Genomic DNA, 112,745 nt, shown 5'->3' with positions numbered 1-112,745 from the left:
ATTTCTTTACACTCATCTGCTCAGTTCTGTGCTTGGATCGGATCCTATATCATGTAAGTCAGCTTGGATTAAAGCGTCAAACAAATTAATGAATTTAATATGTCAATATAAATACATGTATTTACAAGAATTTAGCAGTGTATTACAGGCAGACTACTAGCACTAGCAGTATTGTGTTTTAGCCAAGAAGAGATTAATTTTGGTTTAATTTTCATGATCTACATCAGAGGAGCCCAAGTCCAGTCCTAGGAAATTATACACACACACACACACACACATTTATATATATATATATATATATATCCATCCTTCTGTTATACGAACTTCTGAAAACTATGTTTTCTTGATTTTGTTCTTGTTTTCTTGTTTCTCTTTTGCACATATTTCAATCACGTCAAGTCGTAGCATTTACAATAAAAAGCGAGAAAATCACATTGAAATTTTCTACACAAATTCCACTGACCAACACCAACACGTTGTCAAAGAGCAACGACTATTTATTGACTCAATTTGCATGTAATACATGGAGTAAATTAAATTTTGGTCAAATGCAAGTTTTCTTCTTTGTTATATTTTTTTTAAATATTTTGTCCCAGCATTTTTAGAATTCTTTTCTGGCTTTTTTGTTGTCTGTACATTCTGGTATATTTGTTGTTGTATTTGGCTTTTCTTTTTAATCATTTTTTATTTCTTCCCATCGTGTTTTACTTTTGTTTTTGGTGATGTTTGTTCTCATTTTTGGATTTTTCCCCCATGTTTTTTTTTTTGGTGTATTTTCACATCATTTTTGGCAATTTCATAATATTAGGATTTTGTTATAATTTTTGACTGAATTTTTTTTTTTACCATTCTTCTGGAATATATTTAAATATCTACAGATCGCTGCTGATAAATTCTATAGGATAGGAAAAATCTGTCACATTTTTTAAATCCATCATGTATGTAATTTTTGGTGTAATTATTCCCCCTTCACACATCACCCATTTGTGTGAGTAAAAACATGATCATTATATTTATTTTTATTTATTATATTTAATTTAGCTAGATTTAATAATATAAAATAATAAATAAATTATAATAATAAATATGATCATATATTTAATAAAATTGTATTAACCATAGACGTGTGTGGAATAAAACGACGGTCTGATTAAAATCACAGACTACACAGTCTACATGACCACACAAATAACCGCTGAAACCTGAGAAAAATCTGATTATTAAGATACATGTAAGCAGACGCATTACACAACATACAACATTACTTTTCTTGAGTTTTTCTTTTGACTTTTACTTTCAACATTTCCAAAAAGAAATAAAAAAATTTCCACTCACTACAATTTCACACATCTCTAAATTTCAATCAGGCCACAGTTTGACTTTTTAATCATCAAACAGCTTTGATCTAAATTCCAGAATTCCTAACAAAGCTAAACCTTAAGCTAGCTATTAGCATTCATTCTTGGTTATTAGTATGTTAGCTAACATGAGAAATTAAGAATAAAAGTTGTTGTTTTCCTAAAAGTCATTGTGTGATATGAATTTGAGTCAAATTTGTTTGTAGGTTTTTCAATTAATTCTACAATTATGAATTATTCTTTTACTTTAAGGTTCACATACTTGTAGCACATGTAAGCGTTCATACTTTTTGTACTTTTACTTGAACAAAGATTTCCAGTACTTCTATCAAAAATCTGTACGAAACTATATATTATCCAGAACACTACACTACATACTTAAATAAGTTTTGCCTACATAAATCTCCTGTTTATTTCTCACTATCTTTAAGCTCTAAAATGAACTGCATACTGAAATTCTTTATTATTACTTGTACCTTGTTCTCTTATATTAAGTATTCAAGTCAGACCAGTTCACACACACATGAGTTATAGCATGTTGGAAAACATTTTATAATGCTAGTTGGATGCTGGTATTTATTTATTTTGTTGACAGTTTGGTTGAGCAATGTTATCAAAGGTTTCCAGTGGGGAAGATGTGCATGGAATTCCTCGCATGCCTCTCAGGTCCTCCCACAGACTAGTTCCTTGCTCACGTAGCAGCTTTGCAATCTTTGGGTGTTTCTTGAAAGTTGATCTTCAACTGGACTGGTTTAACATAGGTGTAGATAAATGATCATCTAACTGTAGGTTGGAAAAATGTTTTAATGATGGTTATTTTGTAAGAAGGTGTGGCCATGAATGAATGTCTTTGCGTTTTATGTGACGTTGTTGCCATTTTGATGAGTGGACAGACTGCATCAGTATTATTGTTTCTGTGAATCATTTTCATTTATGCTCATAATCGATTACACTCTTACTCATACATTTTCAAGACATGGCTTTAACGCTACCACGTAGCTGCCTACTGTACGTTAGCTAGCTTCATTAAGTGATAACTGAGTGACTATGTTTTGCGGGATGGGTTTTATATAGCTGCTCAACATAAATATAACTAGAGGTGAAACAGGGCTGGAAATAATTACTGTACTCTCTGTGTTAGCTAGCTATCTACTGTATGTTAGCTAGCTAGCTATATTATGGGACAAATGGTGAGATTATCTCAGCAGCAAGTATTGCTAACATGAGCAAAAGTTTGCTAGTTAGCTATCATTCATATAACGACAGATATTTCTCTACCCTGGGATTTCTACCAATTTCAGTGGCAACAGCAGTTTGGGGGAAAGTTCACAATCCAACTTTATCAGCTTTCTTGAAGTGCCATAGAAGTAAAGCAAGTTATCTTTCATCGCTAGTTACGTTCGGATTCTGTAACGAAGTTAGAAATTTGGTGTTAAATTTGCAGTAGAAAATCATCAAATGCTAGAAGGCCAAGAGACAAGATCTTTTGGGCAAGAGTTAATATACTGTATAAAGGCCATGAGTTAAGTTTCTCAATCTACAGTATATTTTTCAGGACGTACTTAACATGTGGTAACTAATGTATTGTAAAACAATATTCCCCATTGTGGCCACAGGAACTTAATCATGCAGGTGATTGTTAATATTCTACTTTATGTCAATCTTGGAATGGGGGTTATGTCAATCTTGGAATGGGGTTACGGTCAGCTCTATCGTGGAGATCCAAAATCATTTTCTCAGTCTCAGTTATACACATAACATATAGAGTTTTCAACACTTGCTAACCACACATGCTAACATTTCAAGGTGCTCTTTGTTTTTCTCCCAGCCTCCCTGTTGCTCCAGGATGATTTGGAGAACAGCCCTGCACTACGCTCTATTCTGGCTCATCCTGGCTTTAACGTCCGGGCAGCTCACTGATGAGCAGAAGGCCCAAATTGTGGATTTGCACAACCAGTACCGCTCCTCGGTCAGTCCCTCAGCTGGTAATATGCAGCGCATGGTGAGCACCGAGCATACCTGCACCAATATGTCTGCTGATGGAATGTTAGCAGTTTAGTTTGTGGTGGAATTTTGAGTAGAATGTTATTATCAAGAGTTAGTGTGTAACAATATATGAATTATTGCTTTCTGTTAAGTTCAATGTTTTGTAATAGATGATGACGTGCACCTCTGATGATGCTTCCTTGCAGAAAAAGACTTCGATGTAACAGATTTAGGTGTAGCATAGTTTGAATTAGCTATGTTAGTTATTATATCAATAATTATGTCAATTACATCAGAAGGCTAGTAAAACAAACATCTCTTTGTAGGTAGGTGTGTGTGTGTGTATGTGTGTGTGTGTGTGTGTGTGTGAACTCCATGTGGTCATCCTGCCTGGTTTGTTTTTTGGGGTGAGATTCAGTGCAGAAGCTTAGCGGAAAGATTCAGTTCTGCTTATTCAGCAATAGTTTGAGCAGAAACGTGCCAAGAGTCCGAGACGTGAAGGACGTGTGAATTCCATATTTTACAGCTCGAAACCTAACACATGCTTCTAGCGAAAAATTTTACTAGTATACACATACAGGTACATCTCGATAACAACCTAGTAATGTTTTTCAACTTTACTACAGTTGAGTTTTATTAAATAAATATTTTATTCCCTTTTTAGTTTGTCATTTTCTTAGCATCAAATAAATAAAAACAGACAAACAAACAAACAAAAAATACTCCAAATAAATAAAGACAGACAAATGAACAAAAACAAACAAATAAATAAAGACAGACAAATGAACAAACAACAAATAAAGACAAATGAACAATCAAAAATGTAGACAAATAAACAAACAAATAAATAAAGAGAGACAAATGAACAAATAAACAAACCAATAAGTAAAGACAGACAAATGAACAAAAAATAAATAAATAAAGACAGACAAACAAACAAAAAAGAAACAAAAAATAAAGACAGACAAATAAACAAATAAATAAATACTGTGTATATTTCCCCCCCACAAACAAAGCTAATGTGATTGTTATCTGTTTAAATGATAACATTCTTGCTCCAAACACTGAAATCAGAAAGGATTCAGTCTCCTTCACTTGTTCCTCATTTCCCCCCCAGTGCTTCAACTGCAAACACATTCACACAATTTCTTACAAATTTTTATATTTTCAATTTGAAAAAGTGTTAAGAATAATTGGGATTAGAACTAAACGCTTATGTTTGTAGAGTTTTAGGAGAGCTCAGACACCTCGCTGGCTTATTTAGCAGTTTTAATAAAGACACCTGCTTGAAGCTTGTGTTGTGTTTGTGTAGCTTTGGGATAAGGCGCTAAGTCAGGTGGCTGCGAATTACGCCGCTCATTGCAGATGGGACCACAACCCTAGAATCTTCGGCATACTCGGGGAAAACCTCTTCATGACGCTCGGACCCCTGATTATCAGCCAACCGTTGAATTTATGGTACGGATGAAGCTTTAATCATGACACGACACAGTCGAGCTAAAATAAAAACCAACGTTGCTCCAGTCCATGACTGTCTTTGTTCTCTGTCACCAGGTTTAATGAGAATAGAGATTACTACTTTAACAACAGAAGCTGTGCTCAAGGGAAAATGTGTGGACACTACACTCAGGTGAGAGAGAAAGAGAAAAGAAGGTAATACCATCATGACAGATTTACTTCCATCATGATCGTTTTTAACATGGTTCATTTGCTTTCACGTGTGATTCACGTCATCCCCCCCCCCCCCCCCACAAACAATTGATTTATTTTCACATATTAATGTCTCACATGCAGTGCATGTGTTTTTATTTTCACGTCACAGTTTAAAATTTGTTTAACAAACAAAATGACTGTAAATACACACTTCTGCTGTTCTTTGATGCGGAACTATCAGAAATGAAAGAAAAAGCTGTGTGTGGTTGTTTCAGATGGTGTGGGCGAACACCACCTTCGTCGGCTGTGCTGCACAGTTTTGCGCTGATGTTCCTAACTTTAATGTTCAAAATGCCACAATCCTGGTCTGCAACTATTACCCACCGTAAGTCTGGGCTTAATTCACTTGCATGAATCTTCCCAGTTGGATTGTCATAACTTATCGGATTATCAAATGAGCGACAAATGAAAGAAAAAAACCAACATAAAGTGAGTTAGTAAGGTGTTGAGCCACCATGAGCCTCCAGAACATCCTGGCAGCAATTCAACACGTCTCTGAAACTGCTCTGTGCGTGGGGGCGGAGTCATCCCTGAAGAGAGCACGCCCATCTTGATAGAAATGTTTCATCATAGGATAAGGGTGATCAGTCAGAAGAACTATACATTGATTTTCACTGATGCTTCTCTCAATAGAAGTTGAAGCAAAACGTTAGCAAAATAAATGCCCCCCTCATGCACAACAGCATAAATGAAATACCTTTCATTTTTTTACCATTCTGTATAAACATTAAGCATGCTATAGAAGAAGAATACTTTTATTCACTACAATATTATTTTGCAATGTATTAACACACTAAAGGTACTCATTTCCATTAAAAACAAAACCCCATGTACTTTGTCTGACAGAGGTAATATAATGGGACGGTCACCATATCAGCAAGGACCGGCATGCGCCGCATGTCCAATTGGGACAATAGGATGCCTGAACAATGCCTGTGGTAAGGTCACAATCTGTAAATCTTCTTTTACACCACATACACTGACGTTCTGTTCGTGACACTGATGTTGAAAACAACGTGCTCGTTCAAACCCAATTCCGTTTCTGTAGTAACAACACCATCCATCCAATGGATGGATAGTAACAACACGCACAGAGAGTTGTACGCTGGACACACAACATAAACGGATTTAAAAATATGGTGACATTTTCTGTAAGGAGATGTTTATTTATCGTTTATGGAATGAGTCTCCAGTGTCAGGATACTCCTGTCTAAGTTGTTACTATAGAAACGTTAACATATTTGAATGAGCTCATGATTGTTATATTAATGTAATACATAAACGTGGCTTGGTGCATGAATGCTTCCATGTTCTGCATAATTCTAGTAATGTTAACATTTTTGCTTTAATGTTCAGCGAAATCTTACAATCCGTTGTATATTTCCTACAGATCGAGGTACCGGTATAACCTCAGGACTTTCAACGACCCTTATAGCGACTTTAAGTAACACAGTAAATCCGGCTAGCGGCACGAGCACAGGAAGTTCAGCAGGATTTACAAAAGCCACTGCAGCTCCACTACTGCTTGCTGGTCTGACGGCCATTTATATTCGAATGACATAAACGTGATCTCAAATGCCAATGTCTGTCTCGTAGTAATAAGTCGAAGTCATGTCAAGGTTACTGATGGCTGTATGTTATGTATGAAATGCCAGAAATAGAATATATTGAGTCCCTGAACTGCTGTATGCCTTGATTTAGATCAGTACAAACTCTCATGACAAATGTTGAATGTAGACGCAATAATGTAAGAAATATGTTTACAAATACATTTATTTTAAATACTATAATCTCATACTGGTAACACTGGGTATTTCACTTAAAGCTCTTTACATTATTGTTCAAGATCTTGCACACATACAAGCACTATTATTATTTATTCTACGACTTCAAATTCTAATATATATATACATATACAACATATTTATTTTATACACATGATGTATTATATGTTAATTTAAATGAGGGGGAAATTAGTATTGTTTTACTTCTGAATTGAAAAATAAATAAAAAATGTAACTCTGACTGGAAATGTCAAGCTACAGCAAGTTAATTATGTTCATATGTTATTCTACTGCTTTGTAATTGATGATAGTATTTTTAGAATGATGTAAACTATTATCAATCCGCACTCACCTTCCTCCTCCCCCTTGTCATTTCGTCTTATTACATGAAATAAAGGCTTGATTTATTGGGATGTACTATTTATGTACTGCACTGTAATAAACATATAATTTTCACAGCGTGTTCACTGTGTGTTGTAAGGTGATTGAACTATTAGTAGACTGACAGGCACCCAAGTATATTTTGTCTTATTGGATATATTTCAAATATCCACACACCAGGACTGTGTAGATTTGTACCTAAATGCTGCATAATATACCTAATTACAAAATGTACCTAAATGCTGCATAATTATATCGTGCTTGCTTTTCTGGTTCTTGACTTGTTTACTTTGTTTGTTGACCTCGATTTTCTGCCTTGCCTAGTTTAGCCTGTTTGCCTGATCGTTTGACCCTTGCCTGCCTATGTACATTGATTTCTGCCTGATCCTTTGGACTTGTTATTTTATCAACCCACTTACGTGTCAACTCAGAGCTCAGAAAGTGCCACCTCTTGTGCTAGCATTTGGACATGTGACTTGAGGGTGTGGCTTTGGAGGGAACTTATATTTGTTCGGCATTTGGATTTTAAAACAGCTTCTTAAAACTTTTGCCAAAATCCTTGATTACACCTTTAACTGTACACACTATATTATATATATATAACTATATATAATTATATATAACTATATATATATATATACACACATACATACACATACATACACACACATTAATGCTTATAATAAAAAGTATTAAAATGCTTAGATCTCTTTGATTTACTGTGCTGAATAATAATAATAATAATAATAATAATAATAATAATAATAATAGTTCTGCTAAAAGAATGAGCCTCGGGCTGTTTCTCGTAGTGAGGAAATTACGAAAGTAACTCGGGTAGAGCAAACGCCTGAGGATAAACAAGAGTGGATTGGATCTGACGGTGTCCTTTGTTATCTGTTGCATTCCTTTTCTTATGAAATGGACAGACAGCAGGAAACAGGGCAAGGATGTTAGGACATACAATGCTAGCTAAAAAACTGACGTTTATGCTCCAGATGTAAGCTCGTGTTTGGTTTAATACATCCGATATGGAAGAAGCTTCATGGAGCAGATGTCAGTGACTAAACGCCTCTTACTGACAACAGCGAGGCAGCCAAGCGTACATGTGTGAGCTGGCTTGTGTATGTGCATGGAGAAAATATGTAATTTGACCTTGTGAGGGTTGAGCAAGTGTAACATGGGTGGGAGTTCCAGTCAAAGGCATCGAGAACTTTTTTAATCTCTCTCCCCTACCACACTCTTCTCACATCGGGAATGAAGTTGGAGGACTGAAGTACACTTGCACGGTGAGGATGATTTGGAAAACAGCTTTGCACTACGCCCGATTCTGGCTCGCTCTGGCTTTGGTGTCCGGCCAGCTCACCGTAGAAGAGAAGGAGCAGATCTTGGATTTGCATAACTGGTACCGCTCCATGGTCAGTCCCGAAGCTGCTGATATGCTACACATGGTGAGCACTGAGTGTACCTGATCCAACTTGTCCACTAATTTTACCTGCTTGGCGCATTATGGCTTTTATGTGCACTACAATATATGAAGTATAGCATCCTAGTGAAACGTTCAGCTTTAAACGCTTTAAAGGTGTCGTAAATCATTTTTTGTAATATTTGATGATGTTCCTCCTAACATGAATAAAATGGGGGAAGCTCTGTTTTGAATAAAACGGGGCTCTGAAAATAGGACACAAATACAAATGATGTGGACCACTGACATCCAACAAATCAGAAACATGTGAAAAATCTCTACTTCTCAATAATTTTGCTCAATTTCTGTTTTTCTGAAAAGCTCGGCCTATGAAATTCTAGCATTCTGGCATTCTAGCTTACGCAGCGTGTGTCCCTGTGTTTGGCTTTGAAGATTCAGTATAATCATGGATTATACCTTTAAAAGAATCCCAGTTGAATATTTGAGGTGTATAAAATGGTGTCACTTTTTACATTTGTAAGTCAAACTTCTAGCTACCCTTAAGGGTTCTTCGAATGTTCTTCTGGGAGAACTCTTAAAAGTTCTATGCGAAGGCCAACAATGGAGTCTGTGTAACTCTTAATTATACAACAAACCCTTAAAGAAGGTTCTTTTTTTTCTACGATTGTAGTTTGTTTGGTACTCTTCGTCACAAAAAAATAGGCAAGAACCACCAAACAGGAAGTGACTACTGACTGAACAGGAAATCGTAACCTTTTTCAATCCGGTGTCTATATCTCCGTCCATAAAGCTTCCACATTGTATGCAAACATGGAAGTAAGGGTAGCCAATTAGATTTTAGCCTTTACCGCTGTAATGATTTTGGTCAGGTTTTTAAAATATTTTTTAAAAAGAGGTTCTTGAAGGGTTCATTGGATAATCAAGGGGTCTTGGCTGAGAACCTTTGATTCATTGTGGCACAAAAAGCCGGCTCTTGGATGCAAAAATTAGGTTGGTCCATCACCTGAATTCTGCTGATCTGGAACCAAGAGCTGATGATTTTACGAGCTTGGCTGGGTGGGCTACATTTTTGTAACCATAACAACAACTATAAAACTCAAGTCATTTACATGCCCAGCATTAACAATGTTAAAAAGTTGTTTTATAAATGCAGCAGATAGTGTTGCTGTTTCCTTGATTCAATCCTGACCTTGGATTACTCTCTGTGGAGCTTCGCATGCATATGTAAGTTTCCTTTGGGTTCTCTGGTTTCCTCCAACCTTTCAAAACCATCCCAGTATGTGGACCGGCCACGCTAAATTGTCCCTTGGTGTGAATATGTGTGTGCATGTCTACGAGTGGTGTCCTAGGCTGGATTGGCATCCCATCCAGGTTGTATATTCCCACTTCGTGCCCAGTCCTCCCGGGATAGACCCCGGCTCCACCATAGAGCTGAGCAGTTGAGAATTAAGGCATGGTCCTGAGATTTGACCTCCAGAACTAGCACAGTCCAGACTTAGCAATGCTAATATCTTTATGATGTGTTAAAGTTGTATAGAACACCAACCAAATCTTGCAAAATCGGCACACACTGGTAAGTAACAGGCATTTTTGGGTTGTCTTACCATCCTTACCATCACTCTACATTTATGCACCGCTCTGTTGTAGGTGTTGAAATGTCATTTATGTTGAACCATCACCAGAGCCCCCTACATCTGGACACCCACATCTGGATTACATTAGCGACATTATTATTCCTTAGTGCCTAGTGCTTCGTGTAAGTCATCCGTGCATATGTGTATTTTATTTAAACAACGCTCCCAAATTCGACTTTATTCCACATGCCTGAGGTGTACAATTGAATCATTTCTCTATCCATCCTTTTTTTTTTTTACATGACTGCTTGATTGTTGAAACAAAGATTGGACATCTAGTTCGATTGGATGATGCCTCATGACTGTGTGAAATGACAGATTCAGCAGTTTTAATAATTAATCATGCTTCACATCTAGTTTCTCAAAAGGAAGTACAAACTATTCGAGGACACTGATAGCTTAGGACAGTCTGACGGATTGAGATAAGGTTGTAAAACAGGAGGTTTGTTCATGTGTTTGGGTTAAACAAGTCCTCTTGGATGGGTTTCAGCACATAATGTGTTGAAAGATGATATAAGATCATTTTGTTGTAGCTGTGCCAACATGTCTATGTTGATTCTGAGTAGATAAATGTGTGTGTATGCGTGTCTGTGTGTGTGTGTGTGTGTGTGTGTGTGTGTGTGTATGTGTGTACGCCATGATTCTGGGAACATTCCTGTGAAAAGCACACTGAGTAATGTGTTTTTTCTGTGTGTGTGTGTGTGTGTGTCTGTGTGTGTGTGTGTGTGTGTGTGTGTGTGTGTGTAAAAATCCCCTTGTGGTCACGCTGTATCCTTAGTACAAGTGAGATTCAGTGCATGACCTGTACTGTTTCAGGAGTAATGCTAGAGTAACATTATAGATAGATAGACAATGGACTAGTTTATCAGCAAGTTTGCCACATGGGGGACGAATTGTACGAACTGTCTTATTAATTGCATTAGTTAACATTATATCACAGCGCTCTGATTGGTCAGAAGGTGTTGATTCATTTAAAACAGTTTAAAGAACACATAGTTGTTGATATGATAAAGCTTACTGCCAGGAGACATTTACTTAACATTCATGGAAGGAGTTTCCAGTGTCAGCACTTTGTAGCAGTCACTAATATATAACTATATTTAACTATCGATGGATAAACAATTACGATGTGTCATTCTTTAATTAATATTGTACATAACATGGAGAGGTCTAGGACCTTCAGATCAAATGTGTATGATTTTGGATAGGAAGTACACTTCAACTACTTGAGAGCACAGTTGGACACGCCTGCTCTATACTAGCGTTCAAGACGTATAGAACTGAAATAGATACGACTTTAAATGCGCTATTAATAACGCTCGGTTTAATATTTCAAATGGATGGTGAAAGTTCCTCCACAGTATCAAAATACTCCTTGCTGTAAATTCCAGAGATGAAGACTTTCCTATGGAGGAAAACTTAAAAGTTACAGCTTTGCTTCTGACCGGTCCAAAGCACTGACACTGGAGACTCCTTCCATAAATGATAAATAAACGTCTAATCACAGATAACTTCACCATATCAATGATTTCAAGCCATTTAATGCGTGGAACATACAATATCACCCTTACAACATGATGTTATTGGAAAATAATCCATGCCCGGATGGTGTGATATGGCCCCACACGAAGCACCACCCCTAAATGGATTCTTTTCCAAAACCTGCACATCCTGAAGTGTTTTATTCCTCTTATACTGCAGTTTTTAATTTATTAATGAATATCACATTCATGACACGTTTCGTCTAAGATTTATAGATCTAAGATTGAAACATTTTGCCATTTAATGCCGTGGAACGTTCAAAAACAAGATTGAAAGCTTCTGACCAATCAGATTTTGAATTAAATAACAATTATAATAATGCTTCATGTTTGAATCCTGTTTGTTGCCATGTAGACATGGGATGATGGGCTAGGTTCGGTGGCTCAAAGTTATGCTGATAAGTGCATTTGGGAGCACAACGATGAAGTGAAATACAAGCTGGGAGAAAACCTCTTCCTCACCGAGGGTCCTCTAAGCATCAACAAATCCATGGCTGAATGGTAAGGAAGAAGCTGTGACTAACTTAATTATGAGATCTCTGGTGCTTCTTGGATGTGGATCAAATAATGTTGTTAATATAAGTGGTTCTCAAATGGTTGTCCTCCATTGGCAGGTTTCACGAACGCAAAAATTACGACTATGGTACGAACACATGCGTGTCAGGTATGTGTGGACATTACACACAGGTGAGTGGTAAAGTGAATTCTGAGTGCCTCCAAGTTTATACATTAAACATTAGAACTTAAATGCAAACTTAATGGGCCTCATTGGTCGAACTGGCTACGAACAAAATGATTCGGAAATCATTCACAGGAGCGTTTACAAAAGAAATTCATATTCTATTCGTACCGTACATTTGACTTCTGTAAATTTATGTATAATGAGACTCACTAATGTGAAACTCAAGCGACATGTCAATTTTTTTTCTACACAGTGTATGTTAAGTAGCCAATGAATGCAGAGTTACTTAATAAACGTGTAGCTCGGTGTACATGATTTAAATCAACTGCAGGTGTGTTGTACTTTGTGTGCTTTATGGCTGTTCCAGATAGTGTGGGCGAAGAGCAGCACCATCGGCTGCGCCTCACACTTCTGCGAGACGGTTCAGAACACAAACTTCGAGAGCGCCACAATTCTGGTCTGCAACTATTACCCACAGTACGTCAATGCTTAATTACGCTACTATAAATCAGAAGCAGTCGTCCCCATTTCAGGACAAAAGCACTGTACTCTTTAATTCTGTTGAAAAGCTAAGATTTAAAATAACATTTTTTTCTTCAAGAAAATGAAACCATGACTAAATAAAAATTATGAAACACCTTTGTTTTTTTTTGTTGTGTTTTTTTTTTTTTTTTTTACAAAATTCCCAATACTGTGCTCAAAATCTATGAAGAAATGTAATTTTCCTGAACAAATCAAAACCAAGTTAATTCAACAGAGCTTTTTTCCATTGCCCCAATAACTCCTCAATTCTATACTGGGATGAATATTAATATACGAGGGTGTGTGGTGTGCAGGTTTTTTTTACTTTTCATCTCAGCTACAAACTCAGTATCATGTTAAAGCTAAGTGTAATCTCTTGTCTGATTCTAGAGGGAACGTAGGGGTAGAACAACCATATGAAGTAGGAGAGCCATGCTCCAAATGTCCACTGGAGATGAATGAATGCGTAAAAAACACCTGCGGTAAGATCAAATCCTCCAAATACTTCTTTTACACTACATTAAGTTTATTACTTAGCATAATGTCCCGTTATCACTCCAGTCAGAAACACAATATGTTTATATTGAAATATTTGTGCTGTTTAGTGATTCTGATGCTAATCTTTTAGCTGTGGCTGTATTTTCATTATTTCTGTGAGAAGTTGTTGATGTTATAGAGGGATGTTCTTTTTGCTAGCGCACTTAGAATGGAGTTTAATAGGACAAACAAAAAAAAAAACCCACAATATTTTCCAGCGATGTTCAACGTCATATTTAGGAGAAATCCAACATAGAAGTTGTGAAGATCAAAGCCCCAGAAGTGCTCAGTTGTGGCAGAGACTCGGCTCGGCTAATTAGCGATCTGAAATGTGTGATGGCCTTAATGCTGGTATTAAGCATGAACTTTGAATTCTTGATAGCTGATGCCATCAGTGATGCTTGTTGGTAAATGAGACCTTTTAGTTGTGAATCGAAGAGGGCTTTGGCTGAATGCGTCTTGGCCCAAATCTGTGGAAAAACTGCGATAATTCTGACAAATTACAAGCTCCTCCGAATAGAGTTTGATTTTGTGTTAAATTCGGAGGTGAGAGAGCTGGACAGACTAAAGGACTAAAGCGCCGCAGAATCGCCCTCTTAACGTATTCAGGTTCTTGGTTTTTGTAGCTACATTAGATCCAGTCCAAACCCTAAGACACAATAACTAGACAACAATCATGTATTGGCTGATGAATTACTTTAAGGAGAAAAGAGGAATGTTGTGTTAAACATCAGATCCATCCAACTGAGTTGAAAAGTTTGTTTCTGCCAATATTCCCAACATGAAATTATTTTGGATGTATACAAGAAATTATTATAATATAATTAATATTATACATGAAAGTATATTTGAAGTGCTTGTAGTCTAAGACTACGTTTATACATGTAACTATATACAGCACCTCCTAACGCACTGGCATGGATGTGAAATCCTGATTTCATCCCTCATGCTCTACATTCCAATCCAATCATGTAGGAATTTTAACAACAACAAAAAAAAAACAAACTGATGTAAAAAAAAAAAAAAACATGCTAACATGAGAACTGCAATAGAGCTTTTGTGTAAGACACTTAATCTTGAACTGCTCAATTTTTCACTGTGAATTGAATAAACGTGGTGCTTAGTCATTATCACGTTAATGATGTTTGCCTTGTATACCAATATACTAAGGTTAGCTGTAAAGTCTGAATAGCATTCTTATCTTTCAGCTCAAATCGAAAGTACAACGGAGGAATCCAGTACGGACACGTGGTCGAGAGACACACCTCAGACGAAGCTTGAAGGTTCTTCAGGATTTACAAAATTCTCAGTGGATACACTACTGCTCGCTGGTCTGCTCGCTGGTCTGATGGTTTCTTTTATATTCTGATGATTGAACACTGATAATGCCACCAATCTTAACATGTACCCTAGGAAATCTCCATGAATCATGGTCGACGTTCCTCGGACGAGTACCTCCTGTTGCCTTGATTCGTTACCACTAGTCCTTCACAAGTGACAGCACATACATCAAATGTTAGCACCTGTTTTAGAGCTTCTTCAGATTAGATTTAGCACAGTTAGAGTTCGCCACATTCTTTTATATCTAGCTAGCTATAAACTTTAGCTCACCGCTGTCGGCCTCAGAGCCACGCAAAGTCCCGTAGAGAGCCTGTAATGTTTCCCTTACAAAAAATGTATCTGGTTAATATTAACCAACTAGCTTGCACTGCATGCACTGTCTTGTCTTCTGAGTTACACACCTGATGCAGTCTCATAGGCGGCATAGCAAGCTAGCCGGCTAACGCTAGCTCACTTTATCCAAAGCTCGTGCTAAAGGAAAGAAGTTTTGCACGTTCGCTTTGCTTATTTTGCACTCATTAAATGAGACAGTTGTGCACGATATTCTCATAATGTTTCCGTATGGTTTTACTCTCATAATATTTCTTTAATATTTACAGCAGCAGATATTTACTTTGTAAACAGATACTATCTTTGAATACTTTGACAGTGTCAGAAAGCCATACTATTAGTGTTGTCTTTACTATTTAGACATATTACTTGAATAAATAGCCAGTGGGTGTGTATTAATAGTCAACTCTCCCAATAGACAACTCTCAGTTGTCCAATCGAGTTACAAAATGGTTAATATCATGATTAGCTTTTTGCAATACCTTTTTTTCCTACCACAGAGGGCAACATTTTCAACTCCAGCTGCTCATATTGACTTTAATGCATTTCAAACATCATACTGGTCCTTCCTAACTGTGATATAGCATTCACATTAGTGTTTCATGCACATTTAAGTTTAAAAATTATGATGTTTAGAGAAGAAAAGCTTGTCTTTGTATAATTTACTATAAAAAGGTACTTGGCTCAAGTTGTAATGACTAAAGTTTAGATTATTATTTGTAGCCTAAGTGTATGGCAAAATGTTTGAGTGACACCATTGTATGACTCATCGAATTGAAAATGATAACGAATTTGTTTTTTATATATACAGTTTGCACTGTAAGTTCAAGTTCATCGATGTGATGAACGCGTTTTGTTTTACTGCAATGCACTGATCTGTGATGAAACCCAGGCTGGAAAATGAAATAAGGTCCTGTATTCTGGGACAATAAATCAAACTGGAAAAGAGTGAACTAACTGGACAGAAAGCCTTTTTTTTTCTTTAAAGAATCGACACTTAACTGTAGATGTATAATTCTGTTTGTGTTTGTTGTTTTATTTCATTTCATGCTATGACATTGTATCAAACTACTAAACATTTTAATTACTTCCCTGATAAACAGGTTTTTCTAACCCTAAGCCCTTCCCTCGACCCTTCATTTTATGCAGTCAGGCATTTTACTTAAAAATGAAGACATCTACAAGGATGTTCTGTTTGTGTTCTACACTGTAATAAATGCTCCAATAATAAACAATGCATGTTCTCTGCGTATTAATTAAATTCAATTGCTCAACTGAAGCGCTACATGTATTTAATATTGCACGTTGAAGTGCATCCAGTAGGGGGCGACAGAACCTTAATAATGGCTCACATAATGTAAATAACTTCAAGCTTCCTTCAAGTGAACCCTGGAGGCCGGATCGATGGTTTCTAATATGGTTCATCTGGGAAGACATCTGAAGACACCTCACTCTACTCCACACACACACACACACACACACACACACACCTATGAGCTTTGTCATCCATCTCAACACTAATTGTTTAATTGTCTATGCAGGACAATTAAACGAATGACTAATGTACAAGTAAGTGGGTGACGCATCTTTAAGTCACAGACAGCCTCATTTCCTCAGTTTTCCCTGAGAAGGCATTACAATCCGATCAAACAAAAGAACGGTGGACGAAGTTGTCCATAAATTGTCAGGAACATGAAGCTTCTTATTGTTTACTTTTCTTCACTATCAATTTAACCATAATCTTTGTTTATGCTTAGGAATCCATAATTTTTTTTGTGGTTCATATTGATAAATACAAAGTCAAAACTTACACATTATGTGTGTGAAACTGAAGTGGTTATATGCACTGGACGTATATTAAACAAGAAAAACTAAAGTGTACTTATTTCCCCTCATATACTTATTTCCCCTCACTCCTGCGTACGATGTGTTCACCTGACCTACACAGGTTTCTAAAACCATGTATAAAACCTGAAAATAAACTGGACGTATTTAAGACTTTCCATATCTGTTTATTAGCTGACTGACTGAGAACAGCAGTAACATCGTTAACTTAGCGCTGGAAGCTCTCAGTTCTAGCATAGCCTGAATGCCCATCGATCACAATACGGGTTTTCTTTTATTAATCAAATTGCCGTGATCATGCTTGCCTGTTTCCCCTTTCAGGGTCGCTTTAAAATGAGATTAGAGCGAAGTCTTTGTTAATTGCTGTTTGGTAGAATTGTACAGTCATTGGAGCAAAACAAACAACGCCTACAATGTCTGGAAAATGAGCAAATTGGGAAAACTGAAATGTTACTAATGGGGAAAAAAAGTCAAGCATCTTCCTTGAATTCACATATTCAGATGTATACTTTGAACATGGCTATGCTACATAGATAGGAATATTTAAGGGTTTTTTTTTGTTTTTTTTTTGGTCTAATATCTCACGAGGAAGTTGAACGAGGATAAAGTGGTAATTTGACGAACTGGGAGTTAAAGGTCAAACTAATTTAAAATAGCCCAGATTGCAACAAGCATCAAAACTGCAGAGGCGTCACGTCAAGTCAAATAATAATCCATCTTGCTGAAACCCTGATTAGTTTCTCAAATAACCGCATACACCCGGCACAAAAGAATGTTAGCTAACCTTTGTTTTCCATCCTGAAAGACATTTCAGTGAAATCAATATTACATATATATGATTTAGCATGCGGATCTCCACAGCTTAACATGAGAGCTTACATTCTGATCAGCATACTTAATGAAAAGGATTTTTTAAAAAAAAAAAATGCCCAAACACGGTCTTTTAGCTTATCTGATTAAAGTTGGCCCTTAAGCAAAAGCCAAATCACCAGCCATATTCAGACCAAATTACAGAAATAAAGAACCGCAAGCTGATAAACACTTGAGTCGAGAACTGAGAACCAGAGCGAGAGTGTGATGCCCCGTTGTCATATTATGGCAGTGTTAAGCAGGCCCTACAAGGCTAATTAACATTTAGCCTGACTACATGGCCGGTGGAAATGTCACCGTTTCCTGGATATTCTCTGGAGCCTGCATTTCAACCACACAAATGAGAAAATGAGCCACATCAGCTGGATTACTCACATCACTTGAACTTTAGACTTTGGGTTATTTGCAATGAGAAGACAACAATGACTATAGAGTAAAAGAAAGAAGAAAAAAAATCGAGAAAGGAACTAAAGCAAATACTTAAACCCAGCTGTCAGCTACTGATAAAGTTTCATAGCACCGTGGTCTCTGTGTCTCAATTCTGAAGGTCTCTAGTCTGTGTCACGATGCTTCTGTACCAGGTTAGATAGAATTGTGTTGTTTTGAGGATTCCGAATCACCCCGCCTTTCACCCTCACTCTCTCTCGGTTCTTCTTCTTCTTTGCCTCTAGTAGAATAGACGTCTTCAGTTCTTATATCACTCGAACCTACGCAATAGATGTTTTGATTTGAATTGTGACTTGCTCCAATTGACATTTTATCATTCCTTATCAATATTTCTTTGTGTGTATATGCTTTTTGTATCATTAAACTAAGACGCTTTCACCGAATGATGCTGTCGGTGTGAATTTCTTCCCGAGCTCGGACGAGAGGAATCAGCCATTGGAAGGTCCAAATTCTAGTTCTGTGACTGGTGTCGGACGAGAACTTAACAGGTACTGACAGGGTTCGAATAAAAATGCAGGGTTTTATTGAACGAAGCAGGAAAATCCAAAAGGGCAAACCAAAATCAAAGTCAGTAGATCCAGTGATTAGACAGAAGTCAATACCAGAACTAGGCAGAAATCAATACCAGAAAAGCGTGTACACAAACAAAAAGGTTCAGTAATGTCACTAATGGTAAACTAGGAGCAATACTTCGCAAGTCCAGGGAACTAAAATGATGATCATGTGATGGATTATGTACTCACAGGTGCAGTTGAATAAGATTCGACTGATTTTTGACTCACATTCCTGCCTATGTATACAAAGCTCCGCCTACGGTGGCTCGACTAGCGTTCTCGTGCGAACTAGAGTTAGCATTAGCAAGGACAGTCATGGCACCACTTTCGAGTGCACTTGGTGATTCAACTACTTGACAGCCAAGTCATAACATTATAAAGCCGCGAAATTCTCGGCATTTCAGTCGGAGATGTGGGTGGAGTGAAGGAGCACTGGGGAGTGTCTATAAAACCAGGCTTATGTAAACACAAACACATACTCTGGGCCAGAAGACGGTTTTCAAAACGGGTTTTCTCAGCCACATAATACACTTCTGCATTAACATGCTAAAAAGAATTCTTTTTTAGTATGTTAGACATATTTTTCTAGGTTATTTGTACCAGTAAGAAATCAAATAAATCATCTATTGCACCTTTAAAGTGAGCTGTAAGAACAGCAGATGAGCACTTGACCAGCTTTTTCCTTTAAACCATGTTTATTTTCCTCAGAAATTCAAATTAAGCACATGAGTAACCCATCTCTGAATAACTTAGAGCAGTCATATTTTGGGGGAAATGGTGTCGATTTCATTTCTTATTTATTTTTAGTCACACTACTCTTCCAAGTCCATTTTACTACCAATCTTTTGTGTGTTTGTACTGTAGTTGCTAGACGGGTTCTTAAGCTTCAGCGAGCTCTCCATCATAATTCGTCTTTGTTTGGTAAGCGCTGAGTGTTTCGACACCTCGGGCTTGTTGTGTTGCGGTGCGTGGGTGTGTTACTGTCTCAGGACTGATGTTCTGGCATTTTTAGAGAGCAGTGGCACAGAGTCGAGTCAATCTCACAGAGAGAGAACTCGCCTCGAGGAGAATCGTACATCAGGCCTCGTCCTGATGTACGAGGCTGCGGAAGTGACGTCGTCATGGACAGCGGTACTACGTGGTGTTAAAGACATTATAATGACAGCTCATCACATCGGTGTTGGAACAACCCTAATTCCCAACTGCTTGTAATTGCACACAGTTCCTATATACTGTTTCTGGTGCATGAAAGGACGTGAATTTGTGAAAAATCTTATTCTAACGATTTTCTAAACAACTAATTTAATTAACAAATGAAATAACAGATATAGTAAAGGAAGTTGGATTTGGTTGCATCAGGAGGTTTAAGTAAGGACTAAAACACTTTATTTTTATTTTCAGTTATTAGTTTATTAGGAAACACTAACGTCGGACCTTTTATCCATTTAGAGTTGCATTTAAGGTTAGTTAGTTCCTGGTCTCACTTATGTTATAGCAGCTATAAACATTGGTTGCTCACCAGCTTCTCTGTTTTTCTCACTCTCTCTCTCGAGGTTAATAAGAGGGAAAAACGCAACTTGTCATGCTACTGAAAAACTGAAAAGCGTAAACTCCTCCGTCGGTGGAAAAAAACATCTCTTTGCAGAACACTTTGCTAAACAAAAAACACGCATTCATTATAATCTGTTGTGAATAATGAATGCTCTTCATTCTGTGAACGAGCTGCTACTATAGAAAAGATCACGTATAAATATATAAACCTGTCAGAGCTGCTGTTATAGATAAACGGATTGACACCTTCTGACCAATCAGCACTGTGGGTGTAAATGTTAATCGCCAGTTCAGTCAATTTAATGTCCTACTGAGAGTAACATACAGCAGGATGATGCGCTAATGCAGCTGTCACAATAAACACTTGTTTTATAGCATGTAGTTACTGAAATAGAAACGTCTATTTCAGACGTCATTCCCCTACGTCCCTCACAGTGGATTCTGCCATGCCTTAGTTAACTCTCAGCTTCACTGTTATGCAGACATAATCTTTTCTTCTCTCTCTCTCTCTCTCTCTCTCTCTCTCTCTGATTCTCTATGTCTCTCACCCACACATTTAAACAGTTCAGATCCTTTTCTATGACTCTCAAACCTGAATTCACGTGCATCCTTCCAATGTTGAAAAAAAAAGTACAATTAAAATCAAAAGTTCACGCGAGGTAAATGCAGTTGTTGTCTATATTTAATATTTAATGTTTAAACCCCAACAGCTGATGATGCAGAAAAAAAGCCCAGAAAAACCACGAGGACAAAAGAACCATAGCAGAGAAACCTCAGATGTAATATGCTGACATTATTTCATGGATTTATACTAGACCTCCTATACAATTTCATAATGTTGACTAAAGAATAATGTAAAAAAATAACAGAATTAAACGATATAAGGTGTACACACATAATATTCACATAATATTCACCCAAATGAGATAACTCCCTGAAATATTGAAAAATATTTAGCTATGATAGTTATAAGTTTGTGTAAGAGGTTTATGAATGTACGTTTTATTTCAAATGTCTATTCTTTTGTTTCTATTGATGGTTTGTTTGGTTTTTTTCATTTGTAATGTCAACCTCAATAACAAAAACAAAGCCTGGCGATGCAAGAAGGTGGTAAAGCCTAACTGCATATAAAGTAGAAATATTTTCCCTCATTTTATTTATGAAATAAATCAATTCGCTCAACACAAAAGATTCTTCCAAGACGATGAATCGTCCTGCACTCAAGGCCAGAGGGAGAAAAAAAAATACAATAACCCCACAGTCAGGCAGCAGTTATACTCATGAGAAAAACAGCACCTCAGTGTAAACTCAGCACACAGAACGGATCAGACGGCGGTATGAACAGATAAAACATGTTTATTCAGTCATAAAGATGACTGCGGTGCATTTCCACATGGAGAAATGGGCTAATCCGACGTCGTAAACATGCCACAGACTTAATTCTGCTGCAGGGGGAAAGATATAGCTCCTGTTGGACAAAAGAAAGAAAGAAAGAAAAAACCCACAGGAGGTGTGGATGAAATGTTGCTGATGGTGTGGGATGGTAAGAAAACCTGAAAGAAGAGATAATTGCAAACAAAATGAACATCATTGCTTGGGATATGGTGTGAGCATTTGATTACAGGGAAGCTGACTTTATACAGAACCAAGCGCATGAGAGAAATCCTGTTTTAGGGTATATTTGGATGAGCTAAGAGCTGTATTTATTTTTGTTTAATTTCATTTTTCGTTTTAACCAAGATTCAGCAGACACTTTTGATCAAAAATGAGGCAAAATCCAATCCAAAGACTTAGGGCTTTTTTTGCTTAACAGTGAGATTTGAACCGACAACCTTCTGCTCACGATGAAGCGATTTTTACGCCAGTAAATTAAACATTTATTCATTTAAAACCTCAATGAAAGACCAGTAAGCCTTACCTCAGTCTCCAAAAGGTACTTTATCCCGGTCAGGGTCGAGGTGAATCCCGGGAACACTGGGCGTGAGGCAGGAATACATCCTGGATGAGATGCAGTTTCATCGCAGGACGTCATACACATTCACAGCTAAGCTAATAAAACTAGCGGCATGTTTTTTTGGGAGGTAGGAGGAAACCCGACAACCCAGAGGAAACCTACACGGACAAGTGGAGACACATGGTAACTCAGGCTGAGGATCGAACCTGGGGCAAAGAAACTTTGCGTTGTAAAGAACTGTGTGAAAAAACAAGCATCAACGTTCTTCTGTATTACGTGCAATATTTTCATTGTCTAAACACTATAATAGCTTCTGTTTTGAATTGAAATGCTCAGACAGTAGTGAGAAACCACGGAAGAGAAACGAGATGAGTAGATCGTTAAAAGAAAATAAGATAAAAACCAGTAAACATGATGTTTAACCTCTGCAGCAGCTCTTTACTATAAGTAAGTGCAAACTCATGGTCTCGATACGAGCCTGTGAGCCTCTAGGGGGCGCTCTTGCACTCGTCTTTCTTGCTTTCATGCACAGGTCCTCAAATGGTCATGTGAGTGAGTTCACCAGTCAAGACATCACGACTTTCTTTGCTTGGAGAGGGTTTTTTTTCTTTCTTTCTTTCTTTCTTTCTTTCTTTTCTTACAACATCAGCGTCACCTCGGAATCAGCATCTAATCCTCCTACGAGTTCTGGAGTTCATTAAAGCCAAGTCAGAGTCATGGCTCAGAGAGATGAAGAGATGCCCCAGGTCTGGAGAGGAGAGGAGAAAGGAGAGGAAAGGAGAGGTGGGTGGTAAAGGTGATAAAGATGGTAAAGATGGAGCCACGGGGCAGACGTGTAACTGCGGGACGGGGGCATAAAGCCTCCTACAAGTGTAAAAGTGCCCTCAGCCCCCTACATACTACATACAACATACAACCTCACTGTCAACACAAAAACACAGTATACTGTACTGCTACTATAAAAAACCTGAAACCGGAGTGTAAAATTATACAAGTAACAATAATAAGATTAAAAATATATATACATTAATACACAGTATGAGGAGGAACGTATGTTTCAGTAGGTACTGTAAATACATGTACGTAGATAATTGCATAACAATACCATAAATCTTACACATGAATGTATTTATTTAATATCTAATTACTTACAAGTGAGTTGTGTGTTCATTTTTGTTTTTCAATATTAAACTTTTAAACATAATAGTAAATAAATGTTTTTTGTAAAAAAAGCACATTTGAGTTTTTTTTATAAAGCTATAACATACAGAAATGTTTAATATAGTACATTTTTTTTTATAGAAATCTAAAAAACTAATTCATTTAGCTACTACTTTGCAAATCACATCAATTCATTTATTCATTATACCCTTCTTTCTTAATTTCTTTCTTAATATATCATTTCAAATAAACATATATCTATTATCTTGATCGATACGAATGGAGTAAAAAATAAACTGAAGCAGTAAGATAAATTTAGGATATGTTTATAAATTTGCAGTTTCTTCGTGCTAAAATTGCTTACTGCACCTTTAATATTGTTGATGGCTATTTTTGTCTCGGTAAAGTGTTTATTTTGGTGGCATAATTTGGTATTTTATTAGTCTGGATATCAGAATACTAAGAGGATATGATACAATCTCTTGCTCTTCGGGCTCTCACGGATGTTCTGGAAGTGTGTGTGTGTGTGTGTGTGTGTGTGTGTGTGTGTGAGCACCAGGACATGTGCTGCCATGTGCATCTCAGATCGAGTGCTTTAATATAAACAGCTGCGCTACTCTCAGAGCTGCTGTTATAGAAAACTAATCAACACCTTCTGACCAATCACGGTTGAGAATTCAACAGTGATATTCAATAACAATTACAGTTCCTAGGACTAATCCTGCTCTAGCTTGAGCCTCTCTTTTTAGCAAGTCGCATCCCATCATGCTGTCTTTTGACTATTTTCAAAATAGTCCCCCCCAAGTGTTTGAGTCCTTACATATAGACTTCGTAGAGGTTACCGTTAAAACATCGCTCATTATCTGCTTTCAGGTTCTGCCAGTATCCAAACAGAAAGTTATTCACATGGCTCTCTGACCTTTTTAAAAAAAAAACATCTCGGTGTGTTTCAGAAGGGGTCGTATTCTTTCCCCTCGTGCTACCGTGGCGTGTGATTGAGAACGTGGCGGCTCTGTATAATACACCTGTTCCATTAGGTTTGCGCCTTTTCAGATCATCTCTTTCAGAAAGCACCTCTTTTTCGTGATTCAGTCTGACTTTGATAAGATTCAAACTGATACACAGAGCGAGAGAGAGAGAGAGAGAGAGAGAGAGCAAATGAGCTACACCTTTCACACCTTTTCTTCTTTTCACGACTTGGGAGAGCTTTTTTGACTTGCCTTGAAAGAGATATCCATTAAGAACACAATGTCCTGAAGGACGTACGTAACTGGCCCTTATTTTCTCTTTTTTCTGAGGATGCAGATTGAAAAATATCTTTCTGTCCTGCACTAATTGATACTGTGATTAGATAAGATAATGCAGCCATAATAGGGACAGTGGCATCTAAACAAAGCAGAGGCAAAATGTGATCCGAATGCAGACTTGAAATAAGTTAAAGCTCTAGAAAGAATAAAGAGAGTCGCTCTTTGCTAAAGGTAAATGCTGGAGTGGGACTGACGGTAGAGCTGTAGGACTCAGAGTTCAGTCTTGAGACATTTTCTGTACTGATATGTCTCTGTCTCTGTACATTTGGTCTTTACAGTACCTGTGAGTTTATAACAGTAATGTTTGTGTTATCTTTTCTTTTTGCATGGACAAAGTTTGAAAACAGTCAAATCACTGGTGCAACGAACAAATAAAGGCACTCAGTTGAAGTTAACACTTTGCTGGTTTTTGGTCTCAGTCTCGACTCGATCTTGATTTGGCCTCAACCCCGTTAATGCTGCATTCAACTTAACTCAGAAGCAGGAAGTCAGAATTACATCGTTGTTGACCTCCGTGTGTTGGAGAAACAAAGGTGGAAACAAAGGCAACAAACACTCCTCTGTTAACTGTGATGAGTGCTGTATATTTACTTCCTCAAAACAATGGGTCAGTGTTCTAGAGTTAACAAGCAGATATTTCGACTTTTATGCTGTCGATATAAAGAACACACAGTGCAGCTCATTTAAAGGTAAGAAGTCCCACTGTGTTTACTGTTGATGCTGTGAGTGGCCATGTTGACTTGACGTCACTTGCTGAACTCGGGTTTGACGAGACCTTCCTGAGTTTATGAGGAGGAATTCAACATTTTGAAGTATTTTCTTGGATTTTTCCTAATCGGAGGTTGAAAGTTGGGGACACGGTGCTTTAGTGGTTAGCACATTTGCCTCGCACCTCCAGGGTTGGGGGTTCGACTCCCGCCTCTGCACTATGTACGGGGAGTTTGCATGTTCTCCCCGTGCTTTGGGGGTTTCTTCCAGGTACTCCGGTTTCCTCCCCCAGTCCAAAGACATGTGTTGTAGGCTGATTAGCATTTCCAAATTGTCTGTAGTGTGTGAATGTGTGTGTGATTGTGCCCTGCAATAGGTTGGCAACCCGTCCAGGGTGTCCCCTGCCTAGTGACCCGAGTTCCCTGGGATAGGCTCCAAGCTCCCCACGACCCTGTGTAGGATAAGTGGTACAGAAAACGGAGGAATGGACGTGTTAGTTGAACACGGCGTTGGACTCTTGAATCGATCTTGGCTAGTCCTGGTCTTGGATTTGACATTGGTGGTCTTGATTACAACCCCATGTGAGATTGAGAGAGAGAAAGGGAGAGAGAGAGAAAGGGAGAAAGGGAGAGAGAGAAAGGGAGGGAGAAAGGGAGAGAGAGAGAGAAAGGGAGGGAGAGAGAAAGTGTTTCAGCAGGAAACACAGTCTATAGGAGGGGCGGCACTGAGCGTCCCAGAGTACAGAGTGTTCTTTAGCATATAGACCAGCGGTGTACAGAACACACACACACACACACACACACACACACACACACTGTACTCCATGTCCCCCCACATTGTCTTTGTCATTCTATTATTATTATTATTATTATTATTATTATTATTATTTAGTTGCTTTGTCAGAATTCAAACGCTGCATTTTGCTGTCATCAGAGATGTCATACAGAAAATAAATAGATGTTTGTGTCTTGCCAGTGCGAATGCATCCCGAGTGGATGGATATCTCTTTCAAGTCAAGTAAAATAAATCAATCAATAAATAAAATTTAATTCTGTGTTACTTTGAGACATTTGAACTAAGATTGTGTTAATATTATACAAATCAGATATGATGCCATAAAGCAACTAATACAAACACTTTTGCAATTCATATGGTTCTCTGATATCTGATATTTTCTCTCTCTCTTGCTCTCTCTCTTTAACAGCGTCTGTTCCTGTATAATGTATAACTTATACAGTATTATATAGTACATGTTGGCTTCTTTTTTATTTGGAATATTAGGAAAGTTAGACAGGCCACACCCATAAGTAACCATCACATTCACTACATGCCAGGGCTGCACGATTATGGCCAAAATGATAAATCATGATTATTTTTGATCTATATTGAGATCATGATTATTTATCACGATTATTCATTGATTTTAGGGACAACATTTTTATTGCACTTTCATATTTAAATAAACAGACCACTGCTTTCACCTCCATGTTTTGCTACTTTCCTGATAATGTACAAATCTTTGCATCACATTAGACTGATCCTTAAAGTGAATCATCTCGTAGAAGCAAAATATAAATAAAATTGTACCCAAAATATAGGATGAGTAAAAATCAAAATACCATCAACCAAATGAAAATATGTATCAAATATAACATTATGCAACCAAATGAAAACGTTCAGGCGTATGCAGAAAAGGCAATAACAGTGTTGACAGGAGGAGAGACGCAGACAAATCACCCAATAGAGCGGTGATGCAGGGACGACGTCATTTTGTACCGGAACCTGGAAGTTAGCATCACACCGGTTCCCTTGACAAAAACCCAATAGTATTTTCCCATAGGCTTTTGTATTATCGCAAAAAAATAATCTCTGTGATCAACAGAAGTTTACAATACTAACACGTTTTGTCCATCAAGATAATTTTTCACAAATTAACATAACTTTTATGTCAATAAAAGCCTAAATACAATCACCAGAAATAAAAAGCTAACTACATGCTATAAACAAAATACACCACGGTCGCTCGACTTCAACGTCACCATCACCAAGCTTCCGACAAACTTTTCCAAACTTGATTTAAAAGCATTTTCCCTAATACAGGTTTACTCCGTGCATGAACGTGGTTTTTTTGGGAATTGTACACAGCATACCTGAATCAGTTTATCTGCAAAAATTTTTTCCTGTTCGGCATGATGATGTTCAATGTCCCCGACAACCTCTGTAGTCCCATTTAGCAGCATGTTAGTGTTTCCAGGGTTATTTAGTGACTTTCTACATGAGCATTTGTTATGATTTCTGTCCTGTCTCCGCCCCTGAATTGTCATTGGTTGTTCCCATATGTGTCATCATTAGTCTCAGCTGTTTTGTGTTCCCCCTTAATTATGTTTGTCATTTAAACCCCTCATGGCTCTCTGTTCGACGTGAAGTATTGTGTGAGTTTTCCCCGCGTACTAAGCGTTTGTTTATAGTGTTGAGCTGTTCTCGACCTCGTTGTTTGATTGTTCTTTTTGCCCGTTTGCTGGTCACCTGAACTTTTGCCTGTTTTCAACCACGCTATTTTCTCACGTTTTGGATTCCTCTCTTCCTCTCTTCAATAAACCTCTTATCTGCACTTGCATCCGTCCTAAACCCTCATTACGTGACAGTTAGCAACCGCATTTTTCAATACATGTAAAAGCTTCTTTAAAAAAATCATGAGTGGGGTTTTACTGGCATATTTTATGTCCTAGAATAAAACGTGAAAAATATTTTGAGCTTGTGTCCACCACAGACCTTATTTCAGGCTTTTAACCAAAATCCCATAAAAAATAAAAACCGATTGACTTCGGGACCATGGAACCGGAAAGGCTAAAATGCTAACTCTGTTTCCGGGTTTGGCGTTATAAAATGACGTCATCCCTGCGCCACTCTTTGGTGACTGGCTGTAAGTTTAGGAAGCGCTTGATTTGATCTGCAGCGGAGTTTTCTCTGAGCCGAGGACGAACTTTCAACGTCAATATCGCAGTCGATCATGTTCATGTAATCGTGGGCAGTCAAAATTGTAATCGAGATCAATATTCGATTAATTGTGCTACTGCCCGTTCACAAGAATGAAACGTGGTGAGACATGACTTGTTACCTGCTAGTGTAAACTCACAGATAGGGATCCAAGCACTGATCCTGAAATCCAGTTTTCCCTATAATTTAGAATAATAATGGTAGAAATGCTATAAAAATGATTGCCTTTTGAGCACTTTGACGATAGCTGCCCTTTTGCTTTACAGTTTCTGATTGCTATAGCGCTAATTATTTTTTATGTGTTTTACTCTGTTTTCCTTCACATAATCTTGTCTTTTTTTTAAGCCATTTCTTTCTTATTTTTAATATTATTTTTATTTATTTTTATTTATTTTATTTATTAAGGTATTTATGTTTTTTGCCATTTATAAATGTTTGTGTAACGTTAATAATCTTCCTGTTTAAAGCACTCTGTGCTCTATTTGAAATGCCTGGAACTATATAAATAACAGTTCTCATTATAATGAAGTTCAGTGCGTCTCTTTGCTCCAAGGACGGATAATCTCATTACGATCCTGATGCGTCGTGACCGCGTCAATTCTCTTCCCGCTGGTGTTTACGGGGTTGTCGACCTCCTGAACACGGTGACTGAACACGAAGGGCACGCCGATTTAGTGCCAAAACTGGCACAGCGTTTCGAGCACGAAACAGCAAACCTGTGCCTCAGAGAATAAAAAGGTGCGACTGTGGAGTGTTACCATGGCAACAGGGCACTGACAAATTAGCAAACAATAAATAAACAAATTAAAAAATAAATAACCAAGTACATAACTAATTTGGGCAAAGGCATGGGTGGATTTTTAGAGGCTTGTATAACAAATAAATCAATGGTTAATTAAAATCAGAACTTTTGTGTCATTTTAATTTGCTTTTGCTAGTTTGTTTTTCATTTTATGCAACAGCAATAATAATAATAAAATAATAATAATAATGTGATTGGCTATATCATCATGTTATATTATTAATATTGATATTAAAATGATTGTTTTTACTGTTGTATGCTTGTCGTCAATATTATTACTTCGATTTTTAAGCCTGCCATTAATTACATTAAAATCTTTTAACTTATAAACAAGTGCATGAACAGTCCAGGGCAAAAGTTTACACACCCATAGGAATATATATCATTTACACAAAGCTGTTTTGCATGTTAGGAAAGAAACAGCAGGGAAACCCATCACAAATAATAAAAATTATTTTTAAAAAGTGGTGTATATTATGACAAAAAAACAAAACAAAAAACTAAGCTCGAATAAATTAAATAATAAATAAATAAATATGTGGCAAAAGTTGACTAAAAGATATCAGTTCAAATTCTCAAGTGTCAACTTTCAGTATACGTAAATTATTAAATTAATTAAGAGAGAAATGGGGGGGGGGGGGGTATGAAGGTCCTGAGGTATGAATTTAAAGATTAAAGCAAGTACAAAACAGTTTTATTTAACTGTTCATTTATTTAGAAAAAAACAACAACTTTACATTAGAACAAATACTTCAGAAAAACCTTGAGTGTCTAATAGCATTTGCTACTAAATTAAAATTCTACTCACATGAAAATCGTGATAAAGTACATTAAGCCATGATTTTATGAACAGAAAAGAAATATCTGTAGGTGAAGTGCCAAGTTCTCTGTTCACAGCAGTTCATATGAAATGTCCGGAATTTTCCGCCTTTTCCTTTTAACCCACTGTGCTAGCTTGTTGTGTTTGACCTGCAAACGTTTCAGCAGAGGAGTTTTCTTCCTGGCATAAAGAAACGGCAGATTAGGACGCGAGGTGAAAAAATGTCAAACCATCAGCTTCTATTAAAGTAACACCAAAAAGGATACTTTCCAAAATGAAACTTTCCAGAACTATTGATCATCCAGGTCATGTGTAGTGCTATAATTATTTATCTGTAGCATAATATAGCTCAAATCTGCCATGCAGGTATAGAAAATGATCCCTGTTGTTGATTATTTTCCTATAACAGTATGTTTTAACCCTGAGTGCGTTGTTCCTTACGTATTCCACACAATCCACATCTTTGCCTGAAGAGGAAACCGCGTAGATGGGTTTTTGCACTGGCGTTAAGAAATGTTTGATCTTCTTCCGCATAATTCAGTTCGTCAGATGAGAGAGCAACGAATGTTAGCGTAACGCTAACTCGACACAAGCGGATAATCTAGAAAAATGGAGGAATCGTAGCACTGTAACCCTGGAAACTACGATGTCGTTCCTAAATCCGGCTTTAAAATGCGCCACCCCAATCCCGTTACATTTTTACGCCGAATACAATGAATGTGACGCACGTTTGCGTCAGAAATCCTTTAATAGCCTTTAAGAGACAAATGACACCGTGTCATGAAAACCAACCATCAGGAACATCATGGAAGAAGGAAGAAAAAAAATGAGGTAGAACCATCGAACAAGTAAACCAAGGAAAATAAACACACACCTTTGAGAAGATTGATGTGAAAGTGGACCGCTGAGGAAATGGATCATACTTTCTACACGGCCTCGGAAATGATCTAAAACGTGAGCAGATGTAAAACGGCGTCTGGAACGTTCCGGGCAGTAGCGTGTTCACGTAGTGCTTCGGTTATCCAATCGGGTTGTAAACTTCTCCTTCCATATGTACAATCTCTAGCAACTAAATTTCCCATGGGTCCTCAATGTTTAAAATTTGAGCAAAATTGCACAATTCCAGCTCACTGTTTACTTCAACAGCAGCATTTTTTGTGCGTGTTTGTACTCAAACCAAAGGTTAGATTGGTTTAAGTAACAATAAACCGAATCCCCAAAGTGCTCATTTTGTTCCCTTTTCACACTTTATACAACCGAAGAATCAAACGTAATAAAAGCCAATAAAAACGGATGTTTGTTTGAAATATACAGTTTTTGACAGTGCTATAAACAGTTTTTACAGACCGTTGTGGCCAGAAGTTTGTGCACACATGACCATCAGACCCGTATGTGCTTGTTCAACTTCCCGTTCCAGATTTGCAGTTATGATGTGCTCCACTCTTCTGGGAAGGATTTCCAATTAATTTTGGGGTGTGTCTGTGGGGATTTGTTTTCATTCAGTTCAGCTACAAGAGCGTTTGTGAGGTCTTGTATGCGTGTTTCAGATATCGTGATGAATTCTAAAATCATACATCCATTTAACGGAAACCTTTGCAACTCTAAATCGACTAACTCCGCTAACACGGAGCTGATTGGACGTTAAAATCCACGTGTAAACGGGTTTGAATACGCAGTTTATTTTTTTCACTCCTCATTTAAAAAAAAAAACATTCATGTCCACTTCAACACCTTCACGATAAACCGCAAAAACGTGAGCAGCAGGTGGCAATATATATGACGTAACGAATGCACATAAAAAAAAAATCCCACCTCTAGATTAACGTAAAGAGCTGCATAGAGAAGGTCGAAACACAGAAAAACAACATGGCCGCATCAGAACGAAGCCAGAAGTGCCCGTTTTCAAAAAGCCGTGCATTCGGTGACTTGAGGATTTCACGTGGACAGAAAACGTTTGAAGAAAAAATAAAAACATACATTTTCAAAAATTTCCTTACGCATGTGGACTGTTTGTTAATTTTTTTCACTGTTGCATAGAAATATACTTTATTTTTGAAGGTTTCAAAATGTTTTGATTGTGCTAATGTTTTGATTACACTTTTTTTTTTTAAGCACATTTAAATATCATGATATACGTCACGTTTTTGCCATGTAGTTCGCTCGTATATATGCAGGCATAACTGATGTCTGGGACAATCCTATGTTTTTTGACCAAAGAGATCTTGTGGACAATGAACATATAATTGATGCATGCATATTTTACGATATGCACATTTTCACAAATCCCTACACAAAAATAAAACGTCGTCAAATATAGAAACCTGGCTCTTTTTTTTTGCATGTGAGGAAACAAGATAAGTGAGGATTCAGTTCAAATTGTGTGAAATTGCCTAAAATTAAATAAGGCACAGGAGTGAACTCATGAACCAGGAGGCTGTTGCGCAGCCAAACACACACACACACACAAACACGCCAGATTACTTCGTTCACAGTGCATCTTTCAATGACCGCTGTTACATCCGTGCTGACTCCGGAACGTTCCTCAACATCCCAAAGAACATTCCAGTATCCGGAACGTCGTGTACGGGCGCTCTTTAAGGTTGTGAGAAGTGCAGAGGCGATGAGTACAAAGTGCAACATGTTGTCTTTTCTCCTGTTTTTGGTCCCGAACAACAGCACAATCGATACGACAGAGAAATGAAAAACAATGTAAAAAATAAACAAAAAAACAAACCCTATAAACAGTGCTGATATAACTTAAAAGAAGGGGGGAAAAAAACAACAACAACTGAAGACCAGACATGCAGAAATGTCAGGCACGATCGTTTATGGGATCTGTGTGACCGGGCTGATTTCCATCACATCCTGAAGACTTTAATTTCCTGTCCTTACGCCAACACGCACTTCGCAGTTATGAGACTCATAGTTCCCGTTCTCCGTCCTGCTGAGCGATCGGACGCTCGTGCTGCTCTCAAACCTGAGGAGGACACAAAAACGACAGAATGAAATGAATCTCCCAGTGGTTAAAGGCCTGAGACCAGGGCTGGGAAAGCATCACTATTACACAGATATCAAGATAAATTCAGTCATAAATAAGGGACACTTTGGAACTACCCGTGTGCATTAAACAGTTTGAACGCACATCTTCCAGCCAGTCAGAATCGAGCATTCAGACAGACCATGGTATAATACACTATAATAATCTAATAAAAAAGTCACAAATGATCCGAATCAGAGTTGGAATTAGAATCTGAATCATATTTTCCCAAATCGGAATCATATGGTCATAATCAGATTTGGAGTCACTATTGGAATCAGAACCATATATGGTCTGAATCCGAGTCGGAATCAGAATCATATGGTTCCAAACCAAAATAGGAATCAGTATCATTTATTAGTTGAATACAAGAGGAAGTATTTTAGATCTAATATATTCATTAACAATATTATTATGATGAATAATAATAATAATAATCATCTGACACAAAATATAATGGGATTAAAATATTACTTCATTTTATGTAATACATGCCCAAAATAAAGTCCAGAACTCGGGCGTGTGGCGTGGCCTGTACGTAAAATACACGGTTGTGTGAGGACAGAATGTTCCAAGCGTGGTCAGGTACTCGGTGTTTCTGTGGTTTCTCGCGGTGCTGGACGAGCAGCAGCGGCGTTGCGTTAAGGGGGCGGGGCTTTGTATAGGCTACAGCAATTATCTCCCTTTCACTCACAATCCTATCCTATTATCTCAGGCCTGGGAGAAATAACACAAAAATCTCCTGTCTCGGGACTCCTCTATGTGTACTGCACACATGCACACACGCGCATACACACACAGGCCAGCTTGTCCTGGCTGATGACTGATTCCATGTTTGTACAGAGAAGCATGAAGGCGAGGTAGTATTGGGGCAGTCTTGTTGTATAACTGTCCTATATACCAGAGTGTGAGTGAAAGAACTCGGCCGTGTAAACACACTGTCGATCCACCAATGGGAGGATGGGAAACTCACGTACAGCTACAAACAGTAGTAGCAATGGCAAAACTGAACTGAATCATGCTAACGGGCAGAATAATATCCTTACTACCACAATCTGTTTGCACATTTTCTTTAATCGCAGTTCTATCGTAATAGCATCTTCATCAAGTTGCACGTTATCATAAAGTGTCACTGGGATCTTAAGAGAACGTTGCAATCGCGTGGTCTAAAACGAGCATGGTCTCAACCCCAAACCGCACTGTTTAAAGCGAGAATAAGCAAAATCGGAGCTTGTTTGCTGAAAAACTGAAGGGTGTATACTCACTGACCACCATGTACCATCCATGCCCGTGTAAGTAAAGCCGAATCCATGACGGTGGCACATTCAAAAGTAATGCTTTTTGGTGTTTGCTAGCATTCAAAGAGCCAGCCAGTCAAACAAAAACAAATTTATCCCATCACACACACTAATTTCAGTATCAGCTAGCTTGTTGAATCCACCATGTTTGAGGATCAAGGAGTATGTCCGGGACCTCATCTTTTCCCGAAGGTTATCTGTAACACTCAAAATGTCATGAATACTTCCTCTTGTAACACATGCCAACACTTACTCTAAGGAGGGTGAAAGCCGGTCTGCAGCATACTTGAGCAATGAACTCACTGAATGATTTCACTCTGTAAACCGTGTTCTTCCGTAAAATAAAAACATTTTCCTGTGTCACGTGTACAGGTGCAATCAAAAAGATTCAATCCACACTGCAAATCAGGTTTATTCTCAACATGTACAGAGTTTCAGTGATTTGCATTGAACAAATGCGATTGAAATAGTTAGACACAACGAATGTTTCAAGTGGTTTCCCCAAATTCAACTGAAAATGAAAGTTATGACTTCTCCAGTCTCAAAATTATTCAAACCCTTCATAGCGATCATCATCTTTAGTACTTAATAGAGCACCCTTTTGCTGTTATGACCTGCTGCAAACGAGATGCAGAGCTTCTGGCAGCGTTCCTGAGGAATCTTAGCCCATTCAGTTCAGTAATATTCTTGGGTTTGCGTGCTGCAACCACCTTCTTCAAATCCCACCAGAGATTTTCTATGGGGTTCAAGTCAGGTGACTGTGATGGCCCTTTAGAATCTTCCAGGACTTCTTCTGCAACCAAGCCTTGATGGAATTTGAGGTATGCATGGGGTCATTGTCCTGTTGGAAGGTCCGATGATGTCCAAGCTTCAGGTTCCTCACAGATGCATGACATTTTCTCCCAGCATTTCCCGATACTTCAATGAATCCATCTTGCCTTCCACACGCTGCAGGTTTCCAGTGCCAGAAGATGCAACGCAGCCCCAGAGCATCACTGAGCCACCACCATGCTTGACTGTGGACAGTGTGTTCTTTCTTCATTCCTCTTCTTCCAGACATACCACTGATCCCTCATGCCGAAAAGTTCTTCTGTTTCAACGCTCCACAGAACAGAAACCCAAATCTTCTGTGGCTTATTTATATGATTTTGAACCAACTTTTCTTCTGCTTTTGGGTCAGTAGTGGTGTACGTCTTGGAGTTCTGGCATGGAAACCTTCTTTGTTTAGTACGTGTCTTACTGTGCTCACTGAAACCTCAGTGCCTGTTGCATCAAGTCTTGCTGCAGGTCTTTATTTCATACATTTTCTACCCCTAGCCAGTTCAGGTATTTCATGTGTTCCAGCTCAAGCACACCTGTTGCAACTAATGAAGCGCTTGATTAGTTGCGGATCAGGTGTGCTTGAGACAATACCTGTTTTGCATATTTGTGCTGTTGTGAGGAATTCTATTCAGGGGGTTGAATAATTTTGAGACTGGAGAAATAATTATAAGTTGCATTTTCAGTTGAATTTGGGAAAACCATTTGAAGCATTTGTTGTGTTGAACTATTTTAATCGCTTTTGTTTGATTTCTTTGACAATAAACCTGACTCGCAGTGGGATTGAATCATTTTGATTGCGACTGCAGGCTAGTAATGCTAATTTAGCTCTCACGTATGTATCTTCGTGATAAGTTATCTCGAGAGTCTGTTCTTCTGTACAAGAAGGTGTCCGATCCTGTTTATCTAATTACGTGTGAAATGTCTTCAGGATCAAACATAAAAAGGGAGCTGGGCAAAGGCTGTCAAACACACTCTGCCCTGCAGCCATAAGCTGGATTTAATTAAGGCCATGCATAACAGAGGGCGGCACCAGAAATTCCTGAATAGGCAAAAAATAAAAGATGTAGGATGCACATGTCAAGATGAAGTCAGGCAGTAATTCTCGAGCAGACATGTGCAGCCTGGCGCAGATTAAAGTTAGTCCGCTGCTGTAGAAATGTGACTCATCAAGTCCCCGCCATGCCCTCGGCCTACGCAGGATGGCTAACCTTACAGGAACTGTACGGATAGTGACGTGGTGTAGCACAACTTACTCTGAAACTGGTCTGACCTTTTATAAGACTTTTAACAGGGTTGCAAGGGTCAGTAAAGTGTTTAGAAGGCTAAAACGTATGGTAGTACAAGCAATCACAGGGGTCCAAGCACTGCACAGTCTACGATAACCGACAGCACTGTTCTGTTTATACCTCGCTGAGGTGTGTCATTACATATCTATCAGGGTTCCAAGGTAAAATCTTGGTCATGCTGGGAGTGCAGAGTACATAACTGGCCCTGATCTTTGGGTGCAAAGGGTAGCATAGAGCAGAAATCTCAAATATCCTGAAATATTTAACAAGGTATGTAAGGAGTTTCCAGTAAACTCTGTCGTACTTTGTCTCAAATTTGACCAACCTTGCTTGAATAGAACTTTTGGAAACTAATTTAAAGACTGTGTCCCACCCACCAACAATCTAAAATGAGCAAACTTCTGGAAGTCTATACAGTACCTGATAATGACATGCCAGAGTCTCAGAAAACCCACCTGAAATTTAGCTTGAAGTTCATCTGGTCTGGTTCAAGTGGCACACGTGACTTGGTCCATCCTGTGCTCCAGCTGGAAGGCGTCCGGTCGGTCCTCCGGATTAACGGCCAACATGTCGTGCAGAAGCGTCCGGATGGCGTTGGACATTGAGCTGCGTGGCTTCTGTGGGATGTGTAAGACCATCCTGGGGTTCTCAAGCAGCGCCTCGCCCACCGGCACAATCTCGCTGCCTTGACGGACGTACGTGCCCAAGAGCTCGCGCCTCGACTCGCCATCGATAAATGTGATCCGCTCGAGCATAGCCCAAATGATGATGCCGAGCGCAAAGATGTCCGCCTTGGCCGTGTAGTGGCCCTCCCATACTTCGGGCGCCATGTAGAAGTCTGAACCACATGCTGACGACAACCAGAACTTGTTGACATTGACATTCTTTTCGACGTGTCCTTCAGACCCACGTTCTATGCACCCAAGACCGGCACACACCTTGCTCAGACCGAAGTCGGCCACCTTGATGACGGGAGCGCCGAACTTCTGCGAGATCAGGATGTTGTCGGGTTTGAGGTCGCGGTGGACGATGTTGTTCTTGTGCAGGAAGGCCACGGCGCTGGTCAGCTGCTTCATGAAGCTCCTGTTGGTTTTTGGGTCGGGCTGTCGTGACAGGATGTACTGGTTCAGGTCACCACCTTCGCAGAACTCCATTATGAACCAGAGGTAGCATGGTTCCTCTGGATAACCGGGAATACGTTCACCTGTAAATGTAAAAAAAAAATAAAATAAATAATGGCACCTTTTAGACAGCAATCGAAAATGAGACGCTCTCTATGGTACAGAATACACTCTTGCTTCTTGATACTGTTGGCTTGGAGGTGTGTATCTAAATTCCTTCCAAATTAGCTGGCTTGCTAAGTTAATTACCTAACTTAGAAAATGACTACAACTGTAATGCTAGCTGCAAACAGTTGGAACCTTGGAATCAAAACCAGTCGTCCATCTTGACATTTAAAGTTCTGTTGTTTTGAAAAGGAAATTGCATCTGATCTGGCTTCTGATGGCTAGCCTGTCCCTCGGGCCTCCAAGGGGGCGTGCAATAAAATTTCATTTCAACAAATAAAGGTACTGGAACGAGTCCAACAAGGCGATGTTGGGATTCACCCTCGGGCAAGTGGCAAGGGAACGTTGCGAAGGAACAATTTGGACTGAACTAACAAGTTTGGTAAACAACCCAACTGTATCTACTCGGCCTTACCGTGCGTTCTGAGAAGCTGAGTTTTGCTCGAGAAAGCCTTGAGCGTTCTTCTGAGGAATTCAGATCTGGTGTCAAACCGATAAGCCAGTATTTTAGGAAGTCTTGTTTTGAATGAACCTGAAGAACACTCTGAAGAGCTGCTGCTATGCATATTTTAAACATTATCACACATTAACGGTCATTTTTTAAAAACTGAACTTCCATCTTTAATGAAAGTTTTAGTAATGAAATGATATACAAGAGTGGTTTGGGATGCTTTTATGGTTCTTGAACTAGAAAGATGGTCCAGTTTGACAGCTCTGGAGTGACTGTAGTCTTTCTTTAGTGTGTAAGGTACGTGTTTGTTCACATCCCTGTCGCTGAACTACGTCAGTACAACACTGCCAATGTGACAAAACACTACCAAGGCCTCGTAATAGCTTACGAAGCTTCGCTGACGGATTTTAAAGTGAAACTGTTTGGAAAAGGAAACTTTTTAATCCAAAGTCATGAAGTAATGGGGGGGGGGGGGGGGGGTTGAAATGGGACCAACGCAAACAAAGGTTCTGAAACAATTTGATGAAGATGATCTGAAGATGAAGATCTAAAACCCAATGAAATGAATCCAAAAATAAACATATTATTATTAAAATTATTATGATCATGTAATCTCAGGACGGAGAGGGGACTGAACGGGGAGCAAAATAACCTCAATTAGAAGAGAAGGGGGCAGGGGATGGGAGGGTTAATGGGAGGGAGCTGGGAAGCAAAGGGTTAATGTGAGAAAGCTGGAACACTATGTTCCCTTACAGGCTGCAAGCTCAGTTTAGGAAGCTTACACAACATTACATAACACAAAACACCACAACACCTCAAGTGTTCATGAATAACAATATGCACAATAATATTGAACACTTTAACACTACATGCATGAGGCTTACAGGAGAGAAACATCATGCAGGTTATTTGGATTGATTATCACACTTCACCACATACAGGAAGTGCAGAAACAGGAAGATCTCTCTATCACTGTTTATACACGTTAAGCTTATAATAATTAATAAGATATACATGCATGCTCTAATGTAGATGATGTATTATGGCTAGTTATTACAGAGCCCGTGTTTCTGAGTGTTTTGAGTGTTTATGAGCAGGGTTGCTGCTTCCAGCTGGTTGCATACATGAGCGCACCTTTTAATGAAGTTTCCACTAATCTTAAATATTGTTTGGATCTTTTGTTGCCGTGGCTCATTTTCTGCGCCATGCCATTCCTCTCCAGCACACACTCCTCCAACTGGACGATGTTTTCGTGTTTCTTGTCCAAGCTGGCCAAGGCCCAGAACTCAGCCAGGGCCAGCTCGACCTTCTCTGGCGCGTCGCAGCGGAGCTTCTTGACCGCCACGCGGGCGCCGGATTTTCGGGCCATGGCCTCGTAGACGACCCCGTAGCTTCCCCGACCCACCTCCCGGAGCAGGCTGTACCGCGGTGCCATGACTACGCTGGCGTTCTCGAGGCCGGCCTGCTTGGACAAGCTCAAGGTAAAACAGGCCTCTTCGATGGTCGCGTCGCCGGGCTCGTTGACGTGCAGCGGTAGCGACCTCAAAACTTTCCCCGCGTCCCGCTTCATGCTGGCGGATCTTTTACAGCCTCGCCTCCCGCTCCTCAACACTAACTGCCTCCGTGTAGCGTTGCGTAACTCCATGAGTTTCCGAACATATACGTTTAAGTACCAGTTTTCATCACTCTCCTGACTTGGAGCTACTTGTTGTCATTTCATTATTTTCTTTACTTTCTCTTTAACTCGTCATTACATCGTTCAAATCTCACAGACGCAAACAATAATAGAACCATTCTCAACTATAGCATCGGCAACCAAAAGTGGGCGTGACTTACACCGGGACGTACCATTTCACCACAAAACGAGGGGACAAACGAAAACGATTTCAAACTTCCACACGTGTTATACAAAGAATTACAGGTTAATTTGATTAAACAGTCGTGTTATGAATAAAAATAGCTAATCGTTGCGAACTAGCTTAACACGTCAAAACATTTAGCGTTGTATATATAAACCATATCTATCTAAAAAAAATGCACGAAGTTGTCCATTCGCACTTAGGAAGGGTAAATCTATTTTCTTAGAAGGTGTGGGGGGGGGGGGTGTACAGTATTTAAAACTTATTCCAGTGCAAATTATAAACAAGACCCGCGAAAATGTAGCGTAGTTACGTTTTTATAAACAATCTAACGACATTATAACGTCGAGTTTTCGTTTACATGTGATATATAACATGTTTAATCGAGGCTTGAGACCACCGTGAAACAAAAAATGGTCCGTCTTTTCAGCAACATGGAAGTTCACGTGAGGGATGGGCACGTGCGGTACAGCACGAAACCCTTAACAGCGTGTGTATAAACAGTACAAAGAAGTGAAAATGGTTATGGTGTAAAAAAAATAAAATAAAATAAAAAAATCACAAAATAGTGATTTTTGACAGGAAAACGGATGCCATAGCAAAATTATTCACTTCTATATTTTGTATATTTTCTATAAAACAGGTTGTTAGATCTGTATTTTAGAAATTATTGTTTTTTTATTTTTATTTTTTTTGCTGCTTTATTCATTAAAAGGCCATGGTATAAAATACACCAATTATGACAATGCTGTAAATTCTGGTTGTAATAAAACCTATAATTTAAGAAAAGCTTTCCGTTTTACTTCATCCTGTTTCAAAAGGTGGAAAGGATCGAAAGTTTAGACACGCATCCTTTATTTTAATTTTTTTCTCCACATTTTAGAATAATAATAATAAAATCATCAAAACTCTGGAGTAACACAAATGGAATCATGGGAATTATGTTGTGTTAAAAAAAATCCGAAATAAATCAAAATAATTTAGTATTTTAGCATCTTTATAGTAGACACCCTATTTTGCCTATTTTGTCCAGAAATGTATTGTTGGCATTTTCTCACCCGATTTCTTGAGGAATTCCACTGAGATGCTTTTTAATCAGTATTAAAGGAGTTTCCACCTACGCCACTTATCGGCTGCTTTCCGGAATATTTTGCTCCGAGTCGTCCATTTAAAAAAAATCTTTTGTAAATAAAATCATATTTTTGTCTACGACACCGATTTCAAACATTTAATCATACACCTTCAGATCAGAAGGTTTTTAAGATCATGAGAAACGTTTCAGTCAAGTGTCCACAAACTATTGACCGGTAGTGTATATAACGCTATAACATTTACAACAATCAGAGGTAAAGCTGTAATGTTTGCACATTTTCTGTCACATAAAGTCTTCAGAGCAGAGCAGTGTACAGTATAGTGCTGTAAGCAATTAGAGAAACTAACTTGATTCGTCAACATTGCAGAAGATTAAAGTGCACCTATTATGGTTTTTCAAATTTTGCCTTTCATGTAGTGTGTTATAGAGCTGTTTGTGAATGTAAAAACATCTGCAAAGTTTCAAAGCACACGACAAACAGAGTCCCAAAAGAAGGAACCGATTCTGAACAACTGAAATGAGTCGTTAGTAATTCCAGACTTTACTTCCTGTACAAACCTACGTAGGTTTATAACAAAAAGCCCCGCCTCTGGTCTTCATCGGCTGCTCGCGAACAGACGGAAATTAAACTCTTTATGGTAGTGGGCGTTTCCTTTCTGACACGCACTGTAAGCGGTAGACCAATCACAAAGGACTGGGACATCTGACCAATCAGAGCAGAGTATGCTTTCTGAAAGGAGGAGTTTAGAGTGAACGTATCCTTTAACGAGTTGTTTGTGACACTGGGGGGAAAAAGGTAATGCTGCAATGTAAATTACGAGAAAATTAAAGTGTGTTTTGACCATGGATGCACGTAAACCTATAGTATGAGACCTTTATTAGGCACATTTCAAAACCATAGTAGGTGCCCTTTAATTTTTTTTTGCTGAATCATTCCTTTTTTGAGCATCTCTCTAAAGTGCTATATAGGAACATCGTGACGATAAAACACACACACTGTGTAGTATTATTTGAGCTTGTTAGAAAACAGTTACACAGAGGTGTCAGTTTATTATGTATACTGATCTCGTTTGGCTACTTAGTGTGCATCATTAAACATTCTTTATTAAAAGCATGACCTCTTATTTGACAGATTCAACACCTTGGAGCATCATTGTCTCTAAATTCATCAATATGCAGGTTGGATGAGTGTAAGGTCATTACATGGTGCCTTTGGGAACAAAAACAAATTATGTACTTTTCTTTCTCAGCCTCAACCCTTTTGTTTTTTCTCATGGGTTGGTCTGTCTTCAAGGACTGTTCATCCCCCTTACATTTTAATTTTCCTCAATCTCTCTCTCTCTCTCTCTCTCACTCTCTCTCTCTCTGTATGCAGGCAGAACATTTTCAGGGCCACAGCACAACAGCCTCTCACACACTGTTTTTTTCTTTTTGGCTTCCTCTTGTCCTCTCGTTCTCCCATGCCTACTTTCTCCGTCCTTTTTTCTCACTTCTGCCTCGTTCCGAATGTCATTTCTGTCTCCACGGTAACCTGAAGGACACCACGTTCACGTTGTTCAAATTCATAATAGCACGTTGTGCCTTTATCTTGTGAGGCTCTCTAGAGGAGATACAGTCATGTTTTCTTCATCGTAGGTACATCTAACAAAATAATACCTCACCAAGCAAGGATTGCTCATCATTTTACGTACAAGGGGTCAGGTTTCATTTTGTACACAGAAATGTACACAGATGAAGAGGCAAACATTTGTTTACAAGAAAATCAGGCATAGAGGGAAAAAAAAACAAGAAAAACTTTTTATTTATTTATTTATTTATTTGTTTGTTTTTATTTAACAACAAAAACCCTAATGTAGGCGTCAGTGGACGGGATGACTCCATGCTAAATGATAAAAACATAGCGAAAATTATAAAAACATAGTGTTTGGCTTGATATTTAACTCTAATTTGTGGAAATGTTTGGATTTTAGCAGCCTGCTAAGTGTACAAAGTTACACAAGCTAGCTCAATATGGCGACGCCAATGACTTCAGTATTGACGTATTCGTACGGCACATTGTACCCTCCACTAAACTTAATTATTGAACTTATTCATCAACACTGAAATGCAAAATACTCATTATTTTGTTTTCTGTTGGCTCACAAGATCGAAAATGTATACATTTACAGCTCAAGGTTTACCAAGATAAAGTCAGTGCAAAGCAAACGTAACTGAAAATGTGTCTTTCACGTCCTGCGTCCTTTCCCCTTCGGTGAATCTGTTAGTTTTTTTTTCCTGCTAGGGCAATTTTATTCGTGTTTGGTCAATCTGACTGCTGCTTTAACAGAAAAGGCCAGATTTTTTCAGGTGTCTCTGCCATATTGCATTATCAATGTCTCAAAAATGGTCAGTTCTACAGCTAAAGTGTAAAAGGAGTTTATTTATTTGTCTGATGCTTTTCTCAAGTGCTCTGCGGTTTTATTTATCTTTATCTTTATTTACATTCAGATTTCAGCTGCAGTGAATGATGGCGTGAAAAAAAAACATTCTGAGATGATCAAGCTCATAGATCATGCGTAAAATAAGCGCACTGTTTATGGTGAGGACATTCTGTAAAATAATCCTGAAGTTATGCCATAGAAAAAAAGGAGGGATGACTGCTGCCCCCTACTGTTCATAAGAAGCAACTAGCAAGTTCTAGAAAAAGGGAGAAAAAGGGAGAGCGTAGAAGAGATATTAAGAGGAGAAAGGAAAGTCGTGTAGCTTTCTTTCTTTCTTTCTTCTTTCTTTCTTTCTTTCTTCTTTTACATCTGCCTTTCTATCAATTTCTATCTGACTCTTTTCCCCAATGAAGGAGGCATGGCCTCTGTTTCAGGCACGCAATGAAGAAGGCGTGGCTTAATTTTTATGTCTTTCTTTCTTTCTTTCTTTCTTTCTTTCATAACATATACATAGTCAACTCCTCAGTCTCAGTGAAAGAGGTGTGGCCTCTGTGCCTCACTGAAGGAGGCGTGGCTTCTGTACCTGTCACTGTGTGTCAGTGCCAATGAAGGAGGAGTGGTCTCTGTATGTGGCAGTTCGAAAAGGAGGCGTGATCTATCTACCTGTCTGTCCTAATAAAGAAGGCGTGCCCTCAGTATGCACTGAGTTCCAGTGTTGAAGGAGTGGCCTCTGTGTCAATCATTCTCAAAGAAGGAGGAGTAGTCTCTGTATGTGGCAGTTCTAGTGAAGCATGCATGGCCAATCTACCTGTCTGTCCTAATGAAGGTGTGGCCTCAGTATGTGTCAGTTCCAGTGTTGGAGGAGTTGCCTCTGTGTCAATTTGTCCCAATGAAGGAGGAAAGGTCTCTGTATGTATCAGTTTCAGTGAAAGAGGCATGGCCTTTGTATATGTCAGTCCCAGTGAAAGAGGTGTGGCATCTGTATATGGCAGTTCTAGTGATGGAGGCATGACTTCTCTACCTTCTGTCTTAATGAAGGAGGTGTTACCTCTATACATGTCAGTTCTAATGAAGGCGGTGTGGCCTCAGTACCTATCAGTCCCATTAAAGAAGGTGTGCTAAAGAAGAAGTGTGGTCTCTGTATATGTTAGTCTCAATCTTTTTTCAGAGGGAAAGATATCAGCAATGAACAAAACATGTTGAGTTCTCTCTGTACATCTTCTACATTCATGCTGCTAATCAAAATCCATAAAACTATTCGACGCTTGAATGACAGTGGCAGTGTGAGAGAGAAGAGAGAAGCACGAGTTTAAACAACGGCTTTTTATTCATAGATGAAAATAGCTCATCAGAAACAACCTTGCTCTCCAAAGATACAAAAGAGAACTGCGACAACTCTTAATAACCAATGCTCCTCAACATCTCCTCAAAAAACAAAAAAACCCCAATCCAATGAATGAGAGCTTGAGAATGATATTTTTTTATTCCAGGATCTGTTCAGAATTCTCAGATGTGAAAATAAGTTTTGCTTACACACGTCTTACACAACCTCCCTCTGAAATAAAAGTGCTGGCAGCTACATTAATGCGAGTTTGCATGAGTCATTATGTTTTCCTCACACAGATGTCATCATAATGACAAATACATGTAAGACAGGCTGTAGAAGCAATAAACATACATCTGCATTTTAGCTAAAGGTATATAAGAAACGTCACTGACTAATATAATAGCTTAAGAGCCATTAGGCAACCAAAATAGATTTAAGGAAAGAAAAAAAAAGCATCAAATGACCATGTTGTGTGTAGCTACATCATGTGCCAGTCCTGTAAGGGGGTAAAAATGTGTCAGTGATCTGGAGTAGCTTAACACAAAGGACTCAGGAGGATAAGAAGGGAAAATATGAGAAAGTAAAAGTTGCAACACCCACCGTAATTATTTATAGCAACAACAGAATCTCCTCGGCTGCTATGGTTACCTTCACAACACGTAGTCTTCAGGTGTTGGCTCTAAGGCTAAATGTATCTCTCTGTCTACGTCATGGAGTCACTGATCATATTAAGACTTCAAAACATAAATAATTAATGCTGACTGAAGTCACGACACATTTTATGTCAGAATGTAAACACATTTGGCAATTGGATAATTAGTTTCCAAATGAGAGATTTCCGTTTCCATTATTGTGTGAAGAAGTAAGTACACCCCATCATAAGGTTTGTCTCTCTTTATTTTATTGGACAAATTGATACTTTATATATTTTATATATATATATATATATATATATATATATATATATGTATATATATATATATATATATTACACATTGAGGTTCTGTACTTTAAACCTCCTGCTAAAAAATAAAAGAAAATGACAATAACATCAATCACATCTACATAGAAATAAAGGAAATGCATGCTATGAGTGTGTTTAGGATAATAGACAAATTATATACATACATTGTAAAGAAAATGTGGAAAGGGGGATTAGCTGTCAATATATTTCACAATAGAAAAGCTATATTTCAAATAAAATCAAGTTCTTTTAAGTAGAAAATCGTGCATTGACTGTGTGGGCCACCATACTGTTGTGATGTCAGGTGTGTTTATGCCAGAGAACATCCTCCATCTTGCCTGAATTCTCGACTGGGAATTCTAAGCTAAATGACCGCTCCATTGTATTTTTTCCATGTCTGAGGTTGGGTTTTTCTGAATACCAATTAAAACTGATTGAAGAATAAAAGGGCATTTCAGCCAATTCAGAATAGATCTTTAGTGAACGGAGACAGTGTTGGACGAGTCAGTGGAACGAAATGGAAAAATGGAAATCATTTTGGATAAAGGGTTCAAATCAGCAGCATGTCTTGAGAAGAAGTGGTTCAAGTACTCTTATCTGGCCACAGAGAGGATATGGATCCCTTATATTTACTGAGTAGAAGTAGGGTTTAGAGGATATGTAGGAGTCTCAACAACCATTTCTCCATTAGGGTAGAAATCTAAGCACCAAAGAAGGTATGAGTCAACCATCTGAATGTGACTAAATAACTATGCCTTGCAGTCAAGGTCAGAAAGGAAGAAGAATCTGCTCTCCAAAAAAAAAAAAAGAAAAAAAAAAAAAAAAACCCTGAAACTGCATGTACCAAACACTACTTAAGTGAAGATCACGACTATTGGTGCAATACTCTCAGGACAAAACCAAGACCTTTGACCAAATAACACATCATAATCCCTATTTTGATTGGACTGTGCTATCTGGGTGACCTAAAATTATTAGACCACTGCAGACCAACATCCGGTAAATAAAAATCATCTGCTAATGATGGAGTTAACCCAGGTCCACATTTAAATCTAATCCAGTCAGAATAGGGCAGATTGTACATGTCATTAACTATTGTTAGCTTAGCTAAGCATTGCAGTATGTAGATTAACCAGCCAAGCACTGAAACCCCAAGTTCGATTTGGTGCAGGTGCAGCTTGGAAAAAAAAAAAAAAAAAAAAAATCTTATTTCAAAAATTAAAATGAAGAATTTGTTACATTTTTATGAACTGAAATGCAAAGGTAGATAATTATTTACCTAACTGGGAGGGAATTTAAAGGGCTTAACATTAACTATGTAGACAGAGTGCTTGTTTTGGCATTGGGTTGCCAATTATGTGCCCAAACCCTGTGGTCCACCCATCCATCCATCCATCCATTTTCCATACCATTATCCTTCACAGGGTCGCCTGGAGGATCCCTATCACAGGGAACTCGGGGAACTCCACAAATATTTGGCCATATAGTGTATTTACATACAGTACATAATACATATTTATCTTAAAAAGTCTAATCTAATTCACAGTTCATCAACCCTGCTCCTGCGCATTTGAGGATTTTCCCTACTTCTGACACACCTAATCCAACTACTCATCTAATTAGCAGCCTCCCTGAGTTGAAGTGTATGTGTTCAAGCAGGAAAAATGCAAACATGTGCAAGACAGTTGGTTCTCCATGACTGTGATCTAATATATGCAAAATTGCCAACTGGCAGTCCACAAAATACAAAAAAAAAGATCAAAATATCCCAATTCTTCTGGAAAGTCTCTGATTTGGCAACACAGGTGAAGTATGAATTTTTGAGCAGTTCAGGATTGGGAGAATTAGGAGGAAAGGAGAGGAGGCATGTCCTGATGGAAATGAAAATGGAAATAAAAAATGCTGTTCCTGGAACACCAATGGGATGTTGATTCCGGAAACATGATCTCCGGGCTCATTAAATGGGTAGAGTTATATATACAGTGATGTACACAGCACTCAGTATAGATATCTTCCTTCCTTGAATCCTTAATATCTTTTTACCGGAACGTCACTGGAATGTCCGAGGAACTCCTCATACTTCAACATGGTGTGTAAATGATCCGTTTCAGTAAAGACATTTTTGAATATACACGAGTGTGAACGTAGGGTGACGGGCAGGACAGTATGAGTTGCGCTGTGTGAAAGGGCATGTGGTGGAGATACCGTTGTAGCTAAGAAGCGGAGGATTGTAAACACAAGCGGTGGGGCAGCTGACCGCATAAACCTCCTGCTTTCGCAGAAGTGACCACGTCGGTAATTGGGATTATGTTTGGACAAGGGATTAATGATTTATACAGACCCAAACAGAGAGGAGGGGTCCGAGCTGCACTCATCACATCCTGAACACGTGCAAGAATGTTTCAGTTTCCTTGCTCATTCTTTCATTTTCACTCACACACACACACACACACACACACACACACACACACACACTTACTTCCTTTCTCTGCTTTATATTCCAGGTTACTCAGGGCTTCCTGTGCAACACTCATTCATTCCAAGAATGACGCAATATGAGTGATGCTTCATTAAGCCTCGCATCACACATTCGTCCATTCATCTATCATTCCGTTCAAGTGTGTGCTAATAAGTTGTTTTTTCCCCCTTTAAAGCGTAAATTGCTCAGTCCCTCCAAGATTTTGCGGTTTTGAGATCACAGGAATTATTGTGAAATGAAGAAAACGCAGCAATCGTTGCAAATATTCGCAAATTTTTCGCAACGTTTGCGGAATTTTTTTCGAAAATGTGGGCTAAAATGTGTCGTATGACGTCATCACAACGCGCATTCAGCCAAAGCCCTCTTCGATTCACATGCTTTGAACATGAGTAGAGATAAAGGGTCTCAGTTTCTGACAAGCATCACTGTGAAAGACCACACAAAACAATATTCGAGAATGCAAGTAGATTTCCGCAAAAAATCTCAAAAAAAGGTTGCAAAATTTGCAAAAAGCCGCTGCAAAATCAAGACTATTTGGCCGCAACAATCGCAAGAAAAGAATACCTCCCCGAAATCCTGTACGGACTGATTACTGCGCTAACATACGATTAGGTTTATTTATTTGACCTGCTTACCTGTAAGATAAACCCGATCCAAGCCACAAAAGATCTTTCAGATGAAGATTTCTCTAATGGTGAGTGTGGCGAGGAAAAACTCACCAAGACGACACCTTGAGAGGAACCAGAGTCAAAAGGGAATCTCTTCTGGGATTATATTATAAATCAGTACATTGTACAGGTGTAGAAGACTTGCGGATGAGCACAGGACAGTCTTTATGATCACAAGTACATATCTACAGAATTCAGGTGAGTCACACGTGCAGAAAGCATCGAGATGAATCAGGGAGGGTGTGAAAAAGTATTTGCCTCCGTCCTGATTTCTTCTGTTTGTGTAGGTCTCATACTAAATTGTTTCAGAAATTAAAACAAAATCTAAGATAAAACAAAGGCAACCTGAGTAAACTCAAAATACAGCTTTTAAATGATAATGTTTATATGTATATTGAAGCAAAAAAATTCTCCAATACCAACTGGGCCTGCATGAAAATGTATTTGCCCTCATAGTTTCTAATTCCCCAAATCTATGAAACTGCATTCATAACAGGGTTGAGCTGGACTAGACGAAACCAGGCCTGATTACTGAAAACCTATTTGATCAAATCAACACTTAAATAGACCTTCCAGAATAGACCATCCAAGAGCACAGCGACGACTCATCCAGCAAGTCACAAAAGAGCCAAGGACAACATCAAAGGACCTATAGGCCTCTCTTGCATCAATAAAGGTCACTTTTCATGTCTGCATGAACATCAGAAAGACACTGGGCAAAAATGGCATCCATGGAAGAGTGGCGAGATGAAAACCACTGCTAACCCAGAAGAACATTAAGGCTCATCCGAATTTTGCCAAAACACCCCAAGATGATCCTCAAACTTTTTGGGAGGACATTCTGATATACACAAAAACAGGAGAAATCAGGATGGGGCAAATACTTTTTCTCAGCACTGTAAGTAGCGCAGTGCATAGGTTTGCAGTATAATACCACAAAAAATCCAATCCATAGTGGGATATCTAATGGCTTAGGTAGGAGTGAGAATTAGAAAATCTTTAAATTGTGAAAATGATTGGATCTTTGTTGTGGCCTTTAATTCAGTGACTTTTAGGTAAAAACAAACACTGTTTGAATTTAAAGTCCCCAGGAAGTACCTTGAAGCGGGCGGCGTTATTCGACGTGTTGACACAATTTTTTTTCAACTGAAACAGGAAGTCGGGAGGGACACATTAGCTGCATTTACATGGACAACAATAATCCACTCTTAACCCTATTAAGACCATACTTTGATTAAGAAACTACCATGTAAACAGCAATTTTTAATTACCTTAATCTAATTAAGATCATACTCGAGTTAAGCTTTAATCGAATTAAGACAGGTGGAGTACTCCTGTTTTAGTCGCATTATGGACGTGTATTACAGACATGTAAACACCTTAATTACATTATGAACGTCGTGTGAGAGTTTTCACTGCATTTTGCGACAGGACACGATCACACACGGCAGTTGTCAACATTTTACGGCGAACAAGAGAGTTCGGCTGCGTCCCAAACCGCATGCTTGCCTACTATAGGCCTGTAGTGGGGAAAAATACATGTATCTCGGCTACTATATAGACGGTAAGTATGCGGTTTGAGACGCAGCCCATGGCTTCAAGCAGTTGTCTATTAGCACGTAAAGCATGACAAATAATTAACTGCACTTAAAGCGTTCGTAAAAAAAATTTAATAAAAACACCCAAAACTGTATACGGTACCATAATGAAGACGAACTGTATGTTGATACGTGAAATTCTGGAGGGACGTCGGACGGCGTGGTGCGGTGACGTAATGACACAGGCTATTAATCTAATTATGTTCTAAAACATGTAAAACGGGAACATGACAGGAGTATTCTAAAAGCGACTCATGTAAACACCTTAATCACATTATTATCTCAATCAGAGTAAGATCAATAATTAGATTACTGCTGTCCATGTAAACGTAGTCATTGACTGGCTCCTCCCCCTTTTTAAATAGGCTTTAAAGCTATTTTATTCTAATATTTCGAGATCCTGGATTTTTGATTTCCGTGAGCTGTAATCCGTAATTGTTAGATTTCCATGTATCCCAGGAATCTCAGGTTATGCCTGTCAGATCTTCCGTCATGCCTTCCAGCCTGTTCTACAATTACTTCTATTAACTTTTAGTTCTGTGCTGCTATGAGCTAGAAAGTGTGATTTGCCTCAGAGCATTTCAGATCGATCTGTGGAGCCTAAGTGAACACACACGGACACATGCATGCTCAAATAGACATCCGAGTTTATTCATGCAAACCAAGAGTATTTATACACATTGATAACAAGCAGTGCGTGGACGGTTTCTACTGGTCCAGGTGTCAGACAGATTTAAACAAAACACAGAGCACATAGTCATAATACAAAATAAGTCCTGTGTCATGCTGACACGGAAATACATGTGTATTTCAAGGACATAGCTATAATCAAGGATAGCAGTTGATCAGCTTATTCAAAGAGGTAATTAAATGAATACATTCATCATAGGTATTTGATAGCAGTTCATAATATAAGCGAGTACATGATATAAGAGAATTTCCTTTCAGTAATCATCGAGATTTATACAAAAAAAGGCTTGAAATATTTCACTTTATGTGTAATGAATCTAGAACAGATGAAAGTTCCATTATTTTAATTAAATTACGGAAAAATTATATACACGACAGAACATATGTGATCGTTATCCTCCCTCTCGTTGCCCCAAAATAAAATCTGTCGGAGCTTTCAAGATGAAGGAGTTCAGTGTGAGTCAGTGTGTTTTCCTCACACTTCAGATCTCACCATAATGACGAGGAGTACTGTGACTAGTGGTGTCTGTTTCTTTCATTCTGAAATCATATTGTGTGCTGCTATATGTGATCCAAAGTTCTCAACAGTTCAATATGAAATGAGTCACAGAGATGTTTCAGCTCGATATGATGGATTTCATTACCTGGAAAACAGTCCAATATTGAGTCTGCTGTTTTATTATTATATTTTTTTTGGTTTGCAAAGAACAAAGATGTATGCATGTAGGAATAAAGAGAAGGAGACAGAAAGACAGAGAGAGTGAAGTAGGTCTAGGTCTAGTTGAAAAATTCTCCACTACCTGAGTATTTGTTTTAAAGCAAATAATCAAAATTACATCTTATAAATGTCCATAAACAATGAAAAAGTGCATCATACTGACAGTGTGTCTATGATGTACAGAATCTTTTATTACTGTTATAAGTTATACAGTAAACATTGGGAGTGAGAAAGGTGGATTTAAGGAGAGGATAAATCAGAAATGTGTGTGCACCATGGTGACATTGATAAACATTTTGATGAAAAATATCTCTCCCTTCACCAGCGCTCAATTTTTTTGCTCTAGTTTCAGGTGTTTTGTGTATATTTTGAGATGTAGTTGGGCTGGAAATGTAGCTGAGAACCCTACACCAGTGTATTTTATCAGAAAGGGTTATAAGTAGAACTTTTCAGGAAGCTAAGAGCACTAAACAAATCTAAGAGCACTAAAAAAAAAAAAAAAAAACACTGAAGAAACTCTTCAAAGGAAGTGTTATAAAGAGTCAAAACATGTACTGGAGCACTGTGGAATGCAGATCTCTCACAGGAAGTCCATCATCAAAACCTTTATCAAAAGTGAAGGTTTTTTTACGTCATGTCTGAGAAGATGGTTTTGTTTTTCCAATCAGCGAGAGATATAATAACCACACTATGCTTATGAGAGGTTGCCTAGAAACTCATTAGAGATTCATATTGAATCAACATGAGCTTTTTGCAGATTATTAAGAGGATGGGGAAATAATCATGCACCGTGCTATTTTATATTACTAAAATATGGTGCAATGATGATCTGAAATAATTGTTCTTCTTGAACTCTTTCGAGCAAAAACAGAAATGAGATAAAACTTTCTAAAACACAAGTGGACCACCAGGAAGGCATCTTGATAGGACGATACATACGGAGCTCCTGTTGCGTGTGCAAGTGTATACTGATGTCACTGTTGGTTCTAACCTTTGACTTTCATCAAGAACTCTTTGAGTTGTCTGCTTCTAAGTGTTACACAGCTGTATGTTATTAAATTTGTATTATAAAAATTGTAATGTATTAATTTTAACTATTGTAGCTCAGATGAATAATGGCAGCCATGTTTTTTGATTGTAGATACTGGATTTAATGCTGATGCCAGTTGTTGTAGGATGAATACAGGATGAATGGAGCATCTCTCTACAGAAGAATGGATGTAAAAAGTTGTTTTGCTGTGCTGTAGAAACATTTGAACCCTTTTTCAACAACACCTTTTTTACACCCTCCATTTTTCCAGCTCAGAAATATAGATAGCAAGCAATCATAGTAAAATAAAAAATAAATCCAAATAAAAACAAATTATAAGCATCAAGAAACATGTCAGGTTTGTGTTTATGTATGGACATTGGTTTCACTGTGTCAGGTTTTTTGTTTTCTTGTCAGGAAAACAAAGCCATTGGTAAACATTACTTTTGCAGAATAACATCACTTATGTTAAGAATACAACACTCCAGGATGTGCTGTTGTAGGACAATAATCAGCAGTGGTGTGGTGTGATGAAGTAGGTTATTTTCTAATAACAGCAACAACCCCCCCCCCCCCCAAAAAAAAAACCCAACAACCAATCAACCAACCAAACAACCAACTAAACAACCAACCAACCAACTAACTAAGCAACAAACCAACCACGCAAGGAAATAAACAACTAACCAAGCAACCAACCAACTACACAACTAACCAACCGACTAAATAAACAATCAACCAAATAGACAACTAAAAAAAACAACTAGCCAAGCAACTAAACTATTAACTAAGCAACCAACCAACCAACTACACAACTAACCAACCAACTAAATAACCAACCAACTAAACAACCAACCAAACAAGTAAACCACCAACCAACGAAACAGTCAACCAACTAACTAAACAACCAACCAAACAAGTAAACCACCAAACAGCCAACCAACTAACTAAACAACCAACCAAACCAACCAACTAAACATCTAAATAACCAACTAAATAAACAACTAACCAATCAACCAACCAAAGAACAAACAAAACCCTGGCAGTTTGCCAGTGCTGACATTTTTGTTCATTTATTTAAGAACATACTTTGCCTTTTGTCAAGGTCAGGGTCAGGGTTAGTCCCAGGGTTAGGGTTAGGCTTAGGGTCCAAGGGACTACAGATTAAATAATAAAAATGTTTTGTAGTGTAATCGTGTAATCGTTTCTATGGTGCCGTTTTCTGTAATGTGTTTATTTAACGTTTATGGAAGGAGTCTCCAGTGTATCCAATGTATAAAACACTTCAGGACGTGCAGTTAATGGAAAATAATCAGCTTTGTGGTGGTGGTAACTCTGCTTCGCATCAAGACGCAACACACCACGCTGTTGTTTAATGTTTTAATCTTACATAGAATATTATTAAACAAATCCCATACAAACTGCAAGAACAAACCATGAATCCAAGTAAGCTGTATACATTTGAGTTGCAGTTGCGTTGCTGTTTGTTTATCTTATTACTTGTTTTAGGTCTTATTTTATTGATTTACATTATTTTATTCGATGTACATCACTTTGGTCAGCGCAAATGGCTGAAAATGTGTTTTATAAATAAATCATTACTGCATAAGATTGAACATTATTTATGCGTGATTTGTAGAGTTCATATTCTTCCTGCCAAAGATGAATCGAACGAATCAGTTCAAAAGAATCGACTCGGTCAATTGAACCGAACTTCCCATTATTAAATCGGTTCAACATGCGGGTATGGATTTCTAATAGCATAATTCCTAATCACGAACTGCGGTGCAACCAGTAAAATGCTTTGCGTCATGAACAGACATCTCCAAACGCACTGAGTTTATCTGTAACACTGCTATGAATTAACCCAACCCTGTAGGTGTATATTTCTCACAGAAAGACAGAGTTAAAACACTGAAACACGGGGTATTTTGCTACGCAAAACGTTACAACACTTCCTTAAGGGTCGACAGGATCCTTTGTGTGTCAAGTGAATGCGTAAAAAAGGAGGGTGCGTAAAAAGCGCGCAGGGTGGTGTGTGTGTATGTGTGTGTGTGGGTGTAGGTGTTGGTGGGTGCTATGTTCTTGTGCGATTGGTCAGATGAAGGCGGGCACTGTGATGCCAGTGGGTGAAAGGAAGGTGGGCAGTGGGCACAAGGAGGAATAAAGAGGAGAGCACAGGAGAGACGAGCCTGCAGAGGGAGTCGCACTACTCGCAAACTGTTTCGTTTCCCAGGAATTGCATTAGCACTTGGTGAAAAACAAGGGAGTGAACAAACCAGGTAATGTTCATTATTATTTATTTCTAATTATAGTTGAATACACTGATGCGTACATCATGTTTGACCTACTCTCAGATTGGCAGATTATTATTATTATTATTATTATTATTATTATTATTATTATTATTATTATTTATTCAATCAGATATCTAATAAACAAGAAAGTAGTGCTTCTTATGCTTATGCGCCTGGGGTTCTAGATTTTAGATAAAGACGCACATCAGTTTGCAGTTTTTCGTGTATTTTCTGAACTCCACACTTCCGTTTCTTTACGTTTAGACTGATAAAAAAGGCTAAATGGCACCAGGTTGCATCTTTTGCACCTTACCTGGAAATGCGCATATACTGTAGGCTAGTTTACCTTATTATTGCTTAGAGGAGAGCTTTAAAGATGCACTAAACACACCTTTCTATGTAAAAGATACAAACTACAGGTTGCTGGAACGAACCCAGTGACAAGAAAAGGAACAGTTTACTACCATGTTCTGTACAAGAATAGGTTACAGTCTGTATAGAGTGCGTTTTTTATTTAAACATTACATGCGTAAATTAATTCCTGTAACATTTACGCATGCTTTGTAGCTACATATCCACTGTGATTCCACACTTGAGAGATTTCTCTCGTGCATGTACCTTAATTTACAAGTAGTAATAAACCTGAACCCTCTGATTTTAAGATCAAAAACACTGTCTGTTTTCAACTAGGTCGTCTTTGCATTATTATTATTATTATTATTATTATTATTTTTAAATTAAAGAATGATCCTGAATCAGAGGTCAATTCTTAGGAGCAGAAGAATTCTAACTAACTGTGTTTCTTTTCCAAATTTCCTGCTCTTCTATACAGGATCTTCAGGAGACATAAGATGGAGTGGTACGTGCTGGTGTTGGTGCTCAGTTTGCCCTCTCTATCCTGGGCTGATTGCTCTGAACAGTGTCTAAGATGTGCCCTGCACATCTCCGACTCACCGCTCAACCTGCTGGTAAGATCCTTGTGCTGCATCAAGGAAAGCACCTGTTGCTGAGCAGAGCGCTTTAAAATGTCGGCGAGAAGAAAACAATCAGGACGATTAGGACTTAAAAAAAAACAAAAACAGGATCCAGTCTCTTTTGATCATTTTATTTTTTAGAAAAGAAAACGTTGTACTTTCAGGGGGGAAAAAAGGGTACCAAATTGTACATTTCCTTGTTGCTAAGGTAGTACCATTATCTCGTGTACCTTTAATATGTATTTTCATATTATGGGAATGTGAATATAGCTAGTGTACCTATGATTTTTAAAATGCATAACTGGACCATAATGTCCTTTTAGTGTAAATTTTACCGGTACAAAATGTGCCTGCTTAAGGGTACTGCCTAAATGACCAGGAATGGTACAGTTTAATACCCTTGTTTTCTGAAAACGTACAGCAGGATGGGTTTCTCCAGCTGTTTCTTCCTCTTCGATCCATCCATCATAGAAAGATTTTCCACTCCCCGGTTCACTGGGGTTAAAGTCTAGATTGGATTTTGCCAAAGCCATGGGATAAAACTCATTCAATACTGCACCCTCTTAGGAAAACGGGTAAATTCTATTGCTTGCAGTTGGGTGGTAGAGTCAAGAGTACTGCACTTTTTGAAGCATTAGTGTGTAGCCTATGTTTTACCTGGAAAGGGGCACGTACTGTAGGATTTAGTATAAAAGCTAATTAAATGTTCAGTTACATTAATTGTAACGGTACGCTATGATCACTTTAGACGGAAAAAGGATACACACTAACAGTACGACAGAAATACCCATGATGTGGCAAAAGAAAGGGAATATTTCTGAGAATGTTGCCTTTTCACTCAGTAAAAGTTTAAAGGTTAAAGCACTGATATTTTCTGTATTTGTGTTGGAACTCATTTATAATTTTTTTTTTTTAAAACTGCTATAAATATGCTATTCTAAAACAATTGTATGGCTATTAAAACAATTGACGGGAATGCAAATATAGTGTGCCTATGATTTTTAAAGTGCATAACTGGACTGTAATGACCTTTTAGTGGAAATGTGAAGGGTACAAAATGTGTATGCTTAAGGGTACCCACCCTAGGAGATATCTATTTGACAATCTTGAAAAAATATGGAAGGAGTCTCCAGTGTCCGCACTTTGTAACAGTCAATAAGGTTTTCATCGCATTCCGGTTTCGCAGTAATCTTAACAAGCTGTGTTTTTCCATCTTATTAACTTCAAGAGAGGGAAAACAACAGAGGCTAGAGAGGGAACAACTGTTTATAGTTGAGATAATGTATAATTAATAATAACAGGAATGCTGTTATAGGAAAACAATGAACTTTGGGACTGTTTTCTTTCTTACGTATCTTATCCTTTCCAATGTTTCTCCACCCCCAAACCCTACCCCACTCCCCCAATCAGACCTGTACGTTAGAGTGTGAAGGTGCGCTTACATCTAGCAGCGAGCTGGATCGGTGCGAGAAGATTTTATGGGAACGACCCGAGGACGACCCGCAGGAGCCGACGACGTCAAACCCGGTCAAGCGTTACGGCGGATTCATCAAAAGGATCGAGAAAAACAGAAAGAACCTGCTCACTTCGCCCTGGAGGGGGAACGCTATAGAAAAAGGGTCACTGGCAAAGAAATACGGTGACGCCATGTTAAAACTGATCGAGAGAAACGCACCCGAGCTGACCGAGGACGTTGAAGGGGAAGACGTTACCTCCGAGAACGAAATGGGACTTTACGACAGTACGTTTCCTCTGAACGAGGTGAAACGTTATGGTGGCTTCCGGAGAAAGTTCGTTCCCAAAAGAAGCGAGTCTGAAGAACAACCCGGCCAACAGGAGCTGCAGAAGAGATACGGAGGCTTCATGAGAAGAATCCGTCCTAAATTAAATTGGGACAACCAAAAGAGATACGGCAGCTTTTTACGGCGCCATTTTAAAATTTCTGTGCGATCCGACGAGGAGCCTTCGTCATACAACGAATTTGGTCTTTAGGGTGTTTTGTATTTAAAAAAAAGAAAAAAAAAAGTAGCTGAACTTATACAGGCTCATGAAGTCTCACGACTTACTGTTGTACTAGCCAAAAAATATGCTGCTAAACGTTTGGACCCTGTATCCACTGTACCACCTGCTCTTTACGGCCTTCATGTATTAAAATGACTCCACCATTTTTGCTGTTAGATGTAAACAAATATGATGCGTGCTGTATTTTAATGCTTGTTTTGAAATGACAATAAAGGCCGAGACCTTGATTTGCCAGACTTTGTGTTACTTAAGAGGATCCTGAAAAAGAGGATAACTAAGTTAAATAAATAAACAAACAAACAAACAAAAAAACATTTTGTGGCTCCACCTGCTGGTCAACAACAGTACAACATGTATACTTGTGTATAAAATGCATAGAAATATATATAAATACAAACTAATTTGAGTGGATTAGCACACTCTTGTTGTAGGGTTCTACATAAAATGTTTAAGTGGTTTCTGCACGAAGACAACCAAGAAAAACTCCCGAAGGGTTCTAGATTTAACAAAACATGAAATGTATAGACACAAGTTCCTTGTCACAGTCAGCAAACTCTCAGATCAAAACCTTTCTTCAAGGGTTCTTTGTATAGTAAAAGGGTCATCCCTTCCTAAATGGTTTTGTAATAGAAAAACATTTTGTTGTAGGCTTCTATGTAGAACGTTTTAAAGGTTCCCTTTAAGACAAATCAAAGAACCCTTAAGAGATCTAGATGTAACGCATGAAAAATGTATAAACACGGTCTACTCTCAACAGTCATCACTGATTAACACGTTCTCAGATACAATGGGTTCTTCGAGGGTTCTTTGGATAGTTAAGGGCTCATCACTTTCTAAATGTTTGTACACTTGCTACCATTTGTAATTGGAAAACATTTTGTTGCAAGGTTCTACATAGAAGATTTTAAGGTTCCCAAGACAGACAATCAAAGAACGCTTAAGTGATTTATCCTGGATCCAGAGTCCATCCTGGGAGGTAGAAATACACCCCGGATGGGACGACAGACCAAAACAGGACAACATGCACACACACACACACACACACACAAAAACAACACCCTACTTACAAAACTATGGATTAGCACATGCATAGAAACTGTTTTTTAAAGATTCATCTGGTGGTTAAGAGTTCCCTAAATTAGAAATAGGAAAATATTTTGTTGTAGGCTTCGACCTAGAACTCTTAAGGACAACCAAATACCATATTCTTTTCCTGGGTGCTTTCATTAGCTGTAACATTTCTGACAGCTTGGATTTAATGCCCCGAATGTAAAAATAGTCATCAGAATCAGTGAGCTAATCAAGTTCTGACGAAATTCCTGTTTTGCATTACCCGCATACCATTCGTGTGCTGTGCTGTAGATATAATTAACCTGCATGCCGACCTCTTATTCATATTCAGACATGTTCTCGAGAGGCCTACTGAGATGCGCATAAAGAATCTCCACACACGTCACACTTTCCTTCTGTGTTCTGCTGAAGAAAGGAGGTGGGATGTGATCAATAGCGGACCATAATGCTTAGAAGGGTGGACGACGAGAAGAGCACCAGCGCGCGCGCACACAAACACACAAGCAGAGATCAAAGCATGCACACACATGAATTATGCTGAAAGAAACTGTACTAATCGAAGTGTGAGAGAAACATTTACTCAAACATGCTTTAGTATATATTCTATACATCTATATAACACACACACACACACACGTATAAATGCATCTATAGGAATATCTACTACACAATAACTGAGCCTGGTGAGCAATCTTTTCTCATCCTGTGCCCTGTGCGTTTTATAATTTATGACAGCAGCTAATCCTCTTCTGGGCTTTTAGGTGAAATAATGCTATAACTCACATCACACACACTTCATAACCCTCTACAGTGAAATGTGGACCACGAATACACGCCACAGAAAGACAGAACAGATGCAGTCTAGTATCACGCATACCCTATTTGAGGGGAAAAAAGAAAAGAGAAAAAAAGACAGGTTTGTGCGGTCAGACCTAAAAAAAACCCCCCATATTTGTTCTGAGATACTTATATACTCATTTGAGTGGTTATTTGGGTTACTAGGGACTTCCGGTCAGATCAAAATAGTTTGGCGTTTCTTCTCTTACCTCTCTCATCAGGATTGCTTTCCGTATCATTCCGTGTAAACTGAAGAGACTGCTACGTGTTAAAATCCTACGTGGTGAGCAGTTTCTGAACCATGCCACAGTCAAACACACTGAGATCACATTTTTCCCTCTTATTCTGAAGTGTAATGTGAACATGAACTAAAAATCCTGACCTGTATCTGTATAAGTGTACGCACTGCTCTGCTGCCACATGATTGGTTGATTGGATGAATGAGCATTGGTACAGCTGTTCCGATTAAACCATCTCATAACTTATTCACCGAGCACCCGAAACCTTTCCCGTCAGTGCGGTCTTTCTGAGCGCCCTCAATTTAGACATGACGAGAGTAAAACATACTTAAAAAAGAAAAATAGGACGTGCTTTTGGTGTGCAAACGCACACTACAGCCACGTCCCGGAAAATAAACAAACACTTTAATCTAAGAACTCGACAGGTTTCCTTGAAAATCCTTTTATGTAATAAGACGAAAAGCTATGAAATAACACTGATCAGTAACACAAAATCTACAAAGGCATTTGTAGTAGCAATACAGCAATATATTTACACATGAATACCATAAACACACCAAATAAAATAAAAATAAAAAGCACGTCAGTTGTTTTTTTTTTTTTTTTTGCTAATATAAACAACAGCGTGAAATTTAGAAAGGTACATTAAACAGAACAGTAAAGAAATAATGAAAAAGACTCTGTGCTTGGTAGCTAGTTTTTAAGTCGTTAGTGCTCTCCTCCAGGTGTGTTCACACAAGAGGACCTTTTCCAGAGGGTTCGGAGCTGGATGCGGTCCAAGAACCTGTGCTTTATGACCGTGATTACAAATAACTGAGTAACCCTGTGTTCACATTAACGTGCAACACGTGGCTCATGTCGCTTGTAGTTTATTGCGATAAATGGAGATAAAGGTAGTAGCTATATATAAATTCTAAAGCTAACGAGTTAAACAAAGTAAATAAGGCTCTAATCAGTGTGAAAATTGGTTGACATACATGTTACGTCCTAACCTTTGAGCAAAGCAAAGTACAAAACACAAGAGGCTCCAGTGATCTGTGCTACTTCCTTCCAAGCATGACTTTTTATCGTATACACGTTTAACGAGAGGTTCTGAGACAGGATAAGATTTTTTTGCAGGAACTAACTGCAGTGTAGGAATCACCTCAGATCACACCTCAGAAAGGTTTGCTCTGAGAAATCATTCAAGCCAATGCTTTGGATTTGTCGCTTTATTGCATCACAGCTACTTTGCAAAGGGATCGAGAAAATCTCAAGTCGAATGTCACTTGTCACCGTTGCTGACGTTTTTTTTCCTGATGCCGAATAAGTAGTGGTGTGAAAAGACGTGGCGTCCCCCCCGCTGTATTAATCCTCACCATCCTACACTAGTAAAATAAATATTTAGACAAATTTAAACAAAACAGTTTTAGCAATCCAACATGAGATGGAAGAAATGCAGGATTTCAGTGCAAGACACGAAATGTATATATATATATAAAAAAAAAAAGCATACACACATACACACGTTTTCTAATTAGACTAAAAATAAAAACTTAAAACTTTTTTTCTTTGAAAATTACATCAGTCTCTTATCGACTCTCTTTGCTTTGCTGTTCGGCGTTCCCGTCTGCTGTCTCGTCTGCTTGAGCTCCCAGTGTCTCCACCGCAGCGGTACTAACAGGCAGCGCCACGATGGTGCTGCCCCCTGCTGGTGCTGCGAGGTTCTGCAGCGTGGCTCCGGTTCCCAGAGTGGGCAGCGTGACCAGCTGAAAAGGACTGAGAACTTTAAGGATGGCGGAGCCTCCTGCTACATCCGAGCTCAGCACGGTGAGATTGGATGTGTCGGGCTGCAGTTCTGCTCCTCCTGGAGAGGTCAGGACTGTGTAGCTCCCAATAAAGGGTGCCTGATTAGGGGCGGAGCCTCCCATGGCTGACAGGAATTTGTCTAATGGGATGCCTGTAAGCTGGGTGAAGGGCAGAGTGAACTGGGCAGGCTGAGCAGGCGGAACCATGACCGAGGCAGGTCCGGAGACGGCGCGGGTGAGGCGGGGACGTTTGGGAGCTGGAGGCGTGGCCACAGGGGTCAGGTTCATGAGGACGTTGTTGAGGTGCTGGGATTTGCTCTTCAGTTCTTTGGCGCGCTTGCGGTGTTCGTCGCACTGCCGCTCCAGAGCTACAGGAGCCACACAAATCAAATATGTTCCGAAATCACATACAGCGTAATCGTAAATGTTGGCACCTCTGCATCTAAACTAGCCTCAAGAGTTTTGGGCCATAAGCCCCAATCACACGTCACTCACCTGCTAAGCTCTGAGTGTACTGTTCTCTACAGCGATCCATTTCGCTCTTGTGGCTGGCCAGCACTTTCTTCACTAGGTCCAGCATCCCGAAGTTTTGAACGATATTGTTGAGCAGAGCTGCATCTACAGAAATGAGAAATGTGATGTATTAACGAACAAGTATGTAGCGATCTGAGGAGAATATATCCGACGTCGCTGTGGAGGATTTCTGGCAAAACAGGCAGAGGTTTCTACCTTACGTACTTTGACGCTTACACTTTAAGAAACTGTCGATGTATTTCACTGAAATGAAGCGGAAATTTACATTTGGATCTTGCCTAGGCACAGATTTCCTCACACAGTGCAACAGGCAGAAATACTGTAAAATAACGGTATAATTCGGTATTACGGGTCTCATTTAAATCCCTGTGTCTTCTTACAAGTTTACAACTGCAGTGAGAAACCCCATGGCAGCGTACATATTTAACTACTCGACTTTTTTGTGAAGCTGTATATTCTAAGACCATAAACATATAGTCACACCCCTATAGAAAATAAACGCATAACTGTGCAAGACTATTTTCTCTACCTTTCTGTTATGACGATACAGAATACGCCCACTGACCTTTGACCTGTAGCGGAGGTTCGTGGATGCGTTCCTCCAGGCCTTTGAGGATCTCCTCGATCTCTTTCTGCAGGTCTTCCACAATGTCCTCCAGCAGCCCGGCGTCCTTCAGACCTTTCCAGAACGTCATGGTGTCCTCTGAGAACAAACAGAAGTAGTTGCAATCAGATAAAACTAAAAAAAAATTAAATAAAATAAAGCCCTATTCGTACGGGACTGGCTTTAAGAGTAAAGTTGTATAAGTATGTATTACTGGAGTATCTTGTCCAAATCCATGTGTCTGTAAAAAAGTATGCTCACCCTTTTCTATTTTACTGTCTTCCGTTGAAGCTAAAGCGAAGTTTTAAAATGTGGAACGATAAAATATTCAGAGAAGCGATGCTTTCTGTGGGTTTTCGGTACGTTATCATCTTCGTTATGGTCATGTGACCTACTAACAACGCTTACAGTATAACAAAGAACAAAATCAGTTTGTATTAAAATGAGGTAGGCTGACTGTAGATGTTTAAGTGAGGTGAACATGCATTAAATCAAACAAAGCTCTCATCGTGCTCATCTCCGCGATTTGTACAGAAATTGCGTATTCTCCGGCACCATTACTCTGGAAAGCTTATACGATCCGAATAGTACGAGTTTGACCGTACTGCATGTGCAAGCTGATAGAGAACTTTAACACACGAGGAAAACTAATGACTAAATTCAGCATTTTCACTCATTGTTTCACTCACCTCCTATAGCCGTGACCCACTCTGTTCCGTCTTCTGAGGTTTCCGTTGTAAATGTGGCCGTAGATCCATTTACTGTTTACGCGTTAAACAAACACGATTAGCAAGACTTCAACAAAACACCGACGTTCACAGTACAAACACGATAGTCATAAATAATGTTAACGTCAATGAGAATACCCCACTGCACCGTTTACAGGATAAAGGAAACACTAGAACTGTGAACTGTTTAAGGGTGACTCCTGAAATTTAGATACGTGTAGAGCAGAGTGGTACCGTCAGTAGAAGATGGAGTCGGAGCGGTCTCGGTGGACGCCTGGCTGCTGAGGGAAGCTCGCGTCCCCACCAGGTCGATCTTGGTGCTGCGGCATGTGTTGGAGCACAGCTTCGAGTGCTGGTAGAAGTCCAGCTCGCCAGAGTCCATGATCCTCCTACAGGACAGAAAACATCAGGTCACACAAAAGCAAAAAAAAAAAAAAAAACCAGCCTGAAAGAGTCAGGAGTTTCAGAATTGGTGTCATCTGTGAGGACGGGAAATACACGGTTCAGTACCTTATTTATGACAACTAGGAACTAGACACTTCCTCCCTCAAAACCATTCACTATTTACCATTCTTCTGAATCCGATTGGCCAGGTAGTGCCGAGTCATTTCCTATAACAGCGGCTCTGACGGCGGTGCAGCTACAAATCACGTGTTTAATCGTCGATTTCCATGAGCAGACGAGTTTACACTGCCAGCGCTTTGTACCAGTCAGCGGTAGCTGAGTTTTCCGACGCACGTGGCGATTTCTTGGTAGCATGAAAAGCTCTATTGTTTGTCTTATTAAGATTGTTTATAGCTGCTATAAGGCAAGTGAGAACGGGAGCTACAGTGTTTAGTAGACATTCCCAACATTAAATGTAACTAAAAGAAAAAAAAAAAAGGATAAAACATATTAAGTAATATTCTTTAATAAATAAAACATTTTTTAAATATCATTGGAAACTGCTATGGTATAAGAGGAATAAAACACTTCAGGACATGCTGTTATGGGAAAATAATCAACTCTGGTATAGTAACAGTGACTCATCGTTGATTAATTTCCTAGAACACCACGTCCTAAAGTGTTTATTCATGAAATCGTTTGGTTTTTATGTTTTTTATGTATATGCACTAATAGTTAAAAGGTCTGTGCACCCCTGGTCATATAAGGCCTCGTTTAAAAAATGTATTATTATTATTTTTACTGTTTTCTATACTATCAAATAACAAATACGGAATTACACAGTGGCCGAGAAACGCTTTGGGGGGGGGCAGGGCAGTGGTGGCTTGGCAGTTAAGGCTCTGGGTTACTGATCGGAAGGTCGGGGGTTCAAGCCCCAGCACTGCCAAGCTACCTCTGTTGGGCCCTTGAGCAAGGCCCTTAACCCTCTCTGCTCCACGGGTGCCGTATCATGGCTGACCCTGCACTCTGACCCCAGCTTCCTAACATGCTGAGATATGCGAAGAAAAGAATTTTACTGTGCTGTAATGTATATGTGACCAATAAAGACTCATTATATTTGAAATTAAATGAAATCTACTTGTTTTGGGGGAATTTTTTTTTTTATTATTTTAATTCAAAACTAGTAACGAAAAACGCATTTAGATTTAGAATGAACTTATTTTATAAATTTACACTTGTCTTAGAAACTAGCCTCAAATACAAGTCTCAAAATATCCTTAAGATGATTAAAATACATTAAAATGTATGTAAAATGTCTAAACGTTTCATTTGGTTATGTACGCATTATAAAGATAAGCGGACGACGTTTTTGGGTGAATGTGATAGTTATACATTTATTAAGCGTCTCTGTGCTTGAAGTGACACCTAAAAGCGGTGATCGCATGACCGTGGTACATTTTATACGGAGTAACACACGTCCATATCGAACTCGCTCCAGACGTAAACAAGTCCATTTTCTCAACGCTATAGCTTTACCGTCAGAGTGACGCACCTTAACATTGTCCCATTGAGCCGTATCGCTCTCTTCCAGTCTTTCAGAGTGGATTTTCCAGCCAGGTAGACAAACTCCTTTGGACTGATCAGATGATTGTTGAACTGGAACATAAAGCATTAGAGGTGATGGGGCCAGTTTACGAGCTTCACGCTGTCCCATAAGCGTGACAGAAAAATCGCAATTTCAAGCATCACGGTCAATATCCAGCACGAATCATTGTGTGACGAGAGAAAAATGGTCTTATTTATCCTGAGCAATTGATCAACAAGACACTAAAGATTGAACTGTTTCTTCTCTTAAAGGCTTTACAGGCTTCACGAAGCAGAAAAACATTTACAGAAATCGGAAAAAATTACCACCGCAAAGTTGATTAGTTTCCAGTAACCTCACATCCTGAAGTGTTTTATTAAACACTTAATAAAGTGATTAAAGGGAATAAAGGGAAGCGGAGCTACTGATATCGCAGATCTGCTGTTTGATATTAAACAAGATACAGCTAGTGCAAATAACTAATGGAAATCTGCTCTGCATACATCAGCAGTGGCCGAGAGCTCGAGGATGGTTACGCAAGCGACTAAATGCTCTACTGGCACTCATAAACCCTGCTGTATGAAACCTCTTGTGTCAATAAAGTGACGTCGTGTTGTGACGTGAGCACGCGACTCATTCACCTGCACACACTTGACGTTGATGCCGGGGCAGACGAATTTTTTCCACACCAGGTCGGCCTTGCTGTCTCCGCAGGTTATTTGATAAAGTATGTCTGTCCCCACGTCCATGTCTGATGAAAGCTTCACTGAGTGGAGGAAACGACATCAGATTTATAATTACACACCACCTCCATCTACACGTCACGTACTGCTACGAAGTGCTCTGCTTTATACTGGAATACAATGGAAGTAAAAAAAAAAACCAACTCAACATCATAAAGACCCAGTGCACAAGATTCAGATCAACTCCGCCAGTCAAATGTTCTCGAACACCACGTACTCTATTTTATCATTTATGTTTAAACAGCCTCATTTTAAAAAAGTCTCTAAATTTAAACATCTAACCAAGGATATCTATAAGCGAATCTAGTTTAAAAAAAATTATTAAAAACTGCGACTTGAGAAATCTTAGAAACGACAGGAACGATCCAGATCCAATCTTATCAGATAAAAGTCAACATCTTTAATCAGTCTAATCAGGCATTTATAGCACGTATTTAAATGTTACAGTGAACACTAGTGCTGTCTAGGACTCATATCTTTCATCTCATGAATATTAACATTAGCAAGAGAGGCCTTTAGTTGCTTAGAAGTTACCCTGGGTTCCTTTGTGACCTCACAGACTATTACACGTCTTGCTCTTGCAGCGATCATGCTTTTCGTCGACCGCTCCTGGGGTCCAATGGTCTTAAATTTCCTCCAATTGTACACAATCTCTTTCTGAGGTCCTCAGAAATCTCCTTAGTTCATGCCATGTTACACTTCCACATGCATGTGCTGTGAAGATCAGACTCTGATAAATCCCTGTTATTTAAATAAAACAGGGTGCTCACTCACTCACTCACACCTGATCGTCATCCCATTGATTGAAAACACCTGACTCTAATTTCACCTTCACATTAACTGCTAATCCTAGACGTTCACATACTTTTGCCACTCACAGATATGTAATATTGGATCGTTTCCCTCAGTAAATAAATAACCAAGTATAATATTTTTTATCGCCTTTGTTTAATCGGGTTCTCTTTGTCTACTTTTAGGACTCGTGTGAAATCATGTTTTAGGTCATATTTATGCAGATATGTAGAAAATTCTAAAGGGTTCACAAACTTCCAAGCACCGATGTAATCACGTCTCACCAAGCACTGCTTCTTTAGGCAGAGAGATGGCGGGACTGGATTCAGACTCTAAACTCTGGTCCACGTTATCCGCCCTGTAAAGGAAAAGCCAACCTTGAGAAAAGTTTCAAACAACATTAAGGATTTGAAGTATGCTTTAAGTCATGGCTAAAACATAAGCTGCATTTAAAAACAATTAAGAGCTAATGAAGCCATCCTTTTCACCATCTCATCACTATGAAAAGTTCAAACTCAGAAACTGAAAGTCTGAAAGAAAACTATACCCTTTTCTCCAAAGGACTTTGTTAGCAATATATAAAGTGACTTTTTTTTCTTTTTATTATACGGATTATTAACCAGATGTGCTGATGACTAGATCAGGAACCTCTGAACAGGCTACAAATATTCCAGGCCATGCTGGAAGAGTGTCGGATTGCCGAGAAACAAAGCTGCACGTCTCTTACTCAGACTGTTGCAGGTCTGCAGTCTCCAGCATGTTCTTCATGTCCTCCGCTGATGGACTCTGAGCTGAGCTGTCCGGCGTTGTCACCACCACTACCTCCTCTACGTGGACGTTCTCCTCAGAGGTGGAGGCCATGACGCAGAAGAGCAACACATGCGCTAACGTTCTCAGGAACAAGCTGAAACAGACAGCAAAGAAAACAGCAAACGGCTATTTATTCCTTGGATGTAGAACCAAGCAAGAGCATTAGCGCAATTCTGGATTCTGATTGGGCAGGAGGTGTCGATTAATTTAGTCAAATTTGCTAATTTAGCTACAAATCATGGCAATTCGTTTCACACGTTAAAAAAACCCCACGATAGATTATTTCTGCTAACAAAAGTCATTCGAAATGGATAAAAACTTGCAACTGCTGAAGTGTAAGAGGAATAAAACACTTCAGGATGTGTTCTTATAAAGGAAAATAATCAGCTTTAGGGTGGGAAAAGAAACTCCTCTTCATCACACGAGATCATTGTTGATTATTTTCCTACAACAAAAAAAGGTTACTAGTGATTAGTTTGTTTTTTAGATGAAATTAACTAAAGGTTAAAAGGTATAAAACAAACAGTTTGTTTGCACAGATTACAAACGGTATACATTTATACTTACCTTGATGGCTAAATACATATATTTAAGGTTTAAATGTAAAGGATGTGTTATCCTGCAGTCTTATAAATGTATATATCTGATATTTAGCGTGCCTTTTCAGACCTATGCATCTATTTTAATGCAATATCCATCATATAAAAAAATTAATGAGCCATTTTAGATCCAGCTCTAATCTGTAACGTTAACATCCACTCTAAACCTCTAACTAAACTAACAACAGTTAAGCAGCGTAATAATAATAATAATATAATAATAATAATAACAATATATAATATAATTCCAAAAACAACACAGTATGTATATAAACATTGAGGACCTCACCTTGCACGGTTTGTTTCGGAAGTGAGTGAGCCGGAGAAGTATGCGCATGCGCAGTAATACAATAACCCTGACGTTTACTGTGGTCTTCGTAAGCAATGCAACCTTCAAGAGCGACTCGAATTCTACCGTTTCTCAGTTTGTTTGCTGTAACGTTTAGGAAGTCCACGGGGAATATTAGGTGCTTGGGTAATCTGATGTATTTTGGTATTTTCGTGTTGTAATTATATATATATACACATTATATATATATATATATATATATATATATATATATATATATATATATATATATATATATATATATACATACACACACACACACACATAAAAGTCTGACCTTAGAGATGTAAGGCATATTGGTTAATATTAAAGGTAGGTAAGTAGCGTTTACACAGAACAGAGTTACTGAAACCATTCTTTACATCCTCCATGACGAAAGGGTGAAGATCGTTCATTTAATGAATAAAGAGTCAGAAATGTCTTTTAAACGCATTCAAGTCCCATTAATGAGAGAGTGAGGGAAAAAAAGAAAGAATAAAAAAAAATTAAATGGAAGGAATAAATAAGAAAGAAGTGAGGAAAAGAGAAAGAAACTGTATTAGGCATGTGCCTATTAAGAAATCATTGCAGCATAACAGGATGAAAAAAAGTAATTAAAAAGAAGGGAATAAACCAGAGAGAGAGCGAGAGAGAGAGAGAGAGAAATAAAGTAGTTTCTAAACTTCTAATTTTTAATCCGGAACCGAACCTACTGTACATTCATGTCAGGAACTTAAATTGTGGTGGCACTTGAAGGTATCTTACGCCTCGCTTTTCTTGCAGAGCATCAGTTCATTTTACATTCTTGAATATGTATTCATTCATTCACAACTCACAAGAACCACAGTAAGCTTTTAAACCCATAAATCCCATTAATGAGAGAATTTTAAAAATACAAAATAAAAATAGAAGGAATAAATGAGAAAGAAGTGAGTGGAAAAGAGAAAGAAACTGTATTAGGCATGTGCCTATTAAGAAATCATAGCAGCATAACAGGATGAAAAAAATAATTAAAAAGACGGGAATAAACCAGAGAGAGAGAGAGAGAGAGAGAGAGAAATAAAATAGTTTCCAAACTTCTCATTTTTAATCCAGAACCGAACCTACTGTACATTCATGTCAGGAACTTAAATTGACAATCTTGCTTTTCTTGCAGTTCATTTACTGTCCGTTTGCATTCATTCACACAAAAGTCACAAGAACCACAGTAATCTTTTGTTTCGTATTATTTATTTGTAAAGATCAACAAGTACAAAAGGTTTTTTTTTCCACAACCAGGTGACAGAGTATTGATTACTGAATGCTTGGTTATGGTTATTCGGCAAAAAGAAAGAAGAAGAAGAAGAAAAAAAAGTTGAGAGCCAACTTTTACACTTCCCACTAAGGAGTGACTAAATCAGGTCTAAGTTTTTTTTTCTGAATGATCTGTTTAGGAAGGCATTGTAGCACTATGATTTGGAAATGTGGCGACGCATTAATGTATTAATCGTATAAAGAGAGCAGGTTTAATGTGTTTCATTCTTCATTGTCATTCACCAGAGATGAAAGGTGACTACTGGGTTTGGTCACTTCTCTTCAGTCAATCTGGAAGAAGAAAGAGGAATTTATTAGTCTGTGAATGCTTACAATATAATACACTCTCATTCGCATGACATCACACTTAACATTTTATATAAATAGCAAATCATTATATGTATAAGTGACATTATTGCACATCCTGTACATTTCCTGTATAAAATGCGTTTCAAATTTTAACTTTTGGAACTTCAGGACATGCCTCTTATTGGAATAATAATCAACGGTGAGAGTTACAGTTACCATCGCGAATTTGAACAGAACATCCTGAGTATTTTATTCCTCTTATACCACAGCAATTTCCAATGATTATATTATCTTAATTATGAAAGAAACAATGACACACTGTACTTGTTAAATCTGTTTACGGTTTCATTTCACGTTGTGGAACGACCTAGTTCCTGTTACTGGTTAATAAACCAGAAAATACAACTATCCTGACCCTGGAGACTCATTATATATTTATATCTTTCCTTCCAGTGATGTAGACATAGTGCACGATAAATCTTACAAATCTTACCATGCGATTCACGTTGGCAAGGGCATCCCCTTCAACCGACAAAGTTGATGACGACTAGGTGGAGCACGGTGTGGGCGAAAAGGAAGTCGGCGAAGGCTCGTTCCGGCGAGATGGATAAGAACTCGGCTTTGTTCTGAGGATTGATCTGGATACGCAGGCAAACTGAAAAACAAGGTGGAAATCGATGAGCTTCTGTAGATACATGTAGGAAGGGGTTAAACATCGGAGTGGAACATTGCACGAGCGAGACTAGAGCTTAACGCACAACGGGCCTCACTCGTCTTTTATCTTTTAGTAAAGTTGTGCGTAAATGCTCGCGTAAGCCGAACTGAACTGTTTGGGTTCAATGTTTCGGAAATGCTGAATTTCTTCGTACTCGCGGGCATATCTTGATCACCCGTAAAGTGCAAAGCGCATTCCCGTCACAGCTCATGTGCATGTAGTGACGCCCAAAAAACTCCATAAAAGTTAACGTGCACAGACAATTGGAAGTACGAAATGACTGATCAGGGTAAAGGCTGAAAGACAGAAGAAGTGAAAGTTAGTTTGATTCACTTCTACACCAGTACAAATATATAATAATATATCATATTAATATTAAGCAAGCACTAAATCAGCCGAGACATTTGTTTACGCAGACAGACCGGCTTGTTCTCCGTTTATACACCACCATTGCTTTTGACATAACTGAATGATTTGTTTTATTTGTCTTCATTTATGGGTGTGCTGGCTCATTTTTTTTATTTAAAAAAATAATTCTTTAATTAATGGCAATAAGGCTGGTTTTCACAAACTGTTCTTGATGCCACTCTTAGTCCCCGACCTAGTGAACTAACACGAGGAGGCATTTCTGACTGAGACTCCAAAGCTCTTCTATAAGTCAGATAAGGGCGCCTGCTAAACGCTGTAAACGTACAATACTGTTCAAAAGTTTGTGGACACTCGACTGAAACGTTTCTCACAATCTTAAAAACCTTCAGATCTGAATGTGTATGATTAAATGTTTGAAGAATTTGTGTTGTAGACAAAAATATAATCACGCCAACATATTCATTTCTTTCATTAAAAAATGAACATTTTATTTACAAAAAATTATTATTTTCTTTTAAAACGGACGACTCGGAGAGAAGGTGGGAACTCCTTTAGTACTGTTTAAAAAGCATCTCAGCAGGATTCCTCAAGAAATCGGTCGAGAAAACGTCAAGAATACATTTCTGGAAAATTCTAGGTGAAAAGCGCGTCTACTTTGAAGATGCTAAAATACTAAATGATTCCGATTTATTTTGGATTTTGTTTCTCACAACATAATTCCCATAGTTCTGTTTGTGTTACTGGAGAGTTTTGATGACTTTATTATTATTCTAAAATGTGTGGGAAAAAATACAAATAAAGAACTAAACTGTTGGATTTAATCTCAACAATATAATTCATATATAACGGTGCTGTAATTATCCATGCGAATGATTTCGAAGTCGATCAAGTCGAGGTTTACGTTATGTAGTCTTCTTACGTGTGAATTTATGCGTGTGAACGTTTTCCCGAAATTGCAGGATTTTCACCAATACCAGATTTCTCGTGTAAACGCTCATATCAAACGATTTACACACAAATCTGTTCACGTCCAGCTTGACAAACGAGGCCCAGCGTGCGTGTTAATCGTCCTCGGGCCTTCGCCGGCGTCGGACCTCAGTAACGCTGCTGGCTGAAAATTGTTCATATTGGTGGTTTTTCAATCCAGCGGTGAGAATGAGGTATTTAAAAAGCTCAGCATCACTGCTGAGAACACACTACCAGTGTATCAGTGTCAATGTCAGCGCTGAGGATGAAGCACCACCCAGATAACATCTGCTTCTACAGACAGGAAAAAATGTACAGTATAATATATATATATATATATATATATATATATATATATATATATATATATATATATATATATATATATATATCCTGGGCCATCATTTTAGAGGGAAAAAGTCCAAAACGTCCATGCAGTCTCAGACTGAGCAGCCTGCATAAAAACAGTCAAAGTCTAAGGAGTAAAATATGGTTTAAATGTGGTTTGAAACTCATATTTATCCCAACTCTCACCTGCAAGAATGAAAGACCCAACGCACGAGATGAAGCCGGACAGGAAGCTGTTAAACGGAAACGTACCAACCAGCAGGCAATAAAGAAACTGGAATGCGCCTGTAAGCAGGATGTACAGCAAATATGCGTCTACTAGCTTTAATTTAGCCGACGTGCTACTAGCGTACTCCTCTATAAACTTGGAGATCACAGAAATCACAGAATTCGCCATTTTGAATTGAGTTGGATTCTAGCAGCTCGCACAGCTTTCACCTAATCCGGCTCAGAACCTGACGTGTCCCGTTAGTCAACGCGCATGCGCACTGGTCTCACTCAAGTAACGGGTGCCACAGCTTTAGACCTCCCCAAGGGTTACGGAGACCTGAGCTCGGATAAATAGTTCCGCCCAGCTACACAAGATTATTATTATTATTTTTTAAACAAATATATATATTTTATTATAGAAAACTACACAATATAAAAAAGTGCATTTAAGTTTTGAATGACAGCATGGTCGGGGGGAGGGGAGGAGAGATATTACAAAAAAATTCTAAATAAATAAATACATAAATACAAGTGTAAACTATTTAAATAATGCTTTCGAGTTTTAACATTTTAATTTTACTATATATATATATATTAGACTGTAGATAATTTTACATCCATTTAAAAATGTTCTCAAAGGATTTTTTTTTCACAAAGTGCACTTTGCTCTAGGAGTTAACCCTTTAGTGTCCTGATACTCTGCAGTATGATCACGAACTTCCTGTGTTAAACCGTCAGCTGACTGAGAACTCTTACAAAACCAGTGTTTGCTGACAGCATGGGGATTTAAGAGTGCTCTCACTCACTCACTCAGTGGCTCTGTCATCAATTTGACTCATCAAGCGGGTTAATGCTGAATATAATATTTACATCAGTTTCCTGTCTTTTAACGCCATGCATGACGAGACCGAAAGCGATGAAAAGTAAGTTTGGGAAAGTGAGGAATCAGTTTTATTGAGCAGTCATAACGAGGTTACAAACTTAGTATCAGTGCTGTCTGTTTAATCAACTGATTTCAGCTCCAAAAAAATAAATTCTTATTTGTTTTATTTATTTCTATAATCTGTATGACATTACACACAGAATATCACGCAGTGCCTGGTGGCCCTCTTGGCGTCCAACTTCACTTTCCCTCTTGAAGAACACCGAGACGAAAATCTTAGATCGTAAGTGATTACAGTTTTCATATTACTCACATTAGGGATGAGAATGCCATGTTTTTCGGTCAGTGAGTCACGTCACTCGACTCGACTCACCAAGAAGAGTCGACTCCCAAATGGATTAGCTAGAAGTTTTTGGTCTTCAGTTGTTTGAATTGTTCAGTGAAATCCTCCTTGTAATGATCAAAATAGCATTATAGGCGATGCACTTTGTCTTTGTTGTTCCTGTGCTTCCAGGGCTTTCTCCGGGTACTCCGGTTTCCTCCTCCAGTCCAAACTTGTGTTGTAGGCTGATTGGCATCTCTAAGTTGTCCACAGTGTGTGAATCAGTGGGTGTGTTGGTGTGCCCTGCAATGGGTTGGCACCATGTCCAGTGTGTTCCCAGAGTCCCTTAAAATATTCTCCAGGCTCCCCGTGACGCTGTGTAGGATAAGTAGTACAGTAAACGGATGGATGGATGGCAATATGACTGATTAGTGATAAAATTTCAGCAAAAAAATCTACTCTCCCTGCTGAAACAAAAACTCAAACAATTGAAACCCTCATAGAAATTCTAATGGATTTCACTACAAATACCATTAAAAGCCATCAGTTGTTAATCATTCAAACCATTACCGGTCATTAATGGTATCCACTAGACATAAATACAATATATATACATAAATATAATAAATACAATAAATTACCAGTAAATTACCAATAGACATAAATATCAGTAGAGAGCCACAGGGACCATTAGAGTTTCTGTTAAAACCAATACAATTCCTATTATAACCATTAAAACCATTACAAATTCTATGAGGGTTTCTATTGGGTTTTTTTTTTCCAGCAGGGCTGTTTCTCACATATTTAACATGATCAATAAATTATTAAAAAAATTAAAAATTGCTTCCCGACTACCGAGTGAGCCCCACAAAAGATTCGGCTCAAAGAGTCGTCTCAGTCCCTAACTTGACACATTACTAACTCATTAGTATTTGTGTCGTTTTCGGTTTCTGTTAGAAAATCGTATTACATAGGTGTGCACAATAAGGACAAAATATATTATGATAGACAGATATATATATATATATATATATATATATATATATATATATATATATATATATATATATATATATATACATTTTCAATATACAAGATATTGCTACATTTCGGTTCCTTAAAAGTACAGCAAATAGGCTTATTTTATTTTTATTTTTTTAAATGTAATGTCTACATTCTATGGTATATGGAACAGGAGAGAACATTTGAAACATTTGGTACAAACATAATGCCCAATCACTTACGTCTCAGTAACAGTCGGTAATAATAGAATGTCAGTGTAATTTATCACAATATTAATATTATACTGTATAGCCATATCACCCAGCTCTAGTATCCTTCACTGTAACTGTATATATATATTTCCTTTTTCTCTCAGGTGTCCAGAATGATCTGTGGGCTCGTTTTGTCTCCCTGCCGACTCAGGACAGAATCTGGACTCTCACAGTTACTCATAAAAGTCGCAGGGACGCTCCAAAATCATGTAGGCTCTCAGTTTGACTCTACATTTTGTGTTAACGGATCATTTCTGTTCCCTCGTGGAGCTGGGTGAGAAGATGCCGAGATTGTGCAGAGCTTCACGAGGAATACTGTTAAGAATTTATAGTATAAATTAGTTTTTGATTGCTTTAACACTTTTCCCGGCCACTGCAAAATTCGATGTTATTTCACTGTGTTAATGTCTTCATTGTTATTCTTAATAGTATTATTAATATTATTAATATGAACATTCTTATTATTATCATTATTGTTAAATAGTGAAAATGAAAAGAGTCTATGAGGAGGGGTGCACAAACTTTTGATTGGTAGTGTATACTGTATATTAACGAGATGATCATTTTGAAGAGTAATTAAAAGCGTTAAAAGTCACATATGCCTTCTATCAGGATCACCCAAAAGGCTTTGGAGCCTAATTATCCATAAATTATCCATATTAATGGATGTTTTTTTTAATAGTGAAAAATACAAATTAGATGTAAGGGATATTATAAAATATATAATCACTATATATGCGATGACCTGGATTGACAGTATTAAATAGCACACGATTAATACGAATAGATAAAAATAACATTAGCTTCATCTAAAAAAGTTGGGCTCTCTTTTTGCAGGCTCGCGGACTCCGCTGGTGATGGTACACGGCTTCGGAGGAGGCGTGGGTCTGTGGATCAGGAACCTGGACCCTTTATGTCGATCGCGTCCAGTCTTTGCCTTTGACCTGCTGGGATTCGGACGCAGCTCTCGTCCTCACTTCCCACTGGACCCCGCCCAGGCCGAGCAGCAATCTGTCATCTCTATTGAACACTGGAGGCGGGCACTGGGCCTGGAAAAAATTATCCTATTGGGTCACAGCTTAGGGGGTTACCTGGCAACGTCCTATGCCATACAGTATCCTGAGAGGTGAGACGATGGTGTAATTTGTGTCAGACACACACATACACACATATACATACCGTACACATATACATACTTTATTCCATCTATATCAGTGGAATAGTGTGACAGAATTGACAGGAAATCAAGACACTGGTGCAGCTCAAGATATAATGCCTTGCATAAGTAATAATAATAAAATGGGCTGTTTTGTGTAGATTCATGACGCATAATCCCAAATAAGTCCATTTCAGTTCCAAGTTGTAACAATACAAAATGTGGACACGTTAAAGGGGGTGGGGGGTAAATATTTATGCAAGCCAACGTACATGTTTGCATTATGGAGTGTATTATTGGAATGTGCACACTTCAGGCTCATGTGGTCAGGTGGTTTATAGCCACAGCGAAAGAGGAAAAGAAAAAGCAGAAGTTCTTGCTGTAACTGTAACTGATAAACATAATTCTGGAAACAATTTTAGCTCAATTTTAAATACACACTGCATGAGAAACTTTCACTTTAATAAACATGATTTTTATGTTTTATGACAGTTTGGTGTCATATTGGGGTTAGAAGGATAAAAGAATGAGGACCTCGATGATAAAGGATATATTTTAAGGAGCTGCCACACCCTCTTTAAGGAGGCCACACCCTCTTGAATGATACTTACTGGTACAGAGGCCACACCCCTTTCACTGGTATTGACAGGAACAAAGAAGCATGGAGGGAGACAAACATACAGTACAGTGTTCTTGTCTTTCTACCTCTCTTTCTTGTCACCTTATCCTTTTCACCCTCTCAGAGTTCGTCACCTGATCCTGGTGGACCCCTGGGGTTTCAAGCCTGTGCCTCCTGAGGGAGTGGCAAGTCTGGGGTGCCCACGCTGGGTGGAGATCATCATAGCCATGGCATCGTTCTTTAACCCTTTGGCTGTGGTCCGGGCCACTGGGCCATGGGGTAGGAGGCAATGTGGGGTTAGAGAAGACGGGCGAGGTGTGAAGTCACAAACGGAACTTGACAGTGTCTAATTCGTTCTTTATCTTCTCATTTTATTTCATAGGTCCAAAGTTAATCAGTCGAGTTCGACCAGACTTCAAGAGGAACTTCGAGGAGCTTTTTCAAGACGATACCATTATGGAATACATCTATCACTGCAATGCTCAGAGTCCCAGGTACACTTTAATACGAACACATTTATCATGCTATCTCACTGACATTTATTATACACTACTGATCGATATTTTAGATATTCTAGATTTATATTTATAGGCTAGTGGGCAACTGGGGTTTTATCGCACACCACAAAAAAGCACAAATTTTCCTCTATCCTTTACTGCACCTGTCACCCCCCCACCAGTATGTCTACTGCTGTTGCTGCTTTTGGACAAAGCAACAAGTTTTTGGACACTGGACATTCTTCAGGACGAAGGAGTTTGTATCAAACTGCGTTTTTATTTTTATTTTTGTCTTGTTAACTTTGAGACAGAAAAAAACAGAGGCTGGTGAGGGAATGGCTATTTATAGCTGCTATAACAGACGTGATTTATCTCTCTCTGTCACTCATTGTTGCTCTCTCTCTTTCCCAGTGGTGAGGTTGGGTTCAGAGCCATGTCCGTCTCCCTGCTTTGGGCCAAGAGGCCCATGCTGGACCGAGTTCACCTCTTGCCCCCTGACCTCCCAGTGACCCTGGTGTACGGAGGCCAGTCGTGGATGGACAGTGCGACAGGAGAGCAAGTAGCCCGGCTCAGGCCGAACAGCTACACACATACAGTGGTATGGCATAAGAACAAGAGATACTAATTATATGTGACGGTCATTATTTCAGAGTGTATATACAGTGGCAGAGATATTCTTTATCCAGAATGCACCACAAGAGTTGGAACAATTAGAAATGCCCCTTTGACATAAATTATAAAATATTTATTTATATAATCTCTCTCTCTCTCTCTCTCTCTCTCTAGGTTATTGAAGGAGCTCCTCATCATGTTTATGCTGATAAGCCTGATGCTTTCAATGCTGTGGTGCAGAGCATCTGTGACACTGTGGATTAAACTCTGTGTGTGTGTGTGTGTACAGTTTATTACTTTAATGATCAATGTCACATTTCCCTTTTTAAATAAATGTTCATCACATGAGTCCACTGATCCTTGATTTGATTTGGTAACATGTGCTGTGGGAAATTCCTGAAGTATGACCTACATACTGTACAACTAAGAAATTACTTTGTACAACTTAAGGCCAGTATAGCAACGGAAATGAAAAAAACACACAATGGTCCTTTAACGCAAATGAACGCTTAATTCAATTCTGTCAAACACACAATTCAGTTGAATGTCCAGAAGGATTTTTCCTGGATTCTGAATGGCGGATTCGAGTGTATACAAGTGATTATTTGGACACAATAAAGTTTTTAAAACATACCTTTATTAGGAATTAGACGTCAATTAGGAATTAGAATGTTACAAACTCCCATCTGTATAATTATTACACAATTTCAGTCATAATTCGACTACAAAACGTGTACAAATAAAAGAACCAGTAAAAAAACAATAAGTTATCTCAACGTTCAAATAAGTAACGAGTATAAATAAACATTATAAACAATAACTAGTGCATGATGAGTAAAATGACACATTGAAGCCAGAATTTCTGGGCTTCTCAACACCTAGCACCTAAATACACATGGGTGTATTAGAAATTGCTGGGGGAAAATGCCTGTGTAACGTGAAATGAAAGCATCTTAGAACCGTTTTAGTGTTAAGTATGCCTCAAGGAAAAGATACGCTTCGATTTCAAGCAGTATTTTAATCCACACCAGATTTTAAGCAGGCAGATTAAATCAGCCAGTATGGTGATTGCTATACCCACCGATATACAGATTATCAAGATTGTTCTATAAGTTCTAAAATAAATGAACAATACAATATTGTTTTGTACCGGGTGTGATGCAAATTTCCAGGCTTGCAGGCAGGGCTATTTCTAGCACTAAACAGGATATGTAGTCTGTTCTGGCCCCAGAGCCACCAGTGGGCAGCGTAAGAATGCAGGATGTTTTTACATTTTTTATATTTACATTTATGCCATTTGGCAGACGCCCTTATCCAGCGTGACTTACATTTATCTCTCTTTTTTTTATTATTTTTTTTTATTATTATTATTTTTTAATTTTTTTTTTTTACACAACTGAGCAGTTGAGCGTTAAGGCCTTGCTCAAGTGCCCATTAGTCACAGCTTGGTAGTGCTGAGATTTGAACTCATGACCTTCTGATCACTGATCACCTTAACCACTGTAAATATATATATATATATATATATATATATATATATATATATATATATATATATATATATATATATTTATATATATATACGTGTTTTTTTTAATAAGGGATGGCTGTGAGCCCTTACATGAAGGATTTCAAACAGTAAAACATATGAAAAGACAAGTTTAAAGTCTTCTCTTTAAAGTGCACGCCTAGAAAATGTGGTTCCTCGAGGGTTCTTTGGATAGGTAAGGATTCTTAACTTGCTACTGATGGTTCAACTTGGAATCCTGTCTGAAAAAATCCCAGGATGGTCTGACCAGCTGGTCAAGCTGGTAGATCATCTTTAACATATAATCCATAAGACTTCTAGATTTACCTTTTTTTTTTTCCACTATCAGGTGGAGTGAAATCATTCCCCGTGAACCTAGAGTGTATAATACAGTTGTGTTCTCACTAGAACAGGATTTTAGGAAATCTAACAAAAGCACTGAACCTTCTAACCTTCTCATTTGCACACAGTGTTATGGTATACGGTTACTATCTTTACCCTCACTACTTCATTTTCTTATTTTGGCTTCTAGGCATAGTACATGATGCGTGTCAATTTGCATTCCTGTCTGTTTTCACTTATCCTTGACCAAGATATCGGCAACGCCGTGAACCTGTGTGAGCTGCTGACAGTCCAGAGAGGCTAGCAGCTTCCTCTGACCAGGCAAGGTTGGAATAAACTTCTCCGTCAGGGTGATGGTCGTCAGACTGCCCACGTCACTGGGAGGGAAGGAAAGAATGTGCCGATGTCAAATGCAAATGATTTGTGCATCGAATGTAAAAATAAAACAATGAAATCAGTCTGAAGGAAAACCTGAATATTAAATGGTATATTAATGAACCAGTTGATCAATAAATTGCTTTCATTGGTTTATAGAGCAGACGAAAAACACGAACTTACCCGTAGGAGATCTCTCTGACTTTCTGCAAGCCCAAGCCCTCGATGCGGAACTTCACCTTTTTCAGGACTTGTGGTAGTGGATTTTTGAAGGTTAGTTTAGCTGCCATCTCTTTACCAACTACAGCATCCCCTACAGGCTGTATAGCAAAATTACACATGTGTCAGTATACAATAAAACGAAATCTTTTACGAAAACCCCTTTCGAAAAAGCAGTGGCAAGCAGATCAGCATAATTGTTCTGTAAATGGAACGTGATGAAAAAACTGTAGGGATTGTTCTTTGTCTTGGATTGCACTAGCATAGTGTGTATTTAAAACTTGTTTATTTCGGACAGTGCTTTGTCTGGAAAGCCTTACTCAAGAATCCTACAAATGGACAAATTTCAGCATAGTGCTAATCTCAGACTTTACGGCAGTAGGAATCATGTGAAGACTTACGGTGATTATAATGTCGGGCGTGCGCAGGCGGAAGTTGAACTGGGTGGCCAGAACCTGGTTGGTCTCACTGACTCGGCCAGATAGGGTGAGCATCAGGGCTGCTTGGTCCACCAGCTCATTCTTATACAGGTCATACGGAAGGGTCCATTCCAGTGTCTGGACTATGGACGGATCAAGAGAAAGACAGTTAATATACACTAGAGGAGGTGAGCTTGTATGGATACAAAGGCAAGCTTTGAGACTCCACTGTTCATCACTAAAAATAATCTAGGCACCCTAGAATGCAGTATTGCATGTGGGTACTTTTTGCCAAATAGTTCCTGGATGCGATAATCTTTCGGGAGTACTGTTTTGTTGGCAAGGAGAAGTAGTTTTTGGGATGTACCGAATGCGAATCTGTAGGACTAATGTAAGTATTTAAGAACAAATGAAAGTTTGTAATGCAGAACAAACAGATGAGTTTTAAAATTTAAGGTCACTCACTCTCATTGGGTTTGAGCTCCACCACTATGTCATCCTTTTTTATCATAGCCTTCTGCACTCCAGTGTAGTACATGACTACCACTTGACTGTGGAGGATGGTATTGCGCATATTAGAGCTGTCATTCTTCAAGTTGATGGACAGCTGTGCGTCTTCTCCCATCCGAGGCCCTTCTCCTTTCATTGTGACCTCTAACGTGATGTCCGTGGCCACAGCGGAGGGGTAGATGTTAGGCTTTGACCCGTAGCGAGTGGCAGTTTCCACTGCAATTCGCTCCTCTTCAGATCCTAGTGGAAATGATCAAAAATGTTACACCCAGAGATAAAAAGCCTTAACTTTGCTGTTTCTACTCTGACTAAGACTCTGATGCAGATATCTGCCAAGCAAATGATGAAGCATATCTTTTGTATGGATCCCTGTGTACAAAATTGAAAAGTCATTAAGTGACTCAGAGGCTGAAAGTAACTCAAGGGATGTGTGGGGTTTTTTTTGTATGGTACATAATGTGTATGTGTGTGTGTGTGTGTGTGTGTGTGTGTGTGTGTGTGTGTGTGTGTGAGGGAGGGGACGGTGTTCAGGGTTTTCACCTTCTGGGTGTTTGTACTGGTACGTGATGTCTTCTCTCATGTTAGAGCCAACTGCCTTGGTGCTGATGCAGTGGCCCACCGCATTCTTCTCACAGTAAATCTGAGAGAAGGTGCCATCAGTGTTCCTCTGCCAGTAAAGCTTATCACTGTTCACCTACAAAATACACACATCTAGTTTAGTGGGTTTTTTTTTTTTTTTGGTTTAAACGAAATCTTTCTTTACCATGTTCAGTATTCGGAAGAAACACGACATGAACCGATCACGAATATCGACTTTGACTGATATAATGATACAAGATTTAAGATATAAACTATAAAAAAATTTAGACCGTAGATCTAATCTCATGACTAGCCATGACTATGTTTCATGCAATATAGTACATCTACCTGGCTGGAAAATTGAACAGAATCATAATATTTACTTTCAGGCCTTTTACTTTTTCTTAGTTTCCGCACTTCTTTGCCTTTACCTCGGAACAGTTAACAACAGCCTCTAATTCTAGTGTTTCCTAACCTCGGCAAAGACGAAGGGTGCGTCATATTTAAGGTAGACCTGTCCATCACGGATAGCCGTCACGGAGGCAGGACCACAGCAGAATGAGCCCTGACTCGTCTCTTGAGGTGTGGCATCCACCACTTGCCAACCTCCCATGCCAGCCGGCAGATCAGGCCGAGCCATCCAGGATTCGTTCCACACGTGAAAATTCCTGCAGATAAGGAGGGGGAGAGAGTCAGTAAAGGTAATTAGGGGCTTATCCCTCTGTTTCTGTGCATGTTCAGACTTTTCAGACATTAGGGACATTCAACCTTTGGGGAGTAGGGACACGTTTTTACTTGTTGAGAGGTTGACAACAGAGCAGGTACGACTTAGGAGCCCTAGGGTTAGTAGTTACTATGGAAACATAATATTGTGTAGTCCTAATATTTAACAACAACTTTTTGCACACTTCTCATCATTTTGATGGAAAATAAAGCCTGTTGTTGAACAGTTTTGGAGTATTTTAGAGTGTTTTAGTTCCAGACCAGAAATCCAGGCATTAAAGTTGCTGAACTTTGGATGGAACTATGCGCAATAGAAACCACTTTGAAAATGTACATTGCTTACATTGCTTACTGTGAAAATGATTCACAAATATGTCATTGTATTTTATTATTAACTGCTGTGGAATGTGGAAAGTCAGGAAGGTGTGCGGTTTTGTACCAGACAGAATCGCCGTTGAGCTCCAAAATCGGCTCCATGTTCTCGTCCAAATACACGTCATTTGTCAAGGAAACGTCTGTGTCATGGGCGGAGTTGAAGTTTGTGACACTGCGGGTGGGGATGCCTAAACACCTGAGAACTGAGAAAGAGAGATGGTGAAACCAGGAGACGATGGGACAATTAAAGCAGCACCCAACACAACAAATACTAACAATACCCACACACACACACACACACACACACACACACACACACACACACAAACACATGGTGTACCCTTACCTGTAGTGGTGACCCCTGAGAAGACCCAGCACTGCCCGTATTTGACAGGCATGCCTCCACTCTTGTGGTACTGCTTCAGAATGTCCACACTGCCACTCCATGCTGTTGGGGAAGTCCCATCTGCATAGTTACCAGACCAATTGCCTTCCAGCACACCTTGGTCATCAGGAGAGTTGACCTGGGTCCCGAGAAAATAGTACAGGGTTACACCCAGATCTTACCTTCATATACACTCAAGAATTGGTACTAGACCATCACTGAGTTTACAGTTCTGCTAAATTCAAGGTGTCATTAAGTACTATTATTGATTTTAGGAAGGTCCATTTCCGATGTTCAGACATGCGTGCTCAAACTGCAGCTTAAAAATAACAAATAACTCAGTTCCTCATATACCTTATATTCCTCTCATGTTTCAAGGCATGTAGCATTACTGGTGAATACGTGTATTATGTAAGAAACAAAACGTCACTGTATTAACGATTAAACAGTGCTTGCCATACAAGTCCCTATGTAAGTAAACGATAACATATAGCTAAAAACAATGATAATATCTATGTTTATGGAAATGATAACATTAGAACGAGGACATTACAATAAACCTGTATTTACTCTCCTATAAATTTGTCTTTGCTGTGAGTTGATGTTATAGAAAATGTATCAACAGTTTCTGATCAATCTGATTTGAGAATTAACCAGCGTAATGGTAGAAATAATGCGTATTTACATATTATGCATTTACTCATATTGGTTATAATTGGTCGTTTTATTGTAATAGTCACTCACCATGGCTGACACGAGTCTGGTAATGTTAACAGGGTTTCCCCACCCAGAAGCAGGGGTTTGACTCTTCTCCAGTACGAACAGACAAACTGCCAGAACCCCATCATCAAACTGCACACAGGATGATACACAGACTCCAATACAGATGTTTGCTAATAGTACATTTTCACACAACAGTTACTGATATTAACACACTGTTACTGTTATTCAAAATGAATTGTAATGTTTAGGTCAGAAGGAAAAAAAGCTGCCAAATAAAACTGGCTACCTACGTAGTTATTCTCCTCCTGAAGGGAATACTCTCAACAATTATTTGTGATAATTGATGTCATGATATCGACTACAACATGATTTATTATACCTTGTGATGCTGAGACTCAGAGAAAGATTCTACCAGCATCTGGATGTCTAATTCAAAGTGTTGCAGAGCTCCCAAATCCCAACATAAGTTTACCCAGCCAGTGTCAGACACCTGCTCCGACAGCTGGTGAAGCTCATGGATATGCATAAAAAGAAGTGTGCAACCTCTGAAAGAAATGGCCACACCAGGAAAGTACCACCTAATCCTCATCCGGATAGGATAGGACCTTGTGGTTTTGGCATAATGGTCATTCCTAATCATTCCACCAACTATGATGGGGTGTAACCTGTGCTGTAACCCGTGACCTAACTCCCTTCTTCTTGTTCTGATGGTACCATCAATGTGTCTGATTTGATAAACTCATTAAGAGCCCGGGGGAGTCTTGGTTTGCTTTCACCTTGGATTGGATGTCACCAAGGACCTACTACTAGACATTTCCCCATCACTTCATATTCCTCCAGATGATATTAAGAGCATTGTGTGGGGCAGGACTAAGTGGGCCAACCACCACACTCTCAAAGATCTGCTTACTAGACATCATAGCCATGGAAGAGATTTCCACATGCAGACTTTCTGAACTCTGTCAGTCGTCTGGCTCCCCATAGACATGACCAGTTCTCAACTCCATGGACATGACATTGCAGAGCATCTCCACTGTAATGCACTTCTCTTTCCTTTTTACTTTCCTCCTCTTCATTTTTCAATTGATTCAGAGTTTGTGTTCATGCTTAGCCTTAGCCTATGATATTCTGGACATGTACCAAAAGAAATCAATCAACATTCCAGAACCCCTGACTGGTCAATTTTGGGTTAATACAAGTAACACTGTGTAGGAGGAGGTAGCGAATGATGGTTAATACCTGTCCAAAGTTCCAGGTTCTTTCTCCAATCTGAGACTCGGTACCATAGTAAATCCTTCCCACATCATTCAGAACATACTCTTTCCTTTCCTCCTCATCATCCAGATACACCAAGTCACCTGAGAACGAACGAGAAATAGCAAGAGAGAGAGAGAGATAGAATGAGGGAGAGAGAGAGAAATTGAATTTTAGTGTATGCTCATCATTTTATCATATTTCTTGAATTTCTGATATTTTTGTTATCGTACTAAAGTAAACATTAGAATGGGACGTATTAGACTTATAACGCTTTCTCTCTCAGTGCTTACCTTCACACCAGGGGTTGAACAGCATGTAGATATCGTTTTCAGGTTTATATTCTGAAGTGCTATTCCCATTGGGAGATTGAGTTGCGACAGTAAGCTTGTACTGGCCAATGGGCGCAGTCGGCATGGAGTTGACTGACAGTTTGATTTTGTTGCCTTTCTTCTCAACAATCTTGGCTTCCCAGCAATTGTCCTGTAACTCATCAACTAAAGGAACGATCACTAGAGTGCCCTTTGATACCAGTGGGTTAGGACCTGTAACACACACACACACACACACACACAGAAAAGTTAAACAAGACTGCACAGGAACTAGCACATCCAAGTAACAAGCATGTGTGGTGATCTGCTTCAGGTTTCACGATCCACATTATCCAAACTAAACTCCCAATCTCAGTTCCAAGGTCAGGTGCAAACATTACGGCAGTTTTTCCATGATAAGACAAATAAAAGATGATCTAGATACATCGCTAAATTGCAAGACTGGATATAACATACCCTACAATCCTGTCTCAGCAAGGAGTGCTTAAGAAAACAAACATCACCCATGCCTGGGTTTTCGTTTGCGTATTCATAGTTTAAATATGTTCCATTCAGAAGGCAGCGTTTATTATAACATTATATTACTGTACTTGTACAATTGCCTTTCTAAACAAGGGCAATTCATAAGTTCTATTAATAATACACAGTTTAACAATTTCTTATAATTATGTTATGCATGTATGATCATTTATTTCATATAGCCCACATGTAATCTAATGATTTAATATAACTAAGCTGTGTCACTTTGCCATACTGTGTGTATAGCAGACCGCAGAACATGAGTACTGACTGATTCATGGCTGAATATTGACTAATAAAGCTCACCAAGTTTGAGCTCGAGGTGCAGTTTGTCGGTTTTGGGCTCGAAAGGTCGTGAGAGCTCTATCCACATCTGAAACGTCTGCCCTCGGCGGACGATGAGGTTATCGCTGTGGTAATGCTCTGTGTGATGATTCACACGGTTTTCACTTTTTTTGGACTTGATGAGGTCTACGGAGTGCACTGATAACAGATTTTCTGGAAGAGAGAGAGAGAGAGTTATTTGTATCTGAGAACAAGTGACATAAAGTTCTGTATAAACTACATCTCCCATGCTGCACTACATTCAGCACCTCACCATTCGTTTCAGGAGTTTCTTCTGGTGGCTTTTTTCCATTCTCCTCTTTCCCAACATTGAGCTCAATGCCAGTGTCCTCAGGTTCCTTTCTGGCTTGACGACAGCAGCATGGGCATATTTTGCGAAACCACCTTCGACACTTCCCTTCCTCGTTCTCCGTATTCTTCTCAGGCACCAGATCCACATTCATTGATTCCTCATCGTATAGTGTAACATCTGGCCAGCGACCGACCCGATTCCTCATGGTTTCGCCAGGCATACTGAGGCAGGGAAAAGAACAAAAAATGGGCAAGCGTAAGGAAGGATCTGGCGGTTTTTACAACAGGAGCTCGGAATTCACTAGAACAAAACCTTTATTTTTGATATACCAATGCTTTTAGATTTAAGGCATGCTGTTATATGAAAAATACTCAGTGTGATGTGGCCTGACATGAAGTGCTGGGAGCGTTCACGCAGTGAGATTTAGGTATTTAGCGTATAATGCATCAGTCTCGGATACCTGCCCCATCCCATGTGGGTCAAGATACTATGAGTGTTGAGCAACATTTCACTATGGAGAAATGCAAACACAACACTTTTCATGGTTAGGTGAGGACAGGAAGGTGTGCACAGGTTTCTCGCTCAGGGCAAAGGTAATGCCGAATGTCAGTGTCACTTTCTGTGGCCTTATTTTCTACACGACGTCATGTATCTTGTTTTAGGGAAGAGAAAGGCAGGTTTGCAAGCAACAAGTCAAATAAAGACAGTATTCAAGATCTGTCACATGTTCATACACGGTCACAGGAATGCTGATCTTATGACTGTGAAGACCCAGAAGGCGAAAGACGAATGTAGAATGTAGTAATTTTCTCATTTCTCCCCCTCCTCATCGTTTCGACTCAAACACTCAGGAGATTTCTCACTATGAGTCTACAAGCGTCTGAAATGTCTGGTATACCAGATTATTGCTGCATCATGTAATATTGTTTGAGCTGAAAATCTAGCATGTTTGCCTTGCACAGTAATACTTTACTTTTTGTCCTCTCTTTTAAAAAACAACAAACAAAAAAAAACAACCATTTTTTATAAATCTGTGCATGTACCCGGTGTCCCGAGTATACAGTAAGATCGCTTTATATCCGAGTCATTTGTAAAGTATCCAAAATACTTCCTATCGTCGACTGCCATAGCTTTTTACACTGCATGTCACAGGTCAGTAAAAGGACAACTTACCGTAGTTACCATAGCTAACGTCTTTAGTAAGTAAGGTTGAGTCACTAAATAGTGTTTTAGCTCGAAGGAGTCTCAGCGATTTCTACTACTGGGACATGTTACTTCAATGCATGTAATATTATTCCCCAACATCCCCAAACTGCCAATAAGTGGTGCCCTGGTGCCCCAAACCCAGTGTTTCCGGCATAGACTCCATGTCCACCATGGTGACCAGATGACCAGGATAAACCGCTTACTGAAAGTGAGTGAGAAGCAGTGACAGAAATCCAGCTGCAAATCATGGGTTTATATTAATGCGATCGTCCTAATATGCTAATTCACACAAACCTCTACAGTACGCCAGATGCTGCACATAATCTAAGACAAAGGGATAAATGGAGGGAACGAGTCTCCAGTGTCAGTGCTTTCGGAAAGTCTTCAAGACAGAAGAGTGCGGTTTCTTGGGAACATGACAAGGTGCTTATTTTTGTCTTTATTAACTTCAAGTGAGAAGGAATGAGAGACTGGTCGAGGGAGGTTGTAGATCTAAACGGTAATCTAATAAGATGCAAATATTTGAAGATTTCAAGGCTGGATTAACAAATTAATAGGTTTTTATATGTATTTTTTATTTGAGTTATTCTTAGTAATAGTAATAGAAAATAACTTGGTTTGATCACTTTTCTATTTAAAAACCAACGAGGTGGCTTTTACATGATCAACAGTATTGGCTTGGTTTTTGGTGACATGCTTGTATTTCGAATTTGGGTTAGTCAAGAACAGCAGATTTTGGTTTTCACAGCTCATAGTCATGAAAACACTTCCACTCTTTGTAGGCACACAAGAGAATCAAGTCAACATCAGCTCTTACCTGACTGTTGTTGTGCAGTTCTTGCGTCTGACTGGATTCGGTGTGTTTCTCACAGGAGATCAGCCTGATAATAGCAGCCCAAAATGGACCCGGTCCTCTTCTGGTGCTACCTGCTTTTCTTCTTCTCTCACTAACACATGCCTGAACATATTTATATTCACACAAACACACCCACCGACACACACACCCACCGACACACATAATTAGTGTGAACATTTCACATCATTAAAAAAATGATGGAACATTAAGCTCTTTCAGCAACATTACAAACATTTTTTTAAATAGTATTTGACAAGTTTTTAATTTGGAATGAATTCAAAAGTACTTCCTTTGTTTGTTTTGGTGTTTATAGTTGCATACGTTTGACTTTAGTCTAAATTTGTCTATGTTTTAATCTCCTTGCACTTTATTTTTATACTCATATTTTCTCCTTGTGCCACTTGATTGTATAGAACTTTGAGTTACCACATGTATGAAAAGTGCACTACAAATAAATGTTTCTTCTTCTTCCTCTTCTTCTTCTTCTTCTTATTATTATACATTTATACATAGACTGCGTTCTTCCTGTAGGTCTTTTTACGTCCATATTTAGCTTGATGTCTTGTACAACTACAACAATTGTCTCTTCTACATCCTGAAACGACAGATCAGCAACTTTTACTGTGGGTAAAATCCAGACATACTGAGAACAGCGTCTTTAGATGTCTTTAGTACATCACTGAACAGTTTTTGTGCTCATTGTGGTTTTTAAGTTGCCATTGCTAACACAAAAATTTTAGCTTTTGAATGCGAGCTACTGCCATTTTTTTGGTAATTTTGAGTCCCTGTGTATTGTACAGATTTTTTGTCTCCTATATATATACAGTATCTCACAAAAGTGAGTACACCCCTCACATTTTTGTAAATTTTTGATTATAACTTTTCATGTGACAACACTGAAGAAATGACACTTTGCTACAATGTAAAGTAGAGTGTGAACAGCTTGTATAACAGTGTAAATTTGCTGTCCCCTCAAAATAACTCAACACACAGCCAGTAATGTCTAAACCGCTGGCAACAAAAGTGAGTACACCCCTAAGTGAAAATGTCCAAATTGGGCCCAAAGTGTCAATATTTTGTGTGGCCACCATTATTTTCCAGCACTGCCTTAACCCTCTTGGGCATGGAGTTCACCAGAGCTTCACAGGTTGCCACTGGAGTCCTCTTCCACTCCTCCATGATGACATCACGGAGCTGGTGGATGTTAGAGATCTTGTGCTCCTCCATCTTCCATTTGAGGATGCCCCACAGATGCGCAATAGGGTTTAGGTCTGGAGACATGCTTGGCCAGTCCATCACCTTCATCCTCAGCTTCTTTAGCAAGGCAGTGGTTGTCTTGGAGGTAGGTTTGGGGTTGTTATCATGCTGGAATATTGCCCTGCGGCCCAGTCTCCAAAGGGAGGGGATCATTTGGACATTTTCAGATAGGTAGAATATCACGATTTCTACATATGCTATCGATTTTCTGGATTTTATTCATTAATGAACAAATATAATTTTGGGATTTGATTATAACTTTTTTTATAACTTATAAATATTTGATTATAACTTTTCATGTGACAACACTGAAGAAATGACACTTTGCTACAATGCAAAGTAATAAGTGTACAGCTTGTGTAACGGTGTAAATTTGCTATCCCCTCAAAATAACTCAACACACAGCAATTAATGTCTAAACTGCTGCCAACAAAAGGGAGTACACCCCTAAGTGAAAATGTCCAAATTGGGCCCAATTAGCCATTTTCCCTCTCCGGTGTCATGTGACTTGTTAGTGTTACAAGGTCTCAGGTGTGAATGAGGAGCAGGTGTGTTAAATTTGGTGTCATCGCTCTCACACTCCCTCATACTGGTCACTGGAAGTTCAACATGGCACCTCATGGCAAAGAACTCTCTGAGGATCTGAAAAAAAGAATTGTTGCTCTACATAAAGATGGCCTAGGCTATAAGAAGATTGCCAAGACCCTGACACTGAGCTGTAGCACAGTGGCCAAGACCATACAGCGGTTTAACAGGACAGGTTCCACTCAGAACAGGCCTCGCCATGATCGACCAAAGAAGTTGAGTGCACATGCTCAGCGTCATATCCAGAGGTTGTCTTTGGGAAATAGACATATGAGTGCTGCCAGCATTGCTGCAGATGTTGAAGGGTGGGGGGTCAGCCTGTCAGTGCTCAGACTATACGCCGCACACTGCATGGCTGTCGTCCCAGATGGAAGCCTCTTCTAAAGATGATGCACAAGAAAGTTTGCTGAAGACAAGCAGACTAAGGACATGGATTACTGGAACCATGTCCTGTGGTCTGATGAGTCCAAAATAACCTAATTTGTTCAGATGGTGTCAAGCGTGTGTGGTGGCAACCAAGTGAGGAGTACAAAGACAAATGTGTCTTGCCTACAGTCAAGCATGGTGGTGGGAGTTTCATGGTCTGGGCTGCATGAGTGCTGCCGGCACTGGGGAGCTACAGTTCATTGAGGGAACCATGAATGCCAACATGTACTGTGACATACCGAAGCAGAGCATGATCCCCTCCCTTTGGAGACTGGGCCGCAGGGCAGTATTCCAGCATGATAACGACCCCAAACACACCTCCAAGACGACCACTGCCTTGCTAAAGAAGCTGAGGGTGAAGGTGATGGACTAAACCCTATTGAGCATCTGTGGTGCATCCTCAAACGGAAGGTGGAGGAGCACAAGGTCTCTAACATCCACCAGCTCCGTGATGTCATCATGGAGGAGTGGAAGAGGACTCCAGTGGCAACCTGTGAAGCTCTGGTGAACTCCATGCCCAAGAGGGTTAAGGCAGTACTGGAAAATAATGGTGGCCACACAAAATATTGACACTTTGGGCCCAATTTGGACATTTTCACTTAGGGGTGTACTCACTTTTGTTGCCAGCGGTTTAGACATTAATGGCTGTGTGTTGAGTTATTTTGAGGGGACAGCAAATTTACACTGTTATACAAGCTGTACACTCACTACTTTACATTGTAGCAAAGTGTCATTACTTCAGTGTTGTCACATGAAAAGATATAATCAAATATTTACAAAAATGTGAGGAGTGTACTCACTTTTGTGAGATACTGTAAAAGCACAACAATTGAATATCGGCTTTGAACCACAACTGGGGAGAGCAACACATAAAAACAGCATAATAAAACTCTAGTAAGACTTTACACAAAACAAAGGTTCAAACAGCGAAGTTAATTAAGGAACATTGCACTAGTTGTTTGAAACCAGCGTGTCTAATTAAAGGTTACAATAAGAGCAAATGTGTCATTGCTAGAGGGAGGATGGCATCTGAAAATAAAGATAACAGAATGGGAGGGGAAAAACTTTTAAAAATAAGCTAGCTATATATATATATATATATATATATATATATATATATATGTGTGTGTGTGTGTGTGTGTGTGTGTGTGTGTGTGTGTGTATATATATATATATATATATATATATATATACACAAGTCATGCACTCACTCACAACAGTATTCGCATTCTTTTTTCTATTCAGTCATCGAAAACAGTCATGTTTTCGGTTGGGGCTTCGTAAAAGTCTTTTTGAGCATATAAGCAAAAGAATAAGATCCTCAATGCAAATCCAATGCAGGTATTAGCATTGGGGTTAAACATGTCAAACCTCCACATATTCAACAAACTAGAAACAAAAGTGTAATTTTTCCACTATTCAATAAAACTGACCAAAAAGGTATTTCAGGATTTTTCAAATCCCGGGTTCAGGGAAAAGGGTCGACACAAAGATTCGACTCGGAATCTATTTGTCCACGAGTAACTTTTATGCAACCTCACAATAAACTCAGAGACTCTTTCACCTTTTTTTCTTCTGGTGTTAATTGTGAAACATGTTAAAACAAAGCACTTCCTGTTGTAAGCGCATGACGTCACTCAAGTACTCAAATAGGTTCAGCAGAGAAAACAACAAAGTGTAGAAACATCATGATGTAATAAAGTGTCGTTCATTATTTCCAATCGAGTGATTCAGCTGAATGACAACGCTCAGGCCATGCACAGACTTGTCAGTGTGTCACCTTTTTTGCAATAACGGCCAGCATAAGACGTCAGCGAGTGCTTGGTAATCGAACACGTTTTGCAATGAGTGAATGAGGTCAATGAAATAAAAATATGACATCATGGACATGATATGTAGTGCCACTAATTAGTACAAGTGTCCAAATGCTGAGAAATTATGTAAATTAAATTTGGGAAGTGAACATTTTACTCATGATTTTTAATCAGTACCAAAAACTAAATATTATATATAAATATACTGTAGAATGATCATTCTTAGCTACAACACATTTACCTGTGAGGTTTTATTACTTTTTTAACTGTTCTTTGTTAAAAAAAAATTCACCTACAGTGTAACATGTAAAATGAGCAAACAGTGAACTGTTCAGTAATTACTGTTCGTTAATACTGAACACCTTAGTAGTTAATCGAAGTAAGAACAGTATTAATAAAGAACTACTTATTCATTCCTGCTTAGTTCCTGCATAGTTCCTGCAGTTAGCTATGAGCTTTCGAACTGTATTGTAAAAGTGTTGCTGCCATCACCGCAAAGAATATAACAGGGTACAGGGTTCCTCTAGGGTACAGAGTACTCTTTGAACAGGGAACAGGGTTCCTCCAGGGTTCTACCCTACAACAGAAATGTTTTGCTGTCCAGACAGAACTCTTCTTGGAAGCTACGAACCTTAAATAAACCCGACGAGAGTGAGTGTCTTGAACAAAGTCCTCATTGATTCCTGCTTAGTTTAGACAGCTTAACTATTTGAAACTGTTAGAATTTGTATATATACTGTATATAGATCTGTCCTTGTGTTGGAACTACTTTGTATTTCTTAACAGCACATTCTTGAAATATCTTCTAAGAATGTCCTCCTATACCTTTTGCAAACTGTAATTACTGTTCCTGGTTCTTAAAAAACATGTAATATTGAAATGCTGCTGGTCCATTTCAACGGAAAATTCTTACGAAGCACTAACCTATTACGATGTCACTTATTAGAGAAGCTCATATGTCAGGCTGAATGATGGTAATGCTGTGAAGCTGAATTGGTAATCAACTTTGCATTTATAGTAATAATAATGATAATAAAAAATCTCCAGTTTCGCTTTATTAAAGTTGTATATCTCTAAATATGGCCTGTATAGGGACGTTTCAAATAAAGATCCCGGTGCAAAAAAAAAAAAAATGGAGTGATGTCATGACTGAAATATGTTTGCTAAGAGTGTGGTGGGAAGCGCAGCAGCTGGTTGCCATAGAAACAAAGCTTGGGTGAAGTACTTGTGATTATGTTCAGTTTCATTGACGTCGGAAGGTGAAAAAGGGAAAGTCACGCACTAAAAGTTACAGAAACGTGCCAGAAACATGACATGATGTCTGAGAAGAAACAAACTAGGGAGCGTTTTCTTTTTGTCTGTGATCTCACTGTTATGCAGCAATTACAGTATGAATGACTTTCCTCATTGCGTTTACACACACCCATTCACTCCTTCTGTTTATCCCTGGTGTCTGGTCATAACAGTGTCACAAATACCAGGTGTAACCTTATTAAAAGAACATTTAGTCTAAACAGCGAGGACAATTAGTTATTTACATTCTTTCCATTTTTTCTGTTCTTATGATAACTCTGAGCCATCAGAAATACAGAACCCATGTGTGTGGTAAAAGAAAACACTTATATACTGTATACGCTCTGATTCTTTTCCAAAACTAAATCCAAGAAAGTGTTCACAGATGTTCTATAACCACCAAATCACATCTGTATGATAACTTGCTTGAAGTGTAGTTAAAAATGTCTGTTACATCCGAATGTGTTAACAGCACTTAAATGCTGCTCAAAAACCCAGCAGACTCTGGGAGATCGTGCATGTGGCGTGCTACACTGGAATTCAATTATTCATCTTCAATGTGTACTTTGTCCCAGTCAGGGTCGTGGTGAACACTGGGAACACTGGGAACACTGGGAACACTGTGCCATCAAAATGCTTTAGATTGAGAATAAATTTCATTGTTTCCTTTATTACATGCGGCTCAACCACACATTTATTGTCGTTGTTCCGATTTATAGTGATCATACATTCATCACTCCAAGCCGCCTTATAAAACACTAAATGTGATTTTCTTTGTTAAAAAATTCACCTACTGTGTGTTATGTAAAATGAGCAAACAGTGCATTATTCAGTAATTACTGCTTCGTTAATACTGAACTCCTTGGTGGTTAATCAAAATAAGAAAAGTATTAATAAAGAACTACTTAATCATTCCTGCTTAGTTCCTGTATAGTTCCTCCATAGTTCCTGCAGTTAGCTACGAGCTGTCGAACTGTATTGTAAAAGTGTTTCTGCCATCACCGCAACGAGTATAACAGGGTACAGGGTTCCTCTAGGGTACAGGGTACCCTTTGTACAAGGAACAGGGTTCCTCCAGGGTTCTACCCTACAACATAAATGTTTTGCTGTCTAGATAGAACTTTTTTTGGAAGCTACAAACCTTAAATAAACCCGAAGAGCATGAGTGTGTTGTACAAAGTTCTCATTAATTCCTGCTTAGTTCCTGCATAGTTCCTGCAGTTAGCTATGAGCTGTCGAATTATATGGCAAAAGTGTTAATAAAGAACTACTCATTCATTCCTGCTTAGTTCCTGCATTGTTAGCTATTGGTATCCAAGTCTGGTTATGGTTGCTAGATTTTATGTAGCTTTGTTCAACGTGTTTAGTGATTAGCAGATGAAGCCTTGTGAAACTTTTGATGCTTCTTCCTGATTGTTCCAGTAACTGAGCCAAAGCTTAGTCTCATTGAAAACCAAGAGCACAGTGACATCTGCTGCTGTACAGAAACCATAGCAGCCATTCATTCAAGTCGGAAATTCACCTTGCTGATTTAATACAGAAGTTTCATCCATGATGTGCCTGGGAACGCTATATGTGTACAAATATAGGCAAATATATTATGGATGTGACGTGATTGCGCTCCAATAAAGTGTTCAAATGCGTTCTCCAAAAGTTTGCTGCCATCATGTTGGCTCAAATTTAGCCTATTACCCAAAAACATTTAAAATTCAACTTAGAAGCCAATACTCACATCTACCTCTGAGCCCAGTTGGAGATAGAAAAAAATACACCAGCCGTGAGTGAGAAGAAGCAAGGGTCCAGCTTTATTGTTCCGTTCCACCACACGAGATCCACACCGATGAGAATTCTCAGAGGTGATCCCAATACCCTGAGCTTAAGCTCCAGTATTTATACTGTATTTACACACTAAATAACCCATATGTTTCAAGAAGACTATGATCTCACTACCAATAGGGTTAAAAAAGAGCTCATTTACCTTACTCTTATGTTCCAGAAAAGGGCTATTTCACTTACACATAGAATTGAAACCAGGGGTTTTAATTTACACATAAAATCAGAACCCAGGCATTTCTAATAACCCAGAAAATAAAAACCCAGAGTTTCTAGTTACTCAGAGGATCAGAAACTTCATTTTTCAGTTAAACAATCTAATGGGACCTTGGTCTTATTGTTATCTCGAGGGGGGGCAGCTTGACCCAGCCACCCTTATAACTGGCTCCTCACGGTTCTCCTAAAATCAAGGCCTTCCCTGCGAGACAAGAATTTTAATCTACAAGAATCTTCACTCTTCACCATCTGAATCATGAGTAAGTTATATTTTCCTGTATTCCTAGTTTATATTTTATTTTCATATTTGCTCTATATCTCTTAATATATATACTGCTTGAAAAACCGGTTTACTGTACTTCCAACTTCTTAATACCATTATATTACCCTTCTACTGTCCCACATATCCTATTATTCTGTTTTTTATAAAGAGTATGTATATGTATTATTATTATTATGCGATATTACCCTTATAATATCCTTTTTATTATTCTCATAAAGTTATAATAGTATGTGTGTTATGTCTACTTGCCCGCCCTTGACTGTATGAGAGTGTGTGGGTATGTGTGTGTGTGTGTGTGCGTGTGGTAGCACTCCTCAGCTCGTATACTTATACTTCTTTTTGACTTTTTGACTCTACCAACCATAGTGTATTACTCATTACTCTTAAAGATCTTTAAAGTGTTTTTCCAATTTATCCACATCTGACTAATACCGCTTCTGTATGTCTAGGTGCCCGTCGTCAGCCCCTCCTCTCCCCGTTACTGGACCTGGATCTGGATCTGGATCTGGATCTGGACACTCATTACCAGCTTGTGCATCTCACTGCTGATATCATGGTGCTACTCAACTATCTTCGCAGCAATCCCCCCCCCCCCCCAGGAATGGAAATGTGGGGTTCCCCCCTCCCCTTCGATACAGAATCTGCCCCGTGAACGTGCGTATTGACGCCTCTGCACAGTCAGAACCCTCCTCCAGCTTCCAGTCCGAGGATGATGTCGTTTTCTCTGATCCGGGCCCCGACCATTCGTCCCTCTTCTCACCTACCAGTCCGCCCAACTCTCAGTGGTCTTCTCACTTCACCTTTGCTGAACTCCCCATGTCCCCAGGACGCACCCCATTTTCTTCCCCCTCTCGCTCTCCTCCAGACTACGCACCCACCCGTCCTGTGAATTACCAATAAAATTACTTTTTATTCATACTAAGTCTCCCTCATGTTTATTTCATGTCATTTTTATCCACAACATAGCCATAATCCCTGCGCCCGTCCCCGTACTCAAATAGGTCCCTTACATTAACCACTTCTACGCACCACTGATCCGAATAGGAGCTGAGGAGGTTTTGTAGACCTGGTGGGTGGGAGTCGTGCTAGCGTTGTGCGCCCCGGGGTCTCATAGTAGATTGGCAGCTGGAGAATGGGCCTTAGGACCCCCCTACATCCACTTTGCGCCGGACATGTGTAGATGTACCTAGCCATAACTCTTAACCCTTAACTTACTTCTCCTTTCAACTATATATATATATATATATCTTATTTCGAATCTAACTACCTTGATTATACGTTTGTTTGCCTACATCGATTATAAGTGTGATTAACTGAGTTCCCCTAATCATTCATTACTACTACTACTGCCGTGCGTATGAGTGGCCACTACTTGAATGGATCTACACGTCCCTATCTTTCTCAACTAGGCCTGTCAGCCCACAGTTTTGTATTTGTCGGGACCTGCAGATTCTTGCTTCCCCTCAAAAACCAAACCCCAGTCTTTCGCAGTCAGGGGTGGGCGAAAAAACCTCCTACGAGGAAAAATTCCCACCCTGTCAGCACTATGTGCTCGACAGCACCATTATACTTTTCTCATGCCTGAGTGCGTCATATCACAAACATTTTATAACATTTTATAACAATACTTGACAGTCTGTTGTATGCAGTATCTCTCTGTATGCTGGTTGTCTTCAGCTCAAGCACTTTACGTACTGTAGAGAGCCACCCTTTGGGGAGAGGTTAGGCTAGCACGTACACCCAGGGTATGGATCTTCACATCTTCTCATCCTGTCTGCCACTGACTGAGCAGACCCCCCGTTGACAGCAGTTGACAGCAGCTTCGTACCGGACCTTCACGTGTTCCCCACCATCTCGTCATTGGAGGATTGAGCATCCTCCAGGGGTTGCATGTTCTAGTCCGCTGCTGCCCTGTAGTCAGCATTCTCGTAGTCAGCATTCTCTCGCGGCTCCGGGTCTCCCACCTCTGGGTGAACACCTCCCCCCGTTGAGGCGGTAACACCTCACCCATAACAGTGCACCCAGCTCTTTTCCTGTGAATAGATAGCTTCATACATAATAGTTAGTGGTCTTATATATGTTTTTGATTCATCTGCAATTACTCCAGCGGCAGTTCATCATGAGGAACAGACACAGACATGGGTCGACCCGTAAGCATTTCATGCGGTGTTAGATACATATTGGTGTTAGTCTGCATGTGATAGGTCATTAGTGCAAGACGTAGAGCATCTACTGAAATATGTTTAGTATCAGCACAAATTACATCAAACACAAATCAGGGTATGCCAGACCTTTCCCTGGTCAAGGAAAAAATAAATAATTTTGAGCACACTTCAGGTGATCCTCCACCGTTGAGTGCAGAGTTCATAAGGTACCATCAGAATTCAATTAAACTATTTGCTCGATAAGTGGTGCTCCAACGCTTTCCTAAAACCACATTGCATTCAAACAGACGACACAATCCATGGGCCTACACGTCAGTATTTATCTATATATTTATATATATTAACAATTCTACCCTTAACCAGGTTGCACTCTGTAGTGATAGCTTTTAATTCAGCCAATTGGGCAGAACAGGGTGTTCATAATGTTTGTGAAATTTCAGACCCAAAACTTTTAAGCTCAAGGAAATACGAATTTCGGCTGGGCAATCGTGAGTGTTCTCAGTGACTGGCTCCACAGAATTAATTACAACACTACAGTTGGTGTGTTAGGCACACTACTAGGTTTAAGAATTTCAGTTTGGGTGGCACACAGATTAACCCCATAATCCCCATATCATGTTCTTTCAAAATAGATATGTCCTGGTGTGATGAACGTAAGATCGATGTGTGAGAGAGCAATTTTCCCAATGATCCGCACCAAGAGAGCATCTCCAGCCTGGCAATCCTCATGCCACCAAATCCAATGTTTTCGATACATAAACTACAGCCCTGTAAGCGCCCCACTCTCCTTAGCCGGGACCCCCCAAGCAGCACCCCCCCTTTCAGTCACATGTAAGACACAGTCTTTGTTGTAGTTTGCCAGCCATAGTACAGGTGCAAAGCATAAGTCCATTCAATGTCAGGCTTGTCCAAAGAACACCCGGATCTCAGGATGTTGTCATGTAGTGAGCAATCAGTGATCCACTGCAGACCATACTTGATAACGTCCAGGAACATTTGTTGTGCTTTTATGGGGCGGAGGATGACCCCAATCATGTCCTGACGGCCTTGGGAGCGTGCAAGGGAGTCCATGACCACAGAGGAGTACACCGCAGGGGAGCCCACAGCCTCCGAAGGAGACGCTTCCAGGTGTACTACTGATCTAGGCATGTTAAGGGGAGTAACGGCCTTGAGCTCTCACATGCAGTCACTTGGAAAAAGCGCTGATCAATAATAATATCATGTGGAATGGAATTACGGTTACAGTTGGGACATCTTATATATATATATACATATATACATATATATCCATATACATATATATATATATATACATTCTATATACATCATACTATAGATAATGGTTACTGGGTGGGTTGGTTGTGTTGCAGAACTTATCGCATTTGTTATCACAGCTTGCTGTAATCATGTTAGACTAAGTGGGCATGTCCCTTCATCCTTTTCTGAGGATCGAAGATATTGTTTACAGGACAATAGTACTGGAAACTGGAGACAGACAACTGGGAACACACAACTGCAAAACCCATCATTAAATGTTCAATTTATGCATCAGATCTAGGCCTTAAAACGGTAAATATTTATCGTGATTTACTATACCCTGATTTTAATAAAGCAGGAAGATATTAAAAACAATTCAAAATGAGGAGTTCAGTTTTTAACGTATTAAGACTTCTGATGTTTACAGATCACTCAAGTTCGATATAAACACATCACAAGGCCCTGATTGTGTGGAGTCTGTATTTCTAAACTTAGCAGTTGATATTATTTCATCTCTTTTAACTTATCATTTTAATCTTTCATTAGACAACGGGGTTATACCAGACCTTTGGAAATCAGCTTTCTTATTTATTTATTTATTTATTTTATTTTATTTCTTATTAAATCAGGGACATCCCACTATATTAGATCATTACAGTCCAATCCTAAAGCCTCCTGTCCCTTGTAGAAACCCTTTTCAGTGAACCGTTCACATGTTATCAGTCTGCAAGAAGTCTAAGGTCATATAAACATATCAGCACAACTGTTGTTTTGAAAGTCTTAAAACAATGTCACGGTACCCTCTGCACTTCCCTGTCTGTTGATTTAGAAGAGGCTCTCAACACAGTGAATCAGGAAATATTGCTGCAGAGATTAAATAATGTTGGTCTATCAAATCATTTAAATATTACTAAAGTAACCTCTACTGCTCTAATCACACGAATAACACCTCTCATAAAGGGGTTTTCCATTCTCATGTATAGTTATCCTGTAAAATAGTTCTAGTCCGTTTACTTTTAAAAATACAAACCCACTTGGCAAAGATACATTCTTATCCCTTCCTGATTTTCATTTACCAGATAGATATTGAGAAAGGAAAACAAAATTCCTTTAGTCTACTAATTTGTGGTGTACACTAACCTAACATATTAATATCCCACCTGTGCCAATGTGTGATAATCCCAATAATAGAGTAAATGAGGTTGAGATCTCTAGATATGTATTTACAGTCCCCTAGTCACTTTTATCCCCCTAATTACTATTCAAAACAACCTAGTGAGTTTGGTTTTATGTATACCACAATAGTGTTTAGTCTAACTGGACATGCATGTACCCCTTTTAACTCTTATTAACTTATACCACACTCAAAATATCACTCAGACCCTACATACATGACATTTAAATGTCGCTCACTTTGGAGGAATGTGAATATGTATTTAACTTAGTCTAAAATAAAATTTATCATCTATGAACTTTATTTCAATTTACCAATTCACCAATTTACTGAGCGCCCAATTGTGAAAGGCATAAGATTCGTCCTATAATTTTATCCATTTCATTTAAACTGTATTTGACCATATTAAGGTAGTGTTAAATCTACTCATGTCACAAACCACATTTCCCATCCTGCACTGCGGTCCACAAACATGGCTGGCTGCCATGGATGCAATTCCCAGATCACACACACCTGCATCCAGTTCTCAGCTCTCAGTTTTTATCAGTTCTCAGCTGCCGTATAACGTCTTATCAATTCAATTCACTTCACAGATTGTGCAGTATATCCTCCCTTCCTCGAGTTTGTGACCACTGCTTTGTATCATTTAAATACTGCAACTCGTATACTAACCTAACTCGTATACTTTGTATGACATATCCCTAGCACACCGAATAGCCTATATGTGTGTATACATATATACACACATACACATACATACCCACACATATGCATTTGCATATTTACACAACTACTTTATTCTATTCACCACTCTAAGGTTCAGAAGAGAAACAAATCACTTCAAACTACACTGTTGTAAAGGGACTGTAAAACTAACTCCCAAACTCACATCAGCACAACATGTCGGCAAAAGGAACCATTATGCAAGGCTGCCTAATCCAGATACTCGTACTCCCTGCAAAACCCGAATTCCACATTAAGTAATCAAATCATCACCTTATTCTAATGTTACGGATTCAGATATCACATCTGTAACAGGCGTACAACACCTTACAGAGAGTTTAAAATGTGCAGACTACTACTGCCATCTGATCTTACTAATTACTTATCATTGGACATAACCAGCATTTAAAGAGAAAACATGCAGAAATTATTCAGCATTATGCAACATGAATACCACACGCCAGAAGAATTTACACTTACACTGTTTAACAATGTATAGACACGTACCCGTATAGGAATCACCGATACACAAATTAGTTATGGTTATTCCAGCTCTTGTTAGCGAGTCAGTTCATGAAGGTACAGTGTTCTATCGAACCAAATGTTTAGGCTCAACATTATCTCAACAGGGAGGATGTGACCTAGCCTGATACGGGGATGAGCCAGAGACTGTAACCTCGGGTCTGTTTTACTTTTCAGGGTTTTTTATTAATATCACTCAAAACGAACAGGTTCACATGTCAATTTTATCATTAATCAGGCAAAGATGTCGATATGCCTGTGCAGAAGAAACTATGTGGCACACCGCACAACACATAAACTGTTAGTAAAGTTCTCTACGGACTGATAACTTCAAGAAATACTGATTAATTTTTTTGTTTTGTTTTTTTTGTTTGTTTTGTTTTTGTTTTTACAGGAATATATTTACGTATATATATATGTTGAATCACCTTGACTTTAGTGTAGGGCGTGAGATAACTAAAAGGGGAAGAAAAACAAATCTCTCGCCCGCGCTCTCTCCCTCTCTCGCTCCTACGACCTTCTTGATTGCCCCTGGTCCCATGCCCCTCCTGCTCCTGTATTTCCCCTAGTCTCTTGTCTCTTTGCTTGTGCACCCTCGGCAGTGACCCTGGCCTCGGGGTGCTAGTGCTGGGGGGAATCTCCCCGTGCTCCGGCCACCCCGGAGTGCGGGTCCAGTTTTTCATATACTCCTGTAGTTCCCTGTCCCTCTCCTTGTTGCCTACCTGTGGGAGGTCCAGCCGTGGGCTTTCGCTCTCGACCGGGGTTCTATCCTCGTATTCGGCAGCTCCTTCTTCCATTTTGATAGGTTCTCCATCCTCCCGCATGCGATGCCGCATTCTTTGGTATCCGGTGAATGTTCCCTGTATGTCCACCTCAGTTTCCTTCCATTCATCTTCTCTGTCTTCCAGGTCTTGCATCATGTAGAGCCCGGCAGGTGGGGCACTTCCGACAGGCCTCGCTGGAGGATGGTACTGAGGGTTATATGAGGGCGGGGCCTCGGCCCATTCCTTCTGAACGGCCTCTGTTATCTTTTTTCCTAGGCTTGCTTCCTTTTCTTCTTTCTTCCGTATCACCGCCTCTGCTCGTTTTCTCTGCCGTCTATCCTTCTCCTTCTCCTCTTTCCCTGCCTCCACAAACCAGTCCACTATCTTCTCTGTCTTCACATATTTCTCCCTCAATCTCACGCCTTTTTTCTGTTCATTCCATACAGCTAATCTCTCTTTCATTATCTGGCATAGCTGTTCATCAAAAGTACCTTCCTCGGGCCATTTCCACTCACCACTAGTCTTCTCACTCCATTTTTTACAATAATGCCTAATGTCCTTCTCATCTGTACAGTGTTTGCTTATCACTCTCTCTATCGGGCTCATCTTTTTCTTACATTCAGCCATAACTCTGGCCGTGTCTCACACCTCTCAGCCCTTAGAGTCTGTTGTACATGTCCCCTAAATCCACTAAGTTATCCCTCACAGCCAAATGTTTTCCTCCTACCTTGTCCTGCTGTTCCAGCCTGCTTAACCTATCTCGTACCGATTTATGCCCGCTTTTCCCTTCCGTCCGTACTCGGCCCAGCCAGCCTCCCTAGGGACTCACATACACTCAGAGTACATACATTCAATCAATTTACTTATGACGATTAATTAATTAAGTAAATGCTTCAATTAATCTTATAAATCTTAAGTTTAACTGTTTCACACAGCTTCACACAACGGCCAGTCCGGCAATTCTTACATGTTTACAATATTCTTAGACATAATATTTACCTATTCAATATTACCCAATTTTGGGTAATTAAACAAAAATTAAATTGTATTATTATTTGTCATTTAACTGAACAACACCTTCATAATTTATGGAATATAAAGGAAAGGTCCCAATGGACTGACTCACTGATTTCTCAACAATTTTGTTATATATTACTGGTCTAGAAGTTCTTATTCACACAATGGGCAGTCTGACAGATGCCTAAAATATTTACAATGTTCTTGCAGCTCCCCCAATTTTTAAAACACTCACACAGCAGTTATTGATACCAAATAAAATTATAATACACACAGCCACACCCGACTCACAGAAAGTCCGTACCAGATTCAAAACATTAAAACAAATTTAAAAAAAAATCTCACACTGTTCTATGTTACTCAGCTCAATCTGAAGTGCGCACACACACACATTTTTCTTCTTTTCCTTTTTTTCTTTCCACACAGACGCCACTCACCACAAAAAATCACCACAAAAAATTTAACAGGGCATAATTTACAGCTTGCCAGTTATACAGAATTTGTCCCACAGTCAGGTGTTTTCAAATGCGTTTTCTATTTATGTACCTACAGTAATGTTTTAGCCTAGTTGTTTGAATCTGTGTAAAAACCTTCGATTCTCAATGCTTTTTACTCAGACTCTCAAACGACTTCCTCTTCCTCTAATGTTTAATGGTTCGATTTTAGAATCAGATATAAAATACTAACAAACGTGTACATAGTGAAATTGATATTACACAGCCTGTGCGTTGGTAAGGATTTATTTAAAAAGAAATTAATTAATTATTTAAAAACAAAACAAAACAACAACAAAAAAATAACTACAAACCAGGAATCAAGATGGTTTCATAGTGGAATTTATTTTTTTTAATGTCAAATTGAATTACTTCTTGCATTCCCAACCTGAATTATAACTGACTTCCATAGTTCCCGTTCTTTCCCCGTGATATACAGTTTCAAAAAGATACTACTGTAAGAAAAAAAGGCTGATGTTACAGTAGTAAAGTTATTATGAGAATATAGTAGTATATACATATACATATATATGTCTATGTCTGTATGTTTTTCCCAGACAGCAAAATCTCTCCCCACATATAAACTACCATATAATAAGGACCTCTCATTTAGTGAAAATCATATTTAGAGGGAAAAAAGGGTCAAATTTGAACTTTAATGCTTCCTTGCTTTAAAATGCAGCAACCCGTTAGTTATCAGCAAGCAGTGATTAGTGATCAGAACCCAAATACCATTCGTATCATTTGTCACTTTGGTTTTTCAAGTATTTCAGTTCGGCTTGACGAGGATCTCAGCAACACCGTGAACCTGTCTGAGCTGCTGACAGTCCAGAGACGCGAGAAGCTTGCGCCGACCGGATAAGAAGGGCGTGAACTTCACCTTCACAGCAATGACTGCCAGACTCCCCACGTCACTAGGTGAGAAGGAAGGATTGAACGGTCAGTTTGAACAGCGTGTGCATGAAAGCTTCGAAACAAACTGCGAAACTGAAGTAAATGATTACATTGAGTCAGAAGTATAATTTGCCAAGCTTAGCCATAAACATAATAACCTAAAGGAGCCTCTGAACATTGTGAATTATATTTTGTAATCAGTCTTTTTTTTGTTTTAGAAATTGGTTTAGTGAAATGACTGTTCATTGGATTAAAAAAAACTCTAAAGTCAGCTAAATAATAAGCAAATGCAGGGTTTACATGTTGATCACTTCTGAGGACAGCAAGCCCAAGCCCTCGATATGCAAAGCAGCGTTCCTCAGGACACATTGTAGTGGATTCTTAAATGTGATCTTAGCAGTCATCTCTCTCCCCACTACGGCGTCTCCTACAGGCTGTAAAGCAGAATTGCACATGTGACAATGTTAGAATTCGTCTGTGGGCCAGAAAATCGCTTCGTACAAAACAGGAGCTCCAAGTTCACGCATAATAAATAGCAAACCTATATATAAAATAAGCATGGAATGAACGGAACGGGAAAAGGAAACGACATGTGGCGCACTCCTAGGGCTTCATTTTCTGTAGAAGCAGCTCTGGTAGTAGTGCAGCTGTACATTCACAGGGACTGATTTGGATCTTCTGAGACAAGCGGCGTAATTAAAAAAAAAAACACCCAAATGGAGACATGTTTAAATCCTAACGACAGACAGACACATTCCAGCGTAGTACAAGTCATGCTAAGGAAGTGAAGGCCATAAGTAGAAAACTTCAAATGGGAGTCACTCGAGGACTTACGGTGATGATGAGGTCAGGCGTGCGCAGGCGGAAGTTGAAGACGGTGGCCAGAACCTGCTTGGTCTCACTGACTTGTCCAGTCACGGTGAGCATCAGTGCCGCCTGGTCCACAATCTGGTCCTTGTACTGGTTATAAGGCAGGGTCAAATTAACTGCCTTAACTATAGCAGAAAAAAGAGAGAGACACTTAATCTATGCCAAGGCTACAACAGTAAAGCTGTTCATGAAAACACTAGGTTGTAAGTAGACTAGCTCTGAGTAGTCTCCCACCTTCACGGGGTTGGAGATCCACAGATATATCCTTTTTCAACACAGTGCCCTTTCGCACTCCAGTGTAGTACATGACCGCCACCTGGCAGTAGAGGACGATACTGCGCTTCTTAGAGCTGCTGTTCTTCACAGTGATGGACAGATGAGCATCTTGACCTAGCTGAGGTTCCTCCTCATTCAGGGCAATGTTTAATGTGACGTCATTCTCAACAGCACAGGAGTAGGTGTTGGGTTTGGAGCCGTAGCTGCAAGCAGTTTCCACGGCGATTCTCTCCTCTTTAGATCCTAAAGATGAGGTGGAAAGCAGGAAATAAGAACATGTTTTAAAAATGGGAAGAAATATATATATATATATATATATATATATATATATATATATATATATATATATATATATATATACACACACACATTAGTGAATAAGAAGACGCAGGAGAAGGTGTGTGTCGAGTGCTTTTACCTTCTGGGTGTTTGTAGAGGTGTGTGATGTCCTCTCTGCGGTCAGAGCCGACTGCCTTGGTGCTGATGCAGTGACCCACTGTGCTCTTCTCACAGCAGATCGGAGCAAAGGTGCCGTTAGCTTGTCTCTGCCAGAAGATCCTGTCACTGTTCACCTACAAACACACGAATACAGTCAACGATTACTGCTGATTTCAGAATGTTTAGGACCCTTAAGCGTTCCTCTAGGGTGAACCCTACAACAGAAATGTTTTGCTGTCCAGACAGAACTCTTTTTGGAAGCTACGAGCCTTAAATAAACACAAAGAGTGTGAGTGTGTTGTACAAAGTCCAATTATTGTAATTATTTTTTTATCTTAACACCGTGGCCCTTCCAGTGATTTGACATAGTACTCTCTTGGTATGTTGTACACCAGTACTTACCAATAACTGAGTAGTTATTGGTAAGTACTGGTGTAATAATAACCCCCCCCCCCACCCCCCACCCCCACCCCCTCCCTTCATTACACAGTTCATAAGAAAAAAAGGGTACTATTAGTGTTCTTTTAGGGTTCTTTTGATATTTAAGGATTCTTACTGTACTGTAGCTTCCAGAAAGGGTTTTCCACTTGAAAACCTTCGGCTTGTGAAGCATTTTATTGCTGCATTCTACACATTTCAACATTTCAGGGTTCCACCAGAAGGGCAAACTAATTTTTAAAAGATGCGTCCTTACTTCAGCAAAGACAAAGGGTGCATCATATTTGAGATAGACCAGTCCTTCACGAATGGCTGCTATGGGTGCAGGGCCACAGCAGTACATTCCCTGGCTTGTTTCTTGAGGCGTGGCATCCACAGCCTGCCAGCCGCCCATGCCAGGTGGCAGATCAGGTCGGGCCATCCAGCAGTCATTCCACACGTGATAATTCCTGCAGACAGAGAGAGAGAGAGAGAGAGAGAGAGAGAGAGAGAGAGAGAGAGAGATCAGAAACATTCCCATGCTGTTAAGTGCTAGTCTGTTTAGTGTGTTTTCAGGACTAAATATTGTCGAGAATGTCAAAGTTTCACTACACGAAGAGCCACGGAACGAATCGGCTTCCTTTTTACTTTCAGACTCTACAAGTTCTGCACATAACGACGTAAAATGTGGGAAATCAGATCGGGATTGTTTGTACCAAATAGAATCCTTGCTGAGATTCTCAATCTCTCGCAGTTTCTCATCGCAATACACGTCAATGGTCAAGGAATTGTCTGTGTCGTGTGCGGAGCTGAAGTTTGTGACACTGCGAGTTGGAATGCCTAAACACCTGAGAACTGGGATGGCGAAATGTACAGACAGACAGACAGTGAGACAGAACGAGACAGACAGGGATATAGGGAGACAAATACAGTTAGAGAGAGAAAGAAGACACAATTAAAAAGTCCATAACTAGGAAAAAAAAACTATACTAAAGAATAACTTTCAATATATATATAAAAAAACATTATATGGTGAACCCTTACTTGTAGTGGTGACCCCTGAGAAGACCCAGCACTGCCCATATTTGACAGGCACGCCTCCACTCTTGTGGTACTGCTTCAGAATGTCCACACTGCCGCTCCATGTCGTTGGAGCAATGCCGTCCACATAGTCACCTGACCATTTACCAGTTAACACACCTTGATCATCATTAGTGTTAACCTGGCAGTGAGAAATCAGAGCTGTTAAGCATCAATTCCATCCTGTCCTATCATACACACTTCAGGATTGATACTGTTCCATTCTTCGCCAAATTCAAGCTGACCTCTATTGTAAATATTTGACACATCAAGGTTATTTTTCAACTTGAGTGTTTAGACATGTGCACAGACTACATGAGCGATATAAATACAGTATGTAGCGTTATGCATTAGGCCATGTCACCATGTTTTTGATCATTATTAAGGTGCACACTCTCCTAAGTATAGAACTCTATCTCTTCTATGCTAGGTACAATAAATGTCATACTAACGACAATTATAAATGTTTAAAAACTTGATTATATGTGGGAATATTCGTGTCACGGTATGATTTGCACGAAATAAATCAATAATTGAACAACGTTTTTTTTTTTTAAACTGGCAAACAAGTTTTCTTTTCTGTTGCTGGAGGCTGGTACTGTGGTAACTCCGCTAACCATCACACAGCACAGGCCTACTATGTGCCAATATAAATTTTTATTATTAAAGTTTATTTATACACTAATGCGTTAATATTTTGCCGTGGAAGGCACTCACCATGGCTGACACAACTCTGGTGATGGTAATGGGGTCTCCCCAACCAGAAGCAGGGGCTTGACCCTTCCGTAGTATGAACAGACACGCTGCCAGAATCCCATCAGCAAACTACATACAGGATAATGCACTGTTACACTCCAACATAGGCATATGCATATAATATATATGATATTTTTTATGAATTACAAGTAACATGTATTGGTTCTTTAAGTTAGTGTACAATAAGAACTGCTGAGTCAACATTATCCTGCCTTTATCACAGAATCTCTCAAATTGCATGTGAGGGAATGTACAGCTCAGCCAAAACAATTCACATCATTTTGTATTTGCCTTGCCCTGCTACAGCGTCATAACCGTCTGAATACATACCAAAAAATAAATAAATCGTACCAAAAGAACTTTTGGAGTCATTTTGGAGGTAAGGACAGCTGAAAGGTAATGCATGTACAATACCTGTCCAAAGTTCCACGTCCTGTATCCAATCTGATTTTCCGTCCCGTTGTAGATAATCCCCACATCGTTCAGAACATACTCGTTCCTCTCGTCCTCGTTATCCATAAACACTTGGTCATCTGAAAGTGACAGAGAGTGAGAAATAGAGCTGTTTCCTTAGGATCGTTGAATTCGAGTGAAATTCACAGATTGCTTTTATCATATTTCTGCCCATGCTTTACCTTCACACCAGGGGTTAAACAGCAGATAGATATAGTTTTCAGGCTTGGAACTGAACGTGCTGGCTCCTGTTATCACACTGAGCTCATATTGACCAATCGGAGCAGTCGGTGGGGAGATGACAGACAGTTTTATCTTCCTGATGTTCTGTTCGATAATCTTGGCCTGCCAGCGATTGCCCTGAAACTCGTTAACTAGAGGGACAGTCACTACAATGTCTCTTGACCTGTGCACAGAGCCTGTAAAACACACACACAAAAAAAAACATGGATGTGTATTATCCATAATGCCCATGAGCTAGTCATCAAGATAGCATTAATTGTTAACTAATAAAAACTGACCTTGTTTAAGCAGGAGCTGCAGATGGTCAGATTTGGGGTTGAAAGCTCGTGAGAGCTCGATCCATATCTGAAAGCTCTGCCCTCGACGGACAATGAGGTTATCGCTTTGGTAGCGGTCCGTGTGATGTTCCAGATGGTTTTGACCTGTTTTGGACTTAAGAAGTTCTACGGAGAGCACTGATAACTGACCATCTGAGAGAGAGAGAGAGAGAGAGAGAGAGAGATTAATTTGAATATTAGCATAAGTTTTCAAATTACATATAATCTCCCATAATGCATGGTGGTCAAAGCAGTTCTATGGTGCTTACCAGGAAGGACCCCTGGGCGTACCACATTACAGAACACCTCTTCCACATTGCAGAACCTTTCTGGGAAGCGACCAGCATAGCAATAAGCACTTTTCATACTCATGCTAGGGAAGGCAAAGAAAAAAGAAACTCAAAGCAACATATATTATATAAGCAATATATTATACAATGATGTACATTTATTAATTTGACAAGCACTTTCGTCAAACGCTACTATAAAGGTCCATCATTAGGTCTCTGGTAGAATAGAGAGCTTGAGACATAAAGTTTTACTGAGTTTTTTTTTCTTCCCCTCGTGTACTTAAATTTGACTTGAATTTAATTAACAATGTTTACGAAGCATGTGTAAAGAGTCACTCGTACCTGATTGTAGTCTTTGGGTCTGACAGAATTTACGCTTGTTTACTGCAGGAGATCGCAGTAGAAGTAGGTATCTTTCACTGCTGATGATACCTATATATATATATATACACACACACACACACACACACACACACACACACACGCACACATACATACTTTCACATTTACAGACACACCCTTTAACTCTTTATATGTCTCCTCACATTTAGGTGTCTCAAACTGAGTGTTTTTTTTTTTTTTAACAGAACACAACAAGAATGTCTTACAATTACTCCATTATCTACATGACCTAGTTGTTTATATTTCTTTTTCTTGCAGTAACCTTTATATGAAATATTCTTCCAAACCCACACTCATTATACTCACCCTTGTGAGTAGATTGTATG

The 112,745-nt window shown here is 39.0% G+C and overlaps 9 protein-coding genes across 10 annotated transcripts in view; 4 read left to right on the top strand and 5 right to left on the bottom strand.

Moving 5' to 3' along the window:
- LOC128619415 (peptidase inhibitor 16-like) overlaps positions 1 to 6,620 on the top strand; it is a 7,881-nt gene extending 1,261 nt beyond the window's left edge. The window contains exons 1-7 of the mRNA XM_053643592.1: positions 1 to 53; positions 3,187 to 3,360; positions 4,657 to 4,802; positions 4,899 to 4,974; positions 5,273 to 5,382; positions 5,904 to 5,995; positions 6,448 to 6,620. The exon at positions 1 to 53 is cut by the window's left edge and continues 1,261 nt beyond it. Of these exons, the coding sequence (XP_053499567.1) occupies positions 3,205 to 3,360; positions 4,657 to 4,802; positions 4,899 to 4,974; positions 5,273 to 5,382; positions 5,904 to 5,995; positions 6,448 to 6,620 (753 nt within the window). The 5' untranslated portion in view covers positions 1 to 53; positions 3,187 to 3,204. The remainder of the gene's footprint in view (positions 54 to 3,186; positions 3,361 to 4,656; positions 4,803 to 4,898; positions 4,975 to 5,272; positions 5,383 to 5,903; positions 5,996 to 6,447) is intronic.
- Positions 6,621 to 8,087: 1,467 nt separating this feature from the next.
- On the top strand, positions 8,088 to 16,476 carry LOC128619728 (peptidase inhibitor 16-like). Its single transcript, XM_053644115.1, has 6 exons — positions 8,088 to 8,670; positions 12,176 to 12,321; positions 12,435 to 12,507; positions 12,870 to 12,979; positions 13,415 to 13,506; positions 14,770 to 16,476. The coding sequence occupies exons 1-6, from the start codon at positions 8,515 to 8,517 to the stop codon at positions 14,928 to 14,930; spliced, it is 738 nt and encodes a 245-aa protein (XP_053500090.1). The 5' UTR covers positions 8,088 to 8,514; the 3' UTR covers positions 14,931 to 16,476.
- A 13,625-nt stretch (positions 16,477 to 30,101) lies between these two features.
- On the bottom strand, positions 30,102 to 40,430 carry stk35 (serine/threonine kinase 35). Its single transcript, XM_053643847.1, has 3 exons — positions 39,563 to 40,430; positions 37,147 to 37,895; positions 30,102 to 33,225 (listed from the first exon to the last, which is right to left on the bottom strand). Exons 1-2 carry the CDS (start codon positions 40,071 to 40,073, stop codon positions 37,180 to 37,182), a joined length of 1,227 nt encoding a protein of 408 aa, XP_053499822.1. The 5' UTR covers positions 40,074 to 40,430; the 3' UTR covers positions 30,102 to 33,225; positions 37,147 to 37,179.
- A 14,405-nt stretch (positions 40,431 to 54,835) lies between these two features.
- Positions 54,836 to 58,585, top strand: pdyn (prodynorphin). Its single transcript, XM_053643613.1, has 3 exons — positions 54,836 to 55,553; positions 56,401 to 56,536; positions 57,953 to 58,585. Exons 2-3 carry the CDS (start codon positions 56,420 to 56,422, stop codon positions 58,532 to 58,534), a joined length of 699 nt encoding a protein of 232 aa, XP_053499588.1. The 5' UTR covers positions 54,836 to 55,553; positions 56,401 to 56,419; the 3' UTR covers positions 58,535 to 58,585.
- Positions 58,586 to 59,871: 1,286 nt separating this feature from the next.
- On the bottom strand, positions 59,872 to 69,604 carry gmeb2 (glucocorticoid modulatory element binding protein 2). 2 transcript variants are annotated; one of them, XM_053644151.1, is made up of 10 exons: positions 69,567 to 69,604; positions 68,596 to 68,772; positions 68,153 to 68,226; positions 66,975 to 67,099; positions 66,301 to 66,404; positions 64,599 to 64,753; positions 64,326 to 64,397; positions 63,598 to 63,735; positions 62,994 to 63,116; positions 59,872 to 62,866 (listed from the first exon to the last, which is right to left on the bottom strand). In XM_053644151.1, exons 2-10 carry the CDS (start codon positions 68,727 to 68,729, stop codon positions 62,283 to 62,285), a joined length of 1,509 nt encoding a protein of 502 aa, XP_053500126.1. In that variant the 5' UTR covers positions 68,730 to 68,772; positions 69,567 to 69,604; the 3' UTR covers positions 59,872 to 62,282. The 2 variants fall into 2 exon arrangements, with proteins under 2 accessions (XP_053500126.1, XP_053500127.1); XM_053644152.1 differs by lacking the exon at positions 69,567 to 69,604 and having other exon boundaries at positions 68,124 to 68,226; positions 68,596 to 68,611.
- A 1,214-nt stretch (positions 69,605 to 70,818) lies between these two features.
- On the bottom strand, positions 70,819 to 74,105 carry LOC128619686 (dolichyl-diphosphooligosaccharide--protein glycosyltransferase subunit DAD1). Its single transcript, XM_053644016.1, has 3 exons — positions 73,792 to 74,105; positions 71,701 to 71,862; positions 70,819 to 71,189 (listed from the first exon to the last, which is right to left on the bottom strand). The coding sequence occupies exons 1-2, from the start codon at positions 74,000 to 74,002 to the stop codon at positions 71,732 to 71,734; spliced, it is 342 nt and encodes a 113-aa protein (XP_053499991.1). The 5' UTR covers positions 74,003 to 74,105; the 3' UTR covers positions 70,819 to 71,189; positions 71,701 to 71,731.
- A 410-nt stretch (positions 74,106 to 74,515) lies between these two features.
- On the top strand, positions 74,516 to 79,526 carry LOC128619685 ((Lyso)-N-acylphosphatidylethanolamine lipase). Its single transcript, XM_053644015.1, has 8 exons — positions 74,516 to 74,738; positions 74,899 to 74,981; positions 76,399 to 76,503; positions 77,132 to 77,420; positions 78,194 to 78,348; positions 78,452 to 78,563; positions 78,978 to 79,164; positions 79,353 to 79,526. The coding sequence occupies exons 1-8, from the start codon at positions 74,710 to 74,712 to the stop codon at positions 79,440 to 79,442; spliced, it is 1,050 nt and encodes a 349-aa protein (XP_053499990.1). The 5' UTR covers positions 74,516 to 74,709; the 3' UTR covers positions 79,443 to 79,526.
- A 1,244-nt stretch (positions 79,527 to 80,770) lies between these two features.
- On the bottom strand, positions 80,771 to 90,608 carry LOC128619725 (protein-glutamine gamma-glutamyltransferase K). Its single transcript, XM_053644096.1, has 14 exons — positions 90,122 to 90,608; positions 88,060 to 88,319; positions 87,768 to 87,959; positions 86,904 to 87,155; positions 86,596 to 86,714; positions 85,378 to 85,485; positions 84,595 to 84,772; positions 84,313 to 84,451; positions 83,626 to 83,818; positions 83,112 to 83,265; positions 82,527 to 82,811; positions 82,044 to 82,204; positions 81,607 to 81,743; positions 80,771 to 81,425 (listed from the first exon to the last, which is right to left on the bottom strand). The coding sequence occupies exons 2-14, from the start codon at positions 88,316 to 88,318 to the stop codon at positions 81,281 to 81,283; spliced, it is 2,322 nt and encodes a 773-aa protein (XP_053500071.1). The 5' UTR covers position 88,319; positions 90,122 to 90,608; the 3' UTR covers positions 80,771 to 81,280.
- Positions 90,609 to 106,417: 15,809 nt separating this feature from the next.
- Positions 106,418 to 112,501, bottom strand: LOC128619462 (protein-glutamine gamma-glutamyltransferase K). The gene is made up of 14 exons (XM_053643664.1): positions 112,360 to 112,501; positions 111,997 to 112,100; positions 111,689 to 111,880; positions 111,350 to 111,586; positions 111,129 to 111,247; positions 110,676 to 110,783; positions 109,923 to 110,100; positions 109,595 to 109,733; positions 109,156 to 109,348; positions 108,442 to 108,595; positions 107,982 to 108,266; positions 107,712 to 107,872; positions 107,178 to 107,311; positions 106,418 to 106,897 (listed from the first exon to the last, which is right to left on the bottom strand). Exons 2-14 carry the CDS (start codon positions 112,097 to 112,099, stop codon positions 106,753 to 106,755), a joined length of 2,148 nt encoding a protein of 715 aa, XP_053499639.1. The 5' UTR covers position 112,100; positions 112,360 to 112,501; the 3' UTR covers positions 106,418 to 106,752.
- Between the last annotated feature and the right edge of the window lie 244 nt (positions 112,502 to 112,745).

Source organism: Ictalurus furcatus, chromosome 15 (assembly GCF_023375685.1).
Source record: "Ictalurus furcatus strain D&B chromosome 15, Billie_1.0, whole genome shotgun sequence".
Classification (NCBI taxonomy): Eukaryota; Metazoa; Chordata; class Actinopteri; order Siluriformes; family Ictaluridae; genus Ictalurus; species Ictalurus furcatus.
Note: the sequence above shows the minus strand (reverse complement) of the source record. Positions and strands in the feature narration are given on the sequence as shown.

Excerpts from the sequence above, each read along its gene's own strand:
- LOC128619728 (XM_053644115.1), top strand. The coding sequence starts at position 8,515 with ATGATTTGGAAAACAGCTTTGCACTACGCCCGATTCTGGCTCGCTCTG. Across the intron at positions 8,671-12,175 it reads CTGCTGATATGCTACACATG|ACATGGGATGATGGGCTAGG; the intron begins GTGAGCACTGAG and ends GTTGCCATGTAG. Across the intron at positions 12,980-13,414 it reads GTCTGCAACTATTACCCACA|AGGGAACGTAGGGGTAGAAC; the intron begins GTACGTCAATGC and ends GTCTGATTCTAG.
- stk35 (XM_053643847.1), bottom strand. The coding sequence starts at position 40,073 with ATGGAGTTACGCAACGCTACACGGAGGCAGTTAGTGTTGAGGAGCGGG. Across the intron at positions 37,896-39,562 it reads AGTGGAAACTTCATTAAAAG|GTGAACGTATTCCCGGTTAT; the intron begins GTGCGCTCATGT and ends TTACATTTACAG.
- pdyn (XM_053643613.1), top strand. The coding sequence starts at position 56,420 with ATGGAGTGGTACGTGCTGGTGTTGGTGCTCAGTTTGCCCTCTCTATCC. Across the intron at positions 56,537-57,952 it reads ACTCACCGCTCAACCTGCTG|ACCTGTACGTTAGAGTGTGA; the intron begins GTAAGATCCTTG and ends TCCCCCAATCAG.
- gmeb2 (XM_053644151.1), bottom strand. The coding sequence starts at position 68,729 with ATGGCCTCCACCTCTGAGGAGAACGTCCACGTAGAGGAGGTAGTGGTG. Across the intron at positions 63,736-64,325 it reads GTGGGTCACGGCTATAGGAG|AGGACACCATGACGTTCTGG; the intron begins GTGAGTGAAACA and ends GTTTGTTCTCAG. Across the intron at positions 63,117-63,597 it reads ACCTCCGCTACAGGTCAAAG|ATGCAGCTCTGCTCAACAAT; the intron begins GTCAGTGGGCGT and ends TCATTTCTGTAG.
- LOC128619686 (XM_053644016.1), bottom strand. The coding sequence starts at position 74,002 with ATGGCGAATTCTGTGATTTCTGTGATCTCCAAGTTTATAGAGGAGTAC. Across the intron at positions 71,863-73,791 it reads TGGGTCTTTCATTCTTGCAG|TTTGCCTGCGTATCCAGATC; the intron begins GTGAGAGTTGGG and ends CTTGTTTTTCAG.
- LOC128619685 (XM_053644015.1), top strand. The coding sequence starts at position 74,710 with ATGCATGACGAGACCGAAAGCGATGAAAA. Across the intron at positions 76,504-77,131 it reads CAGGGACGCTCCAAAATCAT|GCTCGCGGACTCCGCTGGTG; the intron begins GTAGGCTCTCAG and ends CTCTTTTTGCAG. Across the intron at positions 78,349-78,451 it reads CCGGGCCACTGGGCCATGGG|GTCCAAAGTTAATCAGTCGA; the intron begins GTAGGAGGCAAT and ends TTTATTTCATAG.
- LOC128619725 (XM_053644096.1), bottom strand. The coding sequence starts at position 88,318 with ATGCCTGGCGAAACCATGAGGAATCGGGTCGGTCGCTGGCCAGATGTT. Across the intron at positions 86,715-86,903 it reads GTTCAACCCCTGGTGTGAAG|GTGACTTGGTGTATCTGGAT; the intron begins GTAAGCACTGAG and ends GTTCGTTCTCAG. Across the intron at positions 81,426-81,606 it reads GTCAGAGAGATCTCCTACGG|TGACGTGGGCAGTCTGACGA; the intron begins GTAAGTTCGTGT and ends CTTCCCTCCCAG.
- LOC128619462 (XM_053643664.1), bottom strand. The coding sequence starts at position 112,099 with ATGAGTATGAAAAGTGCTTATTGCTATGCTGGTCGCTTCCCAGAAAGG. Across the intron at positions 110,101-110,675 it reads CCAGAGTTGTGTCAGCCATG|GTTAACACTAATGATGATCA; the intron begins GTGAGTGCCTTC and ends TCTCACTGCCAG. Across the intron at positions 107,312-107,711 it reads CGCCTGACCTCATCATCACC|CCTGTAGGAGACGCCGTAGT; the intron begins GTAAGTCCTCGA and ends TCTGCTTTACAG.